Consider the following 135568-nt stretch of genomic DNA (forward strand, 5'->3'; position numbering starts at 1 on the left):
CTCAGCTCGGCTCCCAGGGCCTGGTGAAGCTTCTCTGGTTCCCTAGCGATCCCTCTACTCACAGCCCTGGGCCGAGCCTTCCGTCCCCTCCCCCGCCCAATGTGTCCTGCCAGTCCCCTGAGGAGCGCTGGCCCCAGGCCGGCCACACAGTAGCTGCTCAAAAGGACTGACCCAGGAGCAAATGACCCTCCCTGGGGGACGGCGGCACGGTTTGCAGTGCGCGGAATTCCAGCGGCCAGCCAGCCTGCAGTTCTCAATTACCATATTAGAGATAAGGACCTGGATGTCCCGAAGTCCGATCGCGCTCCGCCTCCCGGAGTCCAGGCGGCCGTAGCTCCGCTCGCCGCCTCAACGCCTCCCTGATGCCGGCCCCAGGTGCCTCAGTTTCCCTCATATGTAAAGCGGGGACATCGTTTGAAACTCTTGTCAGTGCTAGCGCTCTCTCCGCCCGGGAAGCCCCAGGCGACAGACAGAGGAGACTCCGCGGCACAGACGTGGGCTTTATTAGCATTTTAGTATCGGGCGTAGGTCCGCAGCGTTACCGCGGAGGAAAGGGTTCCGGCGAAGTTAGGGTTAATCTCGGCTCGCAACTGGCGCAGGCGCGGTGGGGCGGGGTCACGGGACCGCTTCCGGCAGGTAAGGGCGAAAAAACTCCCAACTTCCGATGGGGGCCGAGCCCCTCCGTGGTCCTCGCACACACCGGAAGGGGATCGGACTCTGGGTCAGACCTCAGTCTTCCGAAAGGAACGAATCCGAGCCTCCTTTTGCGTAAGGCCTGCAGAAAAGACTTCCGCCCGCTCCCAAGATGGCCACCAGCACCGGTTGGGAGCTTCGGTTGCGGGGCGGACGGTCACTGGGAGGGGGCGGAGCCTCCTCTCCCCAAGTTCCGGCTCAACCAGGACTGGAGGAAGCGCGTCCAGCTAGGGCTTTGTCGCATTTGCGTTGCCGTGCCCGCGCTCTTCGGGCGAGGAAGCCCCTTCAGGGTGGGAAGAAGAAAGGGTAGAATGAATTAGCTTATCTTGGCAGCCTGAGTCAAGGCCCCTCCGCTTACAGAATCCCACCACCAAGGGAGATCCCACAGGAGATAAAAGACCGTAGATCCTAACAGGACTCGTACGGAGAGACTCCTGACTACTAAGCATGGTCCCTCCACGTTGCGAGCAGAAAGAAAGGAGGCCTACGATCCTGTAAGCGCCAGAGCCGGAGACTTAGCACCTGGAAGATGGGACCATAATTTGAAAATGAAAGAAGCGGTTCGGAATTTGAGGCCAAGAACCCGGATATCCGAAATGAGTCGGCCAGGAGCACAAATGCCTCGCGCTCCGGGGATTTGGGGAGCCCAGGAGCCCTGGCCTGCTGGAGCAGGGTCAGGTCCCCGAATACCCTGGGACTCGGGAAGGGCCTGGCTGCAGGAGAGGAGTCCTGAAACTGCAAATCCCGACGTGCACTGGGACAGCCCAGTGGGAGAAGGTCCGGGAGCACAGGTCCCGGTGTGGTCCGGGACTGCGGGGCACTTCAGCCGGCCCTCACCTTGAAGGAGACGTGAAACTCGTCGCTCATCCTCCGGAGCTCGCGGCCATATCGCTGTGCAGCCCAGAGGTTGGGGGGCGCCGAACGCGAGCGGCCCCTAAAGGGGCCGAGATCCTCCTCCTCCGTCCCTTCATCATCCTCTGGCCCCGCGGGGTAGGAGCTGTGACGACTCCGGGTCTCCACAGCCCCAGTGCCTGCAGAGAAGATCAGACGGTGGGGATGACGTTAATCTCAGCTCCTCTCGAACCCCCGGCCCTGCAGCAGTGTTAGTGAAGTTTCGAATTAACTTCTCATTAATCCCACAAATCTTAATTGAGCCCCAATTATGGGCCAGACCCTTTGGCTCAGATGGTAAAGAATCTGCCTGCATTGCCGAGATCTGGGTTCGATCCGTGGGTGGGGAAGATCCATTGGAGAAGGGAAAGGCTACCCACTCCAGTATTGCCTGGAGAATCCCGCGGACAGAGGAGCCAGGCGGGCCACAGTCCTGTGGGGTGGCAGAGTCCGACACAATTGAGCGAGTAACACTTTCAACGGGCCAGACCTTTCGGTTTATAGAATGACTTAACCTCTGTGCTTGGTACAGAATAAGGGCATATTTAGTAGTTATAGCTGTGAGTGTAAGATCCAGGGGCTTCCCAGCAACTCCCTGGGAGGTTAACTCTCATCAGCTCCAGTCCCCTGTAGAGGAAATCAGTCTCCTGGTTGAGGAGGTACCCCAACCAAGCCAGACAGGGTTGAACTCCACCTCCATAGGTGACCTGCTGGGGCCCATTTGTTTCACTGTTGTGACCTACAGAAGACCTAGGAGCCCTTTGAGAACAAGAACCTGTCAGCATATCTGTACCTCCCACAGCACCCACTTTGAACAAACTGTCCAGAAAGTTCTGTTGACTTTTTATGGTAATACTTACGAAGCACTTACTAGGTCCTGGGCATTACCTCATTGTCCTAAGCATGCCAGGAGATAAGTACTAGTATTGCTTCCACTGTGTAGATGAAAAGACAGAGGCTTGGAGAGGTTAAGACTTGCCCTGAGTGACACAGCTGGGAAGTTCTTAGATTTGAAGTCCCTACAGGTTTGTTGGAATCCAGAGTCCAGTGATAATCCATTGAGCTACACGTCTTCCTTTATCCAACCACCGTTCAACTCCCTGAGCCTGTGTCTTCACCTCTTTATGGGGATAAACCTAGTTCTTAATGCCAGTGACTTGCCTCACATAAACAGCGTGAAAGTCCTTTGTAAGCTGAAAGTGTGATGGATCATTATTCAAAGAGGTGTGTCCTGAGTTTGTCTGCCTTGTGCGTGTGTTCCATCCCCCCATCCCCCAAATTCCTGTCAACCCCACCCCCATACCCAGACCAACAAAGACCTAGAACACTCCCAGGAGCACAAATCCAGAGCTGGATTGAAAGACAGGCATGGAACAAGTGCAGGGGAACAACATCCACAGCAAGGTATGTCTGTCAGTGAGGCGTTCTGGAGAAAGTATGATCTACGCCAGGTCTTGAAGCCAGGGGTAAACTGTCTCATCCTCTCCAGAAGGCCTGTGGGCCAGCTCCAGGGCCGGGGCCTCCAAGGGTCCCAGCTCCAAACACAGGGCTGGGAAAGCCAAGAAAAGAAGAAGGGGCTGGATCCAGAAAGGCCTAGGCTAAGAGGATGGCTGGAATTCCTAAACTTCACCAAAGCCTGGGCTCAGGTAGGCTGGGACACCATAAAGCCTTTGAGGAACGAGGTGGCAGTGGGGAACAGGCAGCTAAGTCAGCAGTCCAGATTGGGGCTGGGGCTAAGGAGCTGAGAGCAGCAAGAGCCCTGATGAGAACAGGCCTGTCTGCAGAGGATTGTCCGGTTCCATGGGGCGTGGGCATCAAGTCCCCACCTCTACCACATTCCTGCTTTGTGACCTTGGGCCCTTTCTTTTTAATCCCTTAGGGCCTTGGTGTTGTCCTCTGAAATGGGGGCAGCCCCCAGTACCCCCATGAGGACAAATGACACAGAGAAAGAACCCTGTTCTGCATTTTTCACGTCCTGAAGCCTCCCATTTTCCCAGTGAGAGACCAAGTTCTCCCTATTTTACACATGAGGAAATAGAAGCACAGAGAAGTTAGGAACTTGCCCAGGGTCACACAGCTGGCACACTCTGCTTGGTCATTTAAATGCTCAGGAACTATCAGGTATTCTACTTTACTAGCACTAAGAGCCCACACAACCTCCGTACTTGACAGATGCAGGGCCCAGTGGTCAGAAGGCAAGTGAGCAGTAGGCAGGCACTTGGCCTGGGCCTTGCCCTCCTGCCTGGGAATCAGAACCAGCAGAACAGCAGCACTGCCTGTGTGAGGCTGGCAGTGCGCGTCATGTATATTAATTCCTCAGGTCCCAACCACATCTCGTGAGGGAGGTTACTCACTGTCCCCATTTTACAGAGGAGAAAACTAAGGCATACAGAGGGTAAGTAACTTCCTCAAAGTCACACAGCTAGTAGGTGACAGATTGCAACCCAACCAGTCTGGCTCCTGGGTCTGTGTATTTAACTCTCATGCCCCAGGCTCCCTTCAGCAGCACCATAGGCCCCCCTGGGGGCTCAGGTCAGGAAAGGCAACCCTAGGCCTAATGTAAATGCCAGCTCTGCTAGGAGCCTACCCATGGAGTGGGGATTTTTACCGAAGCCATGAATTAAGCAATGCCAAGCCAGCCATTGTCAAAATGACACTCAAATGTGTAAACTTAACATTTAAAGTGTCCTATTTACTAGGAATATGCAGATATGCAGATGACACCACCCTTATGGCAGAAAGTGAAGAGGAACTAAAAAGCCTCTTGATGAAAGTGAAAGAGGAGAATGAAAAAGATGGCTTAAAGCTCAACATTCAGAAAATGAAGATCATGGCATCTGGTCCCATCACTTCATGGGAAATAGATGGGGAAACAGTGGAAACAGTGTCAGACTTTATTTTGGGGGCTCCAAAATCACTGCAGATGGTGACTGCAGCCATGAAATTAAAAGACGCTTACTCCTTGGAAGAAAAGTTATGACCAACCTAGATAGCATGTTCAAAAGCAGAGACGTTACTTTGCGGGCTAAGGTTCGTCTAGTCAATGCTATGGCTTTTCCAGTAGTCATGTATGCATGTGAGAACTGGACTGTGAAGAAGGCTGAGCCCCAAAGAATTGATGCTTTTGAACTGTGGTGTTGGAGAAGACTCTTGAGAGTCCCTTGGACTACAAGGAGATCCAACCAGTCCATTCTGAAGGAGATCAGCCCTGGGATTTCTTTGGAAGGAATGATGCTAAAGCTGAAACTCCAGTACTTTGGCCACCTCATGTGAAGAGTTGACTCATTGGAAAAGACTCTGATGCTGGGAGGGATTGGGGGCAGGAGGAGAAGGGGATAACCGAGGATGAGATGGCTGGATGGCATCACTGACTCGATGGACATGAATCTGAGTGAACTCCGGGAGTTCGTGATGTACAGGGAGGCCTGGTGTCCCGCGATTCATGGGGTCGCAGAGTCGGACACGACTGAGCGACTGAACTGAACTGAACTGATTTACTAGGAAAAAAGTCTGAGTACTTTTCTGTGAACTCCCTGGGCGGGGAGCAGACATGCCTACCCACTCCATCCATCCAGTCTTCAATCAGCGGTCACTCCATGCCCCTATACTGTGCAGAGGCGACCTCTCCCAGTCTTGGGAAGGAAAGGAGGAGGGAGGAGGTGTGGCTTCTGGTTGTGAGCATGCTCTCTCACCATCATTCCAGAGTGCCTGCCTGGGGCTGGGTGGGGAAGTGGGAGGGGCCTTTGTCGGGAGCTCCAAGCTTAAGGTTCTTTACTCATTGGCTTTCTGGGTAAGTGGGTGGGGCTGAACACATCCACATTCTCGCTCCTGTGAGCATTCTTGCACACTTCACTAAAACAGTGCAGTTCCAGACAGCTGGAGGCAGTGAGGCTGTGCCATGGGGGGGTGGGGGGTGGGGGTTTGGATGCTGCTCTACCACGTGGGTGGTTCACATGTTGCTTCAGCAGGAGAGCGGCTCGGCACTCCACCCGGAGCAGGCATGCATCCTGTCCTGTCTCAGCCCAGGGTTCCTGTGTCCACTAAAGCCATTTGGAGTACGAAAGCCCCTTACTGGCCTGTAGAGAACATACTTCCACCCTGCTCAGAAATAGGCAGAAAACACGCTAAAGCAGAGGCTGGCAAATGTTTTCTGTAAAGGGTCAGAGAGGAAATGTTTGGGGCATTGCAGGCCACAAAGTCTGTCACAACTACTCAACACCGTGGCCATGGCTTGAAAGAAGCCATAAACACCATCCAAGGGCTTGTGCACTGCTGCGTTCCACGAAAGCTGTATTTGGAACACTGACATAAAATACTGTTCTTTGGAGTTTTGTCAACTGTTTAAAAGTGTCACACAAAAAAAGTGTCCTTCTTAGCTCATGGGCTATACAACAGAGGGATTTAGCCTTTGGATGTGGTTTGCCAAACCTCTGCTCTAAACCCAACTATGTCTGTCCTCTGCCTAAAACCTTCAATGGCTCCCAGTTGCCTATGAGATAAACTCCAAACTCCTGGGCATGGCCTTCAGGGCCCTTAGATTCTTACCTTCCAGCCTGCACTCCCTTGTCTGCCATGAAGGGGGCATTGGCTATTCATGTCTCTCTATTCCCTCTAAATGAATGGCAATCCCCAGGTCTGCTCAGGGCCTGGGCCAACTCACTGCAACAACAACTGCAGTAATAATAAGAATAGCAGACACTCCTCCGTGCTAGGCACTGATTCTAAGCATTTCTCCTGTATTAATGCATCAGATTCTCATGACAACGCAATGAGGTGGGACTACTTCTAGTCCCATTTTACTGGGATAAAAAAACTGAGGCACCCAATATTTATGGCAGCACTATTTACAATAGCCAAGATATGGAAGCAACCTAAATGTCTGACAGAAGAATGGATAAAGGTTTCCCTGGTGGCTCAGATGGTAAAGAATCTGCCTGGCAACACAGGAGACCTGGGTTCGATCTCTGGGTCAGGAAGATTCCTTGGAGAAGGAAATGGCAACCCACTCCAGTATTCTTGTCTGGAGAATTCCATGAACAAAGAAGATGTGGTATATATAAACAATGAAATACTACTCAGCCATTTTTTAAAAAGTGAAATAATGCCATTTGCAGCAACAAGGATGGACCTGGAGATGATCATACTAAGTGAAGTAAGTCAGACAGAGATACGGAATCTAAAAAATGATACAGGGAAAATAAAAAACGATACAGGAGACTTCCCTGGTGGTCCAGTGGTTAAAACTCCACGCATTCAGTGCAGGGGGCATAGGTTTCATCTCTAGTGGGGGAACTAAGATCCCATAGGCCTCCTGGTGTGGCCAAAAACAAAACGAGACAAACAAAAAATGATACAAATCAACTTATTTACAAAATAGAAATAGACTCACAGACATAGAAAACAAACTGCCTCCTGGTGCTGCCAAAAACAAAACAAGACAAACAAAAAATGATACAAATGAGCTTACTTACAAAACAGAAATAGACTCAGACATGGAAAACAAATTTATGATTACCACAGGGGAAAAAAGGGGAGTGGGGGTGGGGAGGATTAATGTGGGCTTTGGGATTGCTGTATTTTTTTTTTTTTTTTTGCAGCACTGCATGGCTTAGGAGATCTCAATTCCCCAACCAGGGATCGAACCTAGGCCATGTCAGTGAAAGTGCTAAGTCCTAACCACTGGACCACCAGGGAATTCTGGACTTTGGGATTGATAAGTACACGCAGATGACACCACCCTATGGCAGAAAGTGAAGAACTAAAGAGCCTCTTGATGAAAATGAAAGAAGAGAGTGAAAAGTTGGCTTAAAGCTCAACATTCAGAAAACTAAGATCATGGCATCTGGTCCCATCACTTCATGGCAAATAGATGGGGAAACAGTGGAAACTGGCTGACTTTATTTTTTCTGGGCTCCAAAATCACGGCAAATGGTGATTGCAGCCATGAAATTAAAAGACGCTTACTCCTTGGAAGGAAAGTTATGACCAACCTAGACAGCATATTCAAAAGCAGAGACATTACTTTGTCAACAAAGGTCTGTCTAGTCAAGGCTATGGTTTTTCCTGTGGTCATGTATGGATGTGAGAGTTGGACTATAAAGAGGGCTGAGTGCCAAAGAATTGATGCTTTTGAACTGTGGTGTTGGAGAAGACTCTTGACAGTCCGAGATCCAACCAGTCCATCCTAAAGATCAGTCCTGGGTGTTCACTGGAAGGACTGATGTTGAAGCTGAAAGTCCAATACTTTGGCCACCTGATGCGAAGAGCTGACTCATTTGAAAAGACCCTGATGCTGGGAAAGATTGAGGGAAGGAGGAGAGGGGAATGACAGAGGATGAGATGGTTAGATGGCATCACCGACTCAATGGACATGGGTTTGGTGGACTCTGGGAGTTGGTGATGGACAGGGAGGCCTGGCGGTTCATGGGGTCGCTAAGAGTCGGACACGACAGAGTGACTGAACTGAACTATATATAAAGTAGATAAACTACAAGGATTACTGTTCAGCACTGGGCACTACACTGAATATCTTGTAATAACCTATTATAGAAAAGAATCTGAAAAGGAATATGTATATATATATAACTGACTGACTTTGCTGTACACCTGAAACTAACATATCATTATAAATCAACCTGGAGAAGGTCATGGCAACCCCCTCCAGGATTCTTGCCTGGAGAATCCCATGGACAGAGGATTCTGGTGGGCTACAGTCCATAGGGTCACGGAGTCAGACATGACTGAGAGACTAACACTTTCATTTTCACAAATCAACTATGGGCTTCCCATAGTTACCACTGGGCACTAGTGGTAAAGAATCTGCCTGCAATGCAAGAGACCTGGGTTCGATCCCTGGGTCAGGAAGATCCCCTGGAGAAGGGAATGGCAACCGGCTCCAGTATTCCTGCCTAGAAAATTCCATGAGCAGAGGAGCCTGGCAGACTATAGTCCATGGTGGCCACAAAGAGTCGGACACGACTGAGCACATAAATCAGCTATACTTCAGTTAAAAGAAAAAAGCTGGCTTTGAAGCCTGCAGTCTGGCCCGGGGCCTGGCACTGGGCTGCTTTGCTCACCGTGTGGTCCTCCTCCCTTCTCTACCATTCACACACCAGCTGCTCCAGGCACCCAGCTATGCACCGGAGCTGTCACAGCACATGAGGGGGCCGCAGGCCTGCCCTGGAGACACACACAGTTCACCGCAGCAGGGGCTTGGAGGCAGGGAATAGGAAGAGTGACAGTGCCCTGCCCATGCGGAGGGCGGCAGTGGCCCGGTGGCTCTGGCAGGTTATCGGCACCTGCGGGTCTTTCATGGAAAACCACCTGCTTTTTAGATGTTGAAAACTAAGTCAAAAGGAATCCAGGGCGGGTCTCTTCCATCCCTTGCAGGCCTTGTCATGGCCGGGCCTGGAGCTGGGGTAGGCATCCCCTTGGCTTATTGCTGCTTCAGCCTGTCGCGCGAGTGCATGTTCCTCAGTCCTTTGTCTCGTCACAACAAAGATTTGGAGCGACGGACATTAAAGCCCTCGGCGCGTCACAGCTCTCGGGTCTTGGACAAACTGTGTTATAGCTCTTAGGCAAATCAGTGTTACAGCTCTATTTATTTAGAAGATAGCAGAATACATCCTCGAAGCGTGAGGGCATGCAACCCAAAGACTTGAAGAGAAGAGAGTGGAGGAGCGCGTGAGAGAGAGAGAGGAAGACAGAGAGAGAGAGAGAAAGAGCGCATGCACGCGGGAGAGGAAGATGGAGAGCGCAAGCGCGCTTTGGCTCCTCCTTTTGTATGTTTCGCCTGCCCCTGGGCCTGCCCGATGCAAATTGGGCTTAGCCAGGAGTGCTCTTTGTTCTACCTGACGTCTTCACTCTGGTCCTCGGACCTTCCTTGTTTTTTAGCCACCGCCATTTTGGACTCCGTTTGCCTATTCTACCTACCTAACAAGTCCATTCTCCCTCCCTCCTCCCCAAATCTAGTTTCTTGGGCTGTGCCACCTCTCCCCCTTGGGGCCTCAGGTGCCCCCACCCGCAGGATGGGCCCCTAGTGGGTGCAGGAGGTTTTGCCGCTCCTATTTCAGTCATTCATAGCACAGAAATGGTCCTTTCCAGCTCCCTGCCTTGGCACCCCAGCTCTGATGATGCCGGGCTCCTCACATTTGGCCAGCTTCCACTGCATACGAGCCAAGCCTCCCTCACTGGGCTGATACCAACACAGCTCTGGTTAAGGCCAACTCCCTGCCAGTTTCCACAGGCACCCGGGTAGCCAACATGGCTGGAGAAAAGCACAGCCGTGCCGCCTCTGTTCAAATTCACAGCCATAAGACCCAGTGGCCCCCCGAGTTGCCCAGCACACCTTCCAGCTCCATACTCTGGGCCAGACAACTACTTCAAACGTGCTCTTCCCTCTCTCGGCCTCACCCTCCATCCCTCTCCCCACCTTCACTTCTGGCTCAAGACCTGGCTTCCTTTCACCAAGAAATTGGAAGCATCCACAAGAGAAACATCTACTAGTTCCCATGAGATATCTCCCTGCCCTCCTCCACCCCTCCACTGCACTCAGCTGAGCTGCCCCTCCCCTGAACACCAGGGGACCATTCTCTCCTACTCAAGTAAGCTTCCTTTCTCCCCTGCATCCTCCAGGATTTTCCTAACTGGATTACTCCATCAACTTATAAACATGCTCTTTTGGGAATTCCTTGGTGGTTAAGACTCCACGCTTCCACTGCAGGGAGCATGGGTTTGATTCCTGGTCAGGGAATTATGACCGCACAAGCCACATGGTACAGCCAAAAAAAAAAAAAGAACCTCTTTTTTCTTTGTCCTTTTTATCTTAAGTAATAAAACAATCCTTCCTTGACTCTCCTTGGGCTTTCAGGTGCCGCTGGCTCCTCTGTTCCTCTTTGCCAGAGCTCAGCTGCCAAGACTGGGCTCTCCTTTCAACCTCCAATTCTCTTCCCATCATCCCTCCCTACTCTCCACCCAAGCTGCCTCGACCCTAAGTCCAGTCCAGCACTCTACTCCCAGCCCTCCTCCAGCAGCACTCAAAGGAGCATCGCCCAGTTCAACACTCCCCTCCCTACCAGGTGGCTCCTTCCTTCTCAGACGCCAGTGCGGGCTGCTCTGCTTCTGCTGCCCTCTGCAGCCTAGAGCTCCAGACTCAGCCCAAGCCCTACCCTGTCTATACTGTCTCCCAGGGCCCACAGAACACTTCATCAGCAATGGCCAACTCCCACATGTATCTATCCCTACTAGAAATCTCCAACTGGATGCCCAAAAGGCACCTCTAACCTGACCTGGCCCAAGCAGGGCTTCTGATCTCACCCCACACCTTCTCAGTTCCACCTCAGTTAAGAGCGACTCCATCCTTCCAGGTGCCCAGGTCATCCTCTTTGGGCCTCACACATCTGTCTATCAGCAAATCCCACCAGCTCGACCTTCAAAAGAAACCCAGAGCCCAGCTCTAATACTTATCACTTCTACCACCACCACGCTCGCACCAGCTACCATCCTCCCCCATGGCACCACCCCTACCTTTGCCCATTGGAGACCCGTCTCCACCCAGGGGCCCTGGTGATTCTCTTGAGGTCCAAATCAGATCAAAGTCCTCCAGGTTTTCACTCAACCCGAAAGCCAGAGCCCTGACCTGGGCCTTCAAGGCCCTGCCCATCAGCCCCTCCCCTTCCCTGAACTCTGGAGGAGTCTCTAAGCCCCTCCCCTCAGTGCCCTCAGGGTCTTTGCATTTGCCCTGCCTCCACCTTGGTGAAGGAAAGGGCAACCCACACCAGTATTCTTGCCTGGAAAATTCCATGGACGGAGGACCCTGGTGGGCTACAGTCCATGAGGTCACAAAGAGTTGGACTTGACTGAGTGACTAACACTGCCCTCTGTCTGCGGGCATCCCTGCCAGCATCTGTCTTCCCACAGATCTCTTGTCTGGCTCACCCCTCATCAGCTTCTAGCCTTGGCTCAAATGTTGCTTCTTACCAAGGCCCTAGTAGCTCAGCTGGTGAAGAATCACCTGCAGTGCAGGAGACGTGAGTTCGATCCCTGGGTCAGAAAGATCCCCTGGAGAAGGAAATGGCAATCTACTCCAGTATTCTTGCCTGGGAAATCCATGGACAGAGGAGCCTGGAGGGCTACAGTCCATGGTGTCTCAAGAGTCAGACATGACTTAGCAAATAAACCACCACCACCAAGGCCCACCCTGACCACCTGAGTTCAAATCACTCCCTTGAGCCCCCAAGCACTCTGGATTCCAAAGAGAAAGTCAAGGGTATGTCACCTAAGGCATCACCTGCTAAGGTACCGTATCACTGACTGGTTTGTTTGTTTCTTTGTTTATGACTTGTCTCCCCCTATCTTCCAGAATGTAGGCAACCACAAGGGCAAGAGCTTCTCTTCTAGTCCCTGATGAACCCCTGGCAGCTGGTACACACATTCAGCACTTGACACAGAAGATGGGGACAGCCAGATACAGGGTGGAAAGCAGTTTCAAGCAGAAAAACTCCAAGTGCAAAAATCTCGACGTTAAAGAAAGCCTATGGAGTTCAGTCTGACATACAGCAGGCTGGGTGGTGGGGGTGGGGTCTTTTTTCTTTTAATTTTTTTTTTTTAGAGATTGTATCCCTAATAACTGAATATCAACCTTGTTTCTTTCTTTCTTAACTGTAATCCTAATTCCCTGACCAGGCATTGAATCCTGGGGTCCTTGGTAGTGAAAGCACTGAGCGTTAACCACTGGACCACCAGGGAACTCCCTGGGGTGGGGGCATTAATAAGCCTTCCTGCTCCTGAAAATGGAAGGGTGTCACATCGGCAGCAGTTAAGGGACATGAGTTTTGTTTTCAGAAGATGTCTGTGGTTGTTCCAGGTGCCAAGGCTTGTGCTGGGCACCCAGGTGGTAGGGACTACTAAGACGTGGCCACTGCCCTCCAGGGCCCATCCTTCCATCTCAGCTGGGTCTTCCTCAGTAGATACAGAGGACAGCTGATGCTTTCCTAGTCCCACACAGACCTGCTGCCTGGTAGGGCCATCTGCCTCTTGGGATTACCTGGCCCTGGCAATGTTAAGGACAGCCCCATGTGGGTGTGAGCCACAGGGCGGGAAAGAACAGAGCTGGGAACTGGATCCAGATCTTAAGGAAAGCACTAGCCTGGGGCAAGGCACCACAGAATCTTCTAGCCCAAAGGAAATGCCAAGTGAGTGTGACCTTAGGCAAGTCATTTCCCCTTTCTGGCCTCTCAGTGATTCTCTCCTGGTCCTACGCTAAGAGCTACATACTTGGAGCATTTACTAAACACCAGCTCTATAATTAAGTGCTTCTAAGGTATGCCTGTTAATCTTTCCCACAGCACTACCAGGGTGGTGATGAATTGCTGTTTTACAGAAGAGGAAACTGAGGTGCAGAGCGGTGAGGGACTTACTCAAAGCCCCCCAGAATGTGGATGTGGCTGGGGTGCAGAGAACTACTGGGCTGGAGGCAAGCTGGACAGGCAGGTGGTTGTTGGGCAGGGGGTGGGGGTTGCCTACCTCCATGGTGGCTGCTGCCGGCCGGCTGCCCCTGCTGGTGACCAGCTTCCCCCAGGAGGCCCGGGGCTGTTAGCCAGTGCTTGCTGAGACCTGGGGGCCTGTCCCCTGTGGGGCTGGGGCCCAGGCCCCTATCTGCAGGGCTGGAGTCTTCCTGCTCACTCTGCTCAAACTCTGGGATCTGGAACATGCTCTGGGCTGCAGGGGGGCAAGATGACAAGTCATTAGAGAACAGCAGGAGCTAAGGGTGGCTGGCAGGGTTGGGGGCGCAGGTGTCCCTGGCTCCCTCTCCCACCTCAGCACCCCAGGTCCACCCTGCCTCCCTGGCGCACATCTATCCGTTGAGTCTGGCCCGGCAGGAAGCTCGACTTCTCCACCCAGGATCTAAAACTCTCAGAGCTCTAGGGCTGGAGAGAAGCCTCAGGCCCCTTGCCCAGGCTTCAGCCAGACCCGCCCGCGGTAACGACACATAGATCTCACCCCAAGCCCGATAACGAGGCCCCTGACCCGGGCCCGCCGCGTCCCTCTAGCAAAAAGAGAGCCCGGCCCTAGTTGCCTGGGTAACGGAAACTGTCACCGGCCCGGCCCAATCAGCTCTTGAGATGTCACTAGCTGGCCAGCAGGCGGGGCCACTCCCCGGGGCCCCGCCCACTGCCTTCCTCCTGATTCTCTTCTACGTCTCCGGATGCTCAGCTCCCGACTTCCTTATGCCTTGGGCGTTGTGGGAGCCGCTGAGGGATTCTCCGGGGTCCCCATTTAGAAGGCAGCTCCTGCTGACAAATCCTTCAGCCCCTCTGGGACTTAATTCCCATTCCTGTAAAATGGGGATAATGACACCTCTTTCAGGAGTCAGTGATCCTTGTAAACTGGGCGGTGATTACTGTGGGTGAAAGCACTTTGCAGAGCCGTAATCGAACTTCAGGCGTCGGAGGCAACTGTTGTTGCTGTTGTCACTGCTCCATCCGAACCGGGTGACCGGCTCGGGAAGCGCCCCTCCCTCCTCCTCGCGGTGGAAACCTCGCACCGCCCGCGTCAGGGGCGCCACTCCCCGCACCAACTCGGGGGCACTAGAGATAAGCGAGGGAGCCTCCACCCGGGGCAGGATGACTGTCCCGGCGCAGAACGGAAAGGGGCCCCTAGGAGGGTGACAATAGGACTTGCGGAGACCTCGCGCCTGGCAGACGGCAGGCCAGGTGAGCGGGAAACGCAGCCAGCCAAGGCATGGGCGGGCGGGCTTGCGCGGGACGCGGGGGGCCCCCGCGGGTAAAGGCCCGGGGGCGGGGCCCGGAGGCCATCTTGGCTGAGGGCGGAAGTTTCCCTCAGAGACCGAGTGAAGGGAAGTCGTTACCGCCCCGAGTCGGGCGGCATAATCTCGATTTGGGGATGGGGAAGAGAAGCATGGGAATCGCCAGCTTCCCATGGAAGCGAGGGCCTGTAGCTCCGGGCAATGCCCACCAGGGCGCCGGCCGGATGCTGCGCAGCCGGAAAGTCAAGGCCGCTCGCCGCCTCTAATAACCCTTGGCACCCGGCGGTGGCGTAAGTTGCGCCAATTCTCGAACAGCTCCGCGCCGGGCGCGGCGCGGGCCTGCGTAGCCAGGACTGGACCCTGAGCAATTTGCGTAGCGAACGGCGGCCGCGCAGGCGCAGGAGGGGGCGGAGCAGCGGGAGCCGGGGAGCCGGAGCCCCGGGTCCCAGCGACCGGAGCCGGCTCCCCGAGCCGCGGCCTGAGGACCGGGCGTCGGCCTCCTCCCGCTCCCCCGCAGTTGGAGAGTGGACGCAGTGGGGGGTGGGGTGGGCCAGCGTCCGGAATCCAAGGACGGAAGGCAGAGGCCCTCCCCATCCGGATTGTTGGAGGGGAGAGAGCCCTCCAGTTTGGGGAGGGGGAGAGCCAGACGTTGAGCGTCCCCAGCAGCGGCCGCTGCTCTGAACAGACTGGCGTTGGCCGGCTCTCCCCCTCCTGCCGGGACGACTTCAGCGACCGGGGCCAGGGACCCCCCACTCCTTCGGCTTCTTCACCCCCATCCCTCCATCCCCGGCTTTGAGCCTGGCCCGGACAGGAGTACTCCCCACTTCCCCACCCGCCTGTGCCCTGGAGAGGAAGAGCTGTTTTTCCACACCCCGTAGTGAGGGACCCAGGTTGCCTGTGCCCCGCAAAGGCAAGGGGCCCTCTGTCGAGGGCGGGAGGGCCCGGCCAACCACCACTTCTTTACGCCTGAGCACCCTACAACTCCCACCCCTCCGTATTTATTTCCTTGGCCCCCTGCCGGCCCCTCCATCTCTGTCTTCAGGTTCAGGCCTCCCTCCCTGACATGGAGAGTAACCTGTCTGGCTTGGTGCCTGCTGCTGGGCTGGTACCTGCGCTGCCGCCCGCCGTGACCCTGGGGCTGACTGCGGCCTACACCACCCTGTATGCCCTGCTCTTCTTCTCCGTCTATGCCCAGCTCTGGCTGGTGCTCCTGTATGGGCACAAGCGTCTCAGCTATCAGACGGTGTTCCTGGCGCTCTGTCTGCTCTGGGCTGCCCTGCGTACCACCCTCTTCTCCTTCTACTTTCGAGACACACCCCGAGCCAACCACCTGGGGCCCCTGCCCTTCTGGCTTCTCTACTGCTGTCCTGTCTGCCTGCAGTTCTTCACACTGACGCTCATGAACCTCTACTTTGCTCAGGTAACCATGGTGATGGGTGAGGGTGGGCCCGTGGGGTAGCAAGCCCCAGGGCCCCAAAGAATAATGGGCCTCTCTGCCCCCAGGTGGTGTTCAAAGCCAAGGCAAAGCGTCGGCCAGAGATGAGCCGAGGCTTGTAAGTACTGGTGGGTTCAGTCCCCAGGTCAGGGGCAGGGAGAAGCCCAGTGTCCATTCCTTCTCCCTGGTAGGGCTGAGGGGAGTACAGCCCAGGATGCCTGGGGACGGCTGGGGAACATTAGGCATCTGGTGCAGATGGCTCTGCAGAGGTGTTACATATGTGAAGCTCGACTGTAATAAAAACCGCTGAAATACGGTGAAGGGAGAGGGTACCAATGTCATCCATGATGGAGGAAGAGCTGGAGGCTCCAGTCCTCGGAAGCTCCAAAGGGCACTTCTGGGTGACCTTGGGCAGTGGTAACTCCTGTCCTTTGTACAACATCTTGCAGTTTATTAAGAGCTTTCACAGACATCTTTAATATTTACAACTTACCTTCGAAGCTGATGTATTCCCATTTGAGAGATGAAGACACTGAGGCCCTGCAAGGCTAAGCAACATGTTCAAGGTCGCACACCTGCCAGGAGGTAGAGCCAGGGCTTAAACCCAGACTTCTGACTCCCAATCCAGTGCTCTTTCTGCTGTACCACAGCTGTCAGTCATATTCTGACCTCTTTAGCCTCAGTTTCCTCATCTGTAAGACTGGAGGAGTGGGGTTCAGACTGCGTGGCCTGAGGTTCTGACTGACATTTGGGTCTCCTGGGAAGGGTTGGGTGGTTGGGGAGTGGCAAGGGTGCCCACCTGGGGCTGACTGTGCTGTGGGCCGTAGGCTGGCTGTCCGAGGGGCCTTCGTGGGGGCCTCGCTGCTCTTTCTGCTGGTGAATGTGCTGTGCGCGGTGCTGTCCCGCCGGCGCCGGGCACAGCCCTGGGCCCTCCTGCTGGTGCGTGTCCTGGTGAGCGACTCCCTGTTTGTTATCTGCGCACTCTCTCTTGCCGCCTGCCTCTGCCTTGTGGCCCGGCGGGCCCCCTCCACCAGCATCTACCTGGAGGCCAAGGTAGGGCCACAGGCGCTGATGCCTGGGTGTCTTTGGGGCATTTGGGGTCTTCAGAGTAGAGAGAAAGCTGGAACCTCCCCTCCATAAGGGTCCCCTGTTGTCATCTGTGCCAGGGGACCAGTGTGTGCCAGGCAGCTGCAATGGGTGGCGCCATGGTCCTGCTCTATGCCAGCCGGGCCTGCTACAACCTGGCGGCCCTGGCCTTGGCCCCTCGGAGCCGGCTGGATGCCTTCGATTACGACTGGTACAACGTCTCTGATCAGGTGGGCATTCGACACATCTGCCGCCTCCCCAGTAGCTGTTACTCCTGGCCCCCAGCTAGCCTGGGTCCTGTCTGTGAGCCCCATTGGCATGACTGCAGATTGGCACAGCCCCTGCCTCCCCACAGGCGGACCTGGTGAACGACCTGGGGAACAAAGGCTACCTGGTGTTTGGCCTCATCCTCTTTGTGTGGGAGCTGCTGCCCACCACCCTGCTGGTGGGCTTCTTCCGGGTGCATCGGCCCCCACAGGACCTGGTGAGGGCCAGTGGAGAGGGGCAGCACTGGCGGTCCCTGGGCCGGGTTCTGGGGGTCTGGGAGGCCAGTGGCGGGGGCAGAAGGAAGCATCAATGGTGGCTCCCTTCCCTAGAGCACCAGCCGCATCCTCAACGGGCAGGTCTTTGGCTCCCGTTCCTACTTCTTCGACCGGGCACACTGCGAGGATGAGGGCTGCTCTTGGGAACACAGCCGGGGCGAGAGCACCAGGTAGGAGTCCCGGGCCCACCCGAGGACCCCTGGGCTCCCAGGTTGCTCCACCAAGCCGCAGGGCCCTAGAGCTGGGTCTTGCCACCCCCCCCTGCCCGTGCCATGGTCTATAATGGGTGAGGTCCTCTCTGGTTTACTGTTGCTAAAGTCCCCACCTCACCCCCCAAGATGCAGTTTGCCATAGTCAGAGAAGTCTGGGTCACTGAGCTCTGTTCTCAGTCAGTCTCTCTCCTTCCCCAACTCTGGTGACTGGTCCTCGAGACTGCTGGGGGACTGACCCTGTTTCTCTGCCTGCAGCATGTCAGGGAGCCTAGGCTCCAGTAGCTGGTATGGTACCATCGGGCGGGAACCAGGCTGGTATGGAGGCAGCCAGACTCGGACCACGCCCCTGCTCTTCTCCCAGGTTCTGGGACCAGGCGGCCACCACCACAGTCTCTACTCCACCCCACAGACGTGATCCCCCTTCATCTCCCCGCAGAACACCCAGACCCCAGCCCCTCCCACCCCAGACCCCTGTGCCAAGTTCATCTGCTGCTTCTTGCCCAGGGTCCCGGGGGCTATGGCTGCCTCTTCCCCAGGCCGGCCCCTTGCTACTCCTGATGCAGTGAGCTTGTGCTGTCCCCTAGGATGGGGGGGCATGGCCCTGGCTGCCAGATGCTCACGGCACCCTGGCACGACCCACCCCGCCGCCTCCGCTTCCACTCTGGAGCCAGCTACCTCTCCTGCGTCTGCCACTCAATAAACAGTGTCTGTGCCCCAAGTCCATTCGCTGTCCGTCAGTTGTCTGCTTGTGTTTCTCACACCATCATCTTTTCGGTCTAAAGCTGATTGGACACTGGCCCTCGAAGGGGGCTACTGGGCTGGGCTGGGGCCATTTACCTCCCCCAAGGCTGGTGGGTAAGGAGAGGGATGAGCCTGCAGTCCAAAGAAGAGAGACCAGAAGAATCCAGCCCCCACTCCAGTCCCCTCCCTGCTTGAACAATTTCTGTTCTTTCTTCGGGAACTGCTTCAAATGTCGTCTCCTTTATGAACCCTGCCATTTCCAGGTCAGGGAACTATGTCCCTCCCCACCCCACCCCAGGTCCCTTGGCACTGTGACTGCATGGCTGCTATGCCTCTTACCCTCAGTGGGTCGGGATTTCTAAAGACCCTATTTCCCTGTCATTATGCCCAACCTGGCCTTCAGGTCCAGGAGTTAGTCCAGGACTGGTGGAGGAAAAGCAGCCCCCATCTCCCTAGCCTGTGCGGATTTGGCCAGGCTGCCCCCACAGAGTCTGCCTGGGGAGCCCCTTCCCTGACTGTCCCTGATAGTGCAGTCGCTGCCCTCTGTAATCGCAGGCCTTACAGATCTGTCCTCTGTCCCATGGCTGGGAGTCACTTATCAGAGAGTCATTTATCTCGCCCATGTATCTGGCCATTTGGTCCAGCTCCTTGGAGTTCCTGGGGCCTAGCACTGAGCCTACCTTGAAACCCTTCACCTGGGACTGTCCTGAGCCCCAAGCCTCAGTACCTCCAGAGATGGGCCTCTGAGACTCAAGCAGCTCAAAGCTGAACAATCACTTTCAGTTGAAAGGGAAATTGCTGACATTTGTAGGGCACTCAATTGTGAGTGCCAGGTTGCGATTCGAGCATTTACAAATACCGACCTCATTAATGCTCAGCACAGCATCCTGAGGTGATAATTAGTCATCCCTTTTCTGTAAGTGGGGACTGGGAGGCCTGGAGAGTCTGGTCACCAGTCTAGGCCCCCTACTGTTTGGGGGTGGTCAGCCCTAGAGCCCATACTTAAAACCACCCAAGTGAAGGCTGAGGACCCCAGAGGAGGGAAGGATCTTTGGCAAGATGAGAGTTGCTAAGAAGCAAGCAAGAGAAGAGGGGAGCTAAGTTCAGGGCCCTGCTTTTCAGACAGTGGGGGAGGGAGTGCTGGTACCCCTTCCAGCCTGGGATGGGCATGGAACTGAGGAGCGAGCGATGGGGATACAGGAGTAGAGGCAGGTGGTGCCCAGCTTGATTTCTCAGAGCTTGGTCCCAACCCTACCTCGGCCAATTCCAGGTTTCCTCCGTGGATCCCCCACCCCTTTGTCCCCTGGGGTCTCTCCCTCAGGAGTGCAGAGCCCAAGGGCCGGACTGTCCCTTGGGGCGGGGAGTTGAGGGCCCTTCTGATCTGGTAGTGGGCCTGGAAGATGCTGGGAAATTAGCGTGGAGCCGGCCCGGAGAAGTGAGCCGGCTGATGTCCAAGTTGGGGCCGTGCCGCTGACCACACTGGCTGGCCCACAGGGCAGTACCAGGGCCCCAGTCTGAGATTCCAGGCCTGACCCAGCGGCGACCCCTCTCGGGCTCCTCTGCCACTCACCTCCCTGGACGGGCTGGGTTTGGGGGGCTGGGCAACCTCAGGTAAGGGGCTGCGGAGAGCCGAGCCGGAGGCGAGGGCGAGGCACCGAGGGAAGCGCGGTGCTGGAGGGGTTAAACGCGGAAGGAGGGGGGCTTCTGGCGGCAGGAGGGGGGTCTCAGCACCAGCGCCCGCCCGCTCCGCCCCTGCCGCCGCCTCCGCGGCCCCGCCGGCACCGGCGAGGCCGCACGGGAGCCCGGGCCGCAGCCGCAGCCGCAGCCGCATCGGGGCCGACAGTGAGTGCGGGGCGGAGCGGGCGGGCGCGCGGGCACGGGGCGGGCGTGCGGGACGGCGGGGGCCGCAGGCCGGGCTCCCGGGCTGGGGCGCGCAGGGGGAGACCGGCCGGGAGGGGGCCCACCTCCGGGAGTCCTGCAGCCGTGCGTCCCGCCCGCCGCCCGTCACGCTCCGAGGCGTCGGCGTGAAGACGCGGGGAGGCGGTGGGAGCGAGTGGCGGGTGTGCAGTGTCTGGGCGGCGGGCGCTGCGCGGTGGCCCCGCGATCTGGGTGTGCGTGGACGTGAGTCTGTGCACACATGTGTGTAGGCCTCTGGGGGCCTTGGCCTGGCGCGCACGGCCCTGAAGGTCCGGTGTGCCCGGGAGTCCGGGGTATGTGCAGGTGGACGGTGTGCGTGCAACCGGGGCAGCGAGGCCGCCTGGAGCCGCAGGGAGGAGCGTGGGCGCGCGGGTCTTTGTGCCCGCGTGTGTGCGCGTGGGCGTCGCCGCGCGCTGTCCCGGGGGAGCCGGCAGCTGTCCTGGGGGATGCCGCGCTGGTCCGGCCCTCGTCGCTCCCATCCCGCTCCTTCCCGGAACCCGGTACCCTCCCTTCCCCGCCACCCTGCCTCGCCTCTGCGCAGCGACTGGGACCCGCCCCTGGGTTCCTCGAAAGCCCAGCGGGGCGCTGGGGACCCTGGGGGCTCCCTGCCCAGCCTATCGCCTCTAGAAGCCGAGCAAGGAGAGGCAGGAGGGGAGGGAGAAGCCGCGAAGATGCTGCTGCAACCTCGGCGGACGAGCCGGACCGCCATCCCCGTCCCCGGCCGGCGTGGTCCTCTGCGCCCCCTCAGCCCCCAGCTGGAAGGCGGGGTCCCCCTCCAGGCCCCCAGCATCTCCTCTCTGTCCCCGCCTCTCCCTGGGCAGGCTGTCTCTGTTTCCACCTTCCACTCTCTGTCCTTTCCCTTCCCTGTGCCCTCTTCTCACACCTTGGAGTCCCGGACTGGGGCTGAGGGCCGGGCAGTGGAGGTAAGGGGGAGGACCGAGGTGGGGGTGGGGTGGGTTGGGCACTGGGTGTGTCCTGGTACCAGGAGTCGGGTTGATCAGAGGGGTGTGAGGAGAGACCCTCTGCAGGTAGTAGGGCCTGGGGCTCCCAGAACCTTTGGGTGTGTAGGGGTTGGAGAAGGAGGGTGTAGGGGTGTCAGGCCAGGTGATTGACCCCAGCATCCCTGGTTCTGCCCGCAGTGACTGCAGCTCCCCAGGAACCCCCTGCCCAGCCTCCCCAGGCTGGCAGTGGAGTTGGCCGGGCCCCTGGGCGCGCCATGCGCAGCACCACACTACTAGCACTGCTGGCCCTGGTCCTGCTCTACCTGGTGTCTGGTGCCCTGGTGTTCCAGGCCTTGGAGCAGCCCCATGAGCAGCAGGCCCAAAGGGAGCTGGGGGAGGCGCGAGAGAAGTTCCTGAGGGCCCATCCAAGTGTGAGCGACCATGACCTGGGGCTCTTCATCAAGGTGCGTGGGTGGGGGGAGACCCCGCAGCAGTCGCCTGGGACCCCCTGACACTAGCTGCATGCTGCTGGGGCCCTGTTCTGGAGGGCTGCTTCCTGGCCCACACCCCTGAAGGCAGGGTGCAGCTGGAGGGGTGCGGGGCAGAGGCTGGCATCCAGGTCTCTTGTGTTTTCAATATGGTGGCCAGGGGCTGCATTTGCTTTTCTTGCTGCACCCGGCATTGGGTTCTCGTCCCAGCGTGTGATAGTGATTGCGTGAAGGAACCCATGAAGGAAGAAATGAATAAATGGCTGTAGCGTATGAGATATGTTATGTCTTCCCAGGTCTAACTCACAGGTTTAGGGTTACCAGATGAAGGCTGGAACACCCAGTTAAATGTAAATTTCAGCTCAAGGATGAATACTTTTAAAATACAAATTTGTCCCATGCAGTATTTTTATTTGCTAAAGCTGGCATTTCTACACTAGTTCTTGTGCTTCTTTGGAGTCACAGATGCCTCAGAGAAACCTAAGAACATTGTGAACACTTCCCCACCCCCTACCTCCAGAAAAGTGCACATATAACACATACCCTTGATTTCGGAGGGTTCCAGGCTCCCCTAAGCCAATCCATGCCATCATGGATGCCAGGTTGAGCACACCTTCCTGCCAGGACACATGCTTGTGAAGTGAAAGCTGGAGGGAGTGCAAGTCAGGGATGGGGTGGGCTTTGGTCCAGTGCCTAAAGGAAGAGTGGGCTGCAGCCTTTCATGCTATTGTCAGGCAAGCACCTCTGCTCTCTCTCTGATTTCTGAGCCACTGTCATATTAAAAAAATAAATAAAAACACCTAACATTTCACTTGATTACATTAATGTGTATTATGTTATTGAAAAGCTACCCCCCCCCCCACTTTCCTTTCCTGCCTGTTCTTATGGAAGGAGGAGGCATCAGCATGGGGACTCAGTGTTCCAGCTGATTCCCAAGGTGGCAGGACCTGAAGCAGAGTTGAGGGTGGGGTGGGGCCAGGACACAGGCAGCTTGACATTGTCTCTGACCCAGAGAATGCCCAGAAAGGCTCTCTGATACTCTGGGTAGGAGAGTGTTTGACCACACAACAGGGCAGGAGGAGAGAGGGAACCTGACCTATTTTATCTTCACAAAGGAATTGCTTTTTTCCTGGATATGAAAAAAGAAGAAAAGGAAGGGCAGAACCATGCAAGGCGGGCAACAGCTGCTTTATTTCTCTCCTATAATTAGCCAGTCATGCAGCAATTGTGCACCTACTGTGTGCTAGGTGCCATGCTGTCCAGGATAGGGTGAGCAGGGAAATTGATATTGGGGTGGACAGATGCAGGCTGTAGCCTAGAGGATGTCACATCTAGGCGAAGGCACTGATTCCAGGGAAAGTTCACTGTAGGATTTAGTAGAAGGGGAGCTTTCCTTACTTCCTTCTTTGTTAACTGCCAGCTGTATGCTGAGCCCTGGCCTAAGTGCAGGGTGAGGGTGATGGCAAGGAGGGACATGCCCCAGGGTCTTTGGGAAGAGCTGGTAATTGATGAAGCAGATGAGTTGGGTAGAATTTAGAGATGTGTGATTGGGTTGCAAGAGACTTTCGGGCAGAGGAACAGCATGGAAAAAGGCGTGGAAACTGGAAAGCTCAGTGTTTTGCAGTTCTCGGATTTAGCAGATGCCTAGTCATTTGAAGCAAAAATTAGAACACCCAGAATGACAAAGGATTTTTTTTCCAAGTTGTGAATTTATTGGAAAAGTGTTGCAAAATAAAATTAAATAACTTTTAATCATACACTTCACTTCTTGGCTTCATGAAGAGATTATTACAGGAAATGGAATCGTCTCAAAATCTGGGGATAAGGTCACTGTAACTTGGGCTCCAAAATGGAAGTCCCAGGAGAGAAGACTCGGGAAAAGCAGGTTGGGACCACATGGAGAAGGGGCTTACAGGCTGGGCTCGGAAATTCAGACTCTATTCTGCAGACAGCAGAGAGGGATAGAAGATTTGGGGCTGTCACTTTAGGAAGATTACTTTGGACTGTGTCTTGCTAATGAGGACTGCAGTCAGAGAGAAAGAAGGTGGTTTATGACCTCCTTCACATTACCGCCTGTGTGTCCTGGCTCGGTGCTGCTTAGGGAAGGGTCCTCTGCGCTCTCTCCTCACTGTGCTCTGACCTCCATCACTTAGGGCAGGCACTTTCAAAACACAGACTCCACCTTGGGAGGAAGGCCAACTGGCTGGCAAGATGGGCAGACACATGGCCATTTCACAAATGTAATCATATTTAATAAGCATCTGGGCTTTCCTTGCGGCTCATCTGGTAAAGAATCTGCCTGCAATGCGGGAGACCTGGGTTCGATCCCTGGGTTGGGAAGATCCCCTGGAGAAGGAAAAGGCTATCCACTCCAGGATTCTGGCCTGGAGAACTCCATGTACTGTATAGTCCATGGGGTCACAAAGAGTCGGACACGACTGAGTGACTTTCACTTTCACCTTCAGTGAGCATCTACTGTGTAGCACAGGGCTTGGTTTGGACTTCAGCAGGGTGGGGAAGGGTTTGTCTGTCCATGACCCTCCCCAAAGTGGATGCAAATTTGTTGGTATGTGAACCTTCCTGGAGGGAGGGTCCCTAACTTTCATCAGATTTTTGAAGGCAAGAGACTGACTCAAAGTCAGCTTCCTAAGGGGACGTAGAGGTGGTGGGGTTCACGGAAACCTGAACTCGTTGAGCATGCTGTCTACATGGGTAATCATTTCACAAACACACAGTGCTTGCTTTGTTGTGAATGCTTTAACTCTTCACAATAACTCTTTGAGGAAGGTACTATTATCACCACACCCAACTGACATGCAGAAATGGAAGCACAGTTCAGCTTCAGTTAGCACCAAGATGTGAACCCAGGCAGTCTGGTCCCAGAGTCTGTGCTCCCGACCACTGTAAAACTGGAAATCTGTTATGCGAAATTAAGGGGCTGATAACTCAAACGTCTCTACAACAATGTGTTGGTCAAACAACAAAATTGGGCTGCCCAATCTACAATGTCTGCTCTAAGGGACTGCCTTCAAGAAGACCAGAGGGTAGGGGAGAGCTGGGAGGGCTAAGGAGGGAAGCACTCAGAGACGAGGGCCAGGGGTTGGCCAGGATAGAAGGCAAGGACTGAGGTTCCTCCTTCTGCGCCTTGTCCTGCAGGATGTGGCTGATGCCCTGGGAGGGGGTGCGAACCCTGACACCAACTCAACCAGTAACAGCAACCATTCAGCCTGGGACCTGGGCAGTGCCTTCTTTTTCTCAGGCACCATCATCACAACCATCGGTGGGGGAAGGGATTGGGCATGGAGAGGGGGCAAGGGGTGGCTGGGCTTTCTCATGGGGGAAGGTGCAGGGGGAGCTGGGGTGTGTGTGTGTGTGTGTGTGCCAGGTAGCCCCTAGATCTGCTGCACGGCCCCTCTGCCCAGGCTATGGCAACGCAGCCCTGCGCACAGATGCTGGGCGTCTCTTCTGCATCTTTTATGCGCTGGTGGGCATCCCGCTGTTTGGGATACTGCTGGCCGGGGTCGGGGACCGGCTGGGCTCTTCCCTGCGCCGCGGCATCGGTCACATCGAAGCCATCTTTCTGGTGAGCTGCTCCACGCCCTGTGCGCCCTGGCGTTGGGTTCGGGATACCCTTTCCTACGTCCGTCCCAGCCCCGGCATGTGAGCAGGGGCGGGGCGCCTGAATCCCGAGAACCTCGAACACTGGTTCCGAGAAGAGGGGGTGTGGAGTGTGAGCGTGGAGGTTTTGGTGACTCCTCGGCCCCTCCCTGCAGAAGTGGCACGTGCCACCGGGGCTGGTGAGAGTTCTATCCGCGGTGCTCTTCCTGCTGATCGGCTGCCTGCTCTTTGTCCTTACGCCCACGTTCGTGTTCTGCTACATGGAAGGCTGGAGCAAGCTGGAGGCCATCTACTTCGTGGTGGTGACACTCACCACGGTGGGCTTCGGGGACTACGTGGCCGGTGAGGCCACCTTTCTTGGGTTGCTCTTCCCCTCCCACGGGCTCTGCCATCTGGCTTCTCCCTCGAAATTCCACAGGGCGCGTGTGCGCTCACACGCGCTTGCTCCACGCCCTACATCCGCTCACTGAATGCACCCTCACGTTTTGGCAGGGCTGCGACACCTCCTGCCTACTTACGGTCTTGCATGCCTGCACCCCCATGCATGCTCACACGTATATTAAGTGACCCCTTCACACGTGCCACATTCTTGTACACGTGCACCCCTCACACATGTTCACATTCTTGCGCCTGAGCACCTCCACTTACTCTTCTCTTGGACACCTTCAAGTCACTCCTAGTCTGTCTCCTTGCATCCATTCACTCACTCTAGCTCAGACCCTTGGCCCTGGGGAGGGCGGATCTTCTCCAGGAGTTGAGAAGGACAGTGAACCCGAGACTCATCGGCTCAAGGCGTGTCTCACAATCAACTTCTTTCTCCCCTCCCTGGCGGTGTCCCAGGGGCCAGTCCCAACCAGAACTTTGCAGCCTACCAGCCGCTGGTGTGGTTCTGGATCCTGCTGGGCCTGGCCTACTTCGCTTCAGTGCTCACCACCATCGGGAACTGGCTGCGAGTCGTGTCCCGCCGCACTCGCGCAGAGGTAGGCGCCCCTGCTTCGACGCCCCGCCTGCGCCTGCGCCCTGGTGCTGATGCGCTGTTCCCCAGCAGCCGGTGGACCACCCTGCCTTCCCTTCTAGAGTGTGGGCTCCCCAAGATGGGGACTGAGGGAGCCACGGTGTGCACCGGTTGGGATCAAAGGGATAAGCTCGGACAGGTTTGCAGTTGACTCCAGTCTCTACTCTCATGGTTAAAGGTTACCAGATTTAGCCAATAAAGATGAAGGAATCCTAGTTGGATATGAATTTCGGATAAATTGCAAATATTATCTGAGTACAAGTATGTCTCAAATGCGGCATGGGACATACTTATACTAAAATTTTATTTGTTGCTGCGTTTCGTCTTTGTAGTTTTATTTATTGCTGTATTTTGTAACCCCCTCTCCTGGCCGTGGAGTAGGTGGCGGCACAAAGGTCTCTGGGGACCCGGGAGAGCTGATACAAAACCTCGGGTCTTTCCTGGAGAAGGGAGCATTTCAGTGCAGGCGGAGGAAAGGAGAGGATGTGGCTGGTGATGAGCTTTGCCCTCCCTCCTCCGGCCTTTTCCCACTCTTGAGGCAGGAGGACCAGGCGAAAAAGAGGGGCCATGCCTGACGGTGACGGCGCAGGCTCCCGGGGTTGCGGAGAGACGGTCGAGGATCCCTGGTAGAGGACTGCCTTTCCTCCCCGCGCAGATGGGTGGCCTCACGGCGCAGGCCGCCAGCTGGACGGGCACGGTGACCGCGCGGGTGACCCAGCGAGTTGGGCCCACGGCACCACCGCCGTCGGAGAAGGAGCGGCCACCCCTGCCTCCACCGCCTTGCCCGGCGCAGCCCGCCAGCAGGCCCCTGTCCCCTGCGGCCCCGGAGAAGACCGAGCCGTCCTCCCCGCCCACGCCGCCCACGCCGCCCACCCCGCCCACGGCCTCCGCGCTGGACTACCCCAGCGAGAATCTGGCCTTCATCGACGAGTCCTCGGACACGCAGAGCGAGCGCGGCTGCGCGCTGCCCCGCGCGCCACGGGGTCGCCGCCGCCCCCTCAATCCCCCCAGGAAACCGTCGCGGCCCCGCGGCCCGGGGCGCCCCCGGGACAAAGGCGTGCCCGCGTAGAGGGAGGACCCCGGCCCAGGCCTCTCAAAGGGCTTCGTTCTCGCCCTCTCACCCCGGCATGCTCTGCTTGTCTGACCAAAGAGCCCTCTCTCGACCGACCGGACCGAAACCTGGGGAGGAGGCCACGGGCTGCTTGTCTGCCACCCCCTGCTCCTGGCCCTGTCACCTCATCCATTTCCAGACTCCCACGGCTTTCTGTCTCGCTGTCCCGGCCGGGCCTGTCCCTCACAACACCTCACGACTGTGCCTCAAAGCCCGCATCAATAAACGGAAACAGTCTGCACGGCTGCGGGCGTGGAGCTGCGGGAACGCGAGAGGGTGTGCGAGTGCTTGCGTCGTCGGCCACCTCCCGGGCAAGTCAGGCCCTGCTCCCTCCTTCTCCTCCCGCCAGGGTCCCCGGGCCGAACCCCTGCCCCTCCCGTCGGTCAAGGGACCGCACTCTCAGGGGTACTTGGACCGGTGTTTCTGCCTGGAGATTGCCGGTAGGGGCTGGCGTGGGAATCAGCCCGGATGCGCGGGGAGTCCATCCCCCGTGCGGCTATGCGGCAGGGGATGGGGAGACAGAAGGGCATCTAGTGCGGAGGCTTGTAGCTTGAACTCTCTGCCCGCGAGGCTCCCATGGGCCGTTCCCGACGGGACCCTGCCCCTCCCCCTTCCTGGAGCGTGAACCCCCTCCCCTACCCTCCTCGCCCGGAGGCCTGTGGCAACTGGGTCCGTTGGGGCAGAAGCATGGAGGGAAAGCCTTTAAAAGTAAGAACGCTTCCTGGTCCTCCTCACCCTGCCAGCCCCCAGGCTCACCCTGGGCCCCTGACTGTCCTCTCATTCAGCCCTGGCTCAGGGCAGCTCCCAACAATCACCCCCACGCCCCCCATCTCCCCCCACCCCTCAGCAGGGGAGTGTCGGCCCTGGTTGGGTTCAGGATCCCTACTCCCAGCCTGCTCTCCTTCCCCTCCCGATTCCCCACGACCCTCGGCTTCCCTCGTTGTGTGTGGCCCACAGGCGTCGGCCAAGTCTTCGAGCTACCATGGCTCGGGCGGGTCGAGCCTGCAGGATATCCGGAACATGTGGACCACGGCTACTCTGTCTCAGCCGAAGCTGAATGTGCAGCTGCCCACGGTCCGTGAGGACTCGGAACTGGAGGAGGTTAGCGTAAGCGGTAAGACTCGCTGGTTCTACGACCAGAAGGCTGGCCACGACGCAGAGGGTGGCTGGGAAGCATCCGACGGCGGAGAGGACAAGGACCGCTTCAAGCCAGAAGAGCCGGAGGAGCTGGAGCTTGGCGGCGATAGCTCCCAGGGAAGCCGTTTAGAGGAGGACGATTCCAAGACCGACAACGGTGTGTGGCCTCACCGGGCTGTGGGCGCCCACCGGACAGGGGGCTGGCCAGAGCCTCAATTTCTATTGCAGTAAAATGGGGGAAAACAGTAGGACCCAAGTTTCTAGGATTCCCTGGAAGGGGCGCCCCACGCTAATCTTTCTCGCTTTAAAGCAACAAGACATTCTAGGAACGCCCCCTACCGGGCAGGAGTCGCACAAGGTCCTGGGGCCACAGAGACGGGCAGGAAAATACGCAAAGGCCGCACGGAGTGTTTTCCATGGAATCACAGAATAGTTGAAAGGAGGGAGTTAATGCCTTTTCTGTAGATTTTTTAGCTATTCGAGGGGGTGCCTACCTTTTATTCATTGTCACTGGTTACAGTTTTTATACTGTTTACTTCCATTAGTAAATACTATTTACCGGGCTGTTTGGGGCATGCCCTTCTCCCTGCCACCTCCACTCTCCAGGCCTTCATCAAGGAATTGGAGCAGACAACAATATGCTATTTATTGAGCACTTGCTGTTGTGCCAGGCACTCAGCTTCCCTTGCATGATCGCCTTTAAACTTCACAACCTCCATTAAGGGGCCAGTTTTATTATCCCATTGTACAGATGAAGAAATTGAGGGTCAGAAAGTCAGTCACTGGCCTTAAGTCTCACAAAGTGGGGTAGTCCAAACTGGCACCTCGGAGGGTGGGACAACAAAGCCCAGGCTTGTAAACCACTATCCCATCCTGTTTCCCACTCAGGTGGTATCTGGAGCTGGTCTCTGGAGCCCTCTGACCCTCAGCCTACCCCTACATCTCTGCTCCAGCGAAGCCCGAGCAGTCTACAGATGACTAATCCCTCTTTTCTCTTCTCCCAGAAAAGCCTTCCTCAGTGTCATCGCTCGATATCTCGAGGCACACACCCCATCGAGCCTACTGGGTGGAACAGCAGAGCAGGGTTGGAGGCACCAAGGAAACTGGGAGTATAGTGGGGGGTGGAGGGTGAGAGGGTGGGGGTGCTCTGTAGGGTGGAGGGGCAGGCAGGTCAATTGGGGAACTGGAGGGCATAGGTGGGGCATTTCAGCTGTGGGCAGAGCTGGGGTCCCTTGTTCATCTGAGTCTCTTGCTGCCTCTCTAGCTGCCCCTGCCCCTGACTGAACTGATGGAGAATGAAGCTCTGGAAATACTCACCGAAGCCCTCCGGAGTGAGCCTCCCCGCCCCCTACTCCCCGCGCGCCCCTCCTCTTGCCCTCAACTTCCACAAGAGACCCTGGGGGGATTTTGCAGGCCTTGATCCTATAGGAGTGGGGTTTCAGGATGGATCTGCCTTGTCAGATTCCCTTACCACCCACAAATATTCCAGAAGCTTTAGGAAAAGTAAAAAGTTAGGAGGCTGGGCACAGGGAGACCCAAAGGACAGAGTGCGGAGTGACTGTCATGACTGGGCTGTAGCTTCAGTGCAGTCCCTCTTAACCTGCTATGGCTTTTCTAAGGCCATTTCTCCCCTTGCCTATTGGGAATGACAGCCTTTGTGTGGCCTTGGCCCCTTCCCAGGGCCTTTGGACAGTGGATTATTGGAGTAAATTTCCTTTGGTCGCCCTGCTTACTTTATGAAAGTCAGGGTGGGGTGGGGAGGGCTAAGAGCTAATGACTTAGAGGGGGTGGTCCAAGAGGTGTCCCCAAAGCTTCCTGCTCTCAGTGCCCTAATTCAGGCCGGCAACATCTTCTCTACATTTGCCTTCCTCATCCATCCTCCACCTCAGGACTCCATCCCACTCTGAATCTCCCGTCTGTTTGGAGCACAGGTCTCTGACTTGACCATTTGAAACAAAACCACCAGGTTCCAGTACCCTGAAGATCCAGAGTTTCCCGAACTAATATAGACTGGCTGATGGGGAGGCCATGCCCCTGCTCACTGCCCTGAATACAGCTCTGTCCTCCAGGTTACCAATCAGAGATCGGCCGGGGCCATACCCTGACCAAACAGCTGCAGCGATACATCGAGGGACTCAAAAGGCGCCGGAACAGGAGGCTGCAAGTCTTGGCGATCTGAGAGCACCGCCTCGGGTTCCAGCGACTGCCCGACTCCAGCCCTGGTCCCTGTCCAGTCCCCAGATCCAAGCCCGACCCTGCCCACGTGGAATTTGAGCCCTTAGAGAAATAAAAGAATCTGTACAAGGTCCGTGAGTCAATGCGTGGCTGCCCGCTAGAGGCGGACGCACGTGGCCCCGCCTTTCCCTGTGACCTTCACTCGGTCACCGCAGTGACCTTGAGCGTTCGGGCCCTATGGGCTCCGCCTTCCCAGGACTCGAAATCCAGGACTTATTTCATGTCTTAGGTCAGCTTCTCCCACTCCGGGTTCAGCAGCTTTGCGGGAATATGGGGTGTGAGGTGCTAGTGCCCGATAGTGTTATCTTGGGGGAAGAGGGAAAAAAGAAAGGGGCAGCACCTTCCTTCTAACTTAGGCGCGCTAGACCCCGCCTCTCATGCATATGCAGATACACCAGCCTCGGCGCTCGCCCCGCCCTCCTATTTACATATGTATGAAGTCTCCCCCCTCAGCGGCGGCCACTCAACGACCTCTCCAACTCCTCTCGCGAACAGCGCGCCCCGCCTCCCCCTTTACGTAAGCAGGCTCCTGGCCCCACCCCCTCCCCGGAGCCTCTCCGCGTCTCCTATGGGCACGCCCCCTCGGCCGCTTCCTACGTAAGCAAGTGCGCCGCCGGAGCTCGGCGGCGGCGCGGCCCGGACTTGCACGAAGGCCAGCCCTCCGGCTTCGCTGGCTCCGCCCCGGCACGTTCCAGCGCGCAGGCGCTGCCCGCCCCACTTGCCTGATTAGCATAGGGCGCTGGGCCACGCCCCCTGCTTTGCATGCGCACGGCCAGCCCCGCCCCCGCTGTCAGCTGGAGGAAGCGGAGTAGGAAGCGGCCGCGATGTCCTTTTGTGTCCTACAAGCCGCCGGCGGCGCCGCCGAGTGAGGGGACGCGGCGCGGCGGGGCGGCGCGGCCCGAGGAGGCGGCGGAGGAGGGGCCGCGCGCGGCCCCCGGCTCACCCGGCGCTCTGGGCCGCTCGGCCCCCATGCCTGCCCGCCCGCCCTGCCGGAGCCCCAGGTCCGGGGGCGGAGGGGAGCGCCGCTGGGGGGTGGGCGGGCGGGCGGGGCGCGGGGGCCATGTGCGAGCGCCGCTGGGAGGCGGGCGGGGGGCGGGCTCCAGGCGGGGTCCGACTCTGGGTCCGGCCCAGGTCACGGTCGACACCCTGTCGAAAGCCAGACGGGGTCAGGGTGCGGGCGGGATCTGGCGCCCAGGGCTTAAGGCGCCGGCCCGAGACCCGAGGCCGGTTCTTACTCGGGCTGCAGGCTCTGGCCAGGGTCGGGCTCGGGCTTCGGATCCAATCCCAGGGCAGGGTTCAATCCGGCACCTGGAGCATGCCGGAGTCCCGGGGGCGGGCCAGGGTGGAAGATGGGAAGGGTTCCCGGTCGGGGAAGGGGCTTTGAAGACCACGTGGGGGCGCTCGAAGGGGCCTCGGGCCACCCTTCTCTCTGGGTCAAAGGTCATCGCACTGGCTGGGGAGAGCTTCCTCCTCCTTGGCGCTCCCCCATTACTTCCTGATAACCTGATAGAGGGCCCCCGCGGGCGGAGGGGGAGGGGAGAGGCAGTAACTTTAGGCAACTTCCCGTAGGTGTGCGCAGGTTGGGGGGGCGCGCTGGGCGCCCCGTGGTGTAGGATTCTGCGGCAGCAGGAGTGTAGGAGCGAATGTGAGGAAGAGTGTGCAAGGAGGTGGACCGCGCCAGCGGGTGTGCCTGGGGCCAGAGGGGAAGTGTCAGGTGTGAGAGGTTCTGAATATCTTTCCATAAGGGTCTATGCCTGTGTGTGTGTGTGTGTGTGTGTGTGTGCGGGGGGTGGAGATCATGGTGAGAGTGTAAGCATATTTGTGAGCGAGAGTGTGATTATGAGCCTTGAGTGTGACTTTGTTATGTAGTATGCACTTCAGGAGTGTGTGAAGGCAAATGGGAGCATGAATGAGAACTGGGGTTTGAGAAGGCCATGTGAGTGTGAACCTGCTCGGTAGAGTGACTGTGTGAACACTTGAGTGGGCACGTGAGTGTGTGTGTGCAGGTGAGGACATCTGAAGACCCAAGTGAGTGGGAGGGTGAGGGTATACGCACCGTTGTGTGAGCACATGGACTGTCCTTTGGTGTGTATGTCTGTGTCTTGGCTTTTGAGTGGAGGATCCCCAGGGGAGGTCCTGTGTGGGGGAGACCGCTGAGATCACCAGCATCTGGAGAAAACTGAGAGGTATCCCACTCTTGGCTGAGGATTGCAGATAGGGTGGAAGAGTGCCTGGGGGTAAGGTTTCCCTATTGCCTCGCCTGGGTGGGGTAGGGGTTTTCCAAACCTCCTGTAGGTTCCCAAGTGGGAGATCTGCGGTTAGTTACTGGCCCTGGAGGCTCTGGAGACTCTGTTCCTATGGCAGCAGATGGGGGGGCCCTCTTCATGGGCAGCCTTCCTTGGACTCTGTCCCCCCTCCACCCTCTGGCTAAGCCTGGAAGCCTGCCTAGGCCTGGAGTTGGGCAACCAGGGTGACAGGGCGTCTCCATCCCCCATCCCAGCTCCTCCCTGTGACCTGACGGGTCTCTTCCCGCAGGTGACCAGCGCCATGTCCAGCCAGGTGGTGGGCATTGAGCCTCTCTACATCAAGGCAGAGCCAGCCAGCCCTGACAGCCCAAAGGGTTCCTCGGAGACTGAGACTGAACCCCCCGTGGCTCTGGCTCCTGGCCCAGCTCCCACCCGCTGCCTCCCAGGCCACAAGGAAGAGGAGGATGGGGAGGGGGCTGGGCCTGGGGAGCAGGGTGGTGGGAAGCTGGTGCTCAGCTCCCTGCCCAAACGCCTCTGCCTGGTCTGTGGGGACGTGGCCTCCGGCTACCACTATGGTGTGGCATCCTGTGAGGCCTGCAAAGCCTTCTTCAAGAGGACCATCCAGGGTGAGCCCCCACCCCGTTCCTGTGCCCTTTGTCCTCTGGGCCTGGGGCTGCCTAACTGGTGCACTGCTGGGTGCCGTGGTACCACCTGGGGTTGGCAGCCTGGAGTTCCCAGGTCCTCCTATGTCCCAGGAATGCCCTTTCCCTTAAGAGTTAAATAAAGCCGCCAGGATGTGTTGATGGATCAGATGTGGGATGTGAGAGTGGGACTCAGGATGCCTCCTAGGTTTCTGGTACCCAGGCCCAGCACCTTCTACAGCAGCCCCTGCCTGCTTCTAAGCTTGAGTCTTCTGGCCGCTGCTATCCTCTCCCCAGCAGAGAACATGCCCTTTTTTGTGTTGATTTCCTGAAGCAGCCCCAGCACAAGGCAGGTTTTTATGGTTAACTGAGAGGGGGCTACATCATATTTCAGCATCTACCTTTAAAAAGACTTAGGCAGGGAATTCCCTGGCAGTCCAGTGGTTAGGACTCCTCACTCTTACTGCCAAGAGCCCAGGTTCAAACCCTGGTCAGGGAACTAAGATCCCAGAAGCCACATGGTGTGGTCAGGGAAAAAAAAAAAAAAAGGATTATTAGGCATCCCTGCCAATAGTACTCAGTGAATTTTTCCACTCAGGAAAGCATATCAAAATATGAGTGAGCAAGATGGCGATGTAAGAAGCATTATTTTGGATGTACCTGTTACTTATATTTTTATATAAACCAGTGGTTACTCTGGGGCTATAATACGTAGGCTTTTTCAGAGTGTTTCTTGACTGTCAGGCACCGTGCCCTATTACATTTAAGCTCTGTTACCCCCCACAGCAGTCTCTAAGGTACTAGCACTATTATAACTGGGGCCCAGAGAGGTTTTTGAAACTTGGTTCGGGTCCCATGGGTAGAAAATGGCAGCAACAAGGTTTGAACTTGGGTCGATTGCGGTCTAGAGCTAAGCTCATAAAGGCCAGACTGTTGCCTCTGCTTATTACAAATAACTCTGGGTAGATACTTCATGTCTGGTTGTGACATTCTAGCAAGTTTTGACTTGGCTGAGACCCGCTGGTCTAAAAGCTCTGTGCTCGCTTCTGGCCCTGCAGACCTGAGCCAACAGGTCCGGGTTCAAATGTCTCCTACCCACCCTGGAACACTTGGTTTGTATTTGTCGAGCATTAGCCATACACAGTGATCATTATGGAATATCTAGGTGCTGGAGCCTGCTAAATGTCTTAACCTCGATTATCCCATTTTGTTCTCACAACCCACCTTTGTAGGAAGTAGTGTTTACTCATCCCAGTGTTACAGATGGGAAAACTGAGGGTCGAAGGCGTAGTTGTGGGGCTTGCCCAAGGTCACCCACTGGGTAAGTGGCAGCCTCCAGGATCCTCCCTCCTCATGAACTTGTGCTCTGCTGCCCTGGCCACTGTTCCAGGTGCGGGGACACAGCTGGGACTAGGGATCGCTCCTGTCCTCAGTTCACATCCCAGCAGAGGAGAAGGGAAAACAGTGACCTGAACACAGTTGTTACTAACAGCTGTGGTAAGTGCTGGGGGGTCAGGAGCAGGGTATGCCAGGGAATCTGGCTGGGCCTGAGATGCTGGAGGGCCTCCCTGAGGAGGCGTCTTAAGCTGAAGAAGCCCAGGTAGGGTGGAGGAGAGAGCAGATTGTGAGGAGAAATTCACTTTGGGTATGTTGGCCGGTTGAGCCTTTCAGTCCTGTGGTAGCCCAGGAGCTGGGAGGGCCACCATGCATTCATTCAGCCAGACCCTGTTCCTAGCACTGGGCACAGTCCTGGCCCTCAGGGAACTGGCACTAAAATGGGTAGACATAACGAAGAAGATAAATGTGTACAGATGTTGCACATTAAACGGTGCTAAGAGCTCTCGAGAAACCATAAAGCAAGGGCAGGAAATACACAGCAGGGGCAAGTGACCAGAGGTGTCTGGAGGGGCTCTTGCCATTCTTATCTAGTGGCTGGGAAGGCCTCCCCAGGAAGCAGAGATCTGAAGGAGGTAAGGGAGGCATGCACCCTGAGGCAGGGCCTGTTTGAGGAACATTGAGTAGGCCAACAGAGCCGGACAGAGGGCAAAGGGGATGAGGTCAGAAAGGTGGCGAGGAGCTGGGATGCAGGTCTCATAGGCCATGGGGTTCGCCTGGAGGGTTTTTAAAATTTATTTTTAATTGGAAGATAATTGCTTTGCAGTGTTGTGTTGGTTTCTGCTGTACAACAATGTGAATCTGCCATAACCATACATGTATCTCCTTCTTGAGCCTCCCTCCCCGACACCTGGAGAGTTTTAAGTAGGGAAGGGACATGATCAGTCTTAGGGGTTTTTTTTGGCTTTAGTTCCTTGACCAGGGATGGAGCCCAGTCCCTCAGCAGTGAAAGTGTGGAGTCCTAGCCACTGGACCACCAGGGAATTCCCTGTCTTAGGTTTAAGAGGATGCCTCTGTGTTGATAGTAACCGAAGGAGACAAAGCAGGAAGGGAGGTGACGGTGACTCTGGTCAAGGGTAGAAACAGTTGCCAGGGGAGGAACGGGTGGGCTTCTGAATGTTTTAGGAGATAAAGCCCACCAGGACCTGTCAGTGGCTTAGATTTGGGGTGGGAAAGGAATTATAAAAGATTTCTGCTTGAAGAGCTGGACAAATGAGATTGCAGGTTTTGGAGGGGTAAGTCGGGGGCTCCATCTAGGACAAGATAAGTTTGTAGTGCCTTCTGGACACGCAGGATGCCGAGGAGGCAGTGGTATGTGTCTAGAGTTCAGACAGGTCTAGGCTAGAGGTACAGATTTGAAAGCCTGGGTGAGATCAGCATGGGAATGAGTCAGAGGAGACAGGTTGGAGGGCCGCCCAGGGGGTCTTCAATGGAAGGAGTGTGGGCAGATGCACAGAAGCCACAAAATAGCAGTGACGTAGGAGGAAAACCCAGAGTGTGGTGTACTAGAAGCAAAAGAAGAAAAGTGTTTGTTTCTAGGAGGGATCAGCAGTGTTAGATGTTAGTAATAGAAGGACGAGAACTGACCGCTGGATGTAGCAGTGTGGAGGCCACTGTGGCCCTTGATGAGAACAGATGAGGGCAGCACAGCCCAGGGGTGTGATTGGACCAGAGGCTGGGGCCGGTTGCCGCCTGACTCCCCTGGTCCCAGTCCCTCCCTTGCCCAGGCCGAGATTCCCAGCCCAGCCGCCTTTCCCCTCAGTGCCCCATTTCCCTGCCCCATTCATAGCACTCGCGCTCTCCTCAGACCTGTGTTTGCCTGGAATGGCAGGGCTCTCCCCACTGGCTAGGCCCCTTCTGGGCCCCAGGAGGCCGCCACTGGAGCCCTGCCTCTTCCCTGGCAGGGAGCATCGAGTACAGCTGTCCGGCCTCCAACGAATGCGAGATCACCAAGCGGAGACGCAAGGCCTGTCAGGCCTGTCGCTTCACCAAGTGCCTGCGGGTGGGCATGCTCAAGGAGGGTGAGCGCTGGCGGGGGCCTGGATGAGGCTGGGGAGCTGGGTGCATGGGGTCGGGCCGGGTGAGACCTGGGAAGTCCTGGCTGACCGGGCTGGGCAGGCGGGCTCTGGAGAGCAGGCCCTGTGGACACAGCGCTGTCCTGCAATTCAAGGGGTACGTCTGGACCGCGTCCGCGGTGGGCGACAGAAGTACAAGCGGCGGCCAGAGGTGGACCCACTGCCCTTCCCAGGCCCCTTCCCTGCTGGACCTCTGGCAGTAGCTGGAGGCCCTCGGAAGACAGGTGAGAGCGCAGTGGGGTCCTTGGGGCTCTGGGGTCAGGGTGGGCAATGTCTGTCTGACGTCATTCACACGGGACAGTAGTTATCTTGGGTGCTGGGACCCACGTCTTCCCTTCATCTGTTCGTTCACACAATTCCCTTAAGAAGTATTTACGAAAATACCCTTTTGTGTGTCAGACCTCGAGTAGTACAGCTGGGAGCAGGGAACGTTTTCTAACGTTCAGAACCTGTCCACAGACAGACGCTTTCCCTAGGAGATAGTGCGGCGTTTCCCGGAGAGAGGTGTCCGAGCCAGGCTGGCCAGTGGCTATTGAGGAAGGCCACAGGGGGACTGACTCTGGGAAGATGTTTGACCCTGAAGGGCTGGCAGAGGGATGAATGCGTGCCTCTTCCAACTGTCACTACAGCCCCAGTGAACGCACTGGTGTCCCATCTGCTGGTGGTTGAACCTGAGAAGCTGTATGCCATGCCCGACCCAGCGGGCCCCGACGGACACCTCCCAGCTGTGGCCACCCTCTGTGACCTCTTTGACCGAGAGATTGTGGTCACCATCAGCTGGGCTAAGAGCATCCCAGGTAGAGGGCCCAGGCAATGTGGGGTTTCCCTGGGTAGGCTGGGCCCTGCCTGGCTCTGATACAGTTGCTTAGCCGGCTCTGGTCCCCCTGCCCTCCAGGCTTCTCGTCACTGTCACTGTCTGACCAGATGTCAGTACTGCAGAGCGTGTGGATGGAGGTACTGGTGTTGGGTGTGGCCCAGCGCTCCCTGCCACTGCAGGATGAGCTGGCCTTTGCTGAGGACCTGGTCCTGGATGAAGAGGGGGCGCGAGCCGCTGGCCTGGGGGAACTGGGGGCTGCCCTGCTGCAGCTGGTGCGGCGACTGCAGGCCCTGCGGTTGGAGCGCGAGGAGTATGTTCTGCTGAAGGCCCTGGCCCTCGCCAATTCAGGTGAGTTTGGGGCTTGTACTGATGGGTTTCTCTATAAGGCGCTTGGTTTTTTAACTGTGATGGTGGCACGCTCCCACTTTGCAGACAGGGAAAACAGGCTTCGGCAAGAACAGTGACTTGCTGAAAGTCACGAAGCCAGGCGAGGACAGGTCCAGGAAATGCATGCTGAATTCTGAGCCCTAGTGCCTGTGGTTTTGTAGACAGGTGATCCACTTAGTGGGAGGGAAGGGGAAGGGGACCAGAGGTGGCCATAGCTGAGGAAGGAGGAGTGGGCCCTGGCTCATGGGCAGGAGCAGCGAGTAGTGCTTCAGCAAATCTTGGTGTGGCTCCTTCTTGGGCCCCTACCTGGCAGTGCCCAGGTTGATGTGGCTCTGCCCCTTCTGGAGATGGCCTGTGTCAACAGTTCTGTCATCTTGCCTTGCAGACTCTGTGCACATTGAAGATGCTGAAGCGGTGGAGCAGCTACGAGAAGCTCTACATGAGGCCCTGCTGGAGTACGAAGCTGGCCGGGCGGGCCCCGGAGGGGGCGCTGAGCGGAGACGGGCAGGCAGGCTGCTGCTCACACTACCGCTCCTTCGCCAGACAGCGGGCAAAGTGCTGGCCCATTTCTATGGGGTGAAGCTGGAGGGCAAGGTGCCCATGCACAAGCTGTTTTTGGAAATGCTCGAGGCCATGATGGACTGAGGCAAGGGGTGGGCATGGGTGGGGGTGCTGGCAGGACCCGCCCAGCAAGGGGTCAGCCCCAAGAGGGCAGAGCTGGGGTCTGGGCAGTGCCACAGCCTGCTGGCAGGGCCAGGGCAACACCATCAGCCCCTGGGAGCAGGCCCTACACCCTCCCCTCCCCCCTCCTTGGGGGTGTTAGAAGCTGGGAACATGTGCGCCCAGGCTCTGGGCACAGTGCTGCCCCTCGCAAGCCATAACGTGCCCCCAGGGTGTAGGGGGCCTTGCGGAAGCCATAGGGGGCTGCAGGGGACGTGTGTGTTGGGGGGGGGGGTCGGTGGGCAGAAGCCTGATCTCAGGGAGGGAAGGGAGTGGAGGCCACAGTCTCCCAGTGGGTGATGCTTTTGCTGCTGCTTAATCCGACTTCCTCTCCAGAACGGAGGGGGATTTGGAGAGCAAAGGCTCCTGCTCCCTTTGCTCCTCTCTCATCATTTGCATTGGGTGTTACTGCCCCCCCCCCCCCCACCTTGAAGCAATAACTCCAAGCAGGCTCCAGCCCCTGGACCCCTGGGGTGGCCAGGGCCCCCCATCAGCTCCACCCAGTCTCCTCAGGGGGCAGGGAGAGCACTGCCTCTATGCCCTGCAGAGCAATAACACTATATTTATTTTTGGGTTTGGCCAGGGAGGCGCAGGGATATGGGGCAAGCCAGGGCCCAGAGCCCGTGGCTGTACAGAGACTCTATTTTAATGTATATTTGCTGCAAAGAGAAACCGCTTTTGGTTTTGAACCTTTAATGAGAAAAAAATATATATACTATCGAGCTCAGAAACACTGTGTGTGGCGTGTCACTGGGTCAAGGGTTAGGGACACATAGGATAGGACTAACAAACAAGATAACGTGTAAACAAAGATTCACATAACCAGAGGGAAAAACCGGCGCCTGGCACAGTTTAAGTCTCAGTTTCCTCATCACTCAGCAGCATATTGGGGATCCCACGGCTGATGGGGAACACACGTCCCGACTCTGGGCATTGCAGGGTGCCCTCCAAGACCTCCACCTGCGGGAAGAGGGGATCAGAACTGAGCACTGGCAGTTGTCAGGTGTGGGTGTACAGCCAGGAAGCAAGCGACGGGTCGGTTCTCACCTCCAGCAGCACGTGGTGCATCTTTCTCAGAAATTCCTCGTTATGCTCATATCCCTGAATCGGCTCTTTAGGCACCTCGATGAGATGCAGCTGTGGGCAAGAGGCTTAAATCATCTCGGCTTCCCAGACGCTCGCCTTGAGGCCTGGTGTAAAGGGCTGCAGTTAAGACTATCCCCCCAACCCCCCGCCACCCACGGTGTGCACGGGGCTGGGGAGGTGGGTCCTCACATTGTCCGCAGCCTCCAGAAGCGCCGCCCACTCCACTTTCGGTATCATACGCACTATGAAGTCTGGGTTGAACTCCACAGGGTTGATACGGACTTCCGTGGCCTGAGGGGCGCAGAGATTTAGTTAGGCAAGGACCGAATCCTGGTTCTACCCTCGCCCCCGGGAGAGGTGCCCGAGACGGCCGGTACCTGGAGACGCAGGGGGAAGCCACGGGGCCCCACCCCTCGCACGTGCGAGCTCAGCAAGTTGTGGGTGAGCAGCCTCATGTCTGCGCTGCGCGCTCCCGTACAGCCGGAGCCGGAAGGACAGTGGTCTCTCTCTACATCATTTCCGGGGCTGTCCCGCTCTATCCTATTGGACGCCTGGGAGGAGCGGAAACGGCGAACCTTCTGGACTTCCGGTGCTCGCTGGCGCCGAGGTTGGTTGGTATCATGCGCAGCTCCTGGAAGCGTCTCGGCAGGAGATGGCAAAGGCGCAGGCCCAGTGGTTTTGGCTGAGCTAATGCTACAAATCATGTACAATGTAAATCATACGTAACACTGCTATAATGCAAAGGCCTTCGTGGAATGCAAAATAAATACGCTTTACTCCTACACAGGCGCCTGACACCACCGTCTCCTGCCACTTGCTTGCGGTTAAGAAATGGAAATACTGCCCCAATCCGTAAATTATACAATCGAAATAGCGGCAACCCGGCCTTGTATGCAAATAAGCTCCGCCCGCTCGCACGCGCGCCGGTGATCCACCCCTAATACCGAGCGGGTCGGAAGCCCCGCCCATTCGTGCGCCGTCCGCGCCTGCGCGGTGGCGGCGCCTCGCGGGTGGCCGGGTAACATGCGCCGTTCTACTTTTTGCCCTGTCTTTCGCAGGATTGCGTCTTAGCGCTCCGGTTCCGCCCAGCGTTCTACCTCTGCCTCGAGGTGTGGGCGGGGCTGTTCTGACTCTGACTTGGCATGAGTCTGCGGTGGTTACGAGTCCTGGGCTGCAGACCCGGCTCGGTGGTGTCCCGGGCGACCATCGTTGAGGGTGCGTCAGTGACAGCGGCGGGAGCCCAAGGGTGCCTGGAAGGAATCCTCGAGTGGACTTTTGGCGGGGTCCGAGGTTTCAGAAGCGCTGCTGTAGCCATGGCCCCGATCAAGGTGACCGCGGGCCCAGCCAGGCCTGACTTCTTTGCCTACCCAACTCCACTCATTTCTGCACGCCCCTTCGTCCCGCTTGTCTCTGGGAGAGTCACCGTCTTTCTTACCTTCCCTCTGCCATAGAGGCTCCTCCCGCCGTCCGTTCCTCTTGTTTCCTTCAACAAGACCCCGGTAGCTGCAACGATATCGCCAGTTTTAGGGGTCTCGTGCCCCATCTCCTCTACAGTTCTCAAGGCTTTGGGGCCTTCCCCTCGTCTCCCTGCCGCACCCACTCTGGGACGCCTGTGACCAGTCTCCACCATTTTCAGGTGGCGTGCGATGGCTTCCCCCGCCTATGGAACCATCTCCTTTACCGTTTTTAACCCCTATACGTGCTCGTCTACACGCCCTTCCGCTGCTTTTGTCAAGTTACTGGGTATTACTCTCACCCCATCCTTTGAAACAGGTGACGTCTCTTAGAACCCTGTTTTGTCTCTCCCGCTGCACCCTTCTGCTGAGTTGTTCAGCCCTTTTATCTTCTGGAACCATCCCCAGCTCCTTGGGGCTCCCCCTTGCTTCACAGTCTTCTGACAGCCCCTCCTCCTACTTCATCCTACAACCCACTGCTGGGTTTCTCCAGGCTCTACCCTCACTCCTGCCTTTGCCACCTTTGTCTACTTTTTCTGGCCCGTGAAGCCCGCACACACTCCCAGGAACGCTGATCCCTCTCCCTTGAAGGGAGTCCTTCTGTACTCATATCTGCTGGATGTAGGGACCTGCACCCTGCTCCCCAACCGTCCCACCTTCTGCTACCCTCTGATTTTCTCGTCTTGAGTGTGGGACGCTCAGCTGTGCCCGGCGTCCTCTCCCTCCGTGTTGTCAGGGCCTCCTCCTGCCCCTCTGTCCCGCTTCTTTCCTGTAACTCACCTTGTTTACTCAACCTCTTGTGACACCCAGAGAGGCCGTCTCTCCTTTTTTCTGTGGTCACAGACTGGCCCTTAAGAGGAATAGGGCCACCTTGAAACTTGGAGGATGTGGGGTAACCAGGCAGTCGCAGGAAAGGGGCCACTGAAATCTCTGACAGCGGTGGACTTCCCTGCTGGCTGTCAAGCCTGGCTCCACAGGACCAGGCAGGGCTGCTCAGCTCTTGGTGGGCACCCCCACCCCGCTGTTGCGGCCCTGCCCCTGCCCTTACCTTGGAGTCCTTCCTTCTAGGTGGGAGATGCCATTCCGCCGGTGGAAGTATTTGAAAAGGAGCCCGGCAACAAGGTGAACCTGGCAGAGCTGTTCAAAGGCAAGAAGGGAGTGCTGTTTGGCCTCCCTGGTGCCTTTACCCCTGGCTGTTCCAAGGTGAGGCCTGCGCAGTTGGGATCTTATGTGCATGTTTATGTTGTTCACGAGTCCCGCATGGTCCCGGGACCGCTTGTACCAACGGGACGTAGGTGATACGACAGTTAAAGAAGCTTATCAGGTTTTTAAGAAATCAGTGGTAACTGAGTGTAGGGATGTAGGAGAAAAGGTGGTGCAATGCCTCTCATCGATCCTGCTGGGTGACGGGGCTGTGGAAGGGACTTGGGACCCGGGTAAATGAGACGGTCCTGCTCACGGGACGTTCATGGTGTTGAGCAAGGAACACTTGAATTTGGATTCAAGCTTCTTAGTCGTTGCTGTTTAGTCACTAAGTCGTGCCAACTCTCTGCAGCCCCATGGACTGTAGCGCGCCAGGCTCCTCTGTCCATGAGATTTCCCAGACAAGAAGACTGGGGCGGGTTGCCATTTCCTTCTCCAGGGGATCTTCCTGGTGCAAGAATCGAACCTGCGTTTCCTGTGTTGGCAGGTGGATTCTTTACTGTTGAGCCACCAGGGAAGCAAAAAGGAACTGTGGCTTACCCATTTCTCATTGTCTGATCAAAGCTGTTGGCGTTGGGAAATGAGGAGGGCTTGGAGACGAAGGGTAGGCTGAGGAGCAGAGGCTGTTACCCACCTGCTGACTCTCTGGTTCTCCTCCCCAGACCCACCTGCCAGGGTTTGTGGAGCAGGCTGGCGCTCTGAAGGCCAAGGGGATCCAGGTGGTGGCATGTCTGACCGTTAATGATGTCTTTGTGACTGAAGAGTGGGGACGTGCCCACAAGGCAGAGGGCAAGGTGAGCTGTGGATCCTGCAGGGGATCTGGGGCCAAGGTGGAGGTTTTTTTGTGACTTTTGCTTTCCCCTCAGGTTCGGCTCCTGGCAGACCCCAATGGGACCTTTGGGAAGGTGAGTGCACTCCCAGCTTCCATCCTGGAGGCAGGGACTTGGAGGGACACGGCCAGTATGGGGAGCGGCCAGGGGACCTGGCCTGTTCTGGGGGTTCCTTACTTTTCCTCTGCTTCTCCTTTCAGGAGACAGATTTATTACTTGATGATTCACTGGTGTTTCTCTTTGGGAATCACCGACTGAAGAGGTAAAAGTGGGAGGGTCCCCATTGGGGGTTTGCCTGCTACCCTGCCTGACTCCATTGCCAGCCTCCATGCCCAGGCTGTTTGACGTGGCCTGGCCCTTCTTTCTGGCAGGTTCTCCATGGTGATAGAGGACGGCATCGTCAAATCCCTGAATGTGGAGCCAGATGGCACAGGCCTCACCTGCACCCTGGCTCCCAACATCCTCTCACAGCTCTGAGGCTTGGAGCCCAGATATCCTCCTCCAGCCCTTTCCTGTTTCACCTGCCCAGTCCTGGGCAGAGGGCCCCAGCCTAGCCTGTGATCACTCAGCTGAAATCTTGGCCAGATTTCTGCAATAAACACTTCTGGTTTATGTCTGTCTTCTTGGTTTTGAATTGCTGCTTTGCCCAAGGCCAGGCCTCACTGACAGTCCAGCTGTGAGGGTAGTGGGCAGAGGCTGAAGTGGGGACTCATAAAGGACTCTGATTTAACTTAGACAGTCAGAGAAGGCCTCTTGAGGGAGGTGTCATGAAGCATCCATCTACAAGCTGAGAAAGGGCCAGCGGTCTGAAGAGTGAGGGAAGGAGCGGTCCTGCTGAGGGAGCTCCTCGGGAAAGGCTCTGGATAGACCCGAGCTTGGCTAGGGCCCGTGACCTTTTGCATTTGATATCTGGATGATGGCCGATCTCATTTTGACTGCAGACCTCAGGGTAGAACCTGGCCCAAGGCATCCCCCCCTTTTGGGAGCACCCACATCCCAAGAAGGGCCCCTGGCACCTTGGGACCATCTGATGGGCCGAAAGGGCTCCATTGGCAGAGCCAGTGCTGGTTCAGCCGCAGGGGTGGGAGGTGATGGGTGGTGCAGGGTCCCCGCGGGCAAAGTCTAGGTAAGCTGTGAGAGAGAGGAGACACTAGTAAGGCTGGCCCTGCAGTGAGTGTGTTGTATGTTGTTAGGAGCTGAGAGTCAGGGAGGCCAGCAGGGCTTGAGGCTGAGGAGCATTCTGTCTGCAGGCCTTGCCCTTGGGCCTTTGCATCTTGTCCTCAGAAAGCCCTGTGCTTGGAAGCAGGCTTATTAGGCACCAGCTGTGTTAAAGAGCTCATAGTCTAAGGGAGGCAGATGCTTGAGGTATGCTAAAAATCCTCACACGATCCTGGGTGGTGAGAACTGTTATACCACAGAGAGGTTCAACAAGTGGACCTGGCTCCTCCAGACACGTAAGAGGAGTTTGGATTTGAGCCAGTCAATTGGCCTCGGCGAGCTTTATAGCCCCGCCCTGGGCCCCATCAGCACCAGGCTCCAAGGGGTTCTCCCTGCCCTTTCAGGCCATCTGGGGAGGCTCAGGGCAGCTCAGAGCTGGCTAAAGCAGGCTGAGAGATCTCAGGAAAGATCAAGGAAAGGCATCTTGAAGGACACAGTCCTTGAGGCAGTGGGGCTGGTGTGCCTGGCGGTGGGAACAATGTGGCCATAGTTACAGAGGGCAGAAGAGCCCCAAGGTGGTGGAGCACCTGAGTGAGGGCAGGGAGGCTTTTGAAGCCCTGTAAGCTGCTTACATTTCACCCTGCGGGCCCTTCAGACCAGCGAAGGATGTCTGTAGGGCGGTGACAGGTCAGATTCATACCTGGACTCCTCTGTGCAGGTAGAGCTGGAGAGGGGCAGGCGGGAGGCCGAGGAGAGGCCAGTGTGGGGCAGGGTTGATGACTGAGTGTCCAGGAGGTGGGGGCTGGGACGGGACCTGGGGGTGTTGGAAGGGTGAGTCCCGGGGGTGCTTGGGTGGAGGTCTAAGGGGTGGGAGAGGAGGGTCCTCGGGAGGGGGCCAGCCTCCCTGCAGGGGTCCCAGCTGCTCAGCCTGCCTGAGCCAGCTCACCCAGTGACCTTTGTCTCCTCAGTTCTCTTCCACAACCTGTCACCGCTCAGGAGTCCTGGGTTGGGGCAGGACAGAGGGCTGACCACCCCTCCAGCTTCCTAAGCCCTTGTGACCTGTCCCCGCCAAGCCCTAGGTCACAGTGCTGTCCTGGCTTGGATGGCAGGAAGTCCCTTTCTTTCCAGACACCATCTCTCAATTCTCTTGTTGTACAGATGAGGACACAGAGGTGTATGTAGACGTCACTGTGTGCACCCTGTGAGTGGTCTGGAGGCTCCACAAGCCCGAGAAAGAAGTGAGTGTCTGAGCTGGCAGCTGGGCTCTCGGAGCCTGGAGTCTGCTGGCCAAGTGGGGCCCCTGCGGGCCGGCACCCTATTCCTCTTCCCAGCAGACCTCAGGCCATCCTGGCAGCTCCTCACCATCAGGGCAAGCCCAGTCTCCATCGATGCCACTCAGCTGCCTCTGTTCCTCCACTCCTGACCTCATGTCTGGACAGGCTGAGGTCCAGTGAGGCCTCCGAGAGGAAGTGTCCCCTCCAGGATCCCGTTGCCACTGGCTGGGCCTTTACGGCAGGGTGAGGGGTCTTCTAGGGCCAAGGTGACCCCTTTGGACAGCCTGATGAGGGTTGGGTGTGGGTGGAGGTGGGCCTTCGGTCTCAGTGGCCCTGGCTGCTGGCCGAGGGGCTGGGGGTGTCTTGTGAGCTGCTCCAGGTGCAGGAGTGCTTGAGATCAGCCATCTCATGGTGTGCGAATCCACCTGCCAATGCAGGGGACACGGGTTTGACCCCAGGTCCAGGAGGACCCCACATGCCGTGGGGCGACTAAGCCCCCGTGCCACAACTGCTCAAGCCCACCTGACAGCAGTGGGTGTGACCCCCCTGGGCTGTTGGTCAAAGGGCCAGTGTTAAAGTCAGTCAGCCAGACCTCCAACATCCACCGGACATGGTGGTGCTGGTTTAGGCGCTAAATTGTGTCTGACTCTTGTGACCCCATAGACTGTAGACTGCCAGGCCCCCCTGTCCATGGGATTCTCCAGGCAAGAATACTACAGTGGGTTGCCATTTCCTTCCCCAGGGTATCTTCCCAACCCAGGAATCAAACCCAGGTCTCCTGCCTTATAGGCAGATTCTTTACCAACTGACCTACAAGAGAAGCCTGTTTACCCTAATTATTCCTTTTAAGTGTACAAGTAAAGAGGCAAGTTCAGCCATCCCTGGGTACCTGCAGAGGACTGGCATATTGGTAAGTAAAATCCAGATAGTCAAGAATATTGCTCAATACCAGCGATTCTGAGCCTTTTCTAGGCCAAAAATTCCTTTGAAGTATTGCTAAAAGCAATGCCTCTTTCCTTACAAAGCACACATCTGAACGTGTGTGTACACACATGGACACCTACACGCTCTTTAAAAGTTTCAAGGAACCCCTATGGTCCTACCAGAATTCTAGATGAGCCCCCTCCCTGACCCGGGAAGCATCCTAGCAGAGTGGGTCAGCAGACTTCGGGCTCAGACCACCTGTGAATCCCTGCCTGCTGCTGAGAAGCTGGGGACCTTGGGGAGGCTATTTAGTTTTCCTTGACCCCCATTTCTCTCATCTTTTTTTAAAGTTAATTTCTTCTTGGCTGTTGGAGAAGGCAATGGCAACCCACTCCAGTGTTCTTGCCTGGAGAATCCCAGGGACAGAGGAGCCTGGTGGGCTGCCATCTACGGGGTCGGACACGACTGAAGCGACTCAGCAGCGGCAGCAGCCTTCTTGGCTATGCTGGGTCTCTGTTGCTACTCGCAGGCTTCTCTCCAGTTGCGGCAAGCCGGGGCTGCGCTCTCGTTGCGATTCTCGGGCTTCTCATTGTGGTGGCTTCTCTTGTTGCGGAGCACGGGCTCTAGGGTGTGCAGGCTTCAGCAGTTGCGTTTTCCACGCTCGAGAGCACAGGCTCAGTAGTTGCGGCAGCATGTGGAATCTTCCCGGACCGGGGATTGAACCCGTGTGCCCTGCATTGGCAGGCGGATTCTTAACTGCTGGACCACCAAGGAAGTCCTGACCCTACTTCCCTTATCTTTAGAGTGAAAATAATCCAACTGACCTCATAGGGTCATTGTGGGGAACACATGAGACGGTTTACGTAAAGCATTTGGTACAGTGCTTAGTACACAGTAAGTGCTCAATGAATGATTGTAAAACGAAAAAGAACCCCTGCTCTGCACCGTTCAGCCTGCATGTTGGTAGGGAAAGAGCTGGGAGGTAGCAGAGAGGCCAAATCCCAGACCTGTCCTTGGTGATTACTTCCTGCGGCTCCCTGGGCCTCAGTTTCCTCATCAGTATAATGGGGCTAGTGATGCTGTTAGGGCAAGGCCCCCAGTATTCTCCTTAGGTTGCCTGGCACTCGAAGGCTCACTTGAAGGAGCTGGGACGATATCTCTGGGGGAAATCTTTGTCATCTCTGAGAGAATCAAACCTGAGCTTCTGATATCAAGAGAGGGTTGGAGGGGGTCCCAGCATCTCTAGCCTAGAGTAGGCTTGGGCTGCAGCCATGCAGGCACCATGATTGGGAACCCTGGAGGCTTACTGGCCCCAGGGGAACACACCCTGCTGATCTTGGTTGGGATTTAGCTGCACAGGCATCAAGGAGTGACAGAGGAGTGTGTGTATGTACATGTGTGTCTATAACTTCTAGACCAGTTTGAGTACCATCTGTGTAAATGCACAGCTTTTGTGGTGTTCACAAACATGCATATTGTCTGCTAAGTTATTTTTTTCCGCTTATGTAGGATGCACTGCACGACATGCAGGATCTTAGTTCCCTGACCAGGGACTGAACCCGTGCCCCTTGCAGGGGAAGCAGATGAGCCTGAACTACTGACTGCCGTGGAATCCCCTGCTGTGTTATTAATATTAGCACCAACTCTTCCCGTTTGAGCTTGGGTTGTTTTTTTTTTTTTTGAATTTAACACAGATAAGGTAACCTGCTTAACATGTGTTTTGGGAAGAAGTGCAGGGAGGGAGAGAGAAAGCTATCTTCTCTTCAGCTTCTTGGATATCGGTCCCCACTGTTTCAGCATAAACTTGACTATGTGTTGTGCTGTGCTTAGTCGTTCAGTTGTGTCCGACTCTGCAACGCCATGGACTGGAGCCCACCAGCCTCCTCTGTCCATGCGATTCTCCAGGCAAGAATACTGGAGTGAGTTGCCCTGCCTTTCTCCAGGGGGGTCTTCCTAACCCAGGGATTGAACACAGGTCTCCTGCATTGCAGGCAGATTCTTTACCTCCTGAGCCACGAGCGAAGCACATTTGACTACTGTGGTTCTGAATTAGAACTCGACTTTCTTGAGAGTGATGTAAATACCAGTGACTTAATATAGAGGCTTAGCTCACAGACATGCAGTGGGAAGGCTGATAACATCGGGCAGCTCCATGATTATTCCCACCCTGTGCTAATTCTATCTTGTTGCTCAGCCAAATTTAACAAGTGACTTCTACCTCACAATCCAAGGTGGCTGCTTGAGTTCCAGCTATCACAGTCAAAATCCAGCCAGCAGGATGGAGGAAATGGGGAACAGGAGATAAAAAGGCCCCTACTAGCTGTCGACTTAAAAAAAAATTGCAAAATGTGAGAGTTATGAGTTAAGTTTTATTTGGGGCAAAATGAGGACTGTGGCCCAGGAGACGGTACCTCAGATAACTCTGAGAAACTGCTCCAAAGAGGTAGGAGGGAAGGACAGTATATATGTGATTCTGATGAAGGAAGAGTACATGCAATCAAACACATATTTTTTCTAGAAGGTTTCTGCTAGTCTGATGAAGCTTTCCCGCTAGTCACGATAAACAGTCATCATCATGAAGGATTTTAGTGCTTTTCTAGATATGAGGAGATAGGAGAATTGGGCTCGTAAAATCAGCTCCTGAAAATATCTTAACCATCTGGAGACCTGTCCTGCCAGTATTTCCCCCCAAGCACAGAGTGTCTCATTTCTGCTCTCCACCCTAAACTCCTTTCAGGGGATGTTAAAGGTCAGCAGCTGCAGCAGCACAGGGTTTAATCCTTGTAGAGGTAGGTGGCAAGCACCCACGTCAAGTGCCAATTTGTAGTTGCTGCAGCTGTCTTTTAAGGAATTCTTCTGGGGCTTCTCTGGTGGCTCACTGGTAAGGAATCTGCCTGCCAATGCAGGAGACACGGGTTCGATCCCTGATCCAGGAAGAGCCCATATACCATGGAGCAACTAAGCCACAACGGCTGGGCCCATGTACTACAACTACTGAAGCCCCCGTGCTGTAAAGTCTGTGCTCTGAGATAAGCCGCTGCAACGAGAAGCCCAGGCACCAGGCACCGCAGCTAGAGGAAGGCCCATACAGCGAGGAAGACCCTGCATAGCCAAAAATTAATACATTTAAAAGAGAAAAGTTTTTCTGGAAGCTGCCATGTATTATTTATGCTGAAATCTCATTGGCCAGAACTTAGTCACATGGGAAACATTGATTTTATTCCACACTGTCTTGTGTCTAACTAAAAAGGCCATGATTCTATTATTCAGGGAGAAAGGATTTGAAGTGGACAAAAAACAGTGTGGGCCACATGGGGCGATTGCCTCTGAGCAGAGACGTTAGCAGCTTCATGGCCTCACAATGGACAGAGTCACTTTCTGGCTGCTTCCATCAGCCTTGGCAAGGGCATGTACTAAGCTGTCCTAGGGACTGAACTCAAGCCCCTCTGCAGCAGAAGCTTGGAATCTTAACCATTGGACCAGCAGAGAAGTCGACAGATGAAGCTTTTTTTGACACATAATTCACACATCGTAAAATTCACCCTTTAGAAATGAACAAGTCAGTGGTTTTCAATCTGTTCACCAAGTTGTTCAGCCATCACCACTACTGAGATGGGTTTTTAATCTCAGTGACTTCACCCAAGATGAAGCTGATGCTTATCTTGCTGAGCATCGCAGTGCGTGTGTGTCTCTGTGTACTTATGAAAGCAGGTCTGGACTTTCAGGGGTTCTGCTTGCCCAGTGAACCCCCAGCATCACATCAGCACCTTGCATCCAGCCACTGTTTGTTGAGAGCCATCTCCGCACTGGGCACCGTGTGGGGCTCCGGGACACAGTAGTGAATATGCCGGGCTTGAGCCCTGCGGGCACCACTGCCAGACACGACTCCCAGCACAGGTCTCTTCGTCTGGGCAGCACCCGGGCAGCTCTGGTTCCCACCTCCATGCGCTTACAGTCTTGGAGAGGGAGAGTACTTACTATGAGTGTGGTCAAGCTTCTAGGGAGCAGCACCGGTCGGGTGGTTTGGGGTGTCACAGAAGGACCCTGCCCATTACCTGCCCTTCCCACGGGGGAGAGGAAGGGAGAGAAGGACTTCTAGCTGCAGCCAAGAAATGACTAGGCGGACTTCCTCGGTGTTACCTTGGATGAGACTCCACCTGCCAATGCAGGAGACATGAGTTCAATCCCTGGTGTGAAAGATCCCACGTGCCACGAACCAGCTAAAGCACACGTACCACAACTACTGAGCCTAAGCTCTAGGGCCCAAGAGCTGCCCAAGAAGTGGGCCCAAGAGGCCCACCTGCCTAGAGCCCGTATTCCACAAGAGAAGCCACCGCAGCGAGAAGCCTGTGCACCTTAACGAAGAGTAGACCCTGCTCACCGCAACTAGAGAAAGCCAGAGTGCAGCAAAGAAGACCCAGCGCAACCCAGAATAAAACAAATAGAATAAAAAATGGAATTTTCCTTTTAAACAAATGGTTAGGCGATAGCCAGGTGAGCAGAGGTGGAACCGGCTTTCCAGGTGGCGGGAACAGCCTGTGTAAAGGTTAAAGGTGAGGCAGGTGAGAGAGTCCTGGACTGAGCAGCCCAGGTGAGGGGATTCTGTCCACAAGCACAGCTGGGTTCTCTTGGTGGACATCTGCGCGTCTCCAGGATTTGGTTAGGAGCAACGTCACACACTTTCCTGATTTTGTTTCCTCCTGGGCTCCTTCCTGGGGGCATGTTCCCAGATGCCGAGAGCGCTTGGGTCAAAGGGTGCTGATGGTTTTACTGGTGTCTGGAAACCCCGAGGCTGTTTTAAGAGCCAGTTACTTGTCTTGTGGGGACATGTTCTTGTGTTCCTTTCCTCACAGTGCGCCAACCCATTTTACCTTCTGGATTTATTTTTTCCTTGTTTAATGAATATTTAATTGTACCTTGGCGCTGTCTTTGATGCATGCGTCTTTAATTACGAGGCAACCTCGTAACTGGTGCTGGGCCTCCCTGCGCTCACTAACCGGCCTCTGGGCTCCAGCCTTGCCCTCCCACCAGGCAGCAACAAGGCAATGTGGATGCAGTGTGGTGGTGGTGGTGGTGGGGAGAAGCAGCAGCTCCCAGAGTGAGGCCTTGGGCTTACCCTCAGCCACCCTACTGACGCTCACACCCCTCTGAGCCTCCCTTTCCACATCTCTGAAACAGGAGTTCATTTGTTCAAAACCACTTGCTGGCTGCGTGGCCTGAAGCAAGTGACTTACCTTCTTGGTGTTCGGTTTCTTCATAAAAGGGGGATGGTGATAATAGGATCTGTATTTTATGGCTGTAGAGGGGCTTGAACACATCATGTGTGTTCACACTGATGAGCACATATGAAGGACAGATCTGGGCAAGTTGCCAGCATACTCTGTCACCACCCTGGCCAGCCCCATGGCGTGCCTGGCCTTGAAAGCTTCTGTTCTAGTGGGGAGCAGATGGAGCAAACAAGGACAGATGCAGTGCAGGAAGGCTACGAGGGGGGGCTTCCCGGCGGCCCAGTGGTTAAGAATCACCTGCCAAGGCAGGGGTTCAGTCCTTGGTCTGGGATGACTCCACAGGCTACAGGGCAACTAAGCCCGTGCACCAAACTATCAAAGCCTGTGTGCCTAGAGTCTGTGCTCTGCAACAAGAGACGCCACTGCAAAGAGAAGGCCTCGCCGAAAGACTGGCGTCTCCTTTAGAAAGGGAAGATCTTTTCTGAGAAAGAGGCCATTAGGGACGCAAGTAGGGTTGTAAGGAGCTAGACAGGGGAGGCAGACGGTATGCACAGGTGTTGGGCAGACAGGGTTGTTCCAGGCTGAAAAGTGAGAGTGAAAGTCTCTCAGTCGTGTCCGACTCTTTGAGACCCCAGGCACTATACAGTCCATGGAATTCTCCAGGCCAGAATACTGGAGTGGGTAGCCTTTCCCTTCTCCAGGGGATCTTCCCAACCTAGGGATCAAACCCAGGTCTTCTGCATTAGCAGGCAGAATCTTTACCAGCTGAGCCACAAGGGAAGCCCAAGGATACTGGAGTGGGCAGCCTATCCCTTCTCCAACGGATCTTCCCAACCCAGGAATAGAGCTGGGGTCTCCTGCATGGCAGGCGGATTCTTCAGGGGAACAGCAAACTCAAAGGTGCTGGGGGTGAGAGAGAGACTGAGGAAGCTGGAGCAGGTGTGCGGCTGAGGAGGTAGGGGTCGGGGGGTCAGGTGGAGAGCTGGGGCTGTTCAGCAGGGCCTCAGAGGTCATGGTGAAACTCTGGAAATGGACTCCAAGTCCAGCGGAAGGCTCATGAGCCGGTCAGTGTTTCCCAGTGGCTCCTTGGGCACAGGTAGAGTCTACCAGGAGGTTTGGTGTCAGGGAGCCAGGCTTGGTGAGAGGCTTGGGGCAAGGCAGGGCCCCCAGGTGGGGGCAGGCACCCTTGGGAGAGCAGGGAGAGCTGTCTGAGGGTCAGGCAGTGGGGGCTGGGGCCACACCCCGAGTCCCTGGGCACCTGGCCCGTGCTTGGCAGGTGGCCCTGGACCCCACCTCCCTGGCTCTGGCTTCCCACTGCCTCCTCCCACCTGGGCAGCTCGTTTGGGCCACGGCCCTATGCATTTCTGCTCTTGTCCAGCTCTGGCTATTTCCACTCCTAAATGGGGAGTGGGGAAACCACCCCTTCCCAGACACTTGGGTGGGGAGGAGGGCATCCCTCAGACCCCACACCAGAGGGCCAGGTGCCCAGAAGTCCCTGGAGGCTGTTTTAGGATTTTAGTTCCTGAGCCTGGGGCCCTTACCATCTGGCTAGGGAGCTGGGCCCCAGCCAAGCCACTGGGGTGCCAGGCAGGGCATTGGGGCTGCCACAGGCAGGGAGAAAAAACTGCTCTCTGACTCAGCTCTGGTCAGTCCTGGGCTCTGGCTGAACCTGGCTGCCAGCTGCCCTGGCCTCCCTGGCCTCTACTTCCCAGAGCTCCAGAACGCTCCTGTCTCTGGCCTTTGGGGTTGGACCAGGGATACCCAGAGAATTCAAAGCCAGAGGTAAGTGGGAGTCCTGCTCTGTGCAGCTGGGGAAGCTGAGTTCCGAGGAGGAGGTTGCAGGCAGTAGAAGATGTTGTCCATTCATGCATCTGTCTGTCTCTGCTTCTTGCCTGTCTCTTGGGTCCACATGTTGGCAGCAGTGAGCACCCTTAAAAACCTCCAGAAAAAGATATTTGAGAAGAGCAGTCATTATGGCCCCAAAGATGCAAATATTTAAAATCTTTGTCAATAAGAGAGAGTTGACTAGAAAAATGATACAGATGAACTTATTTGCAAAGCAGAAATAGAGACCAAGGGGGACAGTGGGGGATGGGAGGAATTTGGAGATTGGATTGGCATATATGCACTGCTGTGTATAAAATAGATAACTAATGAGAATCTACTGTATAGCTCAGGGAACTCTACTCAGCGCTCTGTGGTGACCTAAACGGGAAGGAAATCCGAAAAAGAGGGGATCTTTGTACACGTATGGTTGATTCACTTCACTGTACAGCAAGAGCTAATACAACACTGTAAAGCTACTCTGCTCCAATAAAAATTAATTAAAAAAAGAGAGTTGAAATGATGACGGAAAGAGATAGCTGAAATGATGATGGAAAGAAATAGTTGAAATGATGATGGGATAACATTATGGAATACTATGCAGCCATTCAAAAGACCAAGGCCGATAGTTCTGAACAGAAGAGAAGCAGATTGGGAAATATATTTCAAAGCGTGGGGGTGCACAGCCACGTGTGGTTGCAACCTACCTCTGATAGACGGACTTGGGCAGATGCCTCTCCGAAAGAACACAGAAAATGCTAACGGGGCCTTGGGGAGTGGGGTTAGGAGTGATGAGGGGGAGAATGACTTAATTTTTTTTCTCCATATACTAATGTATTCTTGATATATATATATGTACACACATATATAGATATACACACATATATACACACATGCATTACACACATATACACACATCCACACACAAAAACATACACATGTATACACACATATGCATATGTACAGACATATGCACATATATACCTCACATATACTCAGACACATATACACACACATATACATATACACGTATGTACACACGTATTCACATATACACACATACATACAAACATATAAACTCATATATACCACATATATACACACATACACATCAGTTCAGTTCAGTCGCTCAGTCGTGTCCAACTCTTTGTGACCCCATGAATCGCAGGACACCAGGCCTGCCTGTACATCACCAACTCCTGGAGTTCACTCAGACTCATGTCCATCGAGTCAGTGATGCCATCCAGCCATCTCATCCTCTGTCGTCCCCTTCTTCTCCTGCCCCCCTGCCTCCAATCCCTCCCAGCATCAGGGTCTTTTCCAATGAGTCAACTCTTCGCATGAGGTGGCCAAAGTACTGGAGTTTCAGCTTTAGCATCATTCCTTCCAAAGAAATCCCAGGGCTGATCTCCTTCAGAATGGACTCGTTGGATCTCCTTGCAGTCCAAGGGACTCTCAAGAGTCTTCTCCAACACCACAGTTCAAAAGCATCCATTCTTCGGCGCTCAGCCTTCTTCACAGTCCAACTCTCACATCCATACGTGACCACAGGAAAAACCATAGCCTTGTCTAGACGGACCTTAGTCGGCAAAGTAACGTCTCTGCTCTTGAATATGCTATCTAGGTTGGTCATAACTTTTCTTCCAAGGAGTAAGCGTCTTTTAATTTCATGGCTGCAATCATCATCTGCAGTGATTTTGGAGCCCAAAGAAATAAAGTCTGACACTGTTTCCTCTCTTTCCCCATCTATTTCCCATGTAGTGATGGGACCGGATGCAATGATCTTAGTTTTCTGAATGTTCGTGACATTGTACACATACATATATACACATTTATATCTATATCTATTTAATGGGGGTTTCCCTGGAGGCTCAGATGCTAAAGAATCCTCCTGCAACGTCACATATATATATATATATGGCTGCATCAGGTCTTAGTTGGACACGCAAGGATCTTCAGCCTTCATTGCCGCATGAAGGATCTTTATTTGCTGCATGTGAACTCTTTAGTTGTGGCATGTGGGATCTAGTTCCCTGACCAGGGATTGAAAGCCAGGTCCCCTGCATTGGGAGCATGGAGTCTTAGCTGCTGGCCTACCAGGGAAATCCTTCTTTACATTTTGATCATGCACCTGAACACTGTTTTAAAAAACATTAAAAAAAATATTATTTGCCTGCATCAATTCTTAGTTGTGGCACATGGGCTTAGTTGCTCCGGGGCATGTGGGATCCTAGTTCCCCAAAGAAGGATTGAACCCATGTCCCCTGCATTGCAAGGCTGAGTCTTAACCACTGGACCACAGGGATGTTCCTGAACAATTTTTTGAAGGAAGAATCTAGCCTAAGGATGAGGATAGCCAGCCTCTGATGAGCATCCCTCAGGGGTTAATTAAGCCTTGAAATCCCAAGATCTTGTTGTCTGCTGATGAACTTTCTTCCTCCCCCATGAACCTCCCTCTGGCTGACTCAGCTGAACCAAGTCATAGAGCCAGACAGAGATTGAGGTGCAGCCGGGCATGTCTGGGGTGATGAATGTGAGAGCAATCAGCAAGAGCAATGGGGCGACACGGCCCAGGCCTCCAAGGCGGCTGGAAGAAGGGTGTGACTCAGAGCGTTGAGCAAGGCAGGGGCCCTTGGCTGCGGGCGCCCCGTTACCACGTTACCACGCTTGGCTAACCCAGAGCAGGCGCTTCGGAGAGATTCCTGGGCTGGAATCCCTGAGGGATGCAAATAGGTGTAAGATTCGCAGAGGGTCAAATCTGGACGGATACTTGATATTATTAACACTAAAGATAATAATCACACCAGGGACCGTTTAATGAACGCTTAGGCTGGGCACCAGCTCGTGGAATCCCTCGTTAAGGGCCCTCTGAGAGGATTATCTGCATTTCCAGATGCCTCTAGGGAGGCTTAAACAACTAGATGTTCTCTTCTGCTAACAACTCCAAGCAGTTTCCCATTGCCCAGTCGGACTACAGCCTGAGAGCTGTGTGACTTTGGGCAAGTTATTAACCTCTCTGAGTCTCGCTTTCCTCCTCTGTGAATTGGAGATAATCCACAATCCTTGTTTCATAACCTAGTCCTATGCAAATAAGTCAGTAATCATAAAATACTTGTAATCAGGACTGGCTCGTGATAAGCCCGTGTTTTCACTACGGCCCCGCAAATCCAGAATGTCAACAACTGTAAAAGCTGCCACTAAAGAAAAGAGGAATGCTGACAGTTAACTATGTCCCACGGCTCTTTTATCACTAGACTCTGTATTTTATACCTCCCGAAGGAGCTCTTTATGCCTTAGACATAGATCCTCATCATGCATAATTCGAATGCACACATAAAAAGGAAAATAGAAGCAAAATAGTTTATGGTGTTCAGGAAACTCCTTCACATTTGGAATCTGGCAGAGGCGGGATGCCTGTGCGGTTCCCTGTCAGCCCCTCCTGTGAGGTATCCGGAATTGAGAGAGCACTGTTCCCCACCCCCCCCCCCCCAATTCATAAGTGAAAGTGTGGAAGTGTTAGTCTCTCAGTCCTGTCCGATTCTCTGAGACCCCATGGACTGTGGCCCACCAGGCTCCTCTGTCCACGGGATTCTCTAGGCAAGAATACTGGAGTGGGTTGCCATTCCCTTCCCCAGGGGATCTTCCTGACCCGGGGATTGAACCCCCATCTTCTGCATTGCAGGCAGAAACCCACCAGTAGCCACTGGAGTCCTAAGGCAGCCATGCAGGACTGCAGAGCAGGCTGACTCTGGATTCCTGTGCTGCTGACAAGTCTGGTTCCCCTCCACTGGGAGCCCCCACCATTTGGAGCCTGGGGTTAAGAGTGCTCTGCTCTTGTCTCTGGGGTTTTCTTCCAGGCTGCTGACGCCCTTTCTGCAGGGTTGGATGCTTTTGAAGTGTAGGCACGTGCAGGCAATGACAATGATGTCAGGACTGCCGTCAGCTAGCCAGTGACTCTACCATGTAACCTGACTTTAGAGATTGAAATGTGAGAAATAAAGTGTCTGGAAATCAGTGAAACATGAATAATTTCTGGACTCCACACTTCCAGCTGCCACAGAACCCTTGCACATTCTGGTTGGGCCTCTGGGAATGCCCTTCCTTCATCCCCACGTCACCTGCTTATCCCAGTCATTCCTGATCTCAGCTGCACTGTCCCTGCCCTCCTCCCCACCATGTGTCTCCTGATCATCCCACTGAAGTCAAATCCCTTCCCTGTCAGAGCATGTAGCACAGCTGCAACGTTACCTTTTGGGGGTGTGTGCGACTTTCTGCATAGCTGTCTCCCCAGCGTGCTGTGCATCCCCCGGGGGCGGGGACAATGTGACTTTTTACTACATCTCGGTACCCAGCAGTGTCCCACACGGCGCCCCCTAGTGAGCAGTGGGGGAACTAGGGTATTCTGGTTTATCCCCAAGACATGCCACTGGTCTCTGCATTGAACTGCGTCCCTCAGATGCTGGACTCTAACCCACTTCTTTTACAGATGGGAAATCAAGGCTTGCGAGGTCACTAGCACATGGAGCAGACGTCCTGTCTCAGTCTGGTGTATAAAGAGGCTGGGGGAGGGTGGGGTCTGAGGAGGGGTACTCACTTCTGGTGGGGATTCAGAGGAGGCTTGACATGGGAGGCGGCCCCTCCCAAGAGTCACAGGTTGGGAGGGTGGTTTGGTAAGTTTGAGAAAGGAAAGGCAGGCAAGTTGGAAGACGCACTGCGGGTGCCTAGAGTCACCACATAAGGCCTGGAACCCTTTCTGGGGCCCTGGAAGATGCAGGGCTGAGGTTACTCTCTTCGGTTTCAAGTTGGGCATCCAAGGCCCAGATAAAGGGAGGACTCAACCGCCATTGTCCATGGAGGCAGGAGAGTGGTGGGCCTTGCTCCTGGGTGGCCCTGACTCCACCTTCCCCGGCTGACCTCTGGGCCGGCCCTGCCCGAGATGCTGGGAGGATGTGGAGTGGCGAAAGAGGGGCTGCGGCAGGACTCTGGGGGTGCATAGGCCCGCCAGCACCCGGAAGGAGGAAGCGGCACAGGGTGTCTGTGGCTGGGCCTGGGATCCCCCACTCGGGGACTTCCTCTTCCTCTCAGGGCAGGTGTAGCTGCCGCAGTAGGACCAACACCCTGACCCCGTCATGGATGGGGGCAAGGGGCCCAGGATCAGAGACTTCCTGAGTGGCAGCCTGGCCACCTGGGTGAGAGGGCAGTGGGAGGGGGGTCTGGGGAGAGGAAACGAGCAGCAGGGAGGGGCTGGTGTGGCGGTGGGGGGAGAGAGGGCAGAGTGGGGCGTTGGGGGTGGGAAAGGGGCTGAGGGGAGGGGTGGGCTCAAGTGGGGACAGAGAAGTCCAGGCAGCTGTGGGCAGGAAAAGGAGTCCGGACCCAGGGCCACTGGCATTCAGGGAACTGGTGAGGAGGGCGCAGGGCGCAGGGCGGCAGGTCAGAGGGGTTCAGGATTCACTCTGATGGTGAGGGTCTCCACCCCCTGCGCCTGGGCAGGCCAGATGACTCCTTTGTGTTCCCACAGGCGCTGGGACTAGCCGGGCTGGTGGGGGAGGCGGAGGAGCCGGAGGGGGAGGAGGAGGAGGAAGGAGAGGGGCCTCTGTGTCCGGAGAAGAGGTTCTTGCGTCTCAGCGATGGGGCCCTGCTCCTGCGGGTGCTGGGGATCATGTAAGGGGCATCAGAGGATGACCTGGGGTGGGGTGGGCCGTGAGGGGAGGGGGCCAGGCGGCCTGGGGGCAGGAGCCTGAGGGGTGGTTGGCAGAGCCTGCTTCAGGGGAGGCGGGTCCTCAGTCTTCCCTTCCACCGATTGCCCCTGTGCACACAGAGCTCCCAGTTCCCGAGGGGGCCCTCGAATGGTCAGAGGCCGTGACGACCCCACAGCCTGGCGGGTGTGGAACCTCAACCACCTGTGGGGCCGACTGAGGGACTTCTACCAGGTGAGGGGTCGGCAGGGGGAGGCTGTGCCCGGGGGAGGCCCATTTCTTATCACCCGCCCCCTCCACCCCAGGAGGAGCTGCAGCTGCTGATCCTGTCGCCGCCCCCAGACCTCCAGACGCTGGGCTTTGACCCCTTCTCAGGTGCTCTCTCCCACCACCCCTCCACCCCTTCCTGCTTCTACCCACTGTCCCTCCCCATTAACCCCTTGTGGCTTGTGCCCTGCAGAGGAGGCGGTGGAGGAGCTGGAAGGGATCCTTAGGCTACTGCTGGGGGCGTCAGTGCAGGTGAGCGGGGCAAGGCAGGGCAGGGTCCAGCTCTGGCTGCAGAGGGGGTGGGATGCCCTCTGGAGCCAGTCTCATCGCCCCCCTCCTCACCCTCCTGCAGTGCGAGCACCGGGAACTGTTCATCCGCCACATCCAGGGCCTCAGTCTGGAGGTCCAGAGCGAGTTGGCTGCTGCCATCCAGGAGGTACCATGACTTGGGCTGCCCTCCGGGACACCCGGCCCCCTTCTTCTTTGGCTGAACTGCTCTCTCTCGGTTCCAGGTGACCCAGCCAGGGGCGGGCTTGGTGCTGGTGCTAACTGGGCCAGAGCCTGGGGAGCTGGCGCCTCCGGAGCTGGAGATGCTGTCCCGGAGCCTGATGGGGACCCTGCTGAAGCTGGCACGGGAGCGCGACCTGGGGGCCCAGGTAGGGGGCGGCAGGTCAAGGAACAGGAGGACCATGGGATCCAGACATGTGGGGAAGGGGACACTGGGGTCCAGATGTGGGGCTGGGGCTGTGGGTCTTGGGTCCGTAGGGCTGCAACAGCCAGATTCAGCTTGGGTAATTGGGAGCAGATGTGGGGGTCCTGGGAAGGGCTGCTCCTGACCCTTGACCTCCCACAGCGGCTGGCCGAACTGCTGCTGGACCGTGAGCCTGCCCCCTTGTTGCCTGAGGCTCCCGCCAGGATTTCCTCGGATGGGGCCTCGCACCACTTGGCCCTGCAGCTGGCCAATGCCAAGGCCCAGCTGCGGCGCCTCCGGCAGGAGCTGTGAGTGCTGGGAGGGACCTGGGGGCAGGCGGCAGGATGGGGTCCCAGTTGGGATCAGGGCTGGAGGAAAAAGGCTGGAAGGGGCAGGTCCCCAGACCCCTCCTGCGTGCCTTCCCTCTAGCGAGGAGAAAGCCGAGCTGCTGCTGGATTCCCAAGCGGAGGTACAGGGCTTGGAGGCCGAAATCCGAAGGCTCCGCCAGGAGGTGCGCTCAGATGTCCCCAGTCATGGTCGCGCATTCCTTAACCCCTTCCCCGCACCTTCCCCGTACATTCCCCGTCCTCCTGCCTCCTCCAACCTGGTTCCTTCCCGTCCCAATCCCTCTGGCTGGCGGGTGGCCGGTCCTAACTCCGCACCCGTCTGGCTCAGGCCCAGGCGCTGACGGGACAGGCCAAGCGGGCGGAGCTGTACCGCGAGGAGGCAGAGTCGCTGCGGGAACGGGCGGGCCGCCTGCCCCGCCTGCAGGAGGAACTGCGACGCTGCCGAGAGCGCCTCCAGGCGGCCGAGGCCTGCAAGGGCCGGCTAGAGGTGAGGCGGGAGGCCGGGCTGCGGGGCTGGGGATAGGGTGGGCGTGGCCTCTGAGGGACAGGGTGGGCGTGGCCGCTGGGGACAGGGTGGGCCAAGAGAGGAGAGAGTTGGGCCAAGAGAGGAGAGAGTTTGGCCAAGAGTCAGGCCTTAGTGGAGGCCCCAGGTGTTGCTAGGATATCGGGGTGAAGGGGTGTCTGAGGATAGGCCCTTTGAAGGATGGGGCAGGTGGAGGGGAGCGGTAGGCAAGGTGGAGGTGTTAGGCAAGGCTAGGTCCTGGAGAGGAGGGTGGGAGCAGTAGGGGAGGCAGTGTCTAAAGCTGGGGAAGCACCACTTCCCCAGCACCTAGGCAGCGTCTAAAACACTAGGCTAAGTGGGGGCCTAGAAGGATGCCACCTTGGAAGGCCGTTTTTGAGAAGGGGCAGGACCTACACAGGAGAAGAGCGGGGCCCGGTGCTGGGGAAGTGGTCCCTGGAGAGAACTTGGAGGCGGAGGGGCAGATGGAGGGGAGAGGCGGGGCCTGGAGAGCCACTAGGGTGCAGGGTCAGATGGGGAGGGGAGCCTGGAGTGCGGGGAGGGGCGGGCATCCCGCCACTGGCTCTCTGCTCCCCACCAGGAGGAGCGGGTGCTCTCGGGGGCTCTGGAGGCCTCCAAGGCGCTGCTGGAGGAGCAGCTGGAGGCCGCTCAGGAGCGCTGTGCTCGGCTGCACGAGACCCAGCGCGAGAACCTGCTGCTGCGGACCCGGCTGGGCGAGGCCCACGCGGTGAGACCCGCGGTCACTCAGTGATCCGTGACCTCAGAGGCCCCAGGGTTCTTTGGTGGTCACTGATTCCTACTCCCTGTTTCCTCTGTGTATGTGTGCGTGCGCACTCAGTCATGTCTGACTCTGTGCGACCCCACAGACTCTAGCCTGCCAGGCTCCTCTGTCCATGGGATTCTCCAGGCAAGAATACTGCAGTGGGTTGCCATTTCCTTCCAGTGACCCTCTAGCGCCCACAGTGGGCCTGGCCGTAGCGGGGAGGGCTTGCCTGACCCTGCTCTCCCTTCTAGGAGCTGGACTCCCTGCGGCATCAGGTGGACCAGCTTGCAGAAGAGAATGTGGAGCTGGAACTGGAGCTTCAGCGGAGCCTGGAGCCCCCCCCGGGTTCCCCTGGGGAAGGTGAGCAGGGCCCCAAGCGGCAGGGCTGCGGGAGCTGCTTCTGTTTCCTGTAGCTATTGAGGCTTCCCTGCTGGCTCAGACAGTAAAGAATGTCTGCAGTGCAAGAAACCCAGGTTCATTCCCGAGGCTGGGAAGATCCCCTGGAGAAGGAAATGGCTACCCACTCCAGTAGCCTTACCTGGAGCATCCCGTGGACAGAGGAGCCTGGTGGGCGACAGACCAAGGGGTCACAGAGTCAGACACGACTGAGCAACTAACACTTTCCCTCTTTTGCTTCATAGTGGGGTTGGCTTCTGGTTCCATCCCCTTCCCCCAGGTCTGGTGTCAGGGGCGGGGGTGTATGTGAGGAGTCCCAAGGGAGCAGAGTGGACTTTGCTGACCTCATCTCCCACACCCTAGAACCCCTGCCCGGAGTGGCTCCCTCGCTACATGATGAAGTGAGGGAGGCAGAGGCTGGGCGGCTGCGGACCCTGGAGCGGGAGAATCAGGAGCTTCGAGGCCTGCTCCGGGTGCTGCAGAGGCAGCCAGGTGGCCAGGTGAGTCCCCTCCAACCATCAGCAGGCCCTTCCTGGCCACCTCCTCTGGGTTTGGCCATCCCTCTCATGTGCTCTCATGAAAAGACCCTGTGCTCTCATTTGAAAAGACCCTGATGCTGGGAAAGATTGAAGGTGGGAGGAGAAGGGGATGACAGAGGATGAGATGGTTGGGTGGCATCACCGACTCAATGGACGTGAGTTTGAGTAAACTCTGGGAGTTGGTGATGGACAGGGAGGCCCTGCGTGCTGCAGTCCATGGGGTTGCAAAGAGTCAGACATGACTGAGTGACTGAACTGAACTCATGTTCCCTCAGCCCCGCCTACTGGAGGAGCAGAATGAAGACTCGGCGGTTCGAGAGCCAGAATCAGCTCCGCAGACTTGCCTGGCCTCAGCCCCTGGCCCCCAGGCCTTCGCTGCTCAGGCAGTGGATGAAGGCTCCCAGGCTTCGGACCCCGCTCCCCTGGCATTTGAGTCAGCCCTCGAGGGGTCGGCATCTGATCTGGACCCACAGGTGGTGGAGAGGCCTCTCCAGATGGATGTCGTGGTCTCTGCAGACTCCATGCCCCAGGAGTCAGACCCTGACGCAGAGGCACAGGAGTTCCCGAAGAAGGCTGGCCTGGGAGCCCCTCTCCGGACCCCTGCCTCTGTGACCCCACCTCAGGCCCAGCTGTCTCTGGGAGGAGAGACTGGGGAGTCGGTGCCAGAGGCCCTGAGGGTGAGACAGGAGGACCCAGAGAGCAAGCCGGGACCCTCGGAGATCAGCCTGTGTGTGCAGTTGGAGGAGCAGGGGACCCTAGACCAGAGGCTGGACCTACCCGAGGGGCAAACAGAGGCCAGAGAGCATGAACAGAGGTTGGGGGGGTTGGTCGGGGATGCAACCCAACGAAAGTCACAGAAGAAACTGGAAGGGGGTCCTGAAGTCCGGACCCGGGAGGCACAGGCCCCCGAGGAGATCCTGGTCAGTGGTGTCCCCAAGCGGGAGGCCCTTCAGGAGGAGGCAGCGCGGCTGAAGCGAGAGGCTGAGGCACTTCGAGCAGAGCTGGAGGCCCAAGCCCGGAGGCTGGAGGCCCGAGGCACGGAGGCTGCCCGCCTCTTGGAGGAGCTGGCTCAGGCCCGGAGGGCAGAGGCTGAGGCCCACCGGGAGGTGGAGGTCCAGGCCCTGGAGCTAGCCCGGTTGCGGGAGGCAGTGGAGTCTTCTGCCCGGGAGCTGGAGGCTGCATCACGGGAGCGAGAGGCACTGGCGGAGGCCCTGGCAGCAGCTGGCCGCGAGCGGAGGCAGTGGGAGCGAGAGGCGCCCAGGCTGCGGGCCCGGGCCGAGGAGGCCGAGGAGCGGCTGCACGTGCTGGAGGGTGAGGGCCGCCAGCACCTGGAGGAGGCTGAGACGCAGCGCCGGGAGAGGCAGGCCCTCCAGGAGGTATGGTGGGGGTCATGGCCAGGAGACAGGGTTCCAGGCCAGCTGCCAGGGTTTGGGGATTATTAATTTCATCGGCAGCCACTGAGTACCCAGCACTGAGCTGGGGCTGGAGAGGTAAGGGCAAAGTCCACTCGCGCCTCCCAAATGCGCACCTGGCCTGGGACTAGGGCAGATGTCCCCTGCCTTTGATGGGTGGCTGTAGGAGATGGTGGGCGTGGAACTAGATGGCCTGGGTGAAAATCCTGACTCTCTGACTGTGGCAGTTTACTCAGTTGCACCCCAGTGCCTCCCTCTGTAAAATGGGGGTGCTCTTCATAGTTGCCTTCCTGGGGCTTTGGAAGTCCGATGGAAATAGTGGTGTGAAGAGTCTAGTTCATGGTGGGCAAAGGCTCAAGATACATTGGTTGTCATGGGCAGAGTGCTTTGCAATCCATGGGAACGGGAACTGATGCCAGGGTCGGGGCAGGGAGGCTTCGGGGAGGGTTCTAAGGAAAGATCGAGATCTCACTAGGTGGGGAAGGATATTTCATCCAGGGGGAACAGCAAGTGCAAAGACTTGAAGGTATTAGAGATGCTCAGGGACCCGGGCAACATGGGGGTAGGTGGAGAAGTGTGTCAGGCCAGTTTTGTGGGTATTGGTACTTCATCCCCAGATGGGGAAATTCACCCAAGGGTGTGGGCCGACCTATGTGATGCTGCATTTGGGGAGAGTCACCTTGGTGTACAAGGGGACCTGGGGCCGTAGGAAGGCAGTGCCCGTGGTCAAGGTGGCAGGTGAGAGAATTCCCTGGTGGTCCAGTGGACTCTGTGCCTGCAGTACAGGGAGCAGAGGTTCAATCCCTGGTCAGGGAACTAAGATCCTGCAAGTTTCATGGCGTGGCAAAAAAAAGAAAGAAAAAGAAGTGGCAGGTGTGGCTGGCCAGAGCTGGGATGGGAGTTGGAGAAGAGAGAAAACCTGGAAACCCCTGTATTCATTCATTCGAGCATGTTTGCAGGCATCTTCTTGGCACCAGGCCCTGTACTAGGCAGCCAGCACTCGCAGCCTCTGGGAGACACTCACCCTCACAATCTGGGGTGGAGACAGGACTGTGCGGGGAGCCGTAGGGGTCTAGGAAGCACGCTGGACTCAGGCTGGGGCTCATCAGGGAAGGCTTCCTGGAGGAGGAGAGAGAATGGCAATGAGCCAGGAGGAGGAGCAGGCCCGTTTGCAGGGGTGGAGTGTGAGGCAGGGAGTGGAGCGAGGTGGCATGAAGACTTCCTTAAGCAGGTTTCCTATTGGGCAAGGCTTCATCTTCCTCCTGAGCAAAGGAAGGAGTTGCAGCTGTTTTCACGAGGATGACAAGGAGTCAGTGGAGGGTATAATGTGAGCAGAGTGGTCAGATCTGCAGGTCTGGAGGCCCCTCAGGGGAAGCAGAAGAGACCATGAGGCAAGGGGATGGGTGTCCGGGCCAGTGCGGCCCAGGGCTGGGGCGAGGGTATGCTGCGGCATGCGCGTGTGTTCAGTCATGTCTGACCCTTTGTGACCCCACGGACTGTAGCTCGCCAGGCTCTTCTGTCCATGGAAGCTTCCAGGCAAGAATACTGGAGTGGGTTGCCACTTCCTACTCCAGGGGATCTTCCCGACCCAGGGATTAAACCTGCATCTCTTGCATCTCCTCCATTGGCAGCAGATTCTTTACCATTGGTACCACTTGGGAAGTATCAAATCTTCTGGAAGCTGAGCAGTTTCCTTGTTACACAGAGCAGGACACTGAGGTTCAGAGAGGAGAAGTTATTTGCTCCGAGACACCTCCTGATGGTGAGGAGTCAGGAACATGCTGTTGGCTTGGTCTGGGGCGTGTGAGAATTGAGAGTGTGGGTGAGAGGGTAAGGCCAAGAGCTTGTCTCTGGGGTCCACTCTGTAGGAGCTGAGAGATGCTGGCAGATAGATCTGGGTTATAGCTCAGCTCCCCTACTCAGCTGTGTGGCTTGGGGCCAGTTACTCCTCTCTGAGTCTCCGTTTCGTTACCTGTAAAACCAGAATAAAAATGATACCTATGTCACAAGATCCTGTAAGATAATGAACGCAGAATGCTTGGGGCAGCACCTGGCACTCAGTATGGGCTTAATCAGTGGAGAGGGAATGCCAGCCAGTGGGTAGGGAAGAGCCGGTAGGGCTGGCTGGCCAAAAGAGCTGGCTCTGAGGACCAAGAGGGTGGAAGACATCAAGGACAAAAGGGAACTTTGTGAGATTTCCTGGAGGAGCAGTTCCTGGTGATAACTGGGTGTGGTGCAGGAGGAGGTGGCTGGCCAGGGGAGGAAGGTGAGGGAACCAGGGGCCAAGGGGGTTGTCCAAGAGGGCCTCCCCACTGCAGGGTCGGTGGGGGCGAAGGCACAGTGGGTGGAGCCCTGGGGGCTGTGGCCAGGGCCTGGAGGGGGCAGGGCAGGGGTCCCGCCTGAGATGCAGGTCTTTGTGGGCATCCCTGTTCTCCGTCCTGGGGCTCTTGTGGCTGGGGGCTGTGGGCATCAAGGCCTCATGGGACTTTTAGTTTTTCAGCAAGAGGCAGTAGCCACCTGGAAGTGCAGTGACCCTAGGGGCTGGCCCGGGTGGAGTTGCTAAGCCAGGAAGACCAGAGCAAAGATGGGTAGGCTCCATTTCCAAGGGCAGGACTTGGTGGGCGGTTGTCATGGTTGGCCCTTCCCCATGGTTTCATCCTGCTGGAGCCCCTCCACCCCCACCCTGAACCTCAGAATGGTTCGACCTACCACTCTGGGGGCGGGGGCCACAGGCCAGAGCGGGTCTCCTACCCACTTCCTCAATGGTATGGCCCAACCGCCAAAGGCCTGGCCAGCAGCAAGCATCCTGGCCCTCCCCTTCCCAGCTCCCACTGTGGTTAGGCCTGGCCTTTACCAGGTTCCTGCCCTTTGTGGCCGTCCCCCTGTGGCTGAGAGTACTCTCCAGACCCGCCGCCTCTGAGCACCTCTTCCCCTCACCTGCCCGGTGTGGCCTCAGCACTCAGGGAGCATCCAGCTGTCACTGGGCACATGAGGAACCATGGATTCAAAGAGGTGAAGACATGTGCCCAGCGAGTGTCTCTGAGCCCTGGCCCAGGGGCTCCCCTCACTCCCTGGCAGGCTTATAATCCCCGGCTCTCTCATACCCACTCTGCAAGGCCATCAGGCTTTGCTCCCATTTTACAGATCGGGGCGTAGAGGCCCAGAGAGTTAAAGATATTTGCTCAGGGTGACAGATCAAGGACAGAAGGCCAGGTCTCCTGACGCTCAGGCCTGGTGAGGGTGGTGGTTTACCCTTCTGGCCCTGAGTCTGCTCTGCCTGCCCTCAGGAGCTGGAGAAGGCTGTGGTGCGGGGCCGGGAGCTGGGGGCCCGACTGGAGCGTCTGCAGAATGAGCTGGAACGGGCAGCCCTGGAACGCCAGGAATTTCTGCGGGAACAGGAGTTCCAGCACCAGAGGTGGGGCACTCTCCAAGGGGCAGAGAGGGGCAGGTAAAGACTTGGGGAGGGCTGGGTGCTAAGACTTCTCCCGGCAGGTACCAGGGCCTGGAGCAGCGGCTGGAAGCTGAGCTGCAGGCGGCGGCCACCAGCAAGGAGGAGGCACTGATGGAGCTCAGAAAGAGGGCCCTGCAGTTGGAGGACGAGCTGTTCAAGGTGAGGCCATTGCCCGGGTTCCTGGGGCCTGAGCCCACCACTGTCTCCATCCTCGGTTAGGTATTTCAGGGCCCCCCTCTCGTCTCGCCCCTCAGTTCTTGGCCAGTCGCTTGCCTTGCGCGCCCTTTCAGGGTCTCTAGGAAGAAGCGCTGTGCTGGGAGCCTCTGCCCAGGCCTTGTTGCTTCCATTCTTCAACCTGACTGAGCCTGGCTGCTTGACTCTGAGGCACCTGCTGTGTCTCTCCTGCGGGGCCCCCACCACTTCCTGAGCTCAGCGCCAACAGTCATAAATTAGGGATCATTTCTGACTCTCTTGTTGCACACCGGCTCAGCCCTGGTGTGGTGCGGGCCCCGTACCAGGCTGCCACTGCCCTCGGGGGGCTCGCTGTCCACTTGGGAAGGAGACAAGAACATAGCCAGTGGGCCCCCAGCAGACTGCCCAGCTGGCAGCTGTGGGATTGCCAGGGGAGATTTGTTGGGCTGCCCCCAGACCCCTGCGATGCCCTCGTGTGACCTCCCAGGGTCTCTCCTTACAGCTGCGCCAGGGTGCCGCGGGACTGGGGCCCCAGGAGCAAACGGAGCTCAAGGGCACGGAGGCCCAGAGCATGCGGCTCATCGAGGTGGAGCGCAGTGTGAGTGTCAGGCTGTGGTGGGCGCGGGGCTGGGGGGGCAGGGGGCAGTGCCCCAGAGACCCGGGCCCCTGCTAATCACCCCCCTCCCACCCCCCAACAGAATGCCACGCTGGCAGCTGAGAAGGCTGCTCTGCAGGGCCAGCTGCAGCACCTGGAGGGGCAGCTGGGGAGCCTGCAGGAACGCGCCCAGGAGCTGCTGCTGCAGAGTCAGCGGGCCCAGGAGAACAGCAGCCGGCTGCAGGTGGGCCCGGCCCCCCATCCCGTCCTGCCCACGGCCCTCCCCCTGACCCCTGCTCCTACGCCTGCCGGCCTCCAGCCCCGCATCAGTGCCCCTTTCACCGCCTCTCGAGGAGCCCTCCCCTCCATCCCCGGCCATCTGTCCCTCTGGCTTTCCCTGCCCCGACCCCGGCCCCATCTGTCCCGTCCTAGCCTTGTGCCACTGGCCCTTGGCCCCCACCCGATGGCTCTCTCTCCTTTCCTCCGCCTTCTGCCTTCTGCCCCCTGTCCCTTACCCCCCTTTCCAGCCTGGGATGGCCCCCCACAGCAGCCCCTCACCCCGCTCTCCCCTCTGGCCTAGGCAGAGAAGTCTGTACTGGAGACCCAGGGCCAGGAGCTGCACAGGAAGCTGGGGCTGCTGGAGGAGGAGGTGCAGGCGGCGCGGCGCTCCCAGGAGGAGACCCGCGGGCAGCAGCAGGCCCTGCTGCGGGACCACGAGGCCCTGGCACAGCTGCAGCGGCGGCAGGAGGCTGAGCTGGAGGGGCTGCTGGCCCGGCACCGCGACCTCAAGGCCAACATGCGGGCGCTGGAGCTGGCCCATCGGGAGCTGCAGGGCCGGTGAGCAGCCTCCTCCAAACTCGCAGCTCCTCTCCCGGGTACCCCTTGTCCGCCCAGAGCAGGCTCCCTGTTCCCTGGGAACCACCAGCAGGCCCCTCTCCCTGGCTGTGCCCCTTGTGCGGCAGGGCTCTCTGCACTTCCAGGGTGGGTTCACCCTGGAGCTTCATCGGTGGTCCGGAGTGGTGGGCACCCAGCACAGCATTCTGCCCTGTGGCTTTGCCCCCTGGGGCCTATGCTTAGGAGACGGAGGACTTCCAGATGGTCCAGCTGCCTGCTTGCCCTGGCCCTGGTCCTTGCAGCCCCCTGAGCCCCTGGTTCATCGCAGGCACGAACAGCTGCAGGCCCAGAGGGCCAACGTGGAGGCGCAGGAGGTGGCCCTGCTGGCAGAGCGTGAACGCCTGGTGCAGGATGGGCATCGGCAGCGGGGCCTGGAGGAGGAGCTCCGGAGGCTGCAGAGCGAGCATGACAGGTACCAGCCCGGGTACAGCCCCTCCCCTCCTCGGCCAGTTCTCAGTGTTCCCATCTGCGAAGTGGGTTGATGGTGATTTAGTCCCTTTCCCCACGGGGTCCCGCTTTGCCTCCTCTCCTCATCGTGGTTCCTCTGCCATCATGAAGGGCCCAGTTGAGGTGGGCCGGGGGGGTGGGGTGTTCCTCTTGGAGAGCAGGTCTCCCTGCCTCTGCAGGGCTCAGATGCTGCTGGCGGAGGTGTCCCGGGAGCGTGGGGAGTTACAGGGGGAACGCGGGGAGCTGCGGGGCCGGCTGGCGAGGCTGGAGCTGGAGCGGGCACAGCTGGAGGCCCAGAGCCAGCGACTGCGGGAGTCCAACCAGCAGCTGGACTTGAGTGCCTGCCGGCTGACCACGCAGTGCGAGGTGTGGTGAGGGGTGGGTGGCAGCGGAGGGAGGGCGGCTGGAGGGGAGGGTGGGGTTGGAAAGAGCCAGAATCGGGTGGAAGGCAGCTGCCCTGAGCCCGGTTAAGCGTCCCCCACCGCCCCCGCTTGTTTGTCCTGCCGTCTGCCTGTGACAGCTGTTGACAGAGCTCCGGAGCGCCCAGGAAGAGGAGAACCGGCAGCTGCTGGCCGAGGTGCAGGCGCTGAGCAGGGAGAACCGGGAGCTCCTGGAGCGCAGCCTGGAAAGCCGGGACCACCTGCATCGCGAGCAGCGCGAGTACCTGTGAGGGGCTGCAGGGGCCGGTGTGGCTGCCCCTTGGGACCTCTATGGGCGATTCCCTGGGAAGGCCTGGGGAAAAGAGGAGGCTGACCCTCCCGGGGGCTCGGGCAGCACGGTGTATCAACCCATCCTGGGGCATGTTGCTGTTTAACCAGCAGGGGTGTACCTTGCGTTCATGCCCAGGCCTCAAGCCCACCTCCTCCTTCCCCATCCTCCCAGGGACCAGCTCAACGCCCTGCGCCGGGAGAAGCAGAAGCTGGTGGAGAAAATCATGGACCAGTACCGCGTGCTGGAGCCTGGGCCCCTGCCCCGGACGAAGTGAGCAGGCCCCTCCACCCTGGTGGGCCGGAGGTGTTCCCTACCTCGCCCCTGCCCTGCCGTGCCCTCTGAGCCCTGGCCTAGCCCGGGTCCAGGCCCGAGTGAGGGTTGGCCTGGCCTCTGCCACCCCCGACATGGCCCTCTTGTCCTCCTTCCTCCCTGGCCTGACCCCGCCTCTTGTGCCCTCTTGCCCCCAGGAAGGGCAGCTGGCTGGCAGACAAGGTGAAGAGGCTGATGCGGCCCCGGCGGGAGGGGGGCCCCCACGGGGGGCCGCGCCTGGGGGCCGATGGGGCTGGCAGCACTGAGAGCCTGGGGGGCCCCCCAGAGACGGAGCTCCCTGAGGGCAGGGAGGCGGATGGGACAGGTGGGTCTGGGGCCCCCGCTGTCCCCAGGGGCTTGCCAGTGCCCCTGGTCTTCCTGTGTGGCTTGCGCACGTGTTCCCTACTGGCCTTTCCTGCTGCAGCTCCCTCCCCCTGCCGCCGCCCTCCCCTCTATCAGATGGTTCTGGTGACTCTCTGCCCTGGGTCCCTGCTGTGTCCCTCTTGGCTGGCACCTCCCTCCCGCCTGCACTGCCACCCACCCAGTCCTACCCATCCAGAGCGGTGCCTAGGACCTCGGAGCAGCAGGGACTTTAGTCAGAGATCACTTATCCCAGACAGCAGACGAGGAAGCCGAGGCCCAGGGAGGGGAAGCATCTTGCCCAAGGTCACACAGTGAGTTAGTGTCAGAGCCAGCACAGGGTCCTGCCTCCAGTCGCCACCTCTATTCATTCAACCTTGCCCGCCCCCACTCCCAGCCCCCATCTCTGCAGCCTCGTGTCCCCTGTGGCACCCATGCGGCTTCCTCCTGACAGGCCCGCCCCCGCCCCCGCTCCCCCCAGCCCTCCCGGCGCTGCTTGGACACCTCTCCCCGCCTGTGCCTCTTGCAGGGTCCCCCTCACCGGCACCCATGCGCCGGGCACAGAGCTCCCTGTGTCTGCGGGATGAGACACTGGCGGGTGGGCAGCGGCGAAAACTCAGCTCAAGATTCCCCGTGGGGCGAAGCTCTGAGTCATTCAGTCCTGGGGACACCCCCCGGCAGCGATTCCGACAGCGGCGCCCAGGGCCCCTGGGGGCACCCGGCTCCCATGGCAAAGGTGAGGGAGAAGGGTCCCTGGGGGCCCTCTGGCTCCTTGGGGGAGGGGGCTTCCCTCCTGGCTCCTGTGTCTCCATCCTGCTGCCTCTGTTCTGGCCCTCATGGCTCAGTGGCCACCTTGTGCCCCCAGGACCTGGCGTGGGATGGGGCGGCTCCATCGAGACCCTGGCGGAACACGAAGCAGATGCCAACAGAGAGAGTGAGTGAGGGCCTGGGAGGAAGGCGGGTGTTTGCCCTTCCTGGGCCCCTGGCAGGCCTCATTCACCCATTCACTCATTTGACCATGAGCCTTTCTGGAATGCCAGGTGACGTGTTACTTGGGAATATAACAGAGAACGTTCTGGTATGGGGAGCTGGGAGACAGCTCATGATATGCATAAAAATAATTATCTACAATAGCTTGTCCAACAGAACTATGATGTGAGCTCCATGTGTGATTTAAAATGTTTAGGTAGCCTCATCAGAGGATCTTTGCGACCCCCATGGACTGTAGTCTGCCAGCCTCCTCCGTCCATGGGATTTCCCAGGCAAGGATACTGGCATAGGTTGCCATTTCCTTTTCCAGGGGATCTTCCTGGCCCAGGGATCAAACCTGGGTCTCCCGCATTGCAGGCAGACTCTTTACCACCTGAGCCACCAGGGAAACCCCCATCAGAGGAAGTAATGAGACATGTAAAATTAATTAATATTAGCATATTAATTGGAGAAGAAAATGGCAACCCACTCCAGTGTTCTTGCCTGGAGAATCCCAGGGACGGGGTGGGGGGGCCTGGTGGGCTGCTGTCTATGGGGTCACACAGAGTCGGACATGACTGAAGCAACTTAGCAGCAGCAGTAGCAGCATATTAATATATAAATATATGGTATATATTCAATATACTATATATTATATATATTTAATACATTTAATAAATTATACATCAATACACCAACATACTCTATTAATACATATTAATATTGATATTATATATTAATATATTTCAATATCAGCATATATTAATATTAGAATAGTAATATATTTTGTTTAACTCAGTATGCCTAAACTATTACCATTTTAGACATGTAGTCAGTGTAAAAAATCCTTAATGAGCTAGTTCATTTTTTTCACACTTAAGTCTGAAGTCCAGTGGTATTTTACACCCAAGCACACTGCAGTTCAGACTGGCCGCATCGCAGGTGCCCAGTCCTGTCCTGGGGAGCTCAGCCCTACAGTATTAGGAGGTGACAGTGTCCTGGGGAAAAAAAGGAGAGCAGGGTGGGTGAGATCAGGAGCCCCGGGTGGGCAGGTGGCAAGGTCAGGTAGGGAGCTCAGGGCAGGCCTCCGAGAGGAGGTGAAGCTGAAGCAAAGGCTTGGAGGTGAGGGTGTGTCCTGTCCATGTGTCTGGGGAATTGAGTTCCTGGCAGAGGGAAGAGCTGAAGCGAAGGCATGGTATGTTCGAGGCCTGGCCAGGCGGCTGGGAGCCCCTTGGAGAGGGTAAGCCTGAGCTGAGCTTTTCCCTCTAGGCCTCGAGGTACAGGAACCGGAGAAGCGAACTCTCGCCCCTTCTCTCAGCCAGTGACACCGCATGGATGGAGAGCTTGGGAGCGGAGTGTTCTCAGCACTGGAGTCTCAGTGGGGACCCCAGGCAGCCCAAGAATGTGGGGAGGCAGGGCACTCACGGCGAGTCCTTGGACAAGGAGACCTGGGCCCCCGGATCCTCCACGGCCTGCACTGGGGGCCGGAGCTGGAGCTGGGACGAGTTTGTGGACAGGGGGGAAGGCTGGCCCCCACAAACAGCTCACTGTTGGGGCTCGGCCCTGCAGCTGTCCCTGAGGAGGCGGTCCCCGGGGAAGCTCTCAGCTGAGGGAGGCAAGCAGGAGTGGGCAAGAGAGCCCCCAGCCCGGCCCAGGAGGGGAGCCAAGGACCATTCCCTGAGGACGGTGACCTCAGTCCATTTCTGAACCTTGGCTCAGATGTGAGGGACAGGAGAATAAAACTGGGATGCAGCCACTTACTCTGCGCTCTTTGTCTACCGGCCACAGCCAGGAGCCACTCGCTGCCAGGGACGTGGGGCCTGGAGTTCTCTGCTGACAGGGGCCTGGTAGCTATTGGCTTCCTTGCCCTGCATGGGGCAGCAAAGGGCTTTCCTCAGGGGAGGGGCCGGTTGGGCTGGTGGGGAGGCTCTGAGCGGCCAGCAGTGGGTGGGGGTCTGGGCCTGGGCTCCTGAGAGGGGGCAGTGAAATACTCAGAGGGCCTGCGCCCACCCTGTCCTGCACCCCCTTCTCTCCTTTTACTGCTTCCTGCCTCCTCATCCTCTCATCTCCACCCCTTTGGGGCTGAGCCCCTCCCCAGGGAGTTTACAGCCTGGGGGCAGTGAGGCGCTATTGTGGAGCTGGGAAGGATGCTGGGGGTCTCTGACCAGGGCCTCTCGGATGACTGATGCCTGGGAGGGGAGCAACTGGGCTGGGCGATAGGGCGACAGGACGTGAGTCAGGGCACCTGGGGCCGCCCCAAGTAGGGTGGGGCTGCCCGGCTGAGGTGAGGCAGCCTGAATCTGGGGGTGGCAAGAGCTGGGAGGGGTGACCAGGCCTGCCTCCCCAGGGTGACCTATGTAGCCTGACTCACTGGGTTTCCACAACCCTCCCCTTGGGGCTCACCCGCTGCTCTGCCCTCGTCAGACTGAGTTTCTGAGGTCGGTGGCATGGGAGTGGACACCCCGTGGCCTCCAGGGGGTCTGAGCAGCTGGAAGCCCCATTCCCATAGGGCCTCCGGGTGGAGGCTCTGATGGCCGCCCCACCGTTGGTGGCCCCTGTCAGCTGTCAGGGAGGGAGATGAGGCTCTGGAGGACCGGCTGGCCAGGGGCGCTGAGTCTGATGGTGGGGGAGGGCATCCCTATGTGGCTCCGACACCCCTTTTTGGGGTCCACTCTGTACCAGGCTTGGGGACGACAGAGGGGCAGAGCCACACCCTAACCACTGGACCACCAGGGAGTTCCCTGAGGTGATTTTAAAGGTCTGCTCGCTCTAGAGAGATTCGGTCAGAAGACAGGCTGCCCATGCCTGCTGGAGGCCGGGCTGGGCTCCCTCTCAGTGCCTCCTGTAGGCACCCTCATGGGTAGGGGGAGCCCAGAGACAAGGCCCGGCCCTCAGGGTGCCTTCGCCCCACCAGGCCTCCTCTGCAAAGTCAAGTCCACAGGGAAGAGGGCTTCGACAGCGGCAGGGAATACAGACAGGAAGCTGGGCTGGGCCACGTGGCTTCTGGGACCCTCTTAGCCTGCCCAGCACCAAGAGCAAAGAGACACACTGAGTGAGGTGTGCAGGGCTGGGGCTATGGAGGCAAGAGCTGGATGAAGTGGCCTGTGGCCTCACACTGCTCATCCGTCAAGGGGACTGACAGATCCCCTCCCCTATTTGCTGCAGTCAAGAAGTGATCAAGAAGAACCAGGCAAGAGGGTTGTGATCTGTATGAAGTTGCTCACTTTCACTGGTGGCTAAGAATTGGACAGAGCTGCCTGGCTGCCCTTAGGGCTGGCACCCTGGCGAGGAAGGCAGCTCTAAAGCACCTGAGTGGGACTCCCACTCGCTTGGGGCACAGCCTGCGGTGGACTTACAGCCCTGGGGCCGATACCTAGCTGGGGAGTGTGCGCCCCACAGAGGCTCCGGGTTATCCACAAACCCCAGGCATGGCTCCCAAGGGGGACTCCCAGGTCCCCAGGAGGGTCGCCCGGGGTCCCAGAGCGCACACTCCTGGCGGCAGCACCCTGCGCCCGCGGGAGACCGGACCGCCCTCGCCCACCCGCAGCCCGGGCGCTGTCACGTTCCAGCGCCTGACTCAGGCCGCGCGGGGCGGGGAGCTGGGGAGCCGGGAGGCGGCGCCGGCGCCCGCCTCGGCCCCGGAGGCGGCACCAGGAAGCTCCCGCCCCGGCCGGAGCCGCCATGTAACCGGCGCCGCCCGCCCCGAGCCGAGCCGCGCGGGCCCCAGCGACCCGCCGGCCATGGGGGACGAGGATGAGGACGAGGGCTGTGCCGTGGAGCTGCGGATCACCGAAGGTGGGGCAGGGGGTGGCCCGGGGTGCTGGCTGGGTGATGGCTGCCCAGGCGGGCGGGGGAGGGTTCATGCACTGGCTGGGTTCATTTGCCCCCTGTGCCCACAGCCAACCTGACGGGGCACGAGGAGAAGGTAGGCGTGGAGAACTTCCAGCTGCTCAAGGTGCTGGGCACGGGAGGTGAGGACCCCTATCCACCGGCAAGTGTCCTCCCCCCGCAGGGTGCTCTGGGCCTGCCGCGCGGGCACACCCGCCTGGGTTGGGCCAGGCCACCAGTAATGCCCCCCACCCTCTCCCGGCATAGCCCGCCTTGCCTGCTTGGTCCTGCCCTGCCGGGGTTGGCATGCCCACTTCCAGGGCTGCTCCACATTGAGCACTCCTCCCAGGTGCCAACACTCTTGGGGGCTTGCAGCCCCCCCGTGTGATTTCACAGCTCCCCCCACCTTGCGAGATATGAGAGCCGTCTTCCTCCACTGTGCAAACTCCCCGCCTCGGGGCTGACTGCCCTTCCGTCTGCCTGCCCCTCTGCATCCCCTCCCCAGCTTTGCATCCTCTATACCTTCCCCAGGTTTGCACGCACCCCGCCCCCACCCTGTGCTGCAGGCCTCCTGAGAGTTGCGTGCCCCCCCCAGCCTGGTTTGCACATCCCCTCCCTAGGTTTGCTGAGCACCCTCCTGGGGGTGTGCACATCTTTGCTTTAGAAAGCGCTGCCAGCTTTGTGCACACCTGCCTCTTGGCCCAGCTCCTTCCCCCACCTTGCACACCCTCCTGGGTGGGCGTTGCTACCCCCCCATTCCACCCACCCTTCTGCTCATGGCCTACCTTCCACCCACTCACTGCCCCCACAGCCTACGGGAAGGTGTTCCTGGTGCGGAAGGCGGGCGGGCACGACGCGGGCAAGCTGTATGCCATGAAGGTGCTGCGCAAGGCAGCCTTGGTGCAGCGTGCCAAGACACAGGAGCACACGCGCACCGAGCGCTCCGTGCTAGAGCTGGTGCGCCAGGCCCCCTTCCTGGTCACGCTGCACTACGCCTTCCAGACTGACGCCAAGCTGCACCTCATCCTGGGTAAGGGCAGGCCCTGTGCGGGTGGGGGGGGCCGCCCATGGGGGCTGCTTCCCAACTTCCACTCCCACCTCCCCAAGACTATGTGAACGGCGGCGAAATGTTCACCCACCTCTACCAGCGCCAGTACTTCAAGGAGGCCGAGGTGCGCTTGTATGGGGGTGAGATCGTGCTTGCCCTGGAGCATCTGCACAAGGTGGGTGAGGACCCGTCCGCCCAGCTGTGGCCCTGGGCACCGGGTCCCGGCCCTGGAGGGGCCCGTGAACCTGGCAGCCTCAGGCTTCCTGGAAGGGGGTGGCCGCGGGGGTTGGGGGGACTGGATCCTCTTCCCCTAGCCTCCTGGGAGGAAGGCCTTCTGGGGTCTCCTCCGCTGGCGCCTCCTCGAGGGGGCTTTCCTCTCACAGGGAACTCTCACAGGCTGCTTCCTGGGGCCACGTTCACAGAACTTCCTCAAACGGAGACCTCATGCCTTGGTTCCCAGAGCTGTCGTGATTCGGGGCTCCTCACACGGCTTTCCTCCTGGGGGTCTCTCCGTAGTGTTTCCCCGCCCCTTCCATGCTTTTTGGAAATTGATCGATTGATTGATGGCTGTGCTGGGTCTTCGCTGCTGCACTCAGGGGCTACTCTTTGTTGTGGTGCTCGGGGTTCTCGTTGCGGGGGTTTCTCTTGCTGTGGACTCAGCAGTTGTGGGCCACGGGCTTAGTTGCTCTCCACGGCATGTGGCACCTTCCGGGACCAGGGCTGGAAGCCATGTCCCCTGTATTGGCAGGCGGATTCTTAACCACTAGACCACCAGGGAAGTCCCTATGCTGGTGAATCTTAAATGGCTTCTCCCGTCCAATGGGCCAGTCTTATCGTGCCCCCCACCCCACTGGAGATCGCCTGCCCCGGGGATCTGGTGCGGAACAGGAGCTGTAGGAGCCGGGGGTGGGGGTGTCGGAGGAGGGACCCTCAGTGCCCTCTTCCCTCCTGCCAGCTGGGCATCATCTACCGAGATCTGAAGCTGGAGAATGTGCTGCTGGACTCCGAGGGTCACATTGTCCTCACCGACTTTGGGCTTAGCAAGGAGTTCCTGACAGAGGAGGTGAGTGAAGGGTGGTCTCAGCCTCCTGAACCCCCGGCTGCAGCTCCATGCCTGGCTCTGCATTTCTGGGAGGGGTGCAGTAGCTCTGCCTTCAGGAAGTTCCCACTGCTCCAACTCTCACAAGTCCAGCAAGTCTTACTCTGGGCCGTGGGGCGGGGAGTGGGGCTGGGTGTCAAAATGGGTCCTCTTCTCTTCCCAGAAAGAGCGGACCTTTTCCTTCTGCGGCACCATCGAGTACATGGCCCCTGAAATCATCCGCAGCAAGTCGGGCCATGGCAAGGTGGGTTGGCCCGGGAGTGGTGTGGGGTGACATGGGGGTGGCTGCAGGCTCTCACCCTGGCTGTGCCCGGCAGGCTGTGGACTGGTGGAGCCTTGGCATCCTGCTCTTTGAGCTGCTGACGGGGGCCTCACCCTTCACCCTGGAGGGCGAGAGGAACACGCAGGCAGAGGTGTCTCGGTGAGCAGGGCTGGAAGCAGAGGGCGGCCGAGGAGCCTGGGCAGGGCTGGAGGAGGGGCTCGCTGCCCCTGACGCCCCCCCCAATCCTCCCAGACGGATCCTGAAGTGCTCCCCTCCCTTCCCCCCTCGGATCGGGCCAGTGGCACAGGACCTACTGCAGCGGCTACTTTGCAAGGACCCCAGGAAGCGACTGGGTGCAGGACCCCAGGGGGCACAGGAAGTTAAGGACCACCCCTTCTTCCAGGTGAGGCTCCTGGCTCACCCCCATAGCTCTCTGCACACACCAGGGCTGGGCTACTGCTCTGGGTTGGGGGACACTGGAGGGATGGTCTGAGACTGGCCAGTTTCACTTGATTTAGAAAACTTTGCAGGTAAAGAAAGCAGGCTCGTCTTCTCATTCATCTCTATTAAAATTTGCTCTCGTGGGAAAGAATTCTAGGTTCATTGCCTGGCAGGGCTGGCAGGGACTTGAGAATGGGCTCTTCACTGGACAATTCAGAGAGGCGTGGTGATCTGCCAGAGATCACACAGTAAAAATGTAGAGCTGGGAACAGGCCCCAGGTCTGCTCTCGGCCCCAGTCTCATGACTGTTAGCATCCGCTCAGGGTTTTGGTCTACCTGTACAGTCGGTATGCCTGTACTTCAGATGGATGTGTCTGATCAGCCACGTGGGATCTGTCCTAAGCTACTTGCATGCGCGTTAGGGTGCAGTGCAGAGTGAATTCTGTCCTTGTGAGCCTCGCTGGTTTGGGCACGATGTGTGGCCAGAGTCATTGCACAGCAGTGTGCATGCTCTGGTGCTCAGTCAGGTCCAACTCTTTGCGATCCCCTGGACTCTAGCCCACCAGGCTTCTCTGTCCATGGCAGTGGGCTGACATTTCCTGCTCCAGGGGATCTTCCCGACCCAAGGACTGAACCCGCGTCTCCTGCATTAGCAGGCAGATTCTTTACCACTGAGCCACCTGGGAAGCCCCCGTTGCCTAGCAGGACCCTGTAACAGTGAATGTGTCTTGGCCCCTTGCTTGCATAATTTCATGTAAGCCTCAGAACCAACCTAATTATCCTTATTTTCACAGATGAGGAAACAGGTTCAGAAAAAGTGAAAGTTGCTCAGTCGTGTCTGACTCTTGGTGACCTCATGGACTATACAGTCCATGGGCAGAGAGGTTAGGTAGTTTGCCCAAGATCAGTGAGCGAAGTGATAGAGCTCAGGTCTAGGTGGCCTGAAGGCCCATGCTCTGAAGTGTCATGTTCTGTTTACACGTGGGTATTAAATTTGCCTTGTCTGATCTAGTAACAAAAGCATCCATTTATGGGCACTTACTGTAGGCCGGGCACCCAGTTACCCTTGCTATGAATACTACCTCGTTGAATCTTCCCAGCAAGTTCTGCCTGGAAGGGCCCTCAGAGAAGCTTTCCCAGACAGGAATCTTAAGCCTCCGTGGTGAAGATGTTCCGTTATGGGCAGAGTGACTGAGCAGGGTCAGTGTCCTTAAGTGAATCCCTCAGCCCACCCTGAGTGGATCCTGGGCCCTGGGTGCTTGGGAGCAGGTGAACCAGTTGTCAGACTAGAGAGCGCCCGCACCCCTCAAGGTCTTTGAGGCCTGATGCTATTTCCCCTTCTCTCGAGACAATCTCTTTGCTGATAGCAATGCTGAGGTCCCTGGTGCCAGAACTAGGGCCTTTAAGCCCAAGCCATGCCTCTAGGCTGCATGTGACAAAAAGTGCACTGAAGACGGTGATATCTGTGGAATAGAGTCTGGCTTCTAAGAACAGAGATTGGAATGAATGGTAGTCTAGAAAAGCTAGAGATCTATATCTGTCTGTCTGTCTATCTATCTACATAAAAGAAATGCAGAGGTCAGCAGTCTAGGGCTGCTGTGGTGTCTTCAAGGAGCCAAGCTTGATATTTTCTTTTTAAATGCTCCTTCATTTTTAGCACGTAGCCTCCATTCCCAGGGCTTTCCAGGTGGCGCTAGTGGTAAAGAGCCCCTCTGCCAATGCAGGAGACAAGAGATGCGGGTTCAGTCCCTAGGTCAGGAAGATCCCCTGGAGGAGGGCATGGGAATCCACTCCAGTATTTTTGCCTGGAGAATCCAGTGGATAGAGGAGCCGAGTGGGCTATAGTCCATGGGGTCACAAGAGTTTGACATGCCTGAGCAACTAACACTACGCTATAGCCTGCATTCCCACGGTTGCCTCCTGGTATCAAAATGACTGCTAGACCTCTTGCTGTCTAGGTTGCTCTCCAGGTGGGAAACATGAGGAAGAAGGAGGGAAGGGCCAAAAGGGTACTTAACAACGGCTCACCCTCTTCTTCAGGCTCTTTCTCTGGATTCCTCCCACATAATTTTTGCTTACAAGTAACTGGTCACTGCTAACTGCAAGGAGGTTTGTAAAATACTATTTTTCAGTATTTGTACATTGGTTCCTGAAATAAAATAGGGGCTATAGTACTAAGAATGACAGAGAGAATGGGTGTTGGACAGGCAACAAGAACAAGGTATGCCATACTAGTTTAAACATAAAAAGGAATGTTTTAGCTACCATAAATGAAAAGTCAGGAAAAACGTCCTGATTTCAGGCAAGGATGGATCTAGGTGCTGAGTCTGTGTTATTAGGAATTTCTCACTTTGTCTCTTGCTTGCTTCTGCTTTTCTGCCTGGGCATTTCATCACTAGACACTGAGGGGGCCTCAGCAGTTCCAGACCCATATCCTCCCAGATTGAAGTCCAGTAGATGAGAAAGATTTTTCTTTTTTTGCGTACCAGTTCTATTAAAAGTCCCAGAATTGGCTGAGTGTGGTGGAGGGGTGGTTCTCCAAGGGAAACAGGGATCCTGTTATCAGAGGAAGGGAAACAGAAGCTGGGGAGGCAGGAAGAACAGCTTTGCACACAGCTGCCAGCGAGACCTTTGCCTCACTGAGGAGCTGCCCAGTGAGGGTGGCCCGAGTGGACAGTGTTTTCACTTTCTGCCCTTTGATCCCTTATCTTTCATTCCTTTTCTCCAGGGTCTGGACTGGGCTGCTCTGGCTGCTAGGAAGATTCCAGCCCCATTCCAACCCCAGATCCGCTCAGAGCTGGATGTGGGCAACTTTGCAGAGGAATTTACCCGACTGGAGCCTGTCTACTCACCCCCGGGCAGCCCCCCATCTGGGGACCCTCGCATCTTCCAGGTGAGTGAGAGCTCATGGAACCAGAGATGCAGAGGAAGTGGGGTGCTGCTGCCAGCCTCAGCCCCGGCTGACCTGTGGACACCACATAGCCCTGTGTCCTGAGGGGGACTCAGCATCTCCCTTGCTCTCCATTCATGACGAGCTTGGAACTGTCAGTCATCGAGACTGCCTTGGCAGGACATGTCTTTGAATTTCCTGGTTTATCTTGAAGTTTCATGTCGATTTCCCTTCTCCATCATCTCTCTTTATTGTTAGGTAAAACTATTGTTTTAAGGGGACACCTAGGAAGAGATGCTTTGTTTATACTGTGGCATACCATATCACATTCCTGGGGACACAGGCCCCCTCTACCCAGTTTTAGAAGCTTGGGCCTGTTGGACAAGTCCAAGCTCCTTTGCCTGGTATACAAGGCCTTGCATGATGTGGTCTTTTTTTTTTTTTAACTTTTTCTTTTCTTTTATATTGGAATATACCCGTATAACAATGTTGTGATAGTTTCAGGTGGACAGCAAAGGGACTCAGCCATACATATGCCTGTATCCATTCTCCCCCAAACTCCCCTCCCATCCAGGCTGCCACCTAACATTGAGCAGAGTTCCCTGTGCTACACAGTAGGTCCTTGTTGGTTACCCATTTAAAATATAGCATTATATACATATCAATTTCAAACTCCCATGTTATTGCTCAGTCGCTAAATCGTGTCTGACTCTTTGCAACTCCATGGACTGCAACACACCAGGCTTCCCTGTCCTCCACTATCTCTCGGAGTGTGCTCAAACTCATGTCCATTGAGTTGGTGGCACCAACAGCCATCTCATCCTCTGTTGCCCCCTTCTCCTCCTGCCTTCAATCTTTCTCAGCATCAGGGTCTTTTCTAACAAGTCGGCTCTTTGCATCAGGAACCCAAAGTATTGGAGTTTCAGCTTCAGCATCAGTCCTGCCAATGAATTTTCTTTAGGATTGACTGGTTTTGATCTCCCTTCTGTCCAAGGGACTCTCAAGAGTCTTCTCCAGCACCACAGTTTGAAAGTATCAATTCTTTGGTGCTCAGCCTTCCTTTTGGTCTAACTCTCACATCCGTACATGACTACTGGAAAAACCATAGCTGACTATATGGACCTTTGTCGGCAAAGTGATATCTCTGCTTTTAATACGCTGTCTAGGTTTGTCATAGTTTTTCTTCCAAGGAGCAAGTGTCTGTTAATTTCATGGCTGCAGTCACCATCTGCAGTGATTTTGGAGCTCAAGAAAATGAAATCTGTCACTGTTTCCGTATTTTCCACATTTATTTTCCATGAAGTGATGGGACCAGATGCCATGATCTTAGTTTTCTGAATGTTGAGTTTTAAGCCAGTTTTTTCATTCTCTTTTACCTTTATCAAGCGGCTCTTTAGTTCCTCTTTTCTTTCTGCCGTTAGGGTGGTGTCATCTGCATATCTGATGTTGTTGATATTTCGCCATGCAATCTTGATTCCAGCTTTTGATTCATCCAGCCTGGCATTTTGCATGATGTACTCTACATATAAATAAACAGGGTAACAATATACAGCCTTGACGTACTCCTCTCCCAAGTCTGAACCAGTCCGTTGTTCTGTGTCTGGTTTTTCCTAACTATCCCTTTTTCCCACCCTTCCCCGCTGGTAATCAGAAGTTCATTCACTAAGTCCGTGAGCCTGTTTCTGTTGTGTAAATCAGTTCATTTGTATATGATGTGGTCTTTGCTCAGTACTCTCTGTTATTTCACCTGGTGCTCCAGCACCTTGGAACTTCTCAGAGGTTCCAGAACATACTTCTCTACCTTTGCACATGCAGTTTCCCCCACTTGGAGTTCTTTCCCTACAGTTGGCCACCTGGCAAAATTCAAGCCTTGTTGTCCAGCGCTGCCCTGTGTGAAGACTTCTCTGCTCCTCTGGCCCTGGGTTGCCCTTTTCTTGTGCACCAGCCCTCTGAAGACAAAACCTCCTTCTGAGCAGTTTGTCAGGTTGTATACTGACACTGATGGAGACCACCTCACCTGGTCTGAAATTCTCAGAGAGCAGGGACTATGTGTTTAATTTCTGCATCCCTAAGTCCAGCTGGGGGTCATGGCTGGGTAGGACGCGGTCCATAAATAGTAAATAATAGGCCAGTATCAACTATGGATGGATCAGTCCCCTCTGTGAAGCTCACACAAGTGACAGCTCTGTGCTTGAATATCCCTCGATCTACTGGGATCTATCTTTGATCTCACAGTCCTGATGAGCAAGTTTTCTTGTGGATCAATGGTTACTTTCATTCATTCATTTAATGATTCAAAAATATGTACTGAGTGCCTTCAACGTGCCAGGCACTGACTTGGCTACTGGGGACATATCAACAAACTTAATAGACAAAAATCCCACCTGTGTGCATCCTAGTTAGCTCTGCATACAGTGGCGCTGCGTTTTTAGGAGAAAACAACACATCCTTAAAATTACCCTTGAGAATTCCTTGACTTGCCAGGACATGGATCCTTAGGAAAGGCAAAAAGATTAACTTTGATTTCTCTTTACATTTCCTCAGTAGCCCCCCCTTGCAGAGGAGGGCAAAGTTTGATTTGAAAGTAATGAAGACTTTTTGTCCTGAGTTGGGTAGAGCTGAATTCTCCTAAGCTAAGCGTGTGTGATACCAGGCCACAGTTCTTTTATTCGTTCAGCCCATCATATTCTGGGCCACTATGTTGTGCCAGATGATGGCCTTGGCACTTGGGGGACCGCTGTGACGAGAAAGGTGGAGTCCCAGACTGCTGAGGGGATAGACATGGTTCCAAGGGATCACAGACCAAGGTGGAATAAAAATGTCCACAACAGCCTGTGTACACCGGGATGCAAAAGCAACACCCTCAACTCCCTACTGCAAGGCCTTTCCTCTGCCCCCTGCCCTTCCGGCTGGGTCTGGGCCTTCAGGGGCTCCTTCTGCACCTCCAGCCCCCGATGCCCATCCATCCCTGACAAGCCCCTCCTCCATCAGGGATACTCCTTCGTGGCGCCGTCCATCTTGTTTGACCGCAACAACGCGGTGATGACCGATGTGCTGGAAGCGTCTGGCGCTGGAGACCGGCCCGGCCCGGCGGCGTTGGCCAGGAGCGTCATGATGCAGGTGGATTGGGCCAGGGTGGGGAGAAGTGGGCGTGGGGACTCCAGACCTGTCTTCACCCGGCGCACATGGTGGCTTCGGTGAGGCCCGGAGCCTCTCCGAGGTGGGGCGTGGCATAGCCGCAAGGCTCCCGCTAGGACCTCTGACGCTTCTCTTTCGCCCCCAGGACTCGCCCTTCTTCCAGCAGTACGAACTGGACCTGCGGGAACCCGCGTTGGGCCAGGGTAGTTTCTCTGTGTGCCGCCGCTGCCGCCAGCTACAGAGCGGCCAAGAGTTCGCTGTCAAGATCCTCAGTCGCAGGTGGGCGGGCCCGGGGCGGGCGGAGTCCGGCAGAGCGGACTCGGGGAGGGTGGGGCCGGAGGTCGGCTGTTCTGACCCCGCCTGCCCTGCCCCCAGGCTGGAGGAGAACACGCAGCGCGAAGTGGCTGCCCTGCGGCTGTGCCAGTCGCATCCCAACGTGGTGAAGCTGTACGAAGTGCATCACGACCAGGTGACCCCTTCCTGGGCTGGGGCGGAGCGCAGGGGCGCTGGAGGCTGCCCGAGGAGTGCGGGGAGGGGGCGGGGAGGCGGACAGGAGGCGGGGCCTGAGCGCGCCGCGGGAGGGGCCTGAGGACCTGGAGGTGAGGGAGGCGGGATTATGGTAGCTCAGCAGGTAAAGAAGTCGCCCGCAATTCAACAGATTCCTTGGAGAAGGGATAGGCTACCGCAGCGTTCTTGGGCTTCCCTGGTGGCTCAGATAGTAAAGAATCCGCCTGCGATGTGGGAGACCTGGGTTTGATTCCTGGGTTGGGAAGATCCCCTGGAAGAGGGCATCCCACTCCAGTATTCTTGCCTGGAAAATCCCCATGGACAGAGGAGCCTGGCAGGCTACAAGCTACATATGTATAAAGAGTCGGACACGACTGAGGGACTAAGCACCTAGGAGGGCCTGAGGACTCAAAGGCAGATATGGGAACGGACAAAGGAACAGGGCAGGGAGACAATTTTTGCGGGTGGGTTTTAAGGTGGCCACAACAGAGAGGGGAGTACCAAACCACCTTACCTGCCTCCTGAGAAATCTGTATGCAGGTCAAGAAACAACAGAATCGGACATGGAACAACGGACTGGTTCCAAATTGGGAAAGGAGTGCATCAAAGCTATATATTGTCACCCTGTTTATTTAACTTATATGCAGAGTACATCATGCAAAATGCGGGCTGGATGAAGCACAAGCTGGAATCAAGATTGCCGGGAGAAATATCCATAACCTCAGATATGCAGATAAAACCACCCTTATGGCAGAAAGCGAAAACTGAGGAGCCTCTTCATGAAAGTGAAAGAGGAGAGTGAAAAAAGCAGGCTTAAAACTCAACATTCAAAAAATGAAGATCATGGCATCGGGTCCCATCACTTCATGGCACATAGATGGGGAAACAATGGAAACAGTGACAGACTTTATTTTCTTGGGCTCCAAAATCACTGCAGATGGTGACTGCAGCCATGAAATTAACAGACGCTTGCTCCTTGCAAGAAAAGCTACGACAAACCTAGACAGCATATTAAAAAGCAGATATTACTTTGCTGACAAAGGTCCATCTAGTTAAAGCTATGATTTTTCCAGTAGTAATGTATGGATGTGAGAGTTGGACTATAAAGAAAGCTGAGCACCGAAGAGTTGATGCTTTTGAACTATGGTGTTGGAGAAGACTCTTGAGAATCCCTTGGACTGCAAGGAGATCAAACTTGTCAGTCCTAAAGGAAATCAGTCCTGAATATTCATTGGAAAGACTGATGCTGAAGCTGAAGTTCCAATCCTTTGGCTACCTGATTTGAAGAAGTGACTCATTGGAAAAGACCCTGATGCTGGAAAGATTGAAGGCAAGGGGAGAAGGGAACGACAGAGGATGAGATGGTTGGATGGCATCACTGATTTGATGGACATGAGTTTGAGCAGACTGCAGGAGTTGGTGATGGACAGGGAAGCCTGGCAGTGCTGCAGTCCATGGGGTCACAAAGAGTCGGACACGACTGAGGGACTGAACTGAACTTAAAGGTGGCCAAAGAGACTGCTGCTGCTGCTAAGTCGCTTCAGTCGTGTCCAACTCTTTGCGACCCTGTGGACCGAAGCCCGCCACGTCCTCTGTCCATAGGATTCTCCAGGCCCAAGAACATTGGAGTGGATTGCCATGCCCTTCTCCAGGGGATTTTCCCCACCCAGGGATCCAACCCGCATCTGTTACCTCGCTTGCATTGGCAGGCGGGTTCTTTACCACTAGCGCCACTGGGAAGGAAAACAGTACGGGGTAGAACGGCAAGCGAGTCCTAAGATGGTTCTGGGGGGGGGGGCGTGGTGATAGTCTTGAGGTCAGGGTTGAATGTGGAAGGCGCCTGAAACTGGGGGCGGGGCTCGATGGTGACCTCAGGGCGGGATCCGGCGGGCGGGCGGGGTCTCAGTAGGCGGTGACCCCGGCCCGTCGCGCTGCCCGCAGCTGCACACGTACCTGGTCCTGGAGCTCCTGCAGGGCGGGGAGCTGCTGGAGCACATCCGCAAGAAGCGGCACTTCAGCGAGTCCGAGGCGAGCCAGATCCTGCGCAGCCTCGTGTCGGCAGTGAGCTTCATGCACGAGGAGGCGGGCGTAGTGCACCGCGACCTGAAGCCCGAGGTGAGCGCGCGGCCTCAGCGCATCGGGAGGGCCTCGGCGCGGAGGGCCGGGTTCTGACGGCCGCCTCGCCTCCCTCGTAGAACATCCTGTACGCCGATGACACGCCCGGGGCCCCGGTGAAGATCATCGACTTCGGGTTCGCGCGCCTGCGCCCGCAGAGCCCCGCGGGGCCCATGCAGACTCCCTGCTTCACGCTGCAGTACGCCGCCCCCGAGCTGCTGGCCCAGCAGGGCTACGACGAGTCCTGCGACCTCTGGAGCCTCGGCGTTATTCTGGTATGGGGACGGCCTCTCTGAGGGGATGTCAGGGTCCTCCGAGCCTGGGGACAGCAGTCCTCTTGGTGGGGGTGGCAGGATTTGGTCTGAGGCTGGGATAAGATGTCCTGATACATAGGCGGGGTCGCTCTGGTGCTGGGGTCTGGGCACCCTAGTTTGAGGGGTAGTGTCCATCACCCATGGACCTCAGGAGTTAGACTGTTGGAGAGAGTGCATGGTCCTGTGGTGGGTTGAATCAGTCTCCTGGCCTCCATTGGCCCCTAGTCTGGGCTGGTCTCACTTTTCACCTGTCCCTCCCACCCCCACCCCTAGTACATGATGCTGTCGGGCCAGGTCCCCTTCCAGGGGGCCTCAGGCCAAGGCGGGCAGAGCCAGGCGGCGGAGATCATGCGCAAGATCCGCGAGGGGCGCTTCTCTCTTGACGGAGAGGCCTGGGAAGGCGTGTCTGAGGAAGCCAAGGAGCTGGTCCGAGGTGCGGAGCCGGAGGTCACAGGTTACGGTTGGGAGGGGGAGGCCATGGGGTCGTGCTGGGGCAAGGAGTGCCCCCGGGTCAGGTGTCTCGGTGGGGGGCTTTTCGGGGAGGGGAGTGGGGCTGCCCTCTCCGAGTGGGTGCAGCCTCTACACGCGGCCCGCCAAAACTCCCCCGCCCGCCTCGCCTCCAGGGCTCCTAACTGTGGATCCCGCCAAGCGGCTGAAGCTCGAGGGGCTGCGGGGCAGCTCGTGGCTGCAGGACGGCAGCGCGCGCTCCTCGCCTCCGCTGCGGACGCCGGACGTGCTGGAGTCCTCGGGGTCCGCTGTGCGCTCCGGGCTCAACGCCACCTTCATGGTGAGGGGCGGGGCCTGAGCGTGGGGGCGGGGCCTCCGGGAGGCGACTCCGCGGAGTTCAGACCCGTGACCTGCCGGGGCCCTGAGCTTCTGAGAGGCTGTGGAGCCCAAAGACCTGTTGGCCCTGACCTAGTGGGATGGGAAGGAGGGCCTGGGACGGGGCCAAAGCCGGGATCTGGAAGTCGAGGCCGGTCCCGTGGGAGTCACCATGTCCTTTCCGCCAGGCGTTCAACCGGGGCAAACGCGAGGGTTTCTTCCTGAAGAGCGTGGAAAACGCGCCGCTGGCCAAGCGGCGGAAACAGAAGCTGCGGAGCGCCGCCACGTCCCGCCGCGTCTCCCCCGCGCCCGCCGCCCCGGGCCGGGCCCCAGCCGCCAAGGGAGCCCCCCGACGAGCCAATGGCCCCCTACCCCCCTCCTAGCCCCTGCCCCTGTGACCCCCGCCTCCCCGCGTCGTGTCTGTGATCTAGGAGGCCGGCTCACTGCCTCCTGCATCGGCGCTGGCCCCCTCCCCAGGACTGTTACCCTTCTCCCCCCCTTTCCCCCTCCCTACCCTCAGACAGAGCAGAAGTATTTTTATAAGCAGAGAATTCTTTTTTAAAAAATGTCTTACCAGATTAGAGTTAAGAGATGCAGGGAAGAAGGGGGCCTGCTGGGGAGTGGGGTGTGGGGCCCTCTGCCAAGATACTGCCTCGTCTGGTGGAAGGCCCTTCTACCCCAAGGGGCTGCCCCGGTTGGGAAGGGCTCCTCCATTTCTAAGCACTGAGTTGCCACAGGGAGAAACTGGGACCTCTCCCCTGCCCTCCCCTGAGGACCTGCTCTTGGGAGGGGGCACCTCTCAAGCTGTCACTTTATGGACTGTCTGTGCAATTACGTCCACCAAAGACCTGTGTTGGGGGGCTGCTCAGCGAGAGGCCCTGGGGGACCCCCTGAAGCATTTCTGCCTCACTTTATGTCACCTGCTTCCCCCTACTGGGGCTGTTAGGAGGTAGGCGACCCCCCCAAAAGGGGCGGCCCCCTTCTCATCCGTCCCCTCCCCTTTGGCACAGCTGCCCCTAGCTGGGGGGTGGGGCCTTGGGGTTCTGGGCTGGGCTTCCACAGTCACTGCCTCCGCCCATCCAGGCTGTGCCTTTGACTTTAGAATAAAAGTCTACTCAGTGCTGTGTGGCATCTGTGTGTGTATGTGTGGGGGGTGTGGGGGCAGAGGTCTTGGGGTTCACTTCCAGGCGTTGGCCCTTGGGCCTCAAAGTGGAGGGACAGAGCAGACCCTTCTGGATAAGATGATACCCTTTGTCCTTGGTGTTTTTTAAATTTATTTTTATTCGGAGGATAATTGCTTTACAATTTGTGCTGGTTTCTCTGTACAACAGCATGAACCAACCCTATGTATACGTATATCCCCTCCCTCTTGAGCCTCTCTCCTACCCTTTCAACATCCCACCCCACTAGGTCATCCCAGAGCAGTGAGCTGAGCCCCCTGTGTTATAGAGCAGCTTCCCATTAGCTCTCTGCTTTACACGTGGTGATGTACAGACGTCAATGCTCCTTTCTCAATTTATCCCACCCTCTCCCTCCCCCACTGTGTCCATGGGTCTGCTCTTCACATCTGCGTCTCTATTCCTGCCCTGCAAATAGGTTCATCAGTACCATTTTTCTAGACTCCATATATATGCATTACTATACGATATTTTTCTGACTTCACGCTGTATGTCAGACCCTAGGTCCATCCACCTCTCTACAACTGACTCAGTTTTGTTCCTTTTTATGACTGAGTACTACTCCACTGTATATATGTACCACAACTTTCTGCATTCATCTGCTGATGGACTCCTGGGTTGCTTCCACATCCTGACTGTTGTAAATAGTGCTACAGGGAACACTGGCATACACGTGACTTTGTGAATTATGGTTTTCTCAGGGCATATGCCCAAGTGGGATTGCTGGGTCATATGGTAGTTTTATTCCTAGTTTTTTTTTAAAAGGAATCTCCATACTGTTCTCCATAGTGGTTTTCCCACCAACAGAGCAAGAGGTTTCCCTTTTTTCCACATCTTCTCCAGCATTTATTTGTTGTAGCTTTTTTGATGATGGCCATTCTAACTAGTGTGAAATAATACCTCATTATAGTTTTGACTTGCAGTTCTCCCTTGAACAGCAAGGAGATCAAACCAGTCAGTCCTAAAGGAAATAAACCCTGAATATTCACTGGAACAACGGATGCTGAAGCTAAAGCTCCAATATTTTGGCTAGCTGATATGAAGAGCCAACTCACTGGAAAAGATACCAATGTTGGGAAAGATTGAGGGCAAGAGGAGAAGGGGGGCGGACAGAGGATGAGATGGTTGGATGGTATCACTGACTCAATGGACATGAGTTTGAGCAAGCTCCAGGAGGCAGTGAAGGACAGGGAAGCCTGCTGTGCTGCAGTCCATGGGGCTGCAACGAGCTGGACATGACTTAGTGACTGAGCAACAATAAGAGGCAATGTTGAGCATCTTTTCATGTGTTTGTTGCCATCTGTGTGTCTGTTCTTGGCTTTTGACATGAGAGTCAAACAGTCATTTTAGGTGTTTATCTGACAGCTCTGCCATGTATCATTTAGGATTCTCCTGGTTGTAAGTAGAGGAAAACCCAACTTAAACTTGCTTCAGCAGAACAGGAGTTTTAGGCTTTCCGAACTGCGCAATCCAGGGGTAGCTTCAGGCAAGCCCTGTGAGTGGAAAAGGGAAAGTGAGCATGTTAGTTGCTTAGTCCTCTCTGACTCTGCAGCCTCACACCCTGTAGCCTGCCAGGCTCCTCTGTCCACGGGATTCTCAGGCAAGGATACTGGAGTGTGCCTTCCTCCGGGGGATCTTCCCGACCCAGGGGTTGAACTGATTGGGATGTAAGCATATGATCAGGACTTAGTTTCCCAATCTCAGCTTTCTGTTCTGTGTGTGTGTGTTTTGGTGGTTGCTACAGACTGAAAGAGTCCCTTTTCAGCCCCAAGATGGGGGGCAGGTGCTCCAGGTTGCTACAAACTGAAATCTGGTAATAAAGAGAATCTTTATTCCCAGCAGGAATCCTGAGATGTAGTCTGATTGGATCCCTGTACTCTGGGAGGTCAGAGGCTTACCCTGAATCAGTCACTGTGGCCTGGGCTGCAGTGCTGATTGGCTTAGACCTGGGTCATGGATTCCCCTCTGCAAGCTCACGGGGAAGACCATCCCTCGGTGGTCCTTAGAGAGAGGTCGGTCGGACAGGGCTTGGTGCCTGTCAGGGAGGGAGAGGAGCAGAAAAGCAGCTCATACCCATGGCCCTGGCAGTGATCAGAGTGTGGTCCTCTCAGGAGGACCGAGACTGCCCCTGTGTGATCCCTGCTGGGTGGTTGTAGCTGTAGGGCAGTTTGGCCTGAGCACCTCTGTGCTCCCCAGGGCAGGGCTACTTGTCCACATGGTGCAGCTATCCTGAGAGCCCCCACCTGCTTGGGCTGCGTCAGGCCTTCTCTCCCCATAGCCACCCAGTGGGGTCATCTCAGGGTGGACGTTTCCCTTCCCTTTCTGAAATTTGCCCCTTAGAGAAGGAGATAACTAGAGGCATGGGGATGGGAGCTGGGACCCCACAGATGCTGAAGTCAGGGTAAAGCTGAGTGAGCCTGGTGGGTAGGTGGGACCCCATGGGTGTGGATCAAGGGTCATTGGGGGTGTGAGGACACCCAACTGTACCCCATCCTATGGGTGTGAAGGAAGAGGGAGGGGCCCAGGAGAAGGGCTTAGGGAGGGGAGGGGAAGACACTCTTAATTCTGACTCTTGTTTTTACGGACTGTGTAACTTGAGTAAGCCACCTAACACCCCCAGGCTTCCCCATTTGTCAAAAGGGAGTCATGTGACTGTTAGGATGAACCAGAGCAGTGGTCCCCAACCTTTTTGGCAGGAAAGGGGACCAATTTCCTGGAAGACAGTTTTTCCATGGACCAGGGTTAGGGTAGGGAAGGTTTCGGTTTTGCCTGCTGCTCACCCCCTGCTGTGTGGCCCTGCTCCTAACCAGGCCATGGACGGGTACTGGTCCCTGGCCCAGAGGCTGGGGACTCCTGAACTAGAGAATGTGTGCAGGTGGGGTCGTTTGATCATCAGCATTTACTGAGATTGAGTGAGGTCTTCCAGTGCGCAGGGACCACACTGAACACTCGGCACGGGTGATCTCCTTGTCTCCCCACAGCTCACTGATGAAGAAAGCACCATTTCCCCTCAAGAGATGAGAAAAGTGAACCTCAGTGAAGGTCAACAGCTTGCTCAAGGTCACTGACCTAAGGTCACTGTGCCTTCCATCCCAGCGGTCCAATTCCAGACTCCCCTCAACCAAAGGAGTTCTGCAGTGAGGATGGGCTTTAATTTTACCCCAAAGCTGGATGTTTGGATTGTTTAAAACTTTGTTTCTCTCATAAATTATGCAGAGACAAGTTTGTACATAAACCTGTGCATTAGAAAAAATAGCTTTATTGAGGGAATTCCCCGATGGTCCAGGGGTTAGGACTTGGTGCTTTCACTACTGGGGCCTGGATTCAATCCCTGGTCAGGGAACTATTAATAAGGTGCTGCAAGCTACGAGGTTTGGCAAAAAGAAAAAAAAATTATTGATATATAATTTTTAATTGAGATACAATTCATATACCATATTATTCAGCCATTTGAGAGCACAATTCAGCAATTTTTTTTTTTTTTTGACACTGGCTCATGGCTTGTGGAATCTTGGTTCCTTGACCAGGGTTTGAACCCAGGCCCTGGCAGTGAAGGTGCCAAGTCCTAACCACTGGACTGCCAAGGAATTCCCTAGTGATTTTTAGAATAGTCAGAGTTGTACATCTATCACTGCAACCCAGTTCTAGGACACTTTTTTCACCTTCAAAATGAACTTGGTACCCATTGGCAGTCATTCTCTCTTTCCCCTCCATCTTCCAGCCCTAGGCAGCCATCCATCTACCCTTGTTTTGTAGATTTGACTATATACTTTGATATATACTTTGAAATATACTTTCAAACAGCCATTCGCAAATGTACTGGCATACAGTCTCAGAAGCAGGGAATGAAAATGTCCCATTATATGCTCATGAGCCTGGAGTGTTATCACTCAGTGATAAAACCTTTGCTACTTTGAGGCATAAAAATATAGTCGTTATCTTCAGCTTCCTTACCATTCGCCTCACACAACTCACGGTCAAGAAAGAGGTCTTCCTAGCCTCATTTCATGGGACTCAGGATGGGAGTAAGCCCAAGGAGGGAGCCTGTTGGATGAAAAGTGCTGGGGCTCAGAGGCATGAGCAGGTTTGAGTCCTGCCTCCGCCCCACGTGGTCAGGGAGTCAGCAGGGCAGACGGGAGACTTGGGTGTGAGCCAGCAGAGTGGGCAGGGAGAGGGCGGCCCCCGCAGAGAAGTGGGGAGCTCAAAGGCAAGTGATCAAGGCCTGCGGTCTGGCAGCCTGCTTCTGCACCTTCACTTTGGCCTTGACTTTGGCTTCTGACCAGGTCAGCCTTATGTGGAGGCTGTCTCTTCCTACAGAGCTAGAAGGCCTCACCTTTCTACACCAGACTTTTAATTCCATTCTTTTTCTGTATCTACAGGGAAGCCCAGTGTGCTGCAGTTTATGGGGTCGCAAAGAGTTGGACAGACTTTAGCGACTGAACAATTTATTTGGCTGCTTCAGGTCTTAACTGGGGCACTCAGGATCTTTCGCTGCGGGTGTGGGCTTCTCTCTAGTTGTGGCACATGGGCTTAGCTGCCCCAGGCTTAGTTGTCTCATGACATATAGTATCTGAGCTACCCGACCAGGGATTGAACCCTTGTCCCTTGCACTGGAAGGGGGATTCTTAACCACTGGACCACCTGGGAGGTCCCCTAGTTTCATGTTTCACTCTTCTATGGCCTCTGAGATTAAGCTTGAGCTCCCAGTTCTGTTAAAATCCTGATGTCTCTGAGAAGGCCTGGGAGCCCATAAACATTCACCTCCCTCCAAGTGACTGTTAATCAACAGCTGGTAAAACTGAAGTTGGGGTGCTGGCTTTTAGTCTGTGCCCCCCACACACCATTTGACCCCTTCTTAATGTTCCTTGCGTCTCTCAATAAGAATATTCCACAATAATGTAGTAAGGGAGTTCCCTGGTGGTCCAGTCGTTAAGAATCTGCCTGCCAGGGCTTTACCGATGGCTCAGTGTTAAAGAAGCTGCCTGCCAATGCAAGGGACACGGGTTCAGTCCCCGGTTCGGGAAGATCCCACACGCCGCAAGGCTACTAAGCCCATGACTACAACTCCTGAAGCGTGTACTCCAGAGCCTGTGCCCTGCAACAAGAGAGACTGCCACAGTGAGAGGCCCGCACACCACAGCTAGGGAGTGGCCCCCTGCTCGACTTGCTGGAGAAAGCCCACACGCAGCAATGAAAACCCAGCAAACACCCCCCGCCCCGGAAATGTAGTAGGGATTGTGAACTGACGCCAGTACCTGGCCTATAGAGGCTTATTTTTTTGAGGGGGGAGGGGATAGCACATGTTTTAAAATGAGAAAATGCCTGTGAAAGCCTGGATATTTGACTTTTGCTGATGGCCTGATCAGCTGGAGCAGAATTGTTTTGCCTCATAGAGAGGGCCCCCACTTTCTGGTTTGCCCCATTCCCCGCCACTCTCTATTGCTCACACCAGATGCGTCCCTCATTTATCTTTCTGAGCCCTCTAGGCATCTGAGTTAGCAATTCCAATATGAATAATCTCCTTCCACATTTTTTTTTTGTGCAGCAAAAAGGGGCTTTGTGAAATGTCAAAGATGCCCCTTAAATCTTTCATTTGTTGGCTTCAAAATTTAAATATAGTTTATATTTGTAAAAAGATATCAACTCATATGATTCAAAATTCAAAGGTTACGAAGGTAGATAGTGAAAAAAATTTCCTTCCCTATGTCCTGACCCTTTGCCATCAACCTTTTGTTACCAGAGGCCCCACTGTTGCCAGTTCTTCTGCAGTCTTTCAGTAATAGTTCATGTATAGTCAAACCAATGTAGTAATATGTACATATGATTGAAAAAATTCGCCTTCATTGAACGTCAATTTTAGAAAAAAAATCAGAAAACGCAAAAAGGAAAAAATGAAACTCATTACCGGTGACATGACTCTCCATGGAGAACCCGTGTTAGCTAACATTTTGATGTATTCACTTCCTGATTTTTCTTTATTGATAATTATTTTTAAAAAATGTGTATTTATTTGGCTGCATCAGATCTTAGCGGCAGCATGTGCAATCCTTGTTGTGGCTTGTGGGCTTGGTATCCCTGTAGCCTATGAGATCTTAGTTCACCGAGTCCCCTGCATTGAAAGGCAGATTCTTAACCGCTGGACCACCAGGGAAGTCTCTGGATATAAATTTTTAAAGGAAATGGTATCAAATCTAAATAAGTTGTTAGAGCCTGTCTTAAACTCAGAAATAGATTGTGAACCTCTACATCAATAATTACATGAAAAAAATTTTTGTAGTCATATAATATTCTGTTGTGTGATTATATTATGATTTACTTAAGCTGTTCTCTATTTTTGGCTACTTGGACTGTTCTCAATTCCTCGCTGTTTTAAGCCGTGCTGCAATGAACATCCTTGTACTACGTCTCTGCTCAACTATCCAGATATTTCCTTAGGATACGTTTCCTCGAAGTGGAATTAATAGGCTAAAGGATGTGCCCTTGCTTGCGCACTTTAAAGGCCTCTATATACATGAGCCAACTACCCTTCAGAGAGATCCTATCATTTTATATGGCTTGTAGCAGCGTGGGCAAGATCCAGTACCCGCTGTCTCCTTGAAAATGAAACGACGCGTCTCAGCAACTGAGTGTGTCCTTGCCCGCCCGCGTTTTTCTTGGCAGAGCTCCTGGAGGTCACCAGGGGGCCCTTCTCTCCTCTGCTTGCAGGCTGGCTGGGTTGTGGTGGGGGGGCGGCACAAGGCCATGGAGCGGGATGGTGCGAAGCCCCTCCTTCTCCCCTCCAGGCAGGGATGGGCTGGGGTGTCTGGGAGGAGAGGTTGGCAGTGAACCCCGGGGAGTCTGGGGGAGTTGGCGAGCGGTGAGGGCTGGCAGGACGCGGCTGGGACACCAAGGAGCCATTCACCAGGCTGGGTCTCTACTGCTGACTGGGTGAAGCAGGACCAGAGCTGCGCCCACCATGGAGAGCTGCAAAGCAGCTGGACGGGCCCCTGGGGAGACACCGGGCACACTGTGAGCCCTCCACAAACAGCAGCTTGGCTGGAAAGAAATGAAGAGAACCCTGGGAAGATGAGGACCGGCTCAGGCATGCCCGGGACAGGGACCCATGTCCTGGCAAGACAGCAGGCACGCTCTTCCCACCCTCCTTCTAGCTTCTACCAGCACTGATGGCATCCCCACCTCCCCGAGGTGTGGGGACCAGATGGGCACCCCTCCTCTGCCGCTCACCCTCCAGCGCGAGTCCGGCTCTCAGCTCTCCTCACTGACGCGCTGTCAGCAGCTTGAGAACAGACCAACCATCTGGGCGTGGGTGATGGCTGGGAACACACCCGCGTGCGTGTGAGTACACGAATGTGTGTGTGTGAGGACATACGTGTGTGAGCATGAGGATTTGTGTCTGAATCTGAGTGTATGTGACTGTGAGAGGAGGTGTGTATCCTGAGAGCATATGAATGTGTGCAAGCATGTCTGCACGTGTGTGTGTGTCTTGTGCACCATGAATGCGCTGTGTCAGTGTGTTTGAGTGTGAAGGTGTGAATGTATATGCACGTGTGAGCAAAACATGTGTTGGGTGAGTTTGAGTATATGTGAGTGAGAGCATGCACATATATGTGTGTGTGAGTGTGTATGAGTGTGTACACACTGGGCTCTCTGAGGGAGGCACAGAGCCTCTGGGAAGAAGCTTTGCAGCAAATACCTTATTTTTCCTGTTTGTCACCACCTCCCCCCGCCCACACCAGATTCCTGGATGTGATTTATTAATAACAGGGGTGTGTGGGATTTCAACCTGGACCAGGATGAATGGTTTCATGGTCCTGGGTGGGGCTGCAGACGTGAGAGCTTGAGGACACGCGGTCTCAGAGCTCAGCCTCCAGGAGCCTCACTGGTGGACTGCAAAGCCCAGCTCCACCAATTCTTAGCTGGGTCACCTGGGGCAAATTACTGAACCTCTCTGTGCCTCAGTTACCTTATCTGTGAAATGGGGACAATGATACCAGCTACCTCAAGGGCTTGTTGTGGGGATTAGATGGGGTGAAACATGCAAAGCCCATAGAATACCTCCAAGGCAGCACTCAATGCAGGTGACGGAGCAGAGTCGGGGTTGGATGGGTGGCAGAGGGCAGGATGGTCCCTGGGGGCCAGGCTGGGAGGTTGCTGCTGTCCAAGCCAGCGACCCAGGCTGGCTCCCACAGGACAGTGCACACCTGCTTGTGAGTGTGGGCTTGCACCATATCTCCCTTGAAAGAAAACCCTTGCTTCTTGCTTGAAGGGCAGATGGAGTCCAGATAGCTGTTCTTTTCAGATTTCTGAAAACCTCAAAGGTAAGGACTTTTCTGCAGGAAAGGCAAGGAGACCAATTTCCATAAGGTGCATCTCCCAGGGGTGCCTGCAGCTGCCCTAACGGTGCCAGGGAAGGTGGGCTGGGAGTACCTGGCCAGGCTTTGCTGTGGGTGACGTGCAGACAACGGTCACCAGGCCAGGGCCTCTGGGGACCTCTGCCCCCTCACTGCTCCCCTCTTAGGCCCTCTACTCGCTCTGATTCTCCCTGGGGCCCGGGAGACAGCTGTGCTCAGAGTGAGCCTCTGGGATGCCTGAAACCACCCGTTGAGTGGCAGCCAGAGATGCCCTGTCCCCTGGGAGGGGGCTTGGGTGCTTTCCTGGGCCCAGGGTGTCCAGCTGAATCTGAATTTATAGGATCGGGTCTTGGAATCCGCCTTTGTAACAAGCTTCCCTGATGCATGTTCAGCTTTTAGAGCTGAATCTAAATCTAGAGTGTGGATCCGATCACCCCCTAAACTTTCCTGATGGGGAGACCGAGGCATCTAGAGGGGAAGAGACTTGGCTACAGCCACGGGGCTGCAGAGGGGCAAAGCTGGGTCTCCTGATGCTCCCAGCTCAAGTTTCCTGCCTCATCGGGCATGCTTTCTGTAATGTGGAATTTTCTGTAGGGACACAGATCAATTTTATGGCAGGAGCTCTCAGAAACCAGTATCCTCTACCAGAGATTCAGGCCATCACAGCTGTACTGGAAGGAGGGTGTCCTTGGGGTATAGGGGTGTCTGCCGTGCCCCTGCACCCACCCCCAGATCCTCTATGTAAGTTACTTTTCTGCCCATCAGATGCCAATAGGGCCTGCTCGCTGACTGTGTCCCTGAAAGCCTGTCACAAAGCAGGCTTCGGGAGGATGCTGGACACAGAAGCGAGTGGGGAGAAGCTGCCTTTGAGCCCATGAACCCAGATGGGCACTGCCGGGTCTGCAGAGGGACGGAGGGTGGGAGTTGCAGATGTCAAGGGGACTTTGCAGCTCAGCATTCCTCAAGCTTCCCCGCAGGGGCTGCCATGGCCTGCTTCTCCCCAGCCTGAGGCTTGGAGTCTCACACAGGAAGGTTCTTCTTGTTGGAGGGAACCAGATCCAGAGGTGGTGTCTCTTGTTTTTTGGGGCTGTGTCACACAATGTGTGGGATCTTAGTTCCTTGACCAGGAACTGAACCTGCATCCCTTGCAGAGGAAGTGTGGAGTCCTAACGGCAGGACCACCACAGAAGTCTGGGAGGCGCTATCATTTGTTGCCTGTGGAAAGAGGAAACACTTTCTGGATATTTCCTCCATCACCAACAAGGACAATACTGATGCTGAACCCATTTATCAAGATTTACAGGCAAGAGCCTGTGCTAAAATCGTTCATGCCATACAGGACAAGTCAACGTCCTTATTATCACTGATAATGTTGTTAGACAACATTCTTATGATAGTAATCGCTGATGTGTTGGGCACTCGCCCTGCACTAGAAGCCAGGCACTGGCTCAGGTACTGTGCATGGATGATTTCATCTCACGAATAGATTTTACATTATTGTAATTGTCTGTTATTGTCCCATTTTATAGATGAGGAAAATGAGGCTCAGAGAGGCAGACTGCCTGAAGTCACACAGTCACATCCAGGGGTGCTGGCCCAGGATCCCTGCTTTCTGTACTGAGGTCTTAGTCATAATGTCAACCTGTCTTCCAAAGTTATCTCTGGCCTTTAAGACATTTCCCCCTAAAAGATATGTGGTTATTTGCTCCCTTGTCTAAAAGTTTTAGCTTTCTTTGCACCCAGAGTCTGGTTCTTGCCTCAGTTCGTAGAGCCTGAAGAGCCTGGACTTTCTTTATTGGAGGCAGGTGTGACAGCTCAGAAAGACAGGTACGGCAGTGGCCCTTTTAAAAATAAATCACGCTGCTCATCACACGATTTTGCCGCATCCCTTATCTGAGCTCAGTTTTCCATCCTGATCAACAACTTGGTACCACAATGTGAAGACTGTGGTCCAGAAAGACTAGAAACAGGATTCTCGAGTAGGTTGTTTCAAGGAGAAGAGCAAACCACGTGAACAAAAGATGGACGAGGAGGAGCGAATTCTGAGAAGTTTAGGAAACAAAGACCTCGAGGTCCTAGCAGGCCATCAGCTGAGCGTTAGCAGGTTAGCTCCTGTTTTAAACACCTGTTTATCAGGGGAATATGGTAGTGGAATTGTCAAGGTGAGCACCACAAAACGGTGTCCCATCTCAAGTGCAGAATGGGCTGAGAACACCCTGCACAGCCTCTTTTTTTGACGCTATCATCACTGCTTATGGACTTATACTCATCTGTGGCCCTCCACAAGAAACTAGGTAAGAACTTAGTTTGGTTTTCACTGAACTCTCAAGAAAGAGTGTCCAGGGCTGCTCTTTGCTTATCCAAAATTCACACCCCTGTCTTCCTTAGCAATAGAAAACTCAAAGTGTCAGGTGGGTCAATGGACTTTTTCAATATCACATTTCCTTGCCGCTCAGAAAGAAGCCAAGAAGATGTAAGCAAAAGTTATTGGGTGAGGTTTCTGGGAATGCTCTTTGAAGCAGGCTGACTTAGTTGGGAGGCATGCCCTTTTGCCTGTGCCCCATTTCTACTCCCTGCTGCCTGGAATTTGGATGTGATGTCTGGAGCTACAGTAAATACACCGGGATCATGAGGTGACCTCAAGGACAGGGTCCTCGTGTTAGTGGTGGCAGGGAGCAGGATAGAGGGGACTGTCATGGATGGGCTATGGCGCTGTTATATTAACCCTGGACTGGCTGTCTCTAGATTTCTTTTTACATGTAAGAAAAGTTTAATCTCTTTCTTATTCCAGCTACTGTAACTTATCACCAAATGCAATTCTTAACTGATACCAATTTCCCACCTCTCTTCATGAATAAAGAGGAATTTGATACAGATGTAGGGGGGTATCCATTAGCTGTGTATACCGGGAAGCAGACCCTATAGTTTGCAGGCCTGTGGGCTTGTGTCAGCCTGGTCCTCTTTGTAGGAACAGATACCCATGTGGTTTCATCTCTTAGAACTGGAAGGGGAGAATGAAGACGTTTGGTGTAGAAGCGCCCAAGAGAGGAAGAGGAGGCAAGAACGATGGAGCATGATGGGTGGGCAGGGGAGGGCTTGGGGCTAGAGATCTGTGGAACTGTTTCTGGGAGAGGTGTGAGCCTCTGGGCCTGGGCAGTGTCCCTTCCAGGCCTGGCACAGCTCTGGGAAGGGCACAGAGCTTTGCACGTCCGCCCCAGCCTCCGCCTGGCCTGCCAGCAGCCTTGCATCACAGAAGTGGTGGAGAGGGACCCCGATGGCCAGCAGCGGGAGGTTGCTTTCCTGGAGGATGGGTCAGCTGGAGCAGGAGACACAGGATGAGGCCAAGGAGGTGGACAGTTTGGGGCTTATACCTGAGCACTCGCAAAACACATGAGAAGGTGCTAAGTTGGGCCATGTCCCTGTGAGTGTACAGCTGGGCGCTAAGATGCTTGGCAGTTTAGATATGGGTATGGATGAGACTTCATTTATAGCCTCAGACAGCTGAGTAGGTTATACTGGGAGTTGGAATCGGGTGAACTTAATTAACGTCATAAATCCTGCCAGGCTCCCAGTGTGGCAGCCTTCTTATGACCTGGTAGAGACTTACCCCCTTGGCAAAGCTGGTTTCAGCAACTGCTCCGTTAACATCCTTGAAGTTCACAGCCTTCTTTGCTGTCTTGGAGCTTGTAAATTTTCTCCGTCTGTTCTATATTTGCTTATTGAATTGGCAATTCAACTGAATGGATTTAAAGGTATATACCACTTTTATTTTTAAAGCAAAAACCTCTACCTCAGCCCAAGTAGCTCTGTCTAGCGTAGCATTTGCCAAAGGACTCAGTCCTCAGAAACATCCCTTTGCCAACTGATGCTCATAATAAGGATCTGAAATACACAGCGAGGTCAGAAGCATAACAGCTAACCTCTTGCAGTTTATAAAGTCTGATCTCTTCTCTGAGTTACTTTAATGCTCATTTTCGCAGATGGAGAATCAAAGGTGGGGTCTTTTGTAAAGAAATGTTGATTTATTTTTTTGCACTGGGTCTTAGTTTTGGCATGCAAGCTCTTAGCTGAAGCATGTGGGATCTAGTACCTTAACCAGGGATTGAACTCAGGCCTCCAGCTTTGGGAGCGTGGAGTCTTAGCCACTGGACCACCAGGGAAATCCTCATGGTTGGGTCTTATTTGTGATGAGGCAGACAGTGATTGATCACTGATAAAAAGAAAATAAATTAGGGATTTTTATCATGTTCTACCACCCTCCAAACTATTAGCATCAAAGGAAGATAGACTCACTATTAGCCAAATATGTGTTTAAATAGAATAAAAGTGTTACTTATCTGTGAGCATCAGCTGTCAGCCTGGCACAGCACCAAGCGCCTTTGAGATGTGATTTCATTTAGCACGTACAGCTTACTCAGCGTCCTTGTCTCCCACTTACACCTCCTTAAAAAAGACTGATTTTCTTGCAGGCATCCACTCCATCCCTCCGCAGTCTAAGCCCATTCTTGGTCACTCCTTGGCCAAAGTCACAGTGCATGGAATACACAGTCCCGGGTTTCCACCAGTCATAGCCAAGGAAGCACATGACCCCGATGCAGTCTATGGCCCCTAGACACATTACGACCGTAAACAAAAAGTCCCATCTGGGCAGGTGTGTGTGTGGCTGGCAGAGGGAGTAGGCTCGGCGATGGCAAAGGTCCCAAGGCAGCTTGGCCCAGTTGTGGGATAGGATGTGAGCACTGGCCAGCCCAGAGGCCTGGAGTTGCAGAAGACAGCTGATGGCCGGGGGTGGGGCTGGATGCCTTCCCCTGCGCCCCACTCCCAGCCTCAGGTGTGATGAGCAGGAAAGGTGTTGGGACTTCCCGGAGGGGGCTGAGCTTCTCCATTTATCTTCAGTGAGTGCTGCAGAGGGGCCTTCCTGTGGCCTGCAGGGGGCAAGGCAAGGATGGAGAGAGTCTTGGCTGGAAGGAAGCAGAATGTCAGTGGGTGGCTGTGGAGCCCGGGGGCTTCTTTGGCTCGGTGGCCTGGCTGGAGCTAAGGGGGTGCAGAGGAGGGCCCAGAGGAGGAGGCAGAGGCCCGTTCACACCCCAAGCCTGCATTTTGGCTCAGTGAGCTCTGAGATTTCATGTCACTGGGAAAGCCCCAGCTTGGGGACAGCTGGCCAACCCCCTCACCTCCCACTGCTCCCAGCAGGAGGTGGGCCTTCAGTGTCCTCAACAAGAACGATGTGGGAAACTTCCCTCAGTGAACTCTTTGCAAACTGTGTTCCGTGAAGCTCAAGGTATTTGTAAGAAGTAATAAATACTCTGTACAGAGCTTTTGTCGTCCTGTCTACTTCGCCCCCTCTTTTGAAAGTCATGAAGTTTATTAGTACATTCAAGGATCTGATAAGTCCTGCATCACAACGCCTGTTTGACTCAGAGTTTCCCACCACGTGCCCCCCCTACCCCCCAACACCCAGGAACGCCTGTAAGGTACCAGGGTTCCCTGGAATGAGGTTTGAGAAACTGCACAGGAGGTGGCTCACTCTGAGGCTCTACATTTTCTTGGGAACAGGCCAAGCTTGTCACTGGAGGTGATTTATGGGCTTGCGAGCCAATTCATTAATCTGCAGGGCAGCTATCTCTGTCCACCTAATCGATCGATGGCAGCAATTTGCCTGAGGCGGTCCCTCCTGGCGGTGAATTGAATGCAGAGGCCAGGGAGGGCTCAGAAGTTGGCTGGGGGAGCTCGAGGAGGAGATAGGGGGTCGGTGTTCCCCAGTCAAGTCTGCTTCTTCCTAGGCAGGCAGTGGCTAAACAGACTCCTCCCAGTGGGATTTCCCTACATAGCCATCCTCAGGTGGCAACGTCTGGGAACCTCGTGGTGACCGGCAGGCAAGAAGCAGTTTGAGCACCTGCTGTATGCCACACACCTCACAGATGTTACCTGCTTTCAGCCCGTGGTGGGCCTCACGCAAGCCCCATTTACAGATGGGGGCAGGGAGGTTTCATCTCCTGTGGCCTGGGTCAGGGCTGAGGCTCTGTAAAAACCCTGTTGGACTCCAGGGCCCAAGTGCATCACCATCCCATGCTGCTTAGGTCCTGGCCAGTCCTCCCCTCCCCGACAAGCTTAGGAGACCGGCCTTCCCTTTGGAACCTGTTGTCATTCCTCTGCTTCGTGGGGGCTTTGCTGGTGGCTCAGACAGTAAAGAATCTGCCTGCAATGCAGGAAACCCGGGTTTGGTCCCTGGGTTGGGAAGATTACCTGGAGAACGGAATAGCAACCCACTCCAGTATTCTTGCCTGGAGACTCCCACGGACAATGGAGTCTGGCGGGCTACAGTCCATGGGGTTGCAAAAAGTCGGACACGACTGAGCAACTTTCACTATTCACTACTCTGCTTCTTAGGATTTCTTTATGTGAGAGAGACTGTTATCCCCAAACTCTTGCTTCTGTGTGGTTCTCACAGCTCACTGGGTGATGCAGAGGGGACAGGGGCCCCCGAATCTCAGGCAGGTCTTAGAAAGGCCTTCACTGATCTGGTTCCTGATTCCCCGAGCCCTGCCTCTGCAGTGCTGGGTCTGGGGGACTCTCAAAGCCTGCACCCTTCATCCCTTCAGCATCCCTGCAGGATGGGGCCTTCAGGTCAACACCCTCCCAAGCTGTTTCTGTTCCCAAAGAGTCAGACATTCATTCAAAAATAGAAGCCTTTCTTGGGTTGGGGGCTGGGGCTGAGGCAGAGAAGTGAACAAAGGCATGCTCCCTGCTTTGGGGGCTGTTAGTCTGGTGGGGGAACAAAGAGAGGACAGAGAGGGAAGTGGTCCTAGGGAGCACCAGGAGGGGGGCACCTGACCTCACCGACGGGCTGGAAGGGATTCTTCTGGGTATAAGTAAGAAGGCTGGAGAACCAGGCACCAGAAATGGGGGCTCCAGGACCCAGGAAAAATCACGCACAGGACCTGTCTGCCGAGGCCACCGCTGAACACAGGGCACCACATCTGGCCCTGCTTGTGCCCAGGTACCACCCTGACCCTGCAGCCCCCACTGTCCTTGATCATCACTGTCTTGATTCAGTTTAGGGCGGGTGTGTGTGCTGGTTGAGGCCGGCCAGGGAGGGATGGAGGCTGGGAGAGTGAGGGGTTGTTTCTCTGCTTCTAGAGAGGATGGTGGTGTCTGACTCTTATCCAACCTTCATGGTGAGGGATGCCCCGGAGATGGGTAGGGTGCGGCCAAAGTGACCAATGTTGTTCCATGGCGCCCAGAGTGACTCAGCTTAAATGCACCCCGATGTGGGCTCTGAACTCCCCCAGCACAGCAAGGAGAAATCTGGCAAACCGCATTCTCTTGCAGCTTTAGCATGGAGCCTCACCCATTCTTATGATTTCAAAGTCCCCTTGACACTGATGCCACCTCAGTCTGTACCTCCAGCCCCATCTCCACGAATGGACTCCAACCTGGGAGTCCACCCTCCTACTGTGGACACACTCCCCACCTCGGGATGCCCTACAGCCATCTCCAGCTCATCCTGCCTGGAATACAATCAGCATGGCCACCAGCCCCTCATCCCTGCCATCAGGAATGGCCCTGTCCCCCTCCCCGCTGGAGTGGTCCAGGCAGGATGGTGAGACTCATCCCTCCCCATCTCTTACTTAAAAAAAAAAAAAAATAATAATTAATTAATTCGGTTTCGACTGCCCTGGGTCTTCACTGCTGTGTTCAGGCTCTTTCTAGCTACAGTGAGCAGGGTCTGTTCTCTAGCTGCAGTGCTCAGGATTCTCACTGCGGCGGCTTCTCTTTTTGTGGAGCACAGGCTCTAGGGCACAGGCTTCAGTACTTGTGGCCCGTGGGCTTAGTTGCTCTAAGGCATATGGAATCTTTCCAGACCAGGGAGGGATGGAAGCTGTGTCCCCTGCATTACAAGGTGGATTCTTAACCACTGGACCCCCAGGGAAGTCCCTCCTCCTACCTTTAAAAGGGTCACACCACGTGTGTTTAAGGCAAGAAGAAGGGAGAAGGGCCAGGGGTGGCAGGAGCAGTGTCAAGGCAGAGATTCAGCAAGTACCTTCTGGTGGGACCCATCCTCTGGTTGTTTTGATGTTGAAAGATCTCTGATCAGCAGGCAAAGAGCTGCTAACCCCAGTGCTCCTCTTCTGCCCTTGAGGACACCCAACCATTTCCTCACTACTTGGTATTGATAGGGTTAATTCCAGGCATGGCTGGGGCTCAAAGACTCTGCTCCCAGGTGGCATTCTGACCAGCCGGTGACCGAATCCTGTATATTACCCCTGGTGACTCTTGGATGAAGAAAGGAAAGGTTATTTTCTCAGAAATCTCCTGCAGACCTCCTTGTCTGGTGGGTCGGTTTGGCCCCTGTGGCCAGTCAAGCTGCAAAGGGGTCTGGGAAGGCTTGCCTCTAGTTTGCAGGGTCTCTAATAGAGGAAGTCAGGGAAAAGGAGGTTTGAGTGAGCTGACACTAGCTGCCTTCTTTCCTTGACAGACTGATCTCTTATTACCCAGTCAACCTGCCCCCCACCCCCAGCTATCCACCCCTAAGTACAGCATGTGGGATCTGGTTCCCGCCCCACCCCCAGCTATTCAGCCCTAAGTGCAGCATGTGGGATCTGGTTCCCTGAACAGGGATGGAACCCCTCTGCACTGGAAGTGGAGCCTTAGTCACTGGATCACCAGGGAATCCCGAGCCATTCATTCCTTCCTCTTCTCTTGCTCCCTTCTATCTCTGACCAGTGGAGATCACACAGGAAGCACCAAATGGGGATTGAGCTTCATTAAATCATTCCCAGAGAACAGGGTCTCCTGTCTCATTTGGAGATCCTACTGCAAGGCTCCAAAGCAGCTGCGTTCACCCAGGAATCCCCCAGACCCGAGCACCCCAGGTCTGGGGGACCGTGTCCCACAGGTGTCTCAGCTGAAGGATCACCATGGAATATTCCTGATCCAAAGCAGCATTCGAATCCTGGTGTTCCCAGAGGCCCTGGGGCTGGAATGTACCTTTTCCCATGAGTGTCTGAATTCTCTGGGGTTTCCCAGGTGGCACTAGTGGTAAAGAATCCACCTGCCAATGCAGGAGACAAGAGAGATGAGGGTTCGATCCCTGGGTTGGGAAGCTCCCCCAGAGAAGGGCATGGCAACCCACTCCAGTGTTCTTGCCTGGAGAATCCCATGGACAGAGGAGCCTGGCGGGCTACAGTAGATTGGGTCTCAAAGAGTCGGACATGACTGAAGTGGCTTAGTATGCCTGCACTGAATTTTCTAGGATTTGAGCAATGAGAGTTATTTATACAGGGACTGCAGAAACCTTCTTTTCTGCCCCTCCTGTGCCTTCAGCAGAAGGTCAGGCTTCCAGAGTCTATTTCCACCCAAGGTTCCTTCCCACTGACGTTCCCAACTCTGGAAGCAATTGGGATCACAATTACCCCAATGCTCAGGTCCCTCTTTGGGTGACTGTGATAAATCCATCTGGGATGGGATGCAGGGAGCGTATCAGTGCCTTAGTAAAGTTCGCAGACACGTGGAGCAGCTGGAATTGAGAACTGGGGCTTTTCTGTGGGTTCAGGGAGGATTTTAAACATCAAAACCACCTTGGTCCTTTCTTGTCCTTGTTTGCCTAGTCTTACACTCTTTGTTGTGTTACAGAGCCTTCCTTTTAAAAAATTATTTTCTTTGTTACGGACCCCCAGTTAAAGTAGGTCAAGTGATAGATAGAGTTTGGGTCTGAGTTCCAGTCATGGTGGACCCATGGATTCCTCCCGAGGTTACTTCCCTAGCTCCTGAATGTACAGTTGGAGGAGACATTCTTGGGGACAGGCAGACTCCTCACCTAGCCCCTCTGGCTTCTGAAGAAAGAGACGAGAGGATGGAGGGTGAAGTAGGAGTCTCTGGAGCTTCCTCTCCACCCCCTGGAATGAATAGTAAACCAGATCAGTGTGGATCCCTGGGCAGTTTTCAAGATTAAAGGCTTGACGGTTACAGAGGAATCCATTTACCTTGCGCATCCCATTTACCTTGTCTGTCGCTCTGCACCGAAGGTGGGTGGATCTTGGGGAATCTCTGGGTGAACGTCATCAGGTGGTGACTCCAAATACAGCTGCTTTTCCAGGTAGAGTTTTCACAGAGCAAAGCAGCTCACCCCTGGCCCCTGGAAGCAGCACTGGACCCGCCAGACGCTTCGTTTCTCCCTATGGATTTCCAGGGCCAGCCCGTGGCGGTTTGCTCTTACCTGCCCCCTTCCCAGGCTTGCCTCAGGGTCAGATCAGCTCTCCTTTTATCTTCTTCTTTTTTTAAAAGATCGTTTTATTTATTTATTGGCTGTGCTAGGTCCTCGTTGCTGGACGGGCTTTTCTCTAGTTGTGGCGAGCCGGCCTCTCGATGTGGCGGCTTCTCCTGTTGCAGAGCACAGGCTCTTAGCCAGGTGGACTTCAGTAGTTGCAGCACACAGGCTCGGAAGTTGCGGCTCCTGGGCTCTAGGGCACAGGCTCAATAGTTGGGCCACACGAATTTATTTGCTCCGTGGCATGTGGGATCTTCCCAGACCAGGGATCGAACCCGTGTCTCCTGCATTGGCAGGTGGATTCTTTTCCACTGAGCCACCAGGAAAGCCCCCAACTCTCCTGCTGTCTGCCACAGTGTGGTCGGCAGAGACCTCCATCTCTAACAACCCAAAGAACATGACGCTGGTCTGCTACCTGGATGCTGGCTGGTATGCTGCTTGGGCCCGGAAGCAAGGGCTTCTTAGAGGCATGAGTAAGACATATGCAGGTGAGAGGGAAGAGACCAACCCCATAAAAATTCAGGGGCCAGCTGTCTCAGTGAGGTTTCTTGGGATCCAGGGGTCAGGATATCCTTCCAAGGTGAAAGACAAGTTGCTACATTTTGCACCACCCACCACAAAAAGGATGGAGATTTGCTTTCTTTCTTTCTCTTTTTTCATATGCTGTTTATTTATTTTTAATTGAAGCATAATTGCTTTACAATACTCTGTTGGTTTCCGCCATACATCTGCATGAATTACCCATAGGTATACCTATGTCCTCTCCGTCTTGAACCTCCCTCCCACCTCCCAGCCCGGCCTACCCCTCTGGGATGGAGATTTTCTTTGCCGAACCCAGAGGTGACGTTACCACATTTGAGTTATGCCGATTGTTTACTCAGTGAGCCCGAAGGTGTCCCTTTTGCACGGGGACCAGATCAGGACAAGACTCGGCGGCAAGTCCAGACTGCACTGTAAGCTGCTCTGTGTGGGGCCTTAAGTCCCAGCCCACCCACTGCACTCCGAGTGCGTGCGAGGAGCGGAACGCTGCCGGAGCTGCTGGCAAACCTCGGCAGGAGAGCCATGGCGCAGGCCCCCAGGACCTGGGAGCAAACCCAAGCCCTCTTCTAGCGCTTCCTGTTCTCCTTTAAGCATCCCCTGGTGTCTGAGGACGGGTCAGAGGCTGAACACTGGGCATCACATGGCCACGCGGCTGGGCTTCTGTCTCAGGCCAGGGGCCCCTGAAACAGACTTTGGGGCAGGGATTTGTGGGCAGGAGGTTTCTTGGGGAGTACTCTTAGGAATACCCCTTGGGGACTTCCCTGGTGGTTCAGGGCCTGAAACTCTGTGCTGTCAATGCAGAGGGCCCGGGTTCAATCCCTGGTTGGGAAACTAAGCTCCCACATATCACATATCACAGCTAAGAGTTAGCATGCCAACAACTAAAAAAAGATCCTTTGTGCTACAACCAAGACCCTGTGCAGCCAAGTTAAATAGATAAATAAATATTAAAAAAAAAGAAGACGAAAGAAGCCGTGTTATGGCAGTGAGGAAGGTGAAATCGGGCAGAGGGAAATGCTGAAGTTTTCCTACAGTTCGTGGGGTTCATCGGGCCATTCCCTTCTCTAGCCAATCCTAAAGGAAATCAACCCTGAATACTCACTGGAAAGACTGATGCTGAAGCTGAAGCTCCAGTACTTTGGCCACCTGATGTGAAAAGCCGACTCACTGGAGAAGACCCTGATGCTGGGAAAGATTGAGGGCAGGAGGAGAAGACAGTGGCAAAGGATGAGATGGTTGGATGACACTACTGACTCAATGGACATGAGTTTGAGGAAACTCCAGGAGATGGTGAAGATAGAGAAGCCTGGTGTGCTGCAGTCCATGGGGTCACAAAGAGTCAGACAGGACTGACTGATTAACCAGCAACAAGAGGTTGAACTACAATGAAGCAGCAACAGAAGGCTCAGCCAGGCCCAGGGCAGCTCTGGAACTGGGCTGACCTTTCAGCGAGGTCCCACAGTGAGGCAGGGGAGCTGGGCCATCGTCCCCTCCACTGGCCTGGCCATCAGCTTCAGGCTTCCTCCAGGGTGAAGTCATGTCCTTGGGTGGAGGCCAGTCCTGGACAGACTTGCTGCTGCTGCTGCTGACTTAGCTCTGAGCTATTAATTAGTAAGCACTGTCCCTGTGGCTGGGGAACAGAGGAATCAGTCCAGAGGTAGGGGCCTTGCTGAATAGCTCAGCATCTTCTAGAACATCCAAGTGGAAATCGGGTGTCCTCGGACCCACTGAACCAAGAGGGAGCACTTGCGGCAGGACCAGCTCCCAAGTGGGGATGTGCTCAGCATAAGGATACTGGATGAGCACGTGATCCATCTGCTCCATGTTGACGCCAGATTCAGTCTCCCCCGATCTGCACCTGTGGCCTTATGACCATCTGATCGAGGAGAAAATATCTGTGAACCTGGTTTACACATGTGTGTGCTGCGTGGTCAGTCATGTCCAACTCTTTGCGACCCTGTGGACTGTAGCCCACCGGGCATTTCTGTCTGTGGAATTTTCCTGGCAAGAATACCGGAGTAGGTTGCCGTTTCCTCCTCCAGGGGATCTTCTTGATTCAGGGATCGAACCCACGTCTCCCATGTCTCCTGCACTGCAGGCAGATTCTTTGCCACTGAGCCGCCGGGAAAGCTGGATGATTCTGCCTCATGTTCTGACATTGACTGGAAGCGAATGCCTGCCGCACTGTGGCCCCGTCCAGGGTTGCCCTGAAGAACACGGTGAAAGGAAATCCTTCTGGGTGGCAGACATTCAAGCAAAACACTGAGTTTTCCACTTCTTTTTGGACTGATGGGAAGCCAGAACTCTGGCCTAGAGTTCTTCATGGGCAGCTGCTAATGGTTTAGTTCCAGGAGGCCCAATCCAGCCAGCGTCTGATTTTGTAAACCACTTTTTATCGGAGCACAGCCACACCCGTTTGCTTGCTTTCTGTCTCTGCTGCTTTCTTTCATGTCATTACGACACGGCTGAGTAGTGGTGACAGAGAACTTCTGGCCCACAAAGCCTGAAATGTTTATAACTTCGTAGAAAAAGTCTGCTAGCCCCTGCTCCAGCGGAATGACCAGGGCTTTGGAAAGAACTGGAAGATGGGTGGTGAAGAGGTGAGAGAGGGACTTCCCTGGTGGTGCAGTGGTTAAGAATCGCCTTCCAGGAGGAGACACCGGTTCTATCCCGAGTCAGGGAACGAAGATCCCACATGCCATGGGCAGCTGAGCCTGTGTGCCACAGCTAGAGAGCCCACGTGCCCCAAGAAGACCCAGTGCAGCCCAAAAACAAGGCGGTCTGGGTAGGAAATCAGTGGCGGGACTTCTCAGGACGGGCAAACTACCCTGACAGCTCCCAAGGGGTGCCCCCCACTGCCGACGAGGCTCCCAGGAGTCAGGTGGATGGAATGACATGGGACGGAAGGAAAGGGTTTCTCTGTGGATGTCCAGCATCTTTTCCTCCTAGTCAGTGCCTGCTCACACAGAGCACATTCATGTGGCTATGGTGTTTCCTCTGGGAGAGATACACGTTCTGGAGATGGATTTGCCTTCCTTGGCCATCCTGCTTCTGCCAGCACCAACACTGTGGACTCTGCAGGTACTTCATCTACTGCCGTGGCACAGTATTACTCATGAAACATGAAACAAAGAATTTGTTTCATGGCAAAAGAAGGGTGGCAACGGCCTTATGCTCATGGGGGCTCTCTGGTCTTACCAAATACATTACCACCCAGAAGCCGCTGCCTGGTGGGATGGTCTCTGAAGACTCATGTCACCCTGAGAGGATGAAGCTCTTCCTTACAGGATGCTGTATCTAACTGACCCCGGGACCCACTTCGGGGGTTGTTTTTCCATGGCTGGAATACAAGGGTCCAGGAATCAAAGGATGGAGTGAGAATAGTTTTCATCACCCCTAATGTTCCACCCAGGGTTGTTTTTTTTTTTTTTGGCTTCTCCTCCCAACAACTCTGAATTCTGCTGGTTTGGAGTCTTTAGTTCCCAAGGACCGACTGCTCCTTTCAGGGAATGTAATTAGTGAACTGAGTTGGCCCCCCTGGACTCCTCTCCTACTAACCAACAGGCAAAGGGGGTTAGTTACTCTGCTCCTGGGGTTACTGAGTCTGACCACCAAGGGGAAACTGGATTTCTGCTCTGTAATACACATTTCTTCTTTGTTCTTTCTCCTCCTTTTCCTGATTTTATCATTATTTGACAAGCTGGAGGTTAATTTTGATGCTTTCGAATTGTGGCACTGCAGAAGAGTCTTGAAAGTCCCTTGGACAGCAAGGAGATCAAACCAGTCAATCCTAAAGGAAGTCAACCCTAAATATTCACTGAAAGGACTGAGGTTGAAGCTGAAGCTCCAATACTTTGGCAACCTATGCAAAGAGCCAACTCATTGAAAAAGACCCTGATGCTGGGAATGATTGAAGGTGGGAGGAGAAGGGGGCAACAGAGGGTGAGATGGTTGGATGGTATCATTGACTCAATGGACATGAGTTTGAGCAAGCTCCAGGAGGTAGTGAAAGACAGGGAAGCCTGGTGTGCTGCACCCCATGGGGTTGCAAAGAGTAGGACACAACTTAGAGACTGAGCAGCAATAACAACAAGGTTAATTTTCTAATTTATTTGCAGAATTTTGAGATGGGGTTGCAACCAACTTAGCAAGAAATTAGCAAGTCCTGGAGGAGAAATTAGCAAGTCCTGGAGACTGAAAGTGTGCTTGCCTTTGGCGATGAACATGGTGTCTGTTAGCATTTTCGTCCTCCCGTTTAGGGGGGAGGATGAGCTTGCATGAAGGATAGTTTCACCTTGGTATGTTACCAGAGAGTTATTTTTTGTTGTTGTAAGGAAGTTCAAATGTGAACAGGGAGTGTATATGGATGCCGAATAGGCAAAAGGTAGACGTCACTCATCAAGTTAGTGCCTTTCAGCTTCGTATCTACCCTTTAGTACTCGTCTATGATGTGATGCCCGGGCTGGGACTCTGGTCCTTCTGGGAATGTTGGAGGGAGTGACTACGAGGCTGGAGGAGGAAGGCTCTTGCTCCCTTTTGTCCCTGTGAGCATCGCCCCCACAAACCCTTCATCCCAGCAGCAGCTGTTCCTTTCTGCAATAGTGCGGGGCCCAGTCGTAGTTTTTTCCAGCATGTTAACTCCGCCTACATAGCAGGGGTCTGTGCAATAAAGGTTTAACTCAGCAGAAGAGGGGGAAAGGGCTGCTCCAAGCCTGCCTGAGCCAGAGAGAGAACTGGCCTTGACCAGCTCCTGGGGGCTAATCCTTGGGTCCTCGGACTATCCTTCCTGGTAGAGTATCTTTGTTCATCTGGGGTCTCAGGCCTGCTAGCTCGTTTCTGCCAGCAACGTTTTCGGTGGCTGTTTTTGTTCACCTGGGGCCCTGGCCACACTGTATCAGTCTGGGTTCTCAGGAGGCTGTGCATGAGTGGTTAGCTTCAGCCATGGGGGTGCTGCCTGCGTGCAGGACTGACCCCCAGTACAGCTGTCAAGGCTCGGTGAGCTCCCTGCTTGGCAATACTTCAGATGTTGCCCCAGGTTGTTACTGGGAGAATTCAACACTGTCCTTTCTCCAGTTTGCACCCCATTAAATTCTTCACTGGGGAAAGACAGCTGGAAGCTTGCATCAGGTTTCTCTGTGATCTTGCCCTACATACCTATTTCCTTTGCTGATTTTCATCCTTCCCCTCCTGCCCCCAAACCCGAGCAATCTGTACTCACACTTCTGCATTCTTTTTCTAAGGATACCCCCAGCCCCACGTTGAGTGAGGTTCAGGCTGCAAATGCTAGCTCCCCAAAGCCCCTCCCTGGCATTTGGAAGGGGGCGCTCAAGGGAGGGGGCTGTTGACATCAGGATGAATCCTGCTCTTTCCCATGGCCAAAGTCCCTAGAGCTTGCACAACTGAAATTCCAGTTGTGTTGAGTGAGCTGGCTTAGAAACTGAACGAAAAGGGAAAACAGACAAACGTGCAAGTGAAAATCCACTTATTCCAACTGCCTCCTGGGGCCTGTGTCTCCATAAAACTTTGTCCCTAGAGGTCAGCTGCCGCTCACTCAAGCCTGAGCTCTGTCTTAGCCCAGGGTTCTGTCTGTGCTTGCAGAGTTCCTGGACAAGTCTCGACCTGTCCTAAAATGAAATCCTTTCCCCATATGTGGTTTTTCTCTTTCCTCCTGAATCCTTCCTTATTCCACCTGACATTATCTGCCCTGGCACACCCTTCCGTATCAGCAGTGACTGTAATAAATGCCAGTCACATTCTGTGCAGACTCAAGGCCTATGGATGACCAGAACAGGGTCCCTTCCATGTGGTACTGGGGCACCAGAATCCCAGTCCCTGTGAGTCACTGTGCAGAGAGGGAGAGGTCGCTGAAATCACTCAGCATCACTTCCGCTCTGAGAACAGACCCAGGGACCCAAGTGAGTCTCACAGCTTTTTAGTGGAACTTGGTAGCTTCTGGACTGTGGAGTCAAGGGTCTCTGCCAGCCCCTCTGAATCGAGCCTCATCTTCACAGGCAGGTGGTGCAGGCTGATTTCCTGGGGATCAGGCAGGTTCAAGGACAGGTGGGAGCAGACCCCCATCTTTTAGTGTGTGGTACTGGCCCTGGGGAACCAGGCTGTACAGGATGACTCCCTGAGAAGCCAGGTCAAAGGAGTCTCTCTAAGACTTTGTGAGCAGGGAGTGGAGTCTCACCTGTAGGGGGTCCCACGACCCACTGGGCTGTCCCTCTCTCACCCTGAAACTTTGTACACTCTAGTCCTTCAGCCTAGAGGGCCCTTCCTCCAGGTCTTGGCTTATTAAACTTCTGTTGACCCATAAGCACAGACATCACTTGGCCAACGAAGGTCCATCTAGTCAAAGCTGTGGTTTTTCCAGTAGTCATGTATGGATGTGAGAGCTGGACCATAAAGAAAGCTGAATGCCGAAGAACTGATGCTTTCAAACTGTGGTGCTGGAGAAGACTCTTGAGAGTCCTTTGGACTGCAGGGAGATAAAACCAGTTAATCCTAAAGAAAATCAACCCTGAATATTTATTGGAAAGACTGTTGCTGAAGCTGAAGCTCCAGTGCTTTGGCCACTTGATGTGAAGAGTCGATTCGTTGGAAAAGACTCTGATGCTGGGAAAGATTGAAGGCTAGAAGGGAAGGGGGTGACGGAGGATGAGATGGTTGGATGGCACCACTGACTCAATGGACACGAATCTGAGCAAACTTTGGGAGACAGTGGAGGACAGAGGAGCCTGGAGGGCTATAGTCCATGGGGTTGCAAAGAATCAGATGTGACTTAGCGACTGAATAACAACAACGACGACACTTCAAGAGTCTGCCTGGGTACCACTTCCTCTGGAAGCCTTCCCCACTTTCAGGATGGTTGGGTGTCCCTCTCTCTATTTTTGTACACTCTTCCCATTTCCCTGGCTCATTCCATGTATTCAGTTATTTTCATTCACAACCTTTTCCAACTTATATTCTCTAGCTGTAGTTTATACATTCTCATTAAGCCACTTTGAATCCCATCTGGACCAAGGCTGGATGAGGCCAGATATGCCTGCTCTCTGACCACTGAGTTTGATATAAATCATCCATAACCTGTGTCCTCTGACTGACAGATCTCATGATTAGCTCTGCAGGTACCCCACATCCCTCGACCTCTGCAAGCTGGGGGGGAGAGGAGGACCAGCTGCCTAAGAAACATGAGCCTTCCTCAAGTTGCTGCCATGAAACATCTGTCCAGGAAAACATCCATTCTGGAGAGTCGTGCAGGGCTTCTGAAATGAAATTGACACCTTAGCTTGGCTCACAGGTTTAACTTACCTGGGAACTGGCAGAAAGGAAGCTCTGGTGGTGGAAGGGTGGGTAGTGCGGGGTTAGCGTGAGGTAAATGAGGGGTTGAGAAGGAAGGAATTCAAGGAGGTGCTCATGTGAAGAGCTGACTGTTTGGAAAAGGCCCTGATGCTGGGAGAGAGGAGAAGGGGGTGACAGAAGATGAGATGGTTGGATGGCATCATCGACTCAATAGCCCCAAGCTTGAGCAAACTCCAGGAGACAGTGACGGACAAGGAAGCCTGGCATGCCGCCATCCATCCGGCTGCAGAGAGTCAGACTAAAAGAGGGATAAACGAACACGTTCAGAGGCCCACCCGCCAAGAGGCCCCTTCCCTCCATGTGGCCTCACCCCAGACAAAGGCCCTCAGCGTTTTGCCCAGGCTCTGCCTGTCTCAGGATGACGGTGAGAATGTCTGCTTCCTTCAGGGCAGCTGATGTCAGCACATGTCCCTGGCGTGGAACATTCCCTGAGTCTGAGTAATCTGCTTTTGAGTCACATCCCATAAGGGACATGCTAAGCCAATCCGTTTCCTTTTACATCCTTCCCTCTTTGGTGGCAAGTCTTCCCAGCTTTGCATTGTTGGTTTCTTACCAAATTCCTACGAGCAACAGTTTCACACACACACGCCCTCTATAAAACAAATACAAATAGATGGGTCAGATGAATTCGAACCCTTTCATTCATTTGACAAATATCTATTGGGCGTGTTCTCAAGGGAATTTCCTCCCTCCTCCCCACCCCCCCACCCCGCCCCCTGCCGCCCAAGCTTATATTTCAGTGGAGGAGACAGACTGAATACAAGGTTAAGAGGTAAACTGTATCATAGGTGAGACAATAGTAAGTGATAGAGATAAAGCCCCATTAGAGAAGGGGGTGCAGCTGCTGGCTGCGTGGTGCTGAGAGGAAGGGAAGTGATGGAGGAGGGCCGTGGGCTAGCCAGGCAGACAGCAGGGGGACAGGCTGCAGGGAGAGGGCAGGGTCTCTGCGGGGCGGGGGTGGGGGTGGGTGGCAGGCACGGGGCAGGGGCAGCAGGGGGACAGGCTGCAGGGAGAGGGCAGGGTCTCTGTGGGGCGGGGGTGGGGGTGGGTGGCAGGCACGGGGCAGGGGCAGCAGGGGGCTGGCAAGGCTGAAATAGCAGAGGTGAGGGGAAACGGGCAGAAAGCTATGTGGGCCTTGGATTTCCATGAGGATTTTGGCTTTTGAAAACATTTTGATTGAACTGTAGCTGAATTCCAAGGTTCTGTTAGCTTCAGCTGTACAGCGAAGTAGATTGGTCATACATATGCATACATCCGCTCTTTTTTTTTAGATTCTTTTCCCATAGAGGCCATTACAGGGTGTTAAGTAGAGTTCCCGGTGCTAAATGGCAGGTTCTTATTAGTCACATATTTTCTATACAGTAGTGTGAACGTGTCAGCCCCAATCTCAACTTGTCCCCCATTCCCTGGTCACCTTAAGCTTGTTTTTCACATCTGCAACTCTACTTCTGTTTTGTAGATCAGTTCATTTGTAACCTTTTAAAAAATATTCCACATATAAACGGTATCATATGATTTTTGTCTTTCTGTCTGACTTACCTCGCTCAGCATGAAAGAGGACTTTGGCTTCGACTCTGGGTGTGATGCTGGCCCTGGGGAGAGTTTAGAGCAGAGGCAGGACGTGATCTGACTTGTGTTTTAATAGGATCCCTGGATGCTGTGAGGAGCGCAGGCCAAAGCTAGGCATTAGGAGGGCCCTAGAAGGCGATGGCGCCCCACTCCAGTCCTCTTGCCTGGAGAATCCCACGGACGGAGGAGCCTGGTAGGCTGCAGTCCATGGGGTCGCTGAGGGTCGGACACAACTAAGTGACTTCACTTTTGCTTTTCACTTTCATGCATTGGAGAAATAAACGGCAACCTACTCCAGCGTTCTTGCCTGGAAGAGTCCCAGGGACGGGGGAGCCTGGTGGGCTGCCATCTATGGGGTCGCACAGAGTCGGACACGACTGAAGTGACTTAGCAGGGTCCTCTGGTGAGAGGGGACAGTGGCTAGGACAGGGGTGGGGTGACAGATCTTGATGGCACTTGGATGTGGGGTGCAGGATAAGGGGAAGGAGTGAAGCTTGTTTACTGAGGCAAAAGTCACAGTATAAAATTAAATGGCGATTCCCTGGTGGCTCAATGGTAACGAATCCACCTGCCAATGCAGGAGACTCGGGTTCGATCCTGGGGTTGGGAAGATCCCCTGGAGAAGGAGATGGCGACCCAATCCAGTATTTTTGCCTGGAGAATCCCATGGACAGAGGAGCCTGGCAGGCTACAGTCCATGGGTCGCAAAGAGTAGGGCATGACTTAGCAACTAAGCAACAATACAGTCAAGCATTTTCCAGGTTGCGACTCAGCGGCCTTTAGTACATTCACAGTGTCGTACAGTCATCACCCAGATCTCGTTCCAAATCATCCTCCTTATCCCGAAAGGAAAACCCTGTCTGCCTTAAGCAATCACCCCCCGAGCTCCCTCCCTCAGCTCCTGCTTTCTCTATCTATGGATTCACCTGTTCTGGGTGTTTCTTATTCGAGTGGTCAGTGGGCTGGCCTTCGTGTCCGGCTTATGTCACTCAGCATGATGTCCTCCAGGTTTATCTGTGCTGTAGCCCGCATCATAATTCCCTTCCCCCTCCCGTTCCTTGTTTCTGGCCGCGCTGCCCAGCATGTGGGATCTTAGTTCCCAGACCAGGAATCGAACCGATGCCCCCCTGTACTGGAAGCACAGAAGCTCAGCCACTGGACTGCCAGAGAAGTTCCTACAATTTCCTTCGTTTTTAAAGCTGAGTAACACACCATTGTACGGTTATATTGCATTTTGTCTATCCATTCATCTATTGATGGACATCTGAGTTGCTTCCACATCTTGGCTCCTGTGCACAGCACTTCTATGAACACTTCTGTACAAATTTTTGTTAGAACACTGTTTTCCATTCTTTTGGGTATATTCCTAGATGTGGAATTGCTGGGTCGTATGGTTACTCTATGCTTAACTTGCTGAGGAACTGCCGAACTCTTTTTCCACCGTGGCCGCACACTTTTGCAATCCCATCAGCAGTGTGTGAGGGTTCCACTTTCTCCACATCCTCGCCAACACTTGTTATTGTCTGTTGCCTGTTTACACGATAGCCGCCCTAGTGGGCGTGAAGGGGTATCTCATTGTGGACTTGACTTGCATTTCCCTAACGACTAATGATGCCTGAGCATCCTTTCTTGTGCTTTTTGGTCATGAGTGGAGCCAAAGTCAGTGTCTGAGTAACAAGAGTGTGGAACTGTCGATAAGTGAGACTGTGAAGGCGGTGGGAAGCGAGCTCAGTTTGACAGGTTAAACTTTATGTACCTGCCTGAGCCCCAGTGGAGCCGTGGGACTGGCAGCTGGCTGTGAGGCAGGCGTGCAGGGGGAGGCCTGGGCTGAGGTGTCAACTGGGATGTGATCAGCGTATGGTGGCACTGAAGCCACAAGATGCAGCAGGGGCACCTGCAGCGGAGGCTGGGCCGCGAGGAAGGAGGAAACCCAGCTGAGCAGCAACCTGGAGGCCCAGCGGAGGGGGCCGTTCAGGACAGGAGAGGGAGCGGCAAGGAGCTGGAGGTGCAATCCCACAGGGCTGACTATCGGCTTGCTAACGTGGGATTGATCGAGCGACCTTGAAGAGCGGCTGGGCTTCTGAGCCCGCCTGGAGCGGGTTTAGGAGAGGGTGGGAAGAGGGCAGAGACCAAGCCTCTGAGGGGTTTTGAGGGAAGGGAGGAGAGAAATAAGCTGGCACTTGAAGAGGGAGGGAGATCAAGAGGAATCTTTAGAACACAAGGCGGGAGGGTGAGCTGCTGACGAGAATGCTTGAACAGAGAGGACAGACGTGGATGCCGAAGGAAGGGGAGACTTACCGGAAGGATGTCCTTGAGCCCGAGAGAGGGGACAGGCTCTGGAGGACAGACAGATCCTCCGAGGACTGGGAGAGAAGGCTGTGAGGATGTGCAGGTGGGTGCTGAGAAGTTCTCAGTGAAAAAGGAAGCAAGGGGGTAGGCTGAAAGGAAGGGAGGGAAGGATGAAGTAGCCACTGGGTGGGAAGGGGGTTTTCCCCCACCAGGGCAGTAGAGCCGGGCAGCACCAACGGCCCACTTGAAATGATCCCAGGAATCCAAATTTAGAAAAGACACTTTTGTCTTCAGCAAGCATAACCTGCAGAGATGCAGCTCTGCTCCCTGGAAAGTTAATCGTTCACATTTGCAAACAGAACCCTTTAGATGCCATAGAAAAGCCACCTCTCTATTCCAGAACCTTTTGAGCTGCCTCCGCTTAACACGTTTCTAACCTGGAGTCCACGGGCTCACTGCGGTCCTGGACAAACATTCAAGATTCACGAGTTCTTACTTATTAATTTATTGAAATATAGTTGATTAATAATGTGTTAGTTTCTGCTGTACAGCAAAGTGATTCACTTGAACATATATACATTCTTTTTAAAATACTCTTTTCTATTATGATTTATTATAGAATTTTGAATATAGTTCTCCCGGCTGAACGCCAAAGAACTGATGCTTTTGAACTGTGGTGCTGGAGAAGACTCTTGAGAGTCCTTTGGACTGTAAGGAGATCAAACCAGTCAATCCTAAAGGAAATCAGTCCTGAATATTCATTAGAAGGACTGATGCTGAAGCTGAAACTCCAATACTTTGGCCATCTGATGTGAAGAACTGACTCACTGGAAAAGACGCTGATGCTGGGAAAGATTGAAGGCAGGAGGAGAAGGGGACGACAGAGGATGAGATGGTGGGATGGTATCACCGCCTCGATGGACATGAGTTTGAGCAGGCTCCGGGAGTTGATGATGGACAGGGAAGCCTGGCGTGCCTGCAGTCGGCGGTGTCTCAAAGAGTTGGACACGATTGAGCGGCTAAACTGAACTGAACTCTGTGCTCTATAGTAAGCCCTTGTCATTTATCCATTCTATACATACAAGATTACATCTGCTAATCCCAACCTCCCACTCCATCGCTCCCCCAAATCCCTCCCCCTTGGCAACCACCAGTCTTTTCTTTATGTCTGAGATTCATGAGTTTTTTAAACAAGGATTCTTAATTTAGGGTTTCACGTTAACAATAACTTAAACACTCGATTCTGGTTCACCTGCACGACCACGTGTGAGTGCACGTGGCCATGTGGTTTCGTGATCACCGTGTGTGTTTGTGACCATATTGGAGTATTAAATGTCACAGCTGATGGGAACAGAAGAGGCAGAGCAATGTGGGGCAGATGCACTCAGGCAGCGGCTCCAGCGGGGGCCGTGGTGAGCCGTTCAGCTGAACCTCCTGTGCTCTTGCTGAGCAACGGGGATTTTGTTTCAGCAAAATAACATCATCTCTTGTGTCAATTTAGTGCTGTTTGAATTTTACTGGTCACTGGTTTTGTTTGTGTTTCATTTGTATATTCACTGTGGCTTACAGTTCTGTCAGAACGGTAAACATAGCTTTTTTTGTTTGTATAAAAAGAATTTGTTCAACAAATGGCACTGGGAAAACCGGATAGCCACATTCAAAACAATGACGTTGGACCCTTACTTTAGACCATAGACAAAAATGAACTCAAAATGGAGCAGAGACCTAAACTTAATGGCTAAAACTATAAAACTCTTGGAAAGAAGCATAGGGGGAAAGCTTCAGGGCATTGGATCTGGCAATGATTCATGGACGTGACCAAAAGCACAGGCAAAAGAAAAGAAAACGAGATAAACTGGACATCGAAGGTAAAAGCTTTTGCGCATCAAAGGACACTATCAACAAAGTGAAAAGTCAGCTCATTGAATGGGAGAAAATATATGCAAACCGTATAGCTGATAAGAGGCTGTTGTTCAGTCACTAAGTTGAGTCCGACTCTTTGCGACCGTGGCAGCACGCCAGGCTTCACAGTCCTTCACTCTCTCCCAGAATTTGCTCAAACTCATGTCCATTGAGTCGGTGATGCCATCCAGCCATCTCATCCTCTGTCGTCCCCTTCTCCTCCTGCCCTCAATTTCCCCCAGCATCAGGGTCTTTTCCAGTGAGTTGTTTCTTCGCATCAGGTGCCCAAAGTATTGGAGCTTCAGCTTCAACATCAGTCCTTTCAATGAATATCCTGGGTTGATTTTCTTTAGGATTGACTGGTTTGATCTCCTTGCTGTCCAAGGGACTCTCAAGAGTCTTCTCCAGCACCACAATTCAAAAGTCTCAATTCTAGATACTAAGGGGTTAACATCTAGTATATAAAAAGAATTCCTACAACTGGACAACAAAGAAACAAACCATCCAATCAAAAAATGGGCAAGGACTTGAGCAGACATTTCTCCAAAGACAGTGTACAAATGGCTAATAAGCAAATGAAAAGATGCTCAGTATCACTAATCATTAGGAAAGTGTGAATCAAAGCCACAAAGAGATACCACTTCACACCCATTAGCATCCCATTACTTAAAAAAAAAAAATAGAAAGAAAAAGAAGGTAACATCTGTTGGCAAGGATGTGGAGAAACGGAAAGCTTGTGCACTGCTGATGTGAATGTGAAATGATGCAGCCACTGTGGAAAATGGTTTCGTGGTTCCTCAGAGAATTCAACACAGAATTATCATATGATGCAAGAATTCCTCTGCTGGTTATATACCCGAAAGATTCGAAAACAGGGTCTCAGAGAGATACTTACACTCACAAAAGCCAAAAGGCAAAAGCAACCCAGTATCCATCAACAGATGGGTGGAGAAACAGTGTGGTCTATTCCTATGATAGAATTTTGTTCAGCCTTAAAAAGAAAGGAAATTCTGAAACACACAACAAGGCTGAACCTTGAAGAACTAAGTGAAATAACGCCAGTAATGCTAAGTGACATGACAGTCACACAGAAAGACAAGCACTGTACGAGTCCACTTGACGAGTCCCTAAGAGCCGCCAGATCCACAGCGACAGGAAGTGGAAGGGCAGGTGTCAGAGGAGGGGGGAGGGGAAATGGGAAGGTAGAGTCTAACACGTGCAAAGTCTTACACGTGCAAAGTCTCAGCTTGGGAAAACGGAAAAAGTTTGAAGGTGGATGCTGGTGATGGCTATATACCAACGTGAGTATACTTAACGCCGCTGAAGCATGTTGCCATTGTCTGGTTTCTCATTTGTGTCTGATTCTTTGCGGCCCCACGGACTGCAGCACACCAGGCTTCCCTGTCCTTCACCATCTCTTGGAGTTGGCGCAAACTCATGTCCATTGAGTCGGTGATGCCATCCAACCATCTCATTGTCTGTCGTCCCCTTCTCCTCCCGCCTTCAATCTTTCCCAGCATCAGGGTCTTTTCCAATGAGTCAGCTTTTCACATCAGGAGGCCAAAATACACACTGAACTATACACTTCAAAATATTTGAAATGGTACATTTAATGTTATGTCTATTTTACCATAATAAAAAAAATAAAAATTAAATCCACCTTGGGAGGGGGAGGCTTCCAAAGTCCCAGCGTTGTCTGGTCTTGGCCGGGCCTGCAGACGGAGCGTGCATGCCCAGCTGCTCCTCTCAGCTCCCTGTGCCCATGGACCACCTTACCCAGGGGGACGCAGGTCCCCTCCACCTCCCCGGAGGGAACAGGGCGCCTCTGCCCCTCTCCTTGGGTCAGGAGGAGACAGGACCCAGAGCATCACGGGGCCTGGCAGAAGGAGGGGGAGCAGGGGTCCCCAGGCCCTAGTCTCTGTGACTCTTGGGCCTTCACGTATAGGCCGCACCAGTCTCCTCTCCCCCGGGGGCAGTCCCCAGGGACCCCTCGTCAGGGGCCTGCATCTTGCCTGGCAAGCTAGGTTCAGAAGGATGAGAGAGTTCTCCAGTCTGGCTTTCTCAGTGACAAACCAGCGTTGACATCCGACCTGGTCCTGTACATACGTCCTAGCCCGTGCAGGACCCTCGGCCTCGGCAGCCAGACGTGAGAGAGCCCTGCCTGAGCCCAGGAGAGACAGTGCAGGGTCAGCCACGCTGGTCTCTGGAGGAGCAGGGCAGGGGCAGCCTGTTCACGGCAGGGCCTCGCTGAGGTGGGGACGGTTTCCTGGGCTCTCAGGTGCCCTTTCCTCCCAGTGCCCTCCTCTTTAGATGATTCTCCTTCACCTGGGACATCACCCCATGAAAATCTATAGTTATCCTTTAATCTCTCCCTGATTCTTTCTAGTTTACCTACAAACAACACCAAGGTCAACATCAGCATCAGGAACTACCATCCACAGAGTCCGTACTACATGCCAATTTGGATCCTTACTGACAAGCCTATGAATTTAGCAAATTACTGATCTATCTGAACCTCAGTTCCCTCTCCTGTAAAATGGGCATGTAAATACTGCTCCTGCAGAGCGGTTGTGAGTTGGGTCGTGCCTGGGAATCTGCCTGCAATGCAGGAGGCCTAGGTTCGATCCCTGGGTGAGGAAGATCCTCTGGAGTAGGAAGTGGCAGCCCACTTCAGTATTCTTACTTGGGGAATCCCGTGGACAGAGGAGCCTGGAGGGCTACAGTCCACAGGGTCACAAAGAGTCGGACATGACTGAGCGACTAACACACTGGCACCGTCTGGCCTTCAGAATCTGTCATTTTTTCCCTTGACTCAGCCTCATTGCCTGGCCTGGCCATTCAGCTCGAATTTGCTCCTTTGGGTCTGCTGTGGACTCGGCAGCCATATCATCAGGCTCCTTAGGTTGTAGGTTAAGATGTTTAATTTGGCTCCAAGGAGGCTAGAAGGCTGTCCTCAGGGTCAGGTTCCCAAGCCTCAGAGTGTGGACTCATGATGACGTCTTTTGGTCCCCAGAGACATTCTTCTCTAGCTGTGTGGGAGGTTTCCATGTTCCAGACTGTGAGGGTGCCAGAGAGCAGAGGGCCCCAAGTTTCAGGAAGCTTTCGAGTGATTGTGTGACACTTAGATCTCAGAGGGACCGGGCCACTGCTCTGAGCTGCTCAGACGCCATCGGGATGAGCCCTGGGAGCCACATTTTGAGAAAGAATGATCAGCCAGAGCCAGGAGAGGAGGCTCGGAAAACAGAGTCCCGCAAGGCCGATGCAGTGTGACTACATCATCCATCAGTTTTTGCTGGGTTTGTTGAGTGATTAAACAGAGTGGTCATGATGCCAGAAAGTCATCTTCTCTGGATCCTCTCTGCACCTCTCTGCATCCTCAGTGCTGAACTGAATCTCGAAGACAGAGTTCTGGGTGAGGTAGAGAAGGATAACTTTATTACTTTGCCAGGCAAAGGGGGACACAGTGGGCTCATGACCTCAAAAACTGCGTGTCCCCACCCAGAGGATTTGGTAAGGATTTTTATAGCTCAGGTTCAAAGGGCAAGGCTGATGATAAGGATCAGGGTGTATGTATTCCTTTAATCTGAACTCAGGTGGTTTCCTGATGAGCTTCTGTGGGCCTTGAGGTTATCAAACTGATCTTCTGGAATAAAGAACGCTTCATCAAGTAATTCAGTTCAGTTCAGTTCAGTTCCTCAGTCATGTTCGATTCTTGGAGACCCCATGGACTGCAGCACACCAGGCTTCCCTGTCCATCACCAACTCCTGGAGTTTGCTCAAACTCATGTCCATCGAGCCAGTGATGCCATCTCATTCTCTGTTGTCCCTTTCTCCTCTTGCCTTCAATCTTTCCCAGCATCAGAGTCTTTTCTAATGAGTTAGCTCTTTGCATCAGGTGGTCAAAGTATTGGCACTTCGGCTTCAGCATCAGGCCTTCTAATGAATATTCAGGACTGATTTTCTTTAGGATTGACTGGTTTGATCTCTTTGCAGGGACTCTCAAGAGTCTTCTCCAATTCCACAGTTCAAAAGCATCAATTCTTTGGCATTCAGCTTTCTTTATGGTCCAACTCTCACATCCATCACGACTACCGGAAAAACTATAGCTTTGACTATACGGACATTTGTCAGCAAAGCACTGTCTCTGCTTTTTAATATGCTGTCTAGGTTTGTCACAGCTTTCCTTCCAAGGAGCAAGCATCTTTTAATTTCATGGCTGCAGTCACCATCTGCAGTGATTTTGGAGCCCAAGAAAATAAAGTAGTTAACATCAAGTAGTTAACATCTAACATTTGTTGGGGGTTTTAGTTCTGCAGAAGAACTCAAAGATATTGTTACATGCATCCCTTGTGGTGGAACCAAGACCCTGTCCCGAGGCTGTGCTGTTTCTGTCGCTTGTGGGGTCTTAGTTCCCCAATCAGGGATGGAACCCATGCCCCCAGCATTGGAAGTGAGGAGTCCTAACCACGGGACTTCCAGGGCATTCCCCTGCACGACTGTCTCTTGGCTACTCCTCCTTTGTCTCTCCGTCCCCTCTCTTCCCTGATTAGCGACTGCTTGAACCTGCCTTTTGGATCTCAGGGAAGGTCACGGAGGCTGAAGTCTATTCCCTACAAACAAGAAACAAGGGACATAGAAAGCGCCTGGAGCCAGGAGCCCCACAGCGTCCTGCTCAGTTTCAGTTGTAACAGCAAAGTTTGTTCTTGCTCACGGGCTTTCTCTGGTTGCGGCGGGCAGGGGCTGCTCTCTAGTTGTGGTGCCTGGGAGCCTCATTGCGGTGGCGTCTCTTGTTGCTGAGCACAGGCTCTAGAGTGCGTGGGCTTCCATAGCAGAGGCCCGTGTGCTCCAGAGCAGGCTTAGTAGTAGTGGAACCCAGGCTTAGCTGCTTCGAGGCATGTGGGATCTTTCTGGACCAGGGATTGAACCTGAAGTCCCCCATTTTCTCTTTATAAGCTTATCCTGTTTTATTTTTCTTCATGATCCTTTTTACCACCTGACATTATGTTATGCATTTATTTGTTTATTATCTGATGGACTCTAAGCATCAAATTTCTTCAGTCCCCTAGGACTGGACACATAGGTTAGGGCCCCAGAATATAGCAAAGGCTGGCTTTTGTATGGAAAGATGGAGAAAGGACATGAATGTGGCAGAATTTTTACAGGCGTGTGTGTGTGTGTGTTTAGGGGGCGGTTACTGCAGCGAATGAGGGCAGCGGTTTCAAAGCAGACAGACCAGGTTAGAAATATGACCCTGTAAAATGTGATCTGAGCTGGTGAAAGGCTATTTATAGCTTTTATTCATTTCACTCAATGTGAATATTCATACATCTCACTATGGAAATATTAATATGTCTGATTACAGGGCACTGCCCAGGCTCCCCTGGGGGTGTTTCATAATACACAGTGTATGCCTCACATTACCTTTCTAATTTGAAGAGATCTGATTTCTGCAATCCTTCTGGCCTCAGGGCTTTTGGAGCAAGATCTGTGGATCTATAAAAACACTAATCTCCCAGGATTAGTGTAGGAGAACACGAGAAAATAGATACCAAGTGCCAAGCACAGGGAAAGAGTGTACAGGAAGATGGGCAGGTTTAGTGGTCATGGAAGGAAGAGAGAGCTCCGTTTCTGGAAGAGGCTGTGAGGTTAATGGCTCCTGAGCAAAGAGTTGTGTCTTGAAGGATGGATGCTGTCCTTTGGAAGCCAAGGATAAAAGACCTGGAACATTCTTGAAGTTGCCAGTCTTCTCCCAGTTGCAGCTCCAAGTCCTGTTAGATCTCTGACCATTGAAGGGTTTGGCCTGCCTGAGGTGAGGCTGTTACTTAGAGTCTGGGTAGGTCAGATGATGCTTCCCTTTGAATGGAAGCTAATTAGTGTGGATGTATTCATTTCTCTTGGGTATACTGAGAAAAATTATTGCTGGATTAGATGGTAGCTCTGTGAGCTTCCCAGGTAGAGCTAGCGGTAAATAACATGCCTGCTAATGCAGGAGACATAAGAAATGCGATCCCTGGGTGGGGAAGATCCCCTGGAGAAGGGAAAGGCTACCTACTCCAGCATTCTGGCTTGGAGAATTCCACAGACTGTATAGTCCACGGGGTTACAAAGAGCTGGACACGACTGAGTAGCTTTCACATACATACATACATGATAACTCTATGAGCTTCCCAGGTAGAACTAGTGGTAAATAACAGGCCTGCTAATGCAGGAGACACAAGAAATGTGATCCCTGGGTGGAGAAGATTCCCCTGGAGGAGGACACGGCAACCTACTCCAGTTTTCTTGCCTGGAGAATCCCATGGACAGAGGAGCCTGGCAGGCTACACTCCGTAGGCTTGCAAAGAATTGGATGTGATTGAAGCGACTTGGCATACAAGCACGCACGGTAACTCTATGTTTAACCTTTTGAGAAACTTCCAGATTTTCTTTTTGGCTGCATCATTTTACATGTCTACCAGTGGAATACCAAGGTTCCGATTTCTCCACGTCTTTGCCAACACTGTTACTGTTATTATTATTTTCATAAGTCCTCCTCCTGCTGCTGCTGCTGCTACTGAGTCGCTTCAGTCGTGCCCGACTCTGTGAGACCCCATAGACGGCAGCCCACCAGGCTCCCCCGTCTTGGGATTCTCCAGGCAAGAACACTGGAGTGGGTTGCCATTTCCTTCTCCAATGGGTGAAAGTGAAAAGTGAAAGTCAAGTCGCTCGTCATGTTCGAGTCTTAGCGACCCTATGGACTGCAGCCCACCAGGCTCCTCCACCCGTGGGATTTTCCAGGCAAGAGTACTGGAGTGGGGTGCCATTGCCTTCTCCTATAAGTCCTCCTAGTGGGAGTGAAATAGTATCTCATGGTGATTTTAGTAGCATTTTCTTAATGGCTAATAATGTCAAGAGTATTTTTTTCATCTTTACTGACCATTTGTATATAGTCTTTGGAGAAATGTACATCAAGCCCCTGTGCCCATTTTTTAATTGGGTCACTTGTCTTTTTATTAGTAAGTTGTAAGAGTTCTTTATATATCCTGGCCAGCCCTTCATGGAATATATGATCTGCAAAAATTTTCTTATGTTTTTCTATTATGTGGACAGTCTTTTTACTTCTTAGGTGGCATTCTCTGAAGCACAAATGGTTTTAATTTCGATTATGTCTAATGTATCTGCCTTTTCTCTTTTATAGCTTGTAATTTTGTGTCATATCAAAAAATCATTGCCTAACCTGGGGTCATGAAGATTTATGCCTGTGTTTTCTTCTTCTTTTTTTTAAGAAAATGTTATCAGAGGGCTTCCCTGGTGGCTCAGTGGTAAAGAATCCTCCTGCCAACGCAGGAGGCACGGATTTGATCCTTAATCCAGGAAGACCCCACGTGCCGTGGAGCAAGCAACTAAGCCTGTGCACCACAGTTATTGAGCCTGTGCTCTTGAGCCCAAAAGCCTCAACTGCTGAAGTCCACAAGCTGCAGCTACTAAGGTCCACACGGCCTGGAGCCTGCACACCACAAGAGAAGCCGCTGCAATGAGAAGCCCATGCACCGTAACTAGCAAGTAGCCGCCCACTTTTTGCAACGAAGGAAAATCCTATGTGGCAATGAAGACAGAGCGCAGCCAAAAATAAGTAAATAAAATTATTTTTAAAATGTTATGAGACTATATGTCTTCTTCTAAGTGTTTAATAGTTTTAGTGCTTACATTTAGGTCTTCGATCCATTTTGAATAAACTTTTGTATATGATGTAATTCTTTTGCATGTGGATATCCAGCGGTCCCAGCACCATTTGTTGAGATGACAATTTTTTTTTCTTACTGAATTGTATTGCCATCCTTGTTGAAAATCAACTGGCCATAAATGTGAGGATTTATTTCTGGACTCTCAATTCTGTTCCATTGCTCTTATGTCTATCCTTATGACAGTGCCCTGTCCTGAATACTGTTACTTTGCAGTGAGTTTTGACACTAAGAAGCTTGAGTTCTCGATTTTTTTTCTTCTTTCTGAGAGTTGTTTTGGCTATTCTGAGTCCCTTAAGTTTCCACAGTAATTTTAAAATCAACTTATTGATTTTTGAAAATATACAGGTTGGGATTTGATAGAGATAGCATTGAATCTGTAGGTCAACTTGGAGAGTATTGTCATTTTAACAGTGTTAAATCTTCCAGTCCACGAACATGGGTGTCTTTCCGTTTACTTAGTTCTTTAATTTCTTTCAATAATATTTTGTAGTTTCCAGAGTATATGTTTTACGCTTCCTTTCCTAAATTTATTATGAAATATTTTATTCTGCTTGATGCTATTGTAAATTCTTGGGTAAGTTTCACTTTTGAATTGTTAATTGAAAATGTATAGAAGTACTATTGATTTTTGTTGGTGATCATGTAGTCTGCAAATTTGCTGAACTTGTTTATTGGTTCTAACAGCTTTTTAGTGGATTTCTTAGGATTTTTTATATACAAGGTCATGTCATCATCAAACAGAAATAGTTTTCTTTCTCTGCAGTATAAACATCTTTCGTTTAATTCTCTTGCCAGTTGTCCTGGCTAGAAGTCCAGTAACATTGAATGGAGATGTTGAGGGCAGATATCCTTGTCTTGTTTCTGATCTTATGAAAAAGCCTCCAGTCTCTCGACAGTGAGTATGATGTTTGCTGAGAGACTTTCCTAGATACCTTTTGTTCAGTTGTAAGAATTCCCTTTTATTCCTAGTTTGTTGAATTAAAAAGAAATGAATTGTTTTGACCGTGCCAGGTTTTCGTTGCTGCACTGGCTTTCTTTATCCAGTTGTGGTGTGCACGCTTCTCATTGCTGCGGCTTTTCTCGTTGCAGAGCGCAGGCTCCACCTCGGGCGTGTGGACTTCAGTAGCTGCTGTTCCCAGGCTCTACGGCACAGGCTCAGGAGTTGTGGCACAAGGACTTAGCTACTCTGCAGCACGCGGGATCTTCCCGGACCAGGGATCGAACTCACGTTCCCTTCATTGGCAGGTGGATTCTTTACCACTGAGCCACCAGAGACATCTGAGGACAGTTTTCTGATTCAATGTCTTTACTTGTTATAGGTGTATTTAGGTTTTCTATTTCTTCTTGAGTTGGTTTTGGTAGTGTGTGTCGTTGGAGAAGGCAATGGCACCCCACTCCAGTACTCTTGCCTGGAAAATCCCATGGATAGAGGAGCCTGGTAGGCTGCAGTCCATGAGGTCGCTAAGAGTCGGACATGACTGAGCGACTTGACTTTCACTTTTCACTTACATGGATTGGAGAAGGAAATGGCAACCCACTCCAGTATTCTTGCCTAGAGAATCCCAGGGACGGGGGAGCCTGGTGGGCTGCCATCTATGAGGTCGCACAGAGTTGGACACGACTGAAGCAACTTAGCAGCAGCAGTAGCAGCAGTGTGTGTCTTTGTAGGAATTTATCTATGTCATCTGAGTTTTCGTTGCCGCTTGCTGGCTTTCTCTTGTTTCAGCGAGCGGGGGCTACTCTTCCTTGTGATGTGTGGGCTTCTCATTGCGATGGCTCCTCTTGTTTCGGAACACAGGCTCTAGGGTGCACAGGCTTCAGAAGTTTCAGCGCGTGGGCTCCGTAGTTGTGGTGTGACGGCCCTAGAGATCAGGCTTAGCAGCTGTGGCACACGGGCTTAGCTGCCCCATGGCATGTGGGATCTTTGCAGACCAGGGATCGAACCTGCGTCTCCTGTATCAGCAGGCAGATTCTTATCCCCTGGGCCACCAGGGAAGTCCATACCCCTCTTTTAACAGAGGAAGAAGCATCACCCAGCCTGAGGAAGGACTGGCCCCTTCCAGTGAGTTCGCACTGAGTGTCTCCCTGCACCCTACGCCCTCCTGGTCGTGTGTGTTGGGAAGGACGTGCACACACGAGCTTGCACGTGCCAAGTGTTTGACTTTCTTCCCTGATGCTGCGTGTGACCTGCAGGATCCATGTGATGCCTGCGTCACTCCCCGCCCCCCACCCCCCACAGTGGGGAGAGAACACTGGGGACAGGCCATGCTGGGGGGACCCCGCTGTTCCTTAGGAGGTAAAACCTGCCATCTGGCTGAGCAGAGCCTCCTTGAACAATAGGAGGGGTGAAGGCAGGAGCTCAGAAACTCGGCCTCTGGCTCTGCGAAAGGTGACTTTGAAAGGCTGCCTGTGTTCCCGACAAGGTCTGGGCAGCCGAGCTTTTACTGTGACAAATGATTTCAGTGAGAGGCCGCGCTGTCAGGAGCAGCGGGGATAAAAGGCTCCCTCTCAATGGCTCCCCTTTAAACTTTCCTTTTTATTCTGAGCTATTTTCAACGTACACACAAGTGGAAAGCATAGTACAATAAAGCCCCATATGCCCATCCCCAGCTAGAGCGGCTCATTAGCAAGCTTTTGCCACATTTACTTCATCTGCTTACTCCTCTCTCTCTTTCTGCTGAAGTACTTAAAATAAAACCTCAGTCATAACGTGACTTCACTTCTATGTATTTTTCTAACACATAGACACATGCATTCTTATATAACCACAAAACCATGATCATACCTAACAAAAGGAATAATAACCCCTTGGGGTCATTCCATACCCAGTCTATAATCAAATTTCCCTGCTTGGCTCAAAAGTGTCTATTTATATTATGGTTGGTCTGTTTGGATTCCGGATCCAGAAGAGCCCTGTATGCAGGGTTTTGTCTTTCTGGTTCTTAAAAAAAAAAAAGATTTTATTTGTTTATGTACTTCTGGCTGTGCTGGGTCTTCACTGCTGTTTGGGCTTTTCCCTGGTTGTGGTGAGTGGCCTTCTCATTGCAGTGGTTTCTCTTGCTGCGTCGCGTGGGCTGTAGCGTGCGTGGGCTTCAGTAGTTGTGGCTCCCAGGTTCTACAGCACAGGCTCAATCGTTGTGATGCAGGAGCTCAGTGGCTCCGCAGCATCCCACCGCGGGATCTTCCTGGATCAGGGATCAAACCCGTGTCTCCTGCACTGGCAGGCAGATTCTTTACCACTGAGCCACCCGTGAAGCCCCTAAGATTCTTAAAGTCTTTCCATTCTAAGGCTGGTTCCCTCCCTTCTCTCTTGTAATTGAATGCTGCTGACTTACTGTAGAAGCCTAGTCTACAAATCAATCCGTGAGGATTGCTCCGCCTCTCGAATCCCCCTTTGCTCCCTCATGGTATTGTTACCTCTTTACCTCTGCACTTCCGGGAAATAAGGTCTCAATTGGAATTGGGCTCAACCAACACTCCATGGTGGGGCTGGGGTTTCCACTGCCCCACATCAGGAGGCATGCGCATCAGCCTGTCCCTTTCAGTGATACTAAAAAATGATTCGTGGGTTCCGAGGGGGACAGTCGTCCCCTCCATGGTAAAGCCCCTCATTTGGCAGCTGGTCTCCAACGATGCTCCCCCACCCAGCTGACTCCCAGTGTTCACCTCTTTTTGTAGTCCTCAGATCTGGCTGGCTCTCAGCCTTGTCATCGACCCTAGGATGCAGTGAGAGTGACACTGTGATTTCCGAGGAAGCCTTGGGGTTTCCCCCTGGTCTTTCAGAACCTCACTCTGGGGGCAGCCGGCTGCCGTGCAAGAAGCTTGGCTGCCCTGAGTCTGCCATGCTGGGAGGAAGCCCAAGCTAGCCACGTGGACGAGAGAGATGCCCCACCGGTCCCCACTGTTCTTGTCTTTGGAACCATGTACAAGCCCCTGTGTCCTTGTCTTCTGAAGCAGAATACTGTCTCAAGAGTTAATGACTGGAAAATGTGAAGACACAGAAGCGAAGAATAGTTGTTGGTCTGGGGAACTGGTAACAACTTTAGACTATAAATCTGCCACACAGCACAATCTCTGAATTCACGGTTCCCTGAAAGATAAAGACAAAGGCCTGACACACGTACCTAAGCTGTTTTCAGAGGAAGCAGACCCCCTCCAGATGACAACTGCTGACCACAAGAACACAGACCTTAGACTGGTTGAAACCAGAAAGTTGATGAAGCTTGAAACTTCACTGTGATGCCAACCAGTCTGAAAATTGTCCGTGAACTAATCACACCCTGCTCCTTGAACACTGCAAAACTCCTCACTGCTTCCTCCATGGGCGCACAGTTTCTGAGCCTGCTGTGTTACCTCTTTGCCTGGCTAAGAAATAAAGATACTCTTTCTCTCTCCTCCAAAACTCTTGTCTCCATATTTCTTTTTGGCATTGATGTAGAAGGCCAAGATTTTGGCAGCATTATCTCAGCTGAGGCATCAGACCATAAGATGGATAAAGATGATGACTAGATGACTCCAGTTCCAGCCTCCCTGTGACCCCAAATGTCTGAGAGACCCTGAGTGAGCCCCACACAGCTGAGCCGGGTCCACTCTGACAGTGAGACAGCCTATGGAATGGCTGTTGTAGCCACAGTGCTTTGGATGGCTTGTTATTGACCGGAACGCCCACTGACTTATCCTCAAAATGTTTCACCTATTGATGATTACTGCCTGAATCCAGTATTTTATTGGAAGTTATGAAAAGGTGCTTTTCTAATTCTACCATTTGTCCCAGATTTATTTGCAGGAATTCTTTCCTTCAGCAGCTAGCATTCCTTGGTGACCCCGAAGTATGGAGCCTACACGAAAGACAGGGAAATTGTGGGGTTCTTTTCTCTTGATTGGTGGAAGGTCACCTTTTTTTTTTTTTTTTTTTTAACAGCAGCCACCTGGCCCTTCTTGAATTCATGGCCCAGATCAAGGCGGCAGAGGGGGAAGAAGAAGCCGAGGGAAGGTGAGCAGGGGACTTGGTTTCCAAGGAAACCACAAGGTAACCATCAGGTCCTCTGAGAATTATTATTTCTTTGCCCTGCTAAAAGCCAGATGCTGTCACCATTGAAGCCAGCTCAGACACTTGCACAGCATCAAATGGGTCCCCAAGAGAGGAGATGAGGCTTGGAGAGCCTCTGGGGGGCTGCTCCCTCCCCTGGGTCCTGGCTGCCTCTCATAAACCCTCCCTTTCTTCTCAAAGCTCCCTCCTTACCTCCAGATCTCCTCGGGCCATGGGGAGA

General features: G+C 54.6%; 9 protein-coding genes and 1 non-coding gene across 12 annotated transcripts; 7 read left to right on the forward strand and 3 right to left on the reverse strand.

Annotated features, from left to right (window-relative positions):
* Positions 1-491: 491 nt before the first annotated feature.
* BAD (BCL2 associated agonist of cell death) lies at positions 492-13652 on the reverse strand. Of its 3 annotated transcripts, none has more exons than XM_052662257.1 (4): positions 13585-13652; positions 13108-13302; positions 1531-1724; positions 492-976 (listed from the first exon to the last, which is right to left on the reverse strand). In XM_052662257.1, exons 2-4 carry the CDS (start codon positions 13292-13294, stop codon positions 851-853), a joined length of 507 nt encoding a protein of 168 aa, XP_052518217.1. In that variant the 5' UTR covers positions 13295-13302; positions 13585-13652; the 3' UTR covers positions 492-850. The 3 variants fall into 3 exon arrangements, with proteins under 3 accessions (XP_052518217.1, XP_052518218.1, XP_052518216.1); XM_052662258.1 differs by lacking the exon at positions 13585-13652 and adding an exon at positions 13437-13578; XM_052662256.1 differs by lacking the exon at positions 13585-13652 and adding an exon at positions 13400-13578.
* Positions 7207-7278, reverse strand: TRNAE-UUC (transfer RNA glutamic acid (anticodon UUC)). The gene has a single exon. It is a non-coding gene; the product is annotated as a tRNA-Glu (tRNA).
* An 823-nt stretch (positions 13653-14475) lies between the features above and the next one.
* Positions 14476-18195, forward strand: GPR137 (G protein-coupled receptor 137). Its single transcript, XM_052661818.1, has 7 exons — positions 14476-15770; positions 15854-15903; positions 16613-16838; positions 16952-17101; positions 17227-17355; positions 17468-17583; positions 17881-18195. Exons 1-7 carry the CDS (start codon positions 15414-15416, stop codon positions 18038-18040), a joined length of 1188 nt encoding a protein of 395 aa, XP_052517778.1. The 5' UTR covers positions 14476-15413; the 3' UTR covers positions 18041-18195.
* A 3289-nt stretch (positions 18196-21484) lies between these two features.
* On the forward strand, positions 21485-27414 carry KCNK4 (potassium two pore domain channel subfamily K member 4). Its single transcript, XM_052662379.1, has 6 exons — positions 21485-21688; positions 24869-24992; positions 25135-25295; positions 25486-25672; positions 26171-26310; positions 27001-27414. The coding sequence occupies exons 1-6, from the start codon at positions 21500-21502 to the stop codon at positions 27412-27414; spliced, it is 1215 nt and encodes a 404-aa protein (XP_052518339.1). The 5' UTR covers positions 21485-21499.
* A 1062-nt stretch (positions 27415-28476) lies between these two features.
* CATSPERZ (catsper channel auxiliary subunit zeta) lies at positions 28477-30772 on the forward strand. Its single transcript, XM_052662581.1, has 4 exons — positions 28477-28750; positions 29598-29677; positions 29858-29924; positions 30663-30772. Exons 1-4 carry the CDS (start codon positions 28477-28479, stop codon positions 30770-30772), a joined length of 531 nt encoding a protein of 176 aa, XP_052518541.1.
* A 946-nt stretch (positions 30773-31718) lies between these two features.
* Positions 31719-39840, forward strand: ESRRA (estrogen related receptor alpha). Its single transcript, XM_052661786.1, has 7 exons — positions 31719-31829; positions 33364-33700; positions 37015-37131; positions 37281-37409; positions 37815-37982; positions 38081-38350; positions 38775-39840. Exons 2-7 carry the CDS (start codon positions 33376-33378, stop codon positions 39032-39034), a joined length of 1269 nt encoding a protein of 422 aa, XP_052517746.1. The 5' UTR covers positions 31719-31829; positions 33364-33375; the 3' UTR covers positions 39035-39840.
* TRMT112 (tRNA methyltransferase activator subunit 11-2) lies at positions 39783-40713 on the reverse strand. The gene is made up of 4 exons (XM_052661787.1): positions 40573-40713; positions 40385-40486; positions 40157-40246; positions 39783-40069 (listed from the first exon to the last, which is right to left on the reverse strand). Exons 1-4 carry the CDS (start codon positions 40648-40650, stop codon positions 39962-39964), a joined length of 378 nt encoding a protein of 125 aa, XP_052517747.1. The 5' UTR covers positions 40651-40713; the 3' UTR covers positions 39783-39961.
* Positions 40714-41185: 472 nt separating this feature from the next.
* PRDX5 (peroxiredoxin 5) lies at positions 41186-44294 on the forward strand. Its single transcript, XM_052662059.1, has 6 exons — positions 41186-41523; positions 42718-42852; positions 43515-43646; positions 43719-43757; positions 43883-43944; positions 44054-44294. The coding sequence occupies exons 1-6, from the start codon at positions 41338-41340 to the stop codon at positions 44157-44159; spliced, it is 660 nt and encodes a 219-aa protein (XP_052518019.1). The 5' UTR covers positions 41186-41337; the 3' UTR covers positions 44160-44294.
* A 14925-nt stretch (positions 44295-59219) lies between these two features.
* CCDC88B (coiled-coil domain containing 88B) lies at positions 59220-73974 on the forward strand. Its single transcript, XM_052662275.1, has 27 exons — positions 59220-59279; positions 59609-59751; positions 59909-60020; positions 60092-60161; positions 60247-60305; positions 60406-60489; positions 60566-60709; positions 60907-61052; positions 61174-61255; positions 61420-61578; positions 62192-62338; positions 62626-62734; positions 63134-63270; positions 63585-64685; positions 68009-68136; positions 68214-68331; positions 68867-68962; positions 69063-69203; positions 69540-69796; positions 70122-70265; positions 70480-70666; positions 70821-70966; positions 71183-71281; positions 71479-71645; positions 72210-72416; positions 72546-72614; positions 73919-73974. The coding sequence occupies exons 1-27, from the start codon at positions 59220-59222 to the stop codon at positions 73972-73974; spliced, it is 4368 nt and encodes a 1455-aa protein (XP_052518235.1).
* A 2351-nt stretch (positions 73975-76325) lies between these two features.
* Positions 76326-90226, forward strand: RPS6KA4 (ribosomal protein S6 kinase A4). Its single transcript, XM_052661621.1, has 17 exons — positions 76326-76444; positions 76549-76620; positions 77289-77507; positions 77585-77700; positions 78481-78588; positions 78788-78868; positions 78942-79045; positions 79139-79289; positions 82056-82220; positions 85209-85337; positions 85501-85634; positions 85731-85824; positions 87804-87977; positions 88058-88252; positions 88565-88724; positions 88915-89078; positions 89302-90226. Exons 1-17 carry the CDS (start codon positions 76390-76392, stop codon positions 89494-89496), a joined length of 2316 nt encoding a protein of 771 aa, XP_052517581.1. The 5' UTR covers positions 76326-76389; the 3' UTR covers positions 89497-90226.
* Positions 90227-135568: the final 45342 nt, after the last annotated feature.

This window comes from Budorcas taxicolor, chromosome 25 (genome assembly GCF_023091745.1).
Source record: "Budorcas taxicolor isolate Tak-1 chromosome 25, Takin1.1, whole genome shotgun sequence".
Classification (NCBI taxonomy): domain Eukaryota; kingdom Metazoa; phylum Chordata; class Mammalia; order Artiodactyla; family Bovidae; genus Budorcas; species Budorcas taxicolor.

Excerpts from the sequence above, each read along its gene's own strand:
- RPS6KA4 (XM_052661621.1), top strand. The coding sequence starts at position 76,390 with ATGGGGGACGAGGATGAGGACGAGGGCTGTGCCGTGGAGCTGCGGATC. Across the intron at positions 78,589-78,787 it reads AGGAGTTCCTGACAGAGGAG|AAAGAGCGGACCTTTTCCTT; the intron begins GTGAGTGAAGGG and ends TTCTCTTCCCAG. Across the intron at positions 79,046-79,138 it reads ACGCAGGCAGAGGTGTCTCG|ACGGATCCTGAAGTGCTCCC; the intron begins GTGAGCAGGGCT and ends CAATCCTCCCAG.
- BAD (XM_052662257.1), bottom strand. The coding sequence starts at position 13,294 with ATGTTCCAGATCCCAGAGTTTGAGCAGAGTGAGCAGGAAGACTCCAGC. Across the intron at positions 1,725-13,107 it reads CGGCAGCAGCCACCATGGAG|GCACTGGGGCTGTGGAGACC; the intron begins GTAGGCAACCCC and ends TCTTCTCTGCAG. Across the intron at positions 977-1,530 it reads AGTTTCACGTCTCCTTCAAG|GGGCTTCCTCGCCCGAAGAG; the intron begins GTGAGGGCCGGC and ends CCCACCCTGAAG.
- GPR137 (XM_052661818.1), top strand. The coding sequence starts at position 15,414 with ATGGAGAGTAACCTGTCTGGCTTGGTGCCTGCTGCTGGGCTGGTACCT. Across the intron at positions 15,904-16,612 it reads CCAGAGATGAGCCGAGGCTT|GCTGGCTGTCCGAGGGGCCT; the intron begins GTAAGTACTGGT and ends TGTGGGCCGTAG. Across the intron at positions 16,839-16,951 it reads GCATCTACCTGGAGGCCAAG|GGGACCAGTGTGTGCCAGGC; the intron begins GTAGGGCCACAG and ends CATCTGTGCCAG.
- ESRRA (XM_052661786.1), top strand. The coding sequence starts at position 33,376 with ATGTCCAGCCAGGTGGTGGGCATTGAGCCTCTCTACATCAAGGCAGAG. Across the intron at positions 33,701-37,014 it reads CTTCAAGAGGACCATCCAGG|GGAGCATCGAGTACAGCTGT; the intron begins GTGAGCCCCCAC and ends CTTCCCTGGCAG. Across the intron at positions 37,132-37,280 it reads GGTGGGCATGCTCAAGGAGG|GGGTACGTCTGGACCGCGTC; the intron begins GTGAGCGCTGGC and ends CTGCAATTCAAG.
- TRMT112 (XM_052661787.1), bottom strand. The coding sequence starts at position 40,650 with ATGAGGCTGCTCACCCACAACTTGCTGAGCTCGCACGTGCGAGGGGTG. Across the intron at positions 40,487-40,572 it reads GCTTCCCCCTGCGTCTCCAG|GCCACGGAAGTCCGTATCAA; the intron begins GTACCGGCCGTC and ends TGCGCCCCTCAG. Across the intron at positions 40,247-40,384 it reads TTCTGGAGGCTGCGGACAAT|CTGCATCTCATCGAGGTGCC; the intron begins GTGAGGACCCAC and ends TCTTGCCCACAG.
- CCDC88B (XM_052662275.1), top strand. The coding sequence starts at position 59,220 with ATGGATGGGGGCAAGGGGCCCAGGATCAGAGACTTCCTGAGTGGCAGC. Across the intron at positions 69,204-69,539 it reads AGAACAGCAGCCGGCTGCAG|GCAGAGAAGTCTGTACTGGA; the intron begins GTGGGCCCGGCC and ends CCTCTGGCCTAG. Across the intron at positions 70,967-71,182 it reads CGCGAGCAGCGCGAGTACCT|GGACCAGCTCAACGCCCTGC; the intron begins GTGAGGGGCTGC and ends CCATCCTCCCAG.
- KCNK4 (XM_052662379.1), top strand. The coding sequence starts at position 21,500 with ATGCGCAGCACCACACTACTAGCACTGCTGGCCCTGGTCCTGCTCTAC. Across the intron at positions 25,673-26,170 it reads CTTCGGGGACTACGTGGCCG|GGGCCAGTCCCAACCAGAAC; the intron begins GTGAGGCCACCT and ends GCGGTGTCCCAG. Across the intron at positions 26,311-27,000 it reads CCCGCCGCACTCGCGCAGAG|ATGGGTGGCCTCACGGCGCA; the intron begins GTAGGCGCCCCT and ends CTCCCCGCGCAG.
- CATSPERZ (XM_052662581.1), top strand. The coding sequence starts at position 28,477 with ATGTGGACCACGGCTACTCTGTCTCAGCCGAAGCTGAATGTGCAGCTG. Across the intron at positions 28,751-29,597 it reads CGATTCCAAGACCGACAACG|AAAAGCCTTCCTCAGTGTCA; the intron begins GTGTGTGGCCTC and ends CTCTTCTCCCAG. Across the intron at positions 29,678-29,857 it reads GGGTGGAACAGCAGAGCAGG|CTGCCCCTGCCCCTGACTGA; the intron begins GTTGGAGGCACC and ends CTGCCTCTCTAG.
- PRDX5 (XM_052662059.1), top strand. The coding sequence starts at position 41,338 with ATGAGTCTGCGGTGGTTACGAGTCCTGGGCTGCAGACCCGGCTCGGTG. Across the intron at positions 41,524-42,717 it reads TAGCCATGGCCCCGATCAAG|GTGGGAGATGCCATTCCGCC; the intron begins GTGACCGCGGGC and ends CCTTCCTTCTAG. Across the intron at positions 43,647-43,718 it reads CCCACAAGGCAGAGGGCAAG|GTTCGGCTCCTGGCAGACCC; the intron begins GTGAGCTGTGGA and ends CTTTCCCCTCAG.